This window comes from Spea bombifrons, chromosome 4 (genome assembly GCF_027358695.1).
Source record: "Spea bombifrons isolate aSpeBom1 chromosome 4, aSpeBom1.2.pri, whole genome shotgun sequence".
NCBI classification, from domain to species: Eukaryota; Metazoa; Chordata; class Amphibia; order Anura; family Pelobatidae; genus Spea; species Spea bombifrons.
Window position 1 is genome coordinate 106,551,610 of NC_071090.1, and position 115,858 is coordinate 106,667,467.

The window sequence follows — 115,858 nt, forward strand, 5'->3', positions numbered from 1 at the left end:
GGGAAGGATACTTGGATAGAGTGATGGCCAAATAGCAGAGAATGTCAGAACCCAGACAACAACGAGATACGTGAGGATCTCCCTCGTCTGGAGTGTGCTGGCTGTCCCGTATAACTTCTTCTCCCCAATGATAAGAACAAAAACCAGCTCTATCAAAAGGTCCTTTAACCCTTAACGAGGGCTTTTTGGAGATATGGCGAGACTTACCGCAAAACTTAATAGAATTGTTACACTTATATCACCGTGCGAGAGCGTTCTTATTCACAGAAGGGATAGGAGATACCTGGAACAGACCTCCAGGCCAACATAGTAAATATCATTAAAGAAGTTGTGCTAAAAGTTATTCAAAAAAGGACATAGTATACTATAATATAATTATATGATATAATTATATTATTATATGGGACCACTAGTTTTTTTTCTGCTTTCACCAGTAAACCTTAAGTATAATTTTTACTTTTTTTGTGCAACTCATATGTACTATTGATAGATTTCACATATGGGATTTTTATTGTGACGCAAAGCATTTCAGCAAACAATGAGACAAAAAAAGGAACCTGAAACATTATACTATGTACTTATTGGAACGGTTAGAATTATACACGAAACAAACATGTCGCGTCTGCCCACACCAGAGGCACTTACTGCGGACATTCTTCTGCCCAGAATATGACCACCTGCGGAGAAGCCCTCGGTAGGAGGACAGAGGATCCCAACAGCAAGTACCGTATTTATCGGCGTATAACACGCACTTTTTTAACTAAAATATGAAGCTGAAACCCTACCTGCGTGTTATACGCCGATAAATCCTAGAGCCAGTGGCGGAACTACCGGGGTCGCAACTGCAACCGGGCCCTGGAGTTCTGCCAGTCAGGGGGGGCCCAAGGGGTGCCGAGCGGTTGCTGAAGACGACCGCTCGGCAACTCTCGGGCCCCCCTGACTGACAGAAATCCAGGACTCCTCTGCTGGCGGCCGCCGCCTGCCTCAGCCGCCTGCCTCAGCCTCAGCCGCCTCAGCCACCCGCCGCCTGCCTCAGCCTCCGCCGCAGCCTCCGCCGCCTGCCGCAGCCTCCGCCGCCGCCGCCTGCCTCAGCCTCCGCCGCCGCCTGCCTCCGCCGCCGCCGCCTGCCTCAGCGCTTCAACTCTTGTGTTGGAAGCGTGAGGCGTTTGTCTCGGGTGCCGGCGCTCAGCAGTGAAGCGCCGGCACCCGAGACAAACGCCTCACGCTTCCAACACAGGAGTTGAAAGGAAGTGACCGGGGTGGGGTTAGGGAGAGAGAGGGGAGATCCTGAGAAGGGGGGTTAGGGTGTGTGTGTCTGAGTGTGTGTGTGTCTTACTCTGTGTGTGTCTTACTGTGTGGTGTCTTACTGTGTGTGTGTCTTACTGTGTGTGTGTGGTTTCCCAGATAGCAGTGATTCTGATGAAGTTTTTTTTGTTCAGTTTTTTTGTTCAAAAATGGGGGTGCGTGTTATACACCAGTGCGTGTTATACGCCGATAAATACGGTAAGTATTGGTACTGAGCAGATACAGCAAGAATTGGGTGCCAGCTTAGGGTAGGATTCACAACTGTTAACTTAACAAGCCTTGAGCTCTTCCCTCTTTCTACTGCTAATACCTCTCCCTATACAACCAAGCATTCTGCTCGCATTTCTTGCTGCCCTACTGCATTGTCTACCTACCTTAAAATCCTCAGAAATAATTGCCCCTAAATCCCTTTCCCTTTATTCTATACTCTGTCCTTGGGTTTTTATGCCCCAGATGCATTACTTTGCATTTATCTACGTTAAGCGTTAGTTGCCACAGCTCTGACCATTTTTCCAGTTTACCTAAATCATTTGCCATTTGGCTTCTTCCTCCAGGAACATCAACCCTGCTGCAAATCCTTGTGTCATCAGCAAAAAAGAAGCACCTTCCCATCAAGACCTTCTGCAATATCACTAATAAAGATATTAATGAGAAGGAGCCCAAGTCTGAGTTACAGCAGTAAAGATGGGAGATGATGAATGAATAAGTGAATGAATGAATGAACAAGAGCTTTATTGGCATCTTTGAAATTTAGGAAAGAGCAAACATTTTACATATTAGCTAAACTATGACATTTATTATTAATAAAAAACACATAATGGTTCTCAGTGACCACATGAAAAATATATATTTTTATTAAATTGATAAAACCATCACTTATTGATGATTGCTCTGTTACAGGTTAAACGTCACTCGATCTGTTCATTCATTTGCAGGTAAAAGGATAATATAAAAATGTTTAAAAAAGGTTGTTTTCATGTTTTTTTTTGTTTCTGTATCATTTTTTTTTACACTATGTACAAAATGTTTCCGTTAATTATCTCATTGCTGAATTGCCACTTAATAAAAAGATAATAGAAAAAGAAAAATGCACTGCAGAAAAATGTCCATGGAAACAATCACATCAGAAAGTGCTTTTTTACACCAAATTGGATAAAAACCATTCTTGCTCAATTAAATTAACTCTTTATTATCATTCTATCCCATTACGCCAATCAGAGGGTAATAACTAGACATGAATGATTGAATTATTCGATTAGATGTCGGGGGGGGGGAGTTTCAGATCCTGAAAGATGTATACAGGCTTGGCTTATAAAAACATCCCCCCAGTGCGCCTCGTGTTGTAAAGAGTAGGAGTGTTACAGAGGTCACTTTGAGACCCTGGAGAGGGGGGAAGCCAGGGCTGGGCTCCCTTCCTCCTATTATACCAAAGAGGAACCATTAGAGCTCTTGACGTGGACAGGACATAGGAAGCTACAGTATGGACCCTGACCTTGCAGCACTTCATCAGGATGTCTCCACCACTCCTGTTTTCACATGTCATATACATTTTGTATTGATGCATGTGCTTAATATCTACAGTATCTCCTTATTTTATTATATATCAATTATTTTTATTATAAATTATTCAAATAATTATATTATTATATTTAAATTTTATTATATTATTATTTGTTTATTTTATTTTTTTGTCTTTATACATTAATTAACATTTTTTTTATTTTTTTAATATTTTATTTTAAATTTTCAATTATATTTATTTATCACAGGTTAAATGGCTTAACTGGAACAAAGATGATCATGCAAATGTTACTGATGATGTTACTGTGGGCCCAATCTAATGGACAGTTGCATTAGATTGGGCCCACTGTGACCTCCATTTTTGCCCAATAGTGTGGTATTCTTTACCCTCTTGACAAATATATGATATCCGGTTCATGTTATGGAATCAGTCTTCATGTATATGCTTAAGTACCAGTTTTAAAGGACCTACTTAAGCGCTGGTACTTTCTGCTCCACAGAATCTATAGGTCCAAAAATGATCTTCCTGACTTTCTTTCTCCATTTGTTTAATGTAGGTGTACCTTTTAACAAAATATTAAAGCCTGCATTGGGCGTTCCCTCACCCTGCTGGGTGTTTCCATGTGGCCCCCGCCATTTTTATGGCATTTTATCCTCTCTGGTAGGTTCACGTGCCTGCGGCACAGCTACAGAGCTGTGGGGTCCAATGGGAACCACATCTGCTATGGGTATGGCTGGGGTCGACCAGGCTGCCCTGGCACTTTAGGGCCAACGGCCGCCAAATGATGTAAGTACAGCCACTGGCTGCGTATGCGCAGCCGCACCTTGCGATTTTTTACTGAGCCGGCGGCCGCTATACCTGATCTGGCAATAGAACCGCAGATCTGTGGGTATGGAGGTGGCCAGCGGCCCACTTGGCATTTGCCCGATGTGCTAGATGACCAGTGTGGACCTGGTTATGGGTAAATGAGAGACCTTTTTGATTTGCTAGATACTAAAACGGGGCTTTATAAAAAATTTTATTCAGAAATTTTTTTAATTTTTAAGGAAACTCCCTCAAACCTATGTTGTTGGAATCATAAGATTTTAAAATGTTACCATGGTAATATGAAAAACAATGTATTCCTGAAAAGAAGCACCTCGGAGGCCAGTTATTTCCACCTCCACAATTTGAATAATTGAATACATTAAATATATAATATAAATATAATATATATGATTTACAATTGCTTTAACATGGGGCAACAAGGCATTTCGGTACCTTTCACACTTCATTTATTTCCTTTATCTAACTGATTTGCCAGATCACACAAGCTCATTATCCCCGTATGTATACTATATTTACATGCTATAATTCTACGCATACACAGATAACAAAGTATCCTGTGCATTCAGTTTCCTTTTGGCTTCTACTCAAAATGAAGTGCGAGAGCCAGAAATAAGTATAAACAAGGAAACCGTTAATCACGCCCCCCCTTTAAATGGGACAGAAGAGAATATAAACGGGTATATGTGTGCCAAGTGGCCCGAAGATTCCAAGTGGAAGGCACAATCTCGCTCTTGACATTAGATGAGGGAGAGCTGGTGTTACCAGTTTCAAAGATGGCGGAATGAGAGGCAGCAACGCTTTCATGCTAACCGCCATTTTACATACCAGCGCACCACACGGCAAATACATTCATCACTATAACTCAAGATGAGGCTTAACATATTAATCCAGCAAGGATACACTTGAAATATATCATATTTGTGCATATGTTAGTTTGAGCCTCTATTTTAAATGATATAACAACTTTTGAAATGATTTTGAAGCTTTGAGAACTTGTACACCTTGCTTTGCTCAGTACTTGCTTTTAACTGAACATACGCCATCGATGAGCCATTATGAATCTCTTACGTATCAGTTTTAGTTAAAATGCTATTATTTAAACAGTTTTGCATATCTGTATAATAGTGAGAAGCAGGGACAGTTTGCAGTCGGTGTCATTCCAGCTCTTTGGCTTTTTTTATTGCCACTTTTGGCCAGAATGTCACTTACCCCCTCATTACAGCATTCAGCGCCCCCTACAGGCTGCTTTATCAATACCTCACATAGTACTCCAAGAACTGTACTAATAAAACAAAAAAAATGTGAGCGGTATATGTTTTTTTAACAGTTTTCCCAGTCCATTTTCCAGTCCATCACACCGCCACATTGTGGATTAGACTGGCCTCCTCGATGCAGGAATGTGTTTCTACAGACGAGCAAGAGGACAAAAATACAGAGGAGGAGGATATTTTTATTCTAGAACCCTGCGATACCCTCATACCCAGCAAACATTCCGAGCTCCTAAAAAATAGGGGCATCAGGGGAGGAAAGGGGGCCTGAGGGGTTTCCTCCAAAAGATAGAATGTCGCTCCTAGCTCGCTGCCTCCCATTTTTACTCTAGTATATGCAAGTAGAGACCTGTTCCCTTGCAAGGACAACTTGGCCCAGAGAGGGAGTGCTTTCATTTTATGCCCTATCCTATTCTGGACTAGGCTGACTAGGCCTTGGGTGGCAGGTCCAGAGGGGCAGCAGACCGTCTGCTACATAACAAGGAGCCACTGCTCAATGGGCCAGTTAGTATGGAGATCACTGATAGAATAGACAATAGAATACTTGTATTTTCATGTTTTGGTGGCTTTTTATACTAATGAAGAGCTAAAAGGGCAGTCGCCAGGAGTTCTAGTACCTTTGGTGAGCAACGTATACAGTGCCCTTCTAGCAAGCGCTAGTTTGCTAAGAGCCACTAGATGGTGCTATTTAGCTACCCAGTGCACTAGGCAGCTGCCTAGTTCACGTCTATGGAAGGGCTGACCCTGAAACGGAAAAAACATTAAAGGAATAGCCATATAGACAGTACATCTCTTTTGAATGACTGTTCCCCAGCCTTGCAGAGCGTTACCATCCTTCCATGATCCGATAAATTATTCAGCCGCTAGGCGAAAAAGAACTAGCAGAGTACCCGTGTACACTCGGCGAGCGGCTTGCGCATGCTCAGAAGACCCAGTAGCGTTGTTTAAATACGTTACATTTTTTCTTAGAACCTAACCTTAATTCACTAACCCCCCCAACCACCATTATGACCTTAGGATGCATTATTTTATTATTATTTATTGTTTTATATAGTGCCATCATATTCTGTAGCGCTGTACCATGGGTAGACAGGATATAACAATTAGAATATAACATAACAATTTGACTTACAGAAAAAAAAACAGGTGAGGAGGTCCCTGCTCCAAGAAGCTTACAATCTAGAGGACCTATAGAACATAGTCTAGAAGACCCAATGGTCTGTTGCGGGCACGTCTAAAATAAAGTACACTTCTCTCTGTGCTCTATACAACTTTTTACAAGGGGGCTTTCTCTTTAAGACCCGAGAGACATTCACTGTCTTGTATAAAGGCAGAAAATAAAAATCTGGTGGATTTTTTAATATAGAGGCACCGAGAGTCAGGAAATGACTTTGCATGTAAAGCAACCCACGTGCTGCCAGATTTACCACTTTACCGAGACTATCTGCACCTGCATGACTCTCGGATGTGTTCACCCACCCGAAAATAAAGACACGAAGCGTGGCATTCCTTCCGCTGAACCGGCCACAACGTTTATTGACGTAGAACAATCCGGTTAAACATTCTCTTACCCAATAAACACTCAACTAAACACGCTTAGCTCTGTCATTAAATACTGGGCTCTAATACAACGCCTTACTGACACCGAAGTTCAAATTCAAGATGAGACCTCTATGTACCACCACACCAGCTCAATGGTGTTCCTCAATCCCACTGCCCCGGGAGACCCCAAGCCTGGCTCCCCCTATATACCGTTACCAAAATCTTGTTTGCTCCTACCATTAAACCTCTTCCTCCATATCCTTCTAACCACATCTAGCCCCAAACCTTTTCCCGCCAAATCTCCTCCATGGCGTAGCCATTACTCAACCCCTGGTGCTGCATCTCAGGGGCCTCCTAATCTTATAAAGCAGCAATTAAACTACTGAGAATGAAACACGGGGCCCGCAGTGTTCTCGATTCCTCTCATGTTCTGAAAGACTAGAGGAAAAGAGGAAGATGGTGATGAGAGAGAGAAGGGGTGTAAAGAGAAAAGAGAGCAGGAGAAAGTAAAGGGCGAGAGAGAATGGAGAAAGAATGGAAAAGTGGAAGAAAGAAGGTGGAGAGAGAAAGCAGAGAGATGGGAAGGGAGAGAGAAGGCGGAAAGGAAAAGAGAGAGAGAAAGGGAGGATAGAGAAGGGAGGGAGAAGAGGGAGAAAGAGTGTGAGTCAGCTGCTAGATTAACTAAGGGGGTAATAATGTGATGGATCCTTTGGATTCCATTGGTTACTATGGTGATAGAACATTTTTTAAACTTTGCATCATATATATATATATATATATATATATATTATCGATGATCCCTTTTGGAGAATTTGGGAAATGTAAGAAATAAGAATTGGGAAAAGAGAGTTTTGACTTTTAAAATGCCTCAATGGGAAAATTCTTCTTCAAATTGAGTTGTGCGGCCTGCTGCACACGCTTACAGCTTAAACTTCATTAAAACTGTAAAGTAATAAACTATTCTTATTTGACCAAACTGTAAAGTTTACCTTTGAGAAGCGTCTCCCCTTTAAGAAAGGCTTTTTGCGGCTGATGACGTCAACCTGTTTTATGTATGTGTTAAAATAAATATATATGTATATATATACCCTCAGGCGAACACGGCTGCACCTGTCGTGTTACAGGCAGCTGGGAGATTTCGGGCATTCCAAGCTGTGGAAACATGTCTAAACGCTGCAGGGGGGAAAAGGCAGGCATGTGGACCCTTAGACGTTATCCATGTCAATAACTGGGCAGCTTTTTAAATAGGTCCATATATATACGGTATATATATGTATAGAGAGAGAGAGAGAGAGAGAGAGAGAGAGAAAGAGAGAAGAAATAACCAGTTCTTCAATGACATTGTGTCTGTGATACAAGTAGAAAGGGCCACAGCGGGAACCGGATCTCCAATCTTCTTCTTCTGCCATGGAGGGAAGGAAGGGGCTGCATGTCCTCATGTATGGAGCGCAGCCCTTCCTTCCCTTCAAGACTGAGGTCTTCAAAGTGCTTGAAGCTTTCTAAAGTGATACTTGGTGGGCTCCAAGCAGACCTTGGGCTTCACAGCCTTCCCGACCTCAAGGCCGGAAGACCGAGTGTTTCCCTCTCTCGGTGGCACTACGCCTGATCCTGGCCAAAGACAACCGTTTGTGTAACTGAGTAAGGGAATTTGGAAGAAGTGGAATGTATTTTATTTGCGCCGTTTAATTTATAAACCCATTTTCTGCCGTTTCTATACACATTATTGGGGCTTTTAGGGCTGTAGAACCCTGTGATACCCTCATACCCAGCAAACATTCCGAGCTCCTAGAAAAGAGAGGGCATCAGGTTGACGAAAGAGAGGGCAGGGGAGTTTGGGCCTAAATGAGAGATGGATCCACATCAGTAACACTCAGACTCAATAAAGCCTCACTCCCAGCCTAGACTCTTACGATACCACCTTAAGCAAAAGGGTCCCTCAATGGCCATATGAGATGTTGGGCGGTAGGGTACATGTGTAATGTCAGAAGAAGAACTATGTCAGGAATGAAGGCCGACACCTAAAACAGATGGACGATTGGGATTCCGAGTGCTAATAAACACGTGTTGAGTGGTCAGGGAGACAATTATAGAAACGTATAAATAGAAGACAAGCCATGGTCGGTTTGGAACAGGTGTAGTTAGAACCATCCCGTGCTTTACTGCAAAACAAAATACAAACTTCTTTGACTCGTTGCTGTTTTTCCATGCTGAGAGCCTGGTAGATAACAGAAGCAGCCTCCCAGCAGAAGTGGTAGATGGTAATACCGTGAGGGAATTAAGGCCCAGACCTGATGGGGCAAATGGTTGTTATCTGCCATCAGATTTTATGTTTCTATGTTACATGCAAACTTCCAGGAGGCTCCTCAATGCTACGTTCCTACTTGTTGGAACTTGTATCGCTGGCAGGGAGAGACACGCTTCCCCGAGGTGAGGTGAAGGATAAGGTCTACCCTTAAAAAAAAAAAAAAACCCCGTCTGCTACCGATAACGAGCACACACGCAGAACAAGTCCAAAGCAGAGAAAGGAGTCATGACTCACGGAGTTATATAGAATATTATTGACGGAACATTTGTACAAATACATCGAAAACACATATTAAGTATATAAACAAATAATAATTAAAAAAAAAAAAAATCTCACTGAACCGGCCTGCAGTTTCACAATTTCACATAAGCGTCCGTACAAGTTTGAATATGCACATTTCTCAGGACTTAGTACAGGCACGTGCGGATCAAACGGCTTTAAAAAAAAACAAAAAAACACAGAAATGGTAACATTCCGAAAAAAACAAAAAACAAACATGGCACGAGGAAATGATTCGGACGATAACACAGTTTTTGAAATTATTGGAGGAGAAGTTCTTCTGATATCCAGTAGAGGGTGCTGGTTTGTTACCCCTAAAAAGGGATTTTTTATGGATTTAGCATATTTAAAGGTGCTGTTCCACTGCTGAAACCCTCATTCCCAGTTGAATGCTAAATTTTTTTTCCTGAGAATAATTCTTTAATAATAATGTAAAATTCTGTCTTGCCGGGAATGATCTGCCCACAATCCCGTAGGGACCTTTCTGATCCAAGTCAAGATTAAGTTGCACTCGATGACGAGAATGTCGAGTATGACAATAAACCATTATCCTATACATAAAGTAGTACTAGGGTTTGTTCTTAGTATTCTAAGTGGAATGCGATTGCACCAAATTTAATTTTGTTTGAGTTAAATATCCCTATAGTCATTTTAGTTTAGAGAACGACGGCAAACAGGAACCGATTTACGGGCCCTATAGTTTACTTTACTAAAGAAAAAAAATCACGCTCTCTTGATCTATACATTTGTTAGCAGGCCTGCTTGCACAACGTATGGATCAAATATTTAAGTTACACGGCAGATTAAATTTAAATTATTTAACGTAAATAAAATACAAATTAGAATCATTTTAAATCTTTTTATAGTGATTTTTATCAGGGAAAAACGTCTGAGGATGATTTCGGGAGGTTGGGGTCATTTCTTTAGAGTGACTTGTCATCATTTGGTTAGTAAATGAAGTGCAAGTAAAATATATGGCTTTTGCTCCAAGATAACCCTTTTTATATCCCAGGGAGTAATATACACTTATGAGCTGTCCACAAGGAGAGGGCCACGGCTCAAAGTAATTAGTCCTTCATAAAGTTTCACGGTTAGAACGGGAGGCAAAGTCTAAGTTGTCCACCGGTGGCCAGCATTTGTCCTTCTGTCCAGCTCTTGATGGCCCGTCGGACTTTTCACGCGTCTCGGCGAGTCTTCCACCTCCTCTGTCTCTCTACAGACCTCTCGCTAAACCACAGGTAAGCTGCCTTCTCCTCTTTCCCCTTCTTCTCAGCTGTCTCTAACAGTTTGTAAAGGTTTCAGGACTGTCGGTCCTCGGAGGAACTGAGACGGATTGTGAGCTCTTCTGCTTAAACAAATCAGAAATGTGGAATGCCTAAAAAAAAAAAAAAGAAAAAAAAAAAGCCATTCGTTTTAATTACAGAAATTCATTGAAAAAAGAAGACACGGGTCGATCATTTACAAAAAAATAAGAATAATTAAAGCTGTAATATTTAATAATTTAAGAAAATTTGCTAAAAAAAAAAGCTGGAAATTTGGGGTGATTTTTTTTTTTTGTAAAAAAAATTCTGGGGTTAAGCTTATCCTCAATCACAGATATTTCTATCTATATTATTGTCACCTACACCTAACTTGAATGTTGATTTCCATTAAATCAACCATGGTTAACCATTTGATTGCCAATGGGATTCAACTACCCACCTTCAAGCATGATTATGATCGCTATAATCTATTTCGGGTTGTTGCATTGCGTATTATGTATTTTTTTTAAAATCCAGCCCTAATCATAGACAGAAACCATAAATATTTTCACTTTAAGACGCAAAAGAGCTTTATGTCCCCAGTGGCTCGTTTTTTTTTCTTGCTCTATCTGCCAGATTCTAAAGCACTTTACAAAGTTCTTAGAAAAGTTTCGTCTTGCGGTCTTGGTTGGGTACGAGCGTCTGTGAGTTGGCTGACACTGCTTGTGTATAACAGCACACATCCGCTGTGCAAATAAAAGGATACACGGCCTCTTCCTGTAGATATGTCTACCGCCTTCCCCTGACAATCACGGTGGGTCTCTAGGGCCGCGTGAGAGGGGTGGATGTTAATTATTCCATTCTTCCTTTCTAGAACGTTTCCTTTTTCCCACGAAAGGATAATTTCACAGAGGAGGGCGGTGTGGGAAGTCCAGTAACAATGTCTATGTTTAGGCTGAGGTATAGCTATATTTACCTCCCCGACTGTAAAATATCATTAAACTCTAATATTAAATGTCTCTGTCTGTCTGTTTCGGGGAAGTGTTATAGTGTGTGTGTGACTGACGCGTATCTGTTGTGTTTCGTAAACTCTTAAAGCTCTCTGGACCTTCTTTCTAAGATAAAAGCTCAGCAACACCCAACCCTACTGGCTGGATACAAAGTGGGGTCATGAGCTTTCGAGATTGACCCCAGAAACTTTAGCAATGGCCTGTAACGAAGAACTACAGCTGACTTCTAATCTACAGGTTTCTTGAGATGGGATCTTGATAGTTGAAGGTGGACCACTGTGGTGCTACCTTAGAGATACCAAGACTTCAATAAGTTCTACTGAGGTGGACCTTAAGAGTAATAACCTTGGAGACCCAAGTATGGTAATCTAGTAATTTGTTGATGGTCCCAGACGTTGGCCCACATTAGATGACCCCTGAGGTTTAGACTCTATTAGTTTCATGTTGTTCATTAGTTTAATTATAACCTCTTGGGTTGTCCCTTTTCAATTCAGTTAAAGCTTTTGAGTTTGGAACCCATTGTGGTAACACAAAAATTCTAAGGTGGAACCTGGATAGTTTAGTGAGCTCTGAAGCTTTCACCCCATTGGTTTAGTGATCGCCTCTGAGGATGGACATGATGGTTCAGTAATGATATACAAAACTTACCACCCAGTATGCGACCAGCGCACCCTGCATGAAACCCACAGCCACGTCCGACGGGTGGTGCCTGTGATCTGAGATTCGACTGAACCCTGTGTATAGGGCTAGAAGGACTAGAACAAACTGAAGGAGGGGACGCAGAAGACGAGCCCCACGCCATTTCATCCGCACCTGCAGGTAAAACTGTAATAGAGAAAACACACGTCAGAGTGTTACACGTGCACAGTCACGAGGAAACACACATACATGTAGGGGGACAGGAAAATTTCGTATTCAATTTCTGAATTCTACCATGCTTAGCGATTAATCATTTGCATGGAGAAGATCTGAGATTCCACAACGTTCTTTTTGGGGGTTTTATTTTTAATAACATTCTAAAGGACTATCCTTTATTCCATGGAAGATCTCAGTCACTTTTCTCCTAGGTCATTTAATAAAAACACAAAGCAACGTGTTATGGGGAAAGAGAAAGGCACTCATCACATGTAGCCTACTTGAAGCTCAGCCAAAACGGTTTTGTAGATAGGGCTTCAGGTTATGGCCTGAGCTTTGACCATCTGTCCGTAGAATTTATTAGGAGTGTCATCAGAAAGCAATGTCTCGGAATAAAGCACCGGCTTAGTATGTGGGACACGTTCCTAATAACTAGCCAGTGATTTGGTGGTCAAAAGTTGAGATGTAGAACTTAATCTTAAAAGGAATTCCATTTCAAAGGCTGTTCCTTCTTGGCCATGAAGAAGGTGGAATGCTTTGGGCCTTAATGGCCATATTTAGTATCTGTACTCCATATTATTTCTCTATTAATAATAAAATAACCAATTTGTTGGATTCGTCTGAAACCAAGCAATAGGCAAAGTTAATACTTTAGTGGTTTGCAACGATTTTTGTGGCATGTGGTATAATTATGACCACTACGTGACCTCAAAAGGTAAGATAAACCCAATTACCGAGCAAGTCTTACTGGTAATGAGAAAAGTCCTTCCTCTTTCCGCAAACCACCACATGACACGATTGTTGACTAAGCAACAAAAATATCTGACTCATTGGGACCTTGCAATAAACAATACTCACCGAGAGATACAGCATGGAATACAAGGAGAACGAGGCATGACCAGAGTAGAATGATTTCCTAAAACAAAACAAAAAAACGTGACATTCTAAATGTGCGTTCAGGTTTCTCAATTCACCAAGTTTCGCCGAGCCACAAGATCACATGATAATCTTCAAGTCTGGTGATGATTAAACATCGTGGGGGGTGGGGGGCATGTGGTCTTTAAATTAGCAGATTAGGCAGATGTGAAATATTTTGTTTAGCCAGCAATGGTCATGAAACACTAAAATATTGTAAAGGTAAAATAAATCGATTAGGGTTTGACCAAAAAAGAAACTTTTTGCCAATTCTTGTACAAATCCAGTTGTAGGAACCATGAATTTTTTATCACACTCTGGTACGAAGACTAAAATGAACATTAGATCCCGCATGTATCTACAACTTAACCTGTTTGGGCAAAGATGTTTGTAGTTACGTTATTTGCATTTATTTTGAGAACCTCCCCTGTTTGTGCGTTTGTGACTATTATGTAACTCCATGGAGTGTTGTGTTTTGTCATTGCGCTCTAACAAAGGTGGCAGCGTGAAAATATAAGTAGCAAAGTACGTTTTTTTAGGTTCTCCAAGTAAGACTCCGGAACACCCTAATCTAGCAGGAGAAGATGTCAGGTGGCATCTCAATAGGCTTTCGGCCATTCTGGACCGACATAAAGGCAGGAGGTCTCAGAAAAGAAAAGGCTTAATACATTTTCAACAATTAAGTGAGACTGATCTTGAAATAATATCCCATTCATCAACACGGGAACACGGGAATCACTAGCTTTTATGGTTGGACAAAAAGACTCAGATGTCCTTCACCTGCAACCCTTGCCAGGCTGAGCCTTAATGGAACCAGCCTGTCAAATCAGCCTTACAAATATGCCCGTGTTAGGGTAATATAAATAAATGTTTGGGCTAAACTGTTCATATTTGGGTAATTTAACTGGAAAAGGCTGATTTGTTTGGAAATACTAAGGCACCGAACGCTTCCTTTCCTTCCTGTCTTGTTAATTAACTCTAACCCACCCAAATCCTGCCCTGCGCCGTTAATGATGCCTTACATCGGGGGAGATGAATACATCATTTTATAGAAAAAGGTAGTTCAAACAGTGATCAACCAGAATATTAAATTAAAGCCTGGTTCTTGGGAGTTTCCTGGCAAATTTGGGACAGTTGGCAACTATGGTTCTTGAAAGTTTCCTGGCAAATTTGGGACTGTTGGTAACTATGCCAACCTTTTAATTCTTCGCACTTCACCAACCACTCAATGTTCAGTGAATGAACCTCTTAGGTTCCACTCTTCTCTGTGGCTGTGTCAGCGCACTCTAGAGCTCTCTGTCTCTCCACGCTCTCCCCACTCTCTTATTTTGTCTGCATTTCGCTCTGTTTATGCTTCCAGCTTCCTGCTCAATACACTTTTTTTGTCCCTCTTCCTTTTAAAACATTGTTACTAGAGTGACACGAAGCAATCGGGGCTGCCAAACGGCTTCGAAAAAGGAAAAGGGGTCATGATTCAGGTTTTTACAGGAAGACAGCGGAGTAACGCAGTATAACCGGCAATGTCCGTCTCCAGGGGGGGGGGTTGTGATGTCGCTATCAGTCTGTGGTATATATATATATATATATATATATATAGCCGACTCAGCAGGTCATTGTCATTGCTGTTTACTTCTATGACAATTGACTCATAAATATTAAGACATGAGTCTTACCACTGAATAATATTTAACAATGGTATTTTTTTCTTTTTTAAAGTAAAGTGTCACAAGGATTAGCGCTATGTGACATCACACTGCCAATGCATGATGTCGTCGCAATAAACCAAGACGGAATGCTGCCAACTATCCTGATGCACACATCTGCATTAAGAATATTCTATTTAAAAATCCGATCATCTTACTATTCATGCCGGAATGAAATACCGTTAGTTAAGACAGATAGGAAGCAGAAAGGGGGTGTGGCTTCATGTTGGCCCCACCCATTCTTAGCCCCCAATTTCATTCTTCTCCTCGGTTTTTGTGCGGGTTTCTGGGACCCAAGAAAAAGGCTGGTTAAGGAGGGCAGGGAGCCTATTTCCTCATATTGGTGTCTATAGTAACAAGGTAGCACTTACGCACTGACTGGATCCTTTCTTTGCTCCTTTTAGGATTTTTCTGTGTCATAAATATGTGCTTGTCAGGGCTGCACACAGATTATGTATTCTGGACGACACACACTTTACACCCTGGACAGCCAATGATGATCAATACTCTGTGTGAGACCCTCATGTATGCGCAAACAGATCATGGGGGGGGCAAGAGAAAGGGAACATTGAGAATTATCCAAGATGGCAGGACATGGGTCAGAAATCAAGACTGTGCTTCCTAATCCAGGACAGTTGCTAGTTAGGAACACGCGGCCACATTGTGTACTTCATTCATAGATAACTCAGATAGTGTGAATGAATGAATTTTAGCGTGGGCTCACCTGGCCTCGGTCACCGCTCCCGGGTCCCCCGTGCACCTGTACGTCTCAATGAACCCCGTTGTGCAGTTTAAGGCCTCCGGCTGGCATATGCACAGGAAGTTCGGCCTCAGACGACCTGCGCTCAGCTTGGCCGCGTTCGTTAGAGACTGTCCGAGGGCCGAGCCAAACAGGAAGGGGAGGATCTGGCGGTACACGGCTGAGAAATACCCCTCCCTCGGGCAGGTGTTAGAACCGCGCTGTCTGCTGACGCGGTGACATTCGCCAAAAACAATCTGTCGAGGCCAATAAAAAATTCATTTGTTTTCCTTTATAAACATTTTTTTTTACGATCACAGCTGCAAAGCGCTACATAAACAAAGGCTGTTATTGTTACAAATGCTGCAGGCGGCCAATTTTTTTTCTTTTGTTAAGTATTTAAAGAGGCACTTCAGCCATCATATGCACTTTAATAAATAAAATTAGCTCCTGGCGCGTGATAGCCTTCCCGCCAGCCAGCGCTCAGTCAGCCAATCAGTGGCGAGGATTTCCAGACCATTGATTTTTTTTATATACATATAAATATCAGTATAAATCTAAAATAAATACATATAATATTTATATGATTTATGGTGAATTTTATTATTTTTATTATTATTATTAATTAATATTAATAATAATAGTAATAAAATTAATAATAATAATAATAATTTATTGCATATTAATTCAAAGGACACACAACATTGTCTGTAATTACCCCAGAATACAGAAAGTTCAGAATTTAACAAAAAAAAATCCCTATTTTTATTAAAAATTTTCAAATACACAACTACGGTTAATTGTTAAATTAGCAATATTTTACAAAAGTAACAAAGATCAACATAAATTGTTAACTTTATTAGCATTTTTATTTCTCATTCAGCTGTCACGTACGGCGCAATGTGGAAACAAGTAGCGCAATTACCCCTCGTTTCCCATTTTGCACCAAATAACCTTTTTTCCCCCCAATATATAAACTGTATTCCAAAAATCCTCCATAATTTGTTTCTGCCCCGGGGTGGGGGGTACTTACAGCAAGCCCTGTGATGAGAATCCCCACGCTGATCAATACGGTGTCACTCACGGTCTCTTCGCGCGTCTCCGGGAATTGGATGGACATATCATCGCAGAAAAACCCGCGGTGAACCGGCGCAACCAATCCCAGCTCACAGATTAAGAACGGGATGGAAACTGTACAAAACGGGGACATGAAGATATTAAAAATGTATATATTTACGTTGATTTTTTTTTAGATACATATAAATATCAGTATAAATATAAAAAAGACATATAGTATTTATGTATATATTTATTATTTGTAAAATAAACATAATAACATTTATTTTTAGATTAATTATATGTAAAATAAATAAATATAATTAAATATTTATTATATATAACTATAATAACATTTATTTTTTGAAATATATCTATTATGGTCTAACACTTCTCCATGGCTCCATCATACCACAAAATGTATTTATAACACTAGAACAATAGACCTTTTTTATTATTTTTAGCAATTTTTAAGGGAATTTTTGTAATTTTTTTTTTTACGATAAAGAATTCTAACCCATAATCCCTGGCTGCCGTATTCTTATATACCGCGGCCGTGTAATGTGGTTACCCAGAATCCTTTGCAGCCGTGGTATTATATTCTGTGAATTTCTAGGTACAGTACACGCACGCTCTGATTGCGTGATATAGAATGCCTGCCGCGGTATATCGTATGATGTACTGTGGTTATACGATGGGAAGGTTGGTTACTGAAATATCACGCTAAATGCACTTATTACACAACATAGAATTTTTAGAACCCAAAGTAAATAGCTTTAGCGGCATTCTATTACATTTTGTGGTTATGTGATACAGAACAAACAGGACACACGATTGTTAGCAGCTCTGAAGGCAGGCAGGCAAGCAACGTATAAAAAGAGGGGGCAATTCTGCAATGATACCCCCAACAGCACACCAACACCTCCAAAACTGATGGTCCCCGTGAGCAGTCACCTATTTACCACCCACCCCATCCATACCACTGACGAGCGCCGGCATATGGCATCACGCAGGGCGGAAATTAACTATATTATGGGACTTTCATACATTCCTGGGCTCTTGAGGGCCCCCCTGGCTCGTGAGCTTACAATCTAAAAATAAGTTTCCATAAGGCTTTGTATTTGGTGGAATTAAAAAAGTTTTTTTAAAAAATTGTCTATAAGAAAGGAAGCGCCATGCGAAATAAAAATGTATTTTACGAGACGGAAAGTCAACTTAAACAAATAATTTTTAACACTAAAATGAATAACTAAATTAATAATAATTAATAAATGAATTCATTGTTTTTCCTGGTGTCATTTTTTAAGGAGATTTTTTAAATAAAATAAATCGATGAAGACTTTAATGATTAATGTACATTTTGACTGAAGTTAAGAAAAACTCCACTTGCGATATATATATATATATATATATATATATATATATATATATATATATATATATATATATATATATATATATATATATATATATATATATATATATATATATATATATATATAATGTACCTTTAGACTTAAGGGTACTTCAGGGGGCAGTTACCGGGGGAAAACAGAGACCAGGGGGCAGAAGTCAATGAGGGGACTGCACCCTAAAAAAAAGGAGTTATCTGGTAACCTTAGCCTCTGAATGAATACCCAGAATGTCTGATAGCATAAATCAGATACCCAGAATCCTTTGCTGCAGATGAATATTATCAGACATTAACATTATATGTTAAACAATCCCGTTACCCAGAATCCTTAGAGGATTCTACGCTACATTAAATAGCTTTAATAAATGTTTCAAAGTAACCATATTTTGAAAGGCACTTGTAGTTACAATTTGTGAATAGGCTTAAAATAATTTTTATATCCCATGTTTAATTGATAAAATTATTAACCATTAGTTTACTGAGATAATTCATAACATTAATTAACATAATTAACAATTACTGGAGTGATAGATGTAGCCATATTTAAGACGGGGTCTTGAGTTGAAGTTGATACCTTTTACTTGGGCAACGTAGATAAAATGTAAAGTTGCATTGGCTTTCGGGACCTCGGAGGTCTCTTTTTCACAGTTTGCATTGGCCAAATAAAAAGGGATCGGCTTAAACTAAAGGCTTTGCCCGGGGATATGTCCAATATCCTAAAATCCACAAAGCGTACGTGTTACGCCCTAGTGCTAGCCGGAGAATAGCCCCATACTTTTTAATATTTTTATTACAGAAGGTCTTAATGGTTTGGTTTTTTGCAGAAGCAGGGTAGACGTTCTGGGTGAAACAAGTCAAATGTCAAATTAGGAGAATGGTGGAGAGCGCGGTATCTGCAGTTTAATGCTGATAAATGTAAGATAACGCACTTGGGACATAAAACCCAGAGGGTGGTAGATAAGTGGAACATACTTCCAGCAGAGGTGGCAGAGGCTAATACAGCGAGGGGATGTAAAGGCATTGGGCTCCCGAAGAAGAGACCGACGACTGATTAAGATTTGAATCTTTACAGCAGGAAAAACGGACAGACTAGACGGACCGAAGGGTTAAATATATTCACAAGGAGGAATAATATCGGCAATCGCTGGGTGAATCATTCAGCCGCGGAAATATTTATTGCCACCGGCACTGAGTGGCTAAGAAGGTGGCTTTTTGGCACCGGGTAATTAGCACGATGATAGCGGTCACATACTCACCCACACAGAGACACAGCACGTCCAGCAAAAGCAGGGATTTTCGGGACTCGCGGGTCACCTGGGACTTGGACTCCCTCCGCACGCAGTGCCCACCGACGGTCACTTTCAATACCCGGGGGTCCGGGCACCAATCCGGTGCGCCACCAGGTGTGAGGTGCATGTCACCGGCCGGGGAATCAAAGCGTGTCACCTCGTCTGTCACCTCGTCTGTCACCCGCTGACGCGCTTGCTGTCACTTTGTCGAGCTGAGAGTCTCGTGTCTCTCGTCAAACAGTCTCCTTCTGTCTGCCCGACGGTCACCGTGCCCTCGTTCCACCTTTCCCCGTGTGATCTGTCTGCGGTCTCTAACCCAACTGTCTCTTCAGCAGCTAAAGTTTCTCTACAAGTAGAGAGGGAGGAAAAAGAGAGGGCAAGAGCGAGAGGGGGGAGAGGGGGGGGAGGAAGAGAGGAGGGGGAAAGGCCGGGAGGGGCGGGGAGGGCGTTAGACAGGGAAGGAAGGAGAGGAAAAGAGATAAACTAAGAAAAGGAGGAAAGAATAATACTGCTGCTGCGGACTCGGGGTCCCCACCCTGCGATTGTTCGGTCCGGGACCCCCCAGCCACGTTAGAGAATAACGTAGAACTCGCGCTGGGATCTCGCCGCTCGAGACATGATCACTGTGCGAGATCGCCTGCTTCTTCTCACGTTATAAAGAGTGCATGGGCCATTGTATGCAGAAGACAGAGGCCGATCTGTCTCTCTTCCTAAAATCCCTCAGGAAAGGCTGAGAGATCTCAACATGTCCGGCTTGGGGGGAGAGAAGAGAGAGAGGGGACGGGAGAGAGACATTTAAAAACAGAGAGTGCACGAGGGACGTTTATTGCGAATGAGGAGAAACTTTAGAACAAGAGGCCGTCATCTAAAAGTAGAAAGTCAGAGGCATAGATGGAATGGAAGGAAGTTTTACTTTACTGAGAGGGTGGTGGATAAGTGGAACAGCCTCCCAGCAGAAGTGGTAGAGGGTAATACAGTGAGGAATGTAAACATGCGTGGGATAGACATACGGCTCCTGAATCTAAGACGTATTTACAGTAAAGTAAACTTTCCTTACAAGATATTAACTTTATTCTATATAGAAGAAAAGATACGATCTGCAGAATTCTAAATCTTCCTGACTGGATTTTTTATCCAAATTCTGTTCCTTTTTTCTCTCCTGCAGAATTCTGTAAATTGAAATAAAATGTATTATTCTTTTTTTTTTTTTTTTTTTTTTTTTCTCAGAAATGGCCAATTCTCAATCAAGAATAGAAAAAACTGACATATATTTCCAATATTTCTTTTTATTTCACGTGATACAATCCGGCACCTGAATTCAGAACAAAGAACTACTTTTTCGTTCAGTTAATGCTATTATCGCATTTTCGACGCTCAGCTTTAATAGAACTATTGGATTATTAAGATTATTTATTAAGGAGAAATAAGTCAATCTGAACCCCAAAGACATATACTTCTTGTTAGGTTCAGCAAAAAAGTTGCGTTTATAGGGAATTTGTCGTTTTACGTAAATTGATATTTTTATCTATTCTAATAAAAGGCGTTTTATTACTAAATGCAGCATTAGGAACATCGTTTCTAGTACTGCTGAACACTTAATTGTCACGTGACGCTCAAGCAGGCCCTGATAGGTGGTTGCCACGGGAACTAAAGAAATCTTGTTGAAAGTTTCTTGTGTTGTTGATAATGTTGTGTTGCGATAATGAGGATACCTGGTAATGCTCTGAGTTTGGGAATCGCAACAGGAACCATTAATCTCCGGAGGGTAGGAATGTTGCCCGTTACGCGCCCAATTTCCTGTCATAAGGGTTAATGAAGCTAAAAATCGCCTGTTCTCTGCAGCATAGTTCTCAACTGCCTCTGGAAGCAACATCGGCGCAAACGCTGTGTGTCGGGAGCTCCGTTAAATGGGTTTCCATGGCCGAGTGTCGGCAGGAGTAGTGTAAAGCCACCTCCACTGGGCTCTGGAGCAGCGGAAACGTGCCCTCTATCTGGAGTCTGATAGACAGATTTGGCTTTGGCGGCTGCGAGGAGAACGTTACCTGCCGGAATACATGGTGCCTGCTGTGAAGTTTGGTGGAGGAGGGAGAACGCCTGGGGCTGTTCCTCAGGGTTTGGGCCCCTTGGTTCCAGTGAAGAGAAATCTTAATGCTTCAGCACCGAGACATTTTAGACAACAGTTTGGGGAAGAACCTTTTCTATTCCAGCGTGACTGCGCCCGGCGCACAAAGCAAGCTCCATCAAGACACGGCTGGATGAGTTTGGGGAGGAAGAACTTGACCGGCCGCACAGAGTCCTGACCTCAACCCCATCCAACACGTTTGGGATGAACTGGAATGGAGATTGAGAGCCTGGCGAGACGCCCAATATCAGTGTCTGACCTCACAGACGCTCTACTGGATGAACGGACAAAAATCCCACAGAAACCCCCAAAATCCTGAGGAAATCCTTCCCAGAAGAGCGGAAGCCGTTATACCTGCGAGGGGGGCCGACTTCATATTAATGTCTATGTATTTAGAATATGATGTCATCAAAGTCCCTGTTGGTGTAATGGGCAGGTGTCCCAATACTTTTGTCCATATAATGTCCTTTGTACCCTACTGTGGTCTGCTTGTGGACACCATGTCTACGAGATGGAATTTTAGTTCTTTCCTTAAATTAAATGATGAAATCATTTCTTATTGTTATTTATACATCGTCCTGAGTGATGGGGCATAGCGTACCGTGGATCTGCGTTCTTGGGCGCGGTGGAAACTCATGGTCGGCTGAACTCCATCGTTTCTTGGACCATTGATGGCTTCATCTAATTCCCTGACATTAGATATTTATTATTATTACTATTTATATTTATCGGCTTATGGACTCTGTCAGGCTGTGAGTTTTAGAAACGCGTTTGTTTTGGTTAAACTCCCCGAAAATCCTCCGGAACTCGGCCCGTTTTATGGAGAACTCGGGAAACTCTTAGTGGTCGAGTTACTTGACTTCACGTGGGGAGAAAAACGGAGAATTAATTTTGGATTCAAGTACGACTAAATAAGTATATTCCCCCGGTTCAAAATAGTGCTTCTTTATATTTTATTTATATAAAATTTTTATCTTGGGCAGAAAAAAATAACTCTTTGGTTGCTCAGGAGGCAGATCAACCAACTTGGACCTTGGCTTGCGCATTGGTCTAACGAGGCAAGGGTTAACCACCAAGGGGTTGCTTTGGAGTTTTCCGGAAGGTGGGTTACTGTCAGCGAAGACGTTCCGACCCTTCCACTTCTTCAAACAAGTGCGTCACTTCCATGGAAGGTTCCCCCCCCTCCGTGACACCTCGTTTCCTCTTCTCACACCGTACCTCCGGCCGGCCTCTGCTACAGGGGTCTTCACGCTGTCTGTGACCGGGGGGCTCGGAAGGTGAAAGCATTTTTTTTTTGCTTACCCTTCCTGTGGCCCCCCCCCCCGCCTTCTCTACGATAAAATGTCATACAACGTGTCTCCTTTTTCCTTTTGCAATTTCCTCTTACCTCCTGGCCCTTAGAACTCTCTCCCCCCAACCAAACTCATGGCCACCTCGGCGTTTGGCTTCTTACGTCAGAAATTTCTCTCTATGATATTCCAAATCCGAAATGTTTTTCCCCAAAAAAATTCAGTATATCCAATATACTAAACAGTCTTAACTTCCTGTTCTCGGGATCTCCATGATTATTCCTCCCCATGGCGTTATTGTCTAACTGTTCTCTCCCCCTGTTGTTATGTTGCTGATTGCTGTTGACTGGTCCAAAGCAACCTTTGCAACAGTGACTTCAATCACTTCAATAAAATAGCTTTTATTGTAAATATCTCTTAAAAAGTTGTTTGTAAATTAAAAACGCAGAAACTGTAAGGAATTTTAATAGACAAATAAAGGCTGCATGAACCAAGAGAGGAGGGATAACTTAATGGGGAGGAATAATCATTCAGCTTCTGAGAACAGGGAGTTCAGATGACTGCCCCTATGATATATGCATAAAGTGGGTTATTAACATGAATATATTGGGTTTTTTTTATATAATCTGTAAAAATAACGACCTAAAATTTATTTTTAATTCATAGATCTGTTTTCCTTTTTAACCCCTTAAGGGCCATGGCTATTTTTCCACTACAGGACCAGAGCATTCTTGGTGTTTTTCTTCATCTCACTTAGTGAACTCACGCAAAAGACATTAGGGCTTTTTATTCATATTTATATATGTAAGACATTATTTTCTATAAATTAAATTAAAAAGTGGGATTTGTAAAAAAAAATATAGATTATATATAGATTATACACCGCTAGACCAAATGGGAACAGATACCAAATATATTTGTTAACCTGCCGTAATTTCGAAACCACCCTATATTCCTATATCATTTTAATTTAATTTCTGTTTCCTAATTTATTTAGTTTTTTTTTTCTTTCTTTATTTCTTTATTTATTTAACCCTACCTAACCCTGATCTTATGGGGTTCATTTTTAATATATAATTTTAAGGTTATATCGTGTGGTTAGTGTGGAAGAGGGTTAGTTGGTGGGGAATTGGCCAGGCTTTACCTGGAATTATAGAAATTAACCCCTTAGGGTAAAAAGGTTTTAGGTAAAAGCATCTGTTCATGTGATTGGATATAGAAGTGATCACATGCGCAGAGGTGCAGAGAAACTACTATAGACCGACATCTCCGGTGACCCCATGATTGGTGACGTTGGTCTATTTTTAACTCATGATGTACCAGGTAAACCACTGGTCCAGTAGGGACATCTTTTCATGACGTACCTGGTACGTCACCGGTCACAAAGGGGTTAAACATGGAAACCGCACTCATTGGTCTTGCGGGAAAAAAATATGATAAGTCAAGAATGGCCCGTGTCATAAGAATGGCCTGTGTTATAATAAGACCTTCCTCTACTTTGTATCAAATACAGTTTGACAGGGGCTTCTTCAAGGTCATTTCCTTTCCGCCAAGTGGGACTCGTCTTGCTTCCTGTCCCTTTACGGAAACGTAAAGTTCAATGACCTCGAACTTCTGTGTGATACGACCTACGGTGGGAACTGCTGATTGGAGTCTTTTTTTACTTATTATTTTTGCCATTGCCCACGTCATGGAGGGTCTTAACCTTTGCTTCATCGTTCAAAACTTCTCCCATGCTCCTGTCCTGCCACCTTTTGAAAATAGGTTCCCAGTTTATTAAGAATAAATAGTATTAAATTGACCAGTGTAAGCCTGAACAATTTTAATTCACTTTCACCCATTTGGCCCACCTCATCTTCCATTATTTTCTTTCTGCGAGATGGTACATGGTCCCTGGCCTTGGCTTATGTCCAGGATAGTCTTATGCCTGTCCCAAGTAGAATTAAATGTGCTGTTCCACTTATCAGAATCATTTTATTCTTTCCCCTGAAGGTTTAATTATATGAAACTTTTAAATAAATGTATTTTTCAATTTCTATGGCAAAACCAATCAGCACCTGCTTTTGTCTCGTGAGACAAGTGTTTTTGACAAAACTGATGTATGATTAAGAATAATTCCGGGAAATGCCACCCTACCTGAGACACCCCATCAACAGAAGATGTCTGCATAGAAAACCAATAAAATGAGCACAAAAATGAACCAAATATTGTGTAAATGCTCCCAAAAGGTCTGTTTATTCCCCCAGTGGCCAAATGTGGAATTGCAAGTATTGCCATTTTTTTTTTAAATCAGAGTATCTCTAAAGGACATAAGCCCTTCCCCATACCATTCCTCCTGTTACCTTTGAGAAGTATTGATTTAATGGAAACCCACCCAATGCATTTTTCAAAATACAAATATATTTATTTTAAAAGTTTTTTAATGCCTTTTCATATACAGATGGCGATATTAAAAGTATTAAAACAGTTCTTTAAATATAACCCAAAATAACCACGGGGTCTTTTTTTAGATATATCTGAAAGATAAAAAAAATTAAAATCTGCAGTTTTCTGGTTGTCTCTGTACATTCTGCTTATTCTCATGTGTTACATAAAATAAAAGATAATGATAATGTATTACCAGCAGGTGGAGCTATTTTATTATAAAGGCGTATTAGATGACAATCATGCTGCATGTTATACAATTCACCTTTAGAGGGCGCTGGTGTATAACAAAACCCTTGTAGTTTCTGTTACTACCAACAGAGGGAGCTATTTCATTAGAAAAGCGTATTGTAAATCAAGCACCTTGCAACATCCACAATACACCTTTAGTCCAAAGAATAATGCTGCAGTTTCTTAAATCACCATTAGGGGGAGCAATTTATTTTCAGAAATTTTTACAGCAAACATTTGAAATTTCAGGCAAATCCAAGCCATTTCTTCCCAAAATGTTGTCTAGTAAAGGTCAAATAGCTACAGACATGGGAAGCTCAGGCTCGGAATAATTATATTGTAAAATAATATAAATAATAAAAATTAATAATAATAATAATAATTTTAATAAATAAAAGTAATACAAAATAAATAATTATAATATAAAATGAATAAAACATATATTAATGTTATGTTTTGCTTATTGACACAAAAACTCAATATTTCAGAAACTTTTCAAAAATATATATTTGTGATTTAAAAAAACAATAAGATAGGACTGTAGACGTTGGCCTCTGGCCTTAAAGTGCCAGGGCCGCCTCATTATCTCTAGTCCGCTCCTGAAGTTGGTGAATAGCAGCTGAAATGGCCAATAAAGGTTGGTTAAGGGTGTGGTTAAAGGCGTGGCTAGGGGTGTGGCTTCATGAAGACCAATTTTAAAATTATGTAAGATTATTCGCCTCTTGTCCCAGCATACACCAGACCTTTTCCACCAGCTAAAGTTAACTTGGAAAGTCAGAAAGTATGTTTGAAATTAAAATGTTTATGGAAAATAAGTAATTCTTAATCCAAAGCCTCGCTTTTACTTTACTTTACTGAGAGGGTGGTAGATAAGCGGAACCGGCCTCCCGGCAGAAGCGGGGGAACTTCAACATGCATGAGATAGACATACGGCTCCTAAGTCGAGACCAACGACTGGTTAAGGTTAAGGTTTAAGTCTTTACAGCAGGAAACGGGCAACTATATGGGGACAAATAGCTCCTAAAAAGCAGGGCAACGGGATAGAGTGGCTTTACAGCAGGGAAAACGGGCGACTAGACAGGGCCGAATGGTTCGGAAAAAAAGGTCTCGACATATATATTTTCTTGATGTAAATATGTGGGTCAACATTTTGGTCCTCGCTGGCATCCGTACAGACGTTCAAACCACGTCATTTCTCAAAACTCTGTTTGCGGCTGAACTTTCCAGTATCGTTTACAAAAGATTGTGCCTTTTTTTTGTTTACATGCATAAAACCCACTATTTTTTTTTCCTTTATGCTAGCAACCAAAAACGATATTTTTTTCTTACATAGTTAATACATTTCAGCTATTTATTACGGCTTAAGCATAAGCATTAAAAAAATCCGTCACGTGAAATAATATTGATTAAATTAACATGGGCTCCAAAAAAATCTATATATATTTTTTTTTATTTTTTAATAATTTAATTTTAATAAATAATTTTATTAGTAATTTTAATTCTGATGCGCGTCAAATAAAACAACCCGTATTGATTAACTTTATATTTTTTTTTTTAGTTCGGTTTTATTTTTTTTTCCCGTTTAGGATAGAGCTTTGTGGACGTATCTGTCAGTGTGGTCCCTCTCTGGTGGTCATCAACGTTGAGCCGTTAAACTCTTTGTCAATTGAGCAATGAATTAATGCCGATAATTTGTCAGTGACCCCTCTCTTGGGTGAAAAGCTTCACTGGGGCAGGAAGCAGGTGCCATAGAAATGCTAATTTCAAGAGAAAAGGCTGAGGAGGGACAGGGAGGGTATTACTGATGGGATCTTAATGTCCTGGGAACAGAAGGGTGGACACAGAGTCAAGAGAGGAACGTAGAACAAGAGAGAGAGAGAGAGAAGAACGTCGATTGGAGAGGACAAGACGAAGCAGCAAAGTGAGCAGATAGAGGGCTAATATATATATTTAGGGAGAGCGGGAGGGTGGGACGAAATAAGGGCATTAAGTGGGAGATATTGGGAATTGAAATCCATTGGTGGACTCTGAAGAGCAGAGACCACCAACGGAGCGGGAAAAAAACCCTGAAAGGAGAGAAAGTAAGAGAGAACGAGTTGGAAAAGAAGAAGTGAAGAAGAAGGACGTGATCTGATCTCTGATTGTGAGTAATTATCCTACAGACCATCCAAGGGTGAAGGCAACCACTAGAACCTCAGGTGCTCTGGAACCCAATGTCCACCATGTTCCAAATGGTTAAACCTAAATGGGAGATGTATATCTGTTATGAAGTCCTTGATTGTCTATACACAAGGGGGGTGGAATCCATATGCTATGTATTTAAGAATCGCTTCTTATGGGGGAAGAAATAGACATGATCACCCTATGGTTGGGGGGTCGAATAACCCACATTCTTCTATGTGGGGCACCTGCAGTGGGAAGGGATATATTATAGAATCCTTTTGTGACCTGTGTATTAAAAATACGTCTTCTGGTCCCCAAAGCTTAGTACAAAGTCATTTTGGGAACACCACTGATGGGAGAGACTTCTGAGGGAGATATATCTAAAAAGTGTCTTTAGAAAGTGTGAATAATGCCATCACGGCTGCATTTGGTTGGCCCCAAATTTTGGAGGTAGGTAGATAATTTACAGAAACACAATAAATTCTTTATTCGTTGGTTTGCGTTCTGTCAGTAAGAACCCCATGCTGAGTTTACTGCTAGAGTAGGATTCCATATGAACTTGGTAAGAAGAACCCAGCCAAACTTAGCCGTCCATGGACACCAAATACTCCATTGTCTGAAGGACTCTTCAAATAGGATGTCCCACTTTAGCAGTATGGCTTCCCCAGATAATATTACCATTCGTGGAAATTAATAAAAATTACCGGTAATTTGGATTTTTTATTTCCTTTCCATTTCTTTTTTTTTTAGAAAAGGTCAGCCTTCAAGAGATGGACAACAACCCTGGTCTGATCAATGGTCTGGCATCTCCAGCCTTGCTGGTTATGGTGACTTCTTCTGAAGGTCCCCTTGGGGGTACGCAACAGCCACCTCATTATACAGTCCCAATGTCCATGGAGAAACCCCCTCAAATCACCTACCTAAGCCCAGCTTACCCTCTCCTGTACCCACCTCAGGAGCACATGAACTCTACCTGCCCCCCTCAACTTCTTCCGCTTCCCCCACAATATGGACATCATCGTCTGGACCGGGCAGGAGTGGGGGTTTTGGGGTACGGAGCACTTCACCCCTTTGGTGCTTTCCGTCTATCAGAGGGAGTGGAGAGACTCCAGCCTGGATTTTTGAACCCTAAAAGGATGAAGGGCGATGCAGAGACCCTCCAGATCCGATATCTTCCCATGGAAACAGGGATGGAGGTTCCTCGTGTTCAAGGAGGTTCTGGGATCCCCCAAATATCTCACAGAAGTTCTCCCAAAGCAAGGTCAAGTGCGCACAAAAAAGGTAAGAACTGGGAGTCGAGTCAAGGATATATATTATACTTTCGGGTTGGGTAGAAGACTTCATAGATCCTTCATGTGGATCCATCAGAACCCAGAAGGGCTGGAGTGATGAGAGTGATCCGCCAGGCATCATGACGGAACTGGTTTCAAGAATTCAAAGAATCGTATTCAAATTAGACCGTTTTAGCAGACAGGATGTTATAGTCGGGGGTTAAGTTTACCGCAAACACGATTGCTTGCATTCTTCACGATTGTCTCTTCTTAAAGGGCCGGTAGTGCCCCCCCCCCAAACTAAGTTTGTTTCGCTTTTCTCCTCTCCTCGATATCTCAGATTGCCGTCACTTCATTAAATGTAAGCGTTTGAGAAGGTAATGCCGCGCGGTAGGATGGGGATGATGGGAGCAGGCGTTTTGAGTTTGCGTTCCGCCATTGTTGCTGCCGGTTACAAATTAACCGGTTTATTTATTTTGGGGTAATTTGTTAACATTTGCATAAAAATGGATCTTCCTGCATTCCAACTGCGGAGGCTTCGGCGCTTCCCCCATAAGCCTTCAAAAGACCCTCTTTTCTAGAAGACTAGATACAATGTCTTTGTAGCATTTCTATCGCCAGGCTAAGCGTGATGGGATTTGTAGTATGGAGTGCTGTATTTTCTCATGGCCTATCATGGTTTGACCCAGAGTTGATTTTATTTTTTTACACCACGTTTAAGGGCCACGGCCACTTCCCAGTTGGAGGTCTTTGATGAAGAAATGGTAAAACCCCTGCTTGAACACAGGTGTTCTAATGTCTTTCAAGTACCCCCATTGGACAGGGTAAAGTGTAAAATTCCTACTATGGCGACGCTAACTGAACAGGTTTGGCTATACCTGCTTGAACACAGGTGGTTCCAACAAAATAAGTCAAACTGATTTGTTGTCCTGGAGGAAAATGCCAGAGCAGGCTGAGCATGATGGGAGTTGCTGAGCACATGAGCCAAATATGCCGTCCCAATGGCTTCGACGGCCGACTTGTTTAATGTATTCGGGTCCACGTGCCAAGCGGGGATGGCGGAGGGTCGATACTACGCTAAATTGAGGGCACTGACTCGGATTTGAGCAGATGCTCCTCTGGAGATCCCAGGAGAGAGAGCGAGAGAGAGAGGGAGAGAGGGAGAGAGAGAGGGAGAGACAAAGGACGAGAGATTAGCAGGACGTATGAATAAGAGAGAGAGTCAGGAAGCACAGGCGAGAAGGAGGGAGTGCAGCAGAATAAAAGGGGACAAATAAATGGAGGGTGGGGAGGGGCAGCATGAACCATCCCATTAGCAATTTCCCACTTCTCCCCCCAACCTCGGCGTTCAGAAGACCTCTCCTCATTCTCATGGAGATTGTATGGAATGGGTAGGAGGGGCCGGTCTCACCCCCCGCAGAAAGCATTGTTAGGAGGTGGCATGGGGGGGTAATAGCTAAACACACCTGTAGCTCCGAAGGGTACCCCCATCGTGCCCCACCTTTAAATTCAGCCCGCGGCTTAATGCCCAGGACGTGCCTACTAGGCAATGTGGCTTTGGAATCACGACTGTCCCTACTAATTCAGGACTGTTGGCAGGTATGATTCCATACACCACGTCATATACTCTCCGGCCCCTATAGGGCTCTGGTAGGCAGATGGGCTTCAGGTAAAGCTCCGTAAACCTGAAACAGGAAGCCGGCCGACGCGCACAATTTCACTTTCCTTTCAATAACCAATGTGTAGTGGATACAGGCGCTCGTTATACCACTTCTGTACATTCAGATAACTTCCCTGTGCAAACGTCGATACCACCTACACCTACTAGTAAATTCCCACCTCCAAATATCCCCAATGAACGTCAGACTGTCTCATGTCCAACAGTCCTGAATTTCTCAGGACTGTCCCAAAAAACCCATTCTTAGAAAAATAAATAGACCCAATTCGGCCCATCTAGTCTGTAAAGACTCAGCCATATTCCTATCGCATGCATGTTTACATTCCCTCACTGTATTAACCTCTACCACTTCTGCTGGGAGGCTGTTCCAATTGTATGACTCTTTACAATTTACTATCTGGCATATCTAATACCAGATAAAAAACATGGTCTACGGCAAGCTTTATCACCTAGGCAGACAGATATAGACCACGGAAAGCCGACAGGTGGTAGATATCGAACTGCAACTCTCAGGATCCTCAGCCTGCCTATGGCAGGGGTTGATTTCTCTGGTGGTGTTAATGCGTCGCCCCGATTACCCCACGAAGCATGTGTTTGGGTATCTGTAACATGGCAGGTCACCTATTGATTCGATGTCAGCGGACCGGCGGGTGCAAATCTATAGGAGGTTATCTGGCGCCCAGGCGGCCCCCCATCGCTCTTTGTCGCTGTATAATGGGGGGGTGTTATTCGGGGTCATGGAGCACGGCTGAAAGGTCACAGCCTCCCCACGGAGCGCTAATTGCTCCTGCCACTGAAAGCTGATGGGAGGATGCGTCAAAGAATGGAGCCTCCAGCTAGGCAGAAAATTAGCAATTCTGGATAAAACGACTGTTAACAGATACCGCGGACACAAAGAACGCTCCGTGCAAACGGCCCACCTCGGCCGTGCGGCCAGTGCTAGCCTCATGCACATGATAAGAGCCTCCGTCCCCTGCACATAGTAATAGCCCCCATCCCCTGCACATAGTAATAGCCTCCGTCCCCTACATATAGTAGTAGCCTCTAACCCCTGCACATAGTAATAGCCTCTATCCCCTACATATAGTAATAGCCCCTATCCCCTACATATAGTAATAGCCTCCGTCCCCTACATATAGTAATAGCCTCTGTCCCCTACATATAGTAATAGCCTCTATCCCCTGCACATAGTAATAGCCTCTATCCCCTGCACATAGTAATAGCCTCTATCCCCTGCACATAGTAATAGCCTCTATCCCCTGCACATAGTAATAGCCTCTATCCCCTGCACATAGTAATAGCCCCTATCCCTGCACATAGTAATAGCCTCTATCCCCTGCACATAGTAATAGCCTCTATCCCCCCCCTGCACATAGTAATAGCCTCTATCCCCTGCACATAGTAATAGCCTCTATCCCCTACATATAGTAATAGCCTCTATCCCCTGCACATAGTAATAGCCTCTATCCCCTGCACATAGTAATAGCCTCTATCCCCTACATATAGTAATAGCCTCTATCCCCTGCACATAGTAATAGCCTCTATCCCCTGCACATAGTAGTAGCCTCTATCCCCTACATATAGTAATAGCCTCTGTCCCCTGCACATAGTAATAGCCTCTATCCCCTACATATAGTAATAGCCTCTATGCCCTGCACATAGTAATAGCCTCTATCCCCTACATATAGTAATAGCCTCTATCCCCTGCACATAGTAATAGCCTCTATCCCCTACATATAGTAATAGCCTCTGTCCCCTGCACATAGTAATAGCCTCTATCCCCTACATATAGTAATAGCCTCTATCCCCTGCACATAGTAATAGCCTCTATCCCCTGCACATAGTAATAGCCTCTATCCCCCGCACATAGTAATAGCCTCTATCCCCCGCACATAGTAATAGCCTCTAGTGCCTTCTAGTTCTGAAAGACTTAATCCGTTTCAACGCTCTTACCAAATGACCGTCCATGTTTGTTCTGTTCCAGATAAGAAGTCCTCGGTCCCATTGTCCCTACTGTGTCCTCTGTGCCACAGACACCTTCAGAAAGATGAGCTGTCGCTGCACTTGCAAGAAGAGTTGGAACATCTGGAGCAGCTCTCTGACAGGTAACAGACCCCAGCATGGCCCATGTGCCTCAAACATACATCAAGTAACACACTGGGGATTTATTCACTAAAGTGGGAGTTGGCCGGAGAGTTGACGTCTCACCTCCCTGACTTAAGCAGTATGAGGGGTCAATTCTGACAAGTGTCTCCTGGACGATGAGGTCCTTCATAAAGCATAGTCCATATGAAGTGAGGTTCCATAAATCTCCCCACGTTAAGATGCCCATGGAGCTGAGTCCTTCTCTCAGAAGCTCATTCAGGTTAGCCCTTCTTAATACATAAGGAGAGGACATCACGCAATGTTCTTCTACGCAAGGAAACATGGAACATTCTGTCTCAACAGTAAGAAGAGTAAATTATGGAGTTTAATGACTAAACAATGAGACATTCCAATTTACCAACCATGGATTATGAAGGACCAACTGTGACCCAGCATAATGCTTGGTCAACTCGATGATTATTACTATACATTCTAAAGAGGCCAACCTGGACCTTTTCGTGGGAAAGGTCCTGCCAATGTTGTATCTTCAGAATGCATAGGCTATCATATGTGTTTATGGTATGAAAGAATTCACAATGGAAGTCTAATTCTACTATATTTCCTCTCTTGAAGTGAGACGGATGCACAGTTGGAAGCCACACAACGTATCATCTCGCAGGTAAATACCAAATAATACATATATTTGCATGATGGTACGTCGACGACATTACTTATTATATCTCTTTTACCTCTTCCTTCCTCTTCTTTTTTTTGTCTAGTCCCCAGTGCTAGGGAGGACTTCTCCCAGTGACTCACCATTAATGACCTCAGAAGATGGGCAGAAACTTGACAGGCAACAAGTGAGTTATTGTGGTTTCGTCGGCATTAATTGTGATGGAAAATGGAATGGAACGGTCGGTCGTTATGACGCAACGTTTGTGTTATCCTGATGGGATGATAATGTTATCTTTTTTTCTTCGTTAAGGTTTATCAACAAGTTAAAATCAACCGAGAGGAACGTCTTGGAGGTGAGGCCCCCCTCAGTTACGGACTGTAAGACTAGTACTTTACCGAGATAGTGGTAGATAAGTGGAAAAGCTTACCAGAAATGGAAGCTAAGACGAGACCAAGGACTAGGAGAAGACTAGATGGACCGAATGGATCTGATTTGCTGCCAGATTCTGTTTCTAGCCTTATCTTTGTATTGGACTCACTTTGTCTCTCTGTCTGCCAAACAGCCCGAGCAGGAAGGTGTAAAAGAGGCCGAGTGCATACAGAGGAGACTCACAGTGATCTCACGCAGGGGATTACGGTGAGAATAATGGATTCTTTGGTCCAAGTTGATAACTTTTTATCAGGCCAACATAGAAAAAGATGTAAGGTTACCTTTTAGAACCTCAGAGGCCTCTTCATGATTCCATCGGAATGATTCCATTTGAAGAAGAGAGGCCTCTGACATTCCGAATAACTCTACGCCATTTTCTGTGTTGGCCCAGTTGAGGGTAATAAGGGATTGTGTTGGGTGTTAACCAAAGCTGGCCAGAGAAATATCATTCCTGGGCAAAGAATGGTCATGTTTGGTTGGGTTTTACACCGTTTACTCGAGCCCAACACAGCCAATTGACCTTGTCGTTCTTCAGCAACTTGCCCAAAACGAGAGCTGTGATTTGGTGAACCTACAGCGTTCCTTTTTTTTTTTGGTAGAGCGACGTTCTCAGAGCAACGGAGGTTCCTTTGGGAATTTTGGAGACCTCTTCTCCAGAAGGTTATTGACATTCTGGAGAGAATTCAAAGGAGGGCGAATAATCAGGGATGATTAAGGGATCTCAATATGTCCGGCTTGGAGGAGAGAAGAGAGAGAGGGGGATGGGAGAGAGACATTTAACAAAGAACAGGAGGGGAGTTTAGAATTATTGGAATAATATTTAGCACCGGAGGGTCAAAGGCTAAGGTGTAATTCTAGATTTATATATCTACTTGGGAACACGGAACTTACACGTTCTCTCTCTTTTAACATGGTCTGTGTCTGGTTTTTACGGGGGGATCGCAGCCTATTAAGATGGTCTCAGAGGAAAGCCAATGGGAGGACGAGGCCAGGACTCCCGAGAAACCATTGTCCCATGAAGCAGGTAAGAAGCGGAAAAAGACTGGAAAAAGTAAAAAGTCATGCATGCTCAAACCCTTCCCAAAAATAATTCTTAAAAAATAGTTTTTTGGTGGGGACGTTTAATTGTCATGTGATTCAAAAGAAGTCACTGATGGGTTGTTTCCATATAAATGGGGGGTGGGGCATTGAAACGTTTCTATATTGTTTTGATGCGATAATCCAGATCTACTATATCTCTGCTAGAGAGCGCAATCAAAGTTTTGTCCAAGTGGAACCGCAGCTTTAAATGGTGGCGCTCTAATTGTTTCTTCCACGGCCTCTCTCTTCAGACTGTCAGGCGTCTCCCGGCAGCGGCTTGTCCAGCCCCAGCGAGGAATCTGATAACGAGAACATTTCTGCCACCCACCCATCAAGGTAACCTACACCAAACACACAAAGCTGCTCGTAGTGTGCATGTGTGTGCATGCGCGAGGCTGTAGTGTGGATCTTGTCTTCCATCACAGCCTTCGTTGACTAATCACATCTCTAATTGATGCCATTTATCGGGGCCAATCTAGGGAAATATGTATTGTTGCGTAAGGTTGGGACCTCGGAGGTCTCTTCTTCAGATGAAATCATAGCATCTGCAGGAGAGACCTCTGAGGTTCCAAAAGTCTCTGCGACTTAACTTCAGAGGATGATATCCGTTATAATCATTTTCCCCATTGTTAGCTGGCAAAAGCTTTTTTAACTTGGTGCCCAAGGTGGCTGATACTTATGACTTTGGGTAGCATGAATGGTAGCTGGGTGTAAGCGTGTGAGTGTGTGTGTGTATGTGTGTGCATGTATGTGTGTGTGTATGCGTGTATGCATGTGTGCGCGTATGTGTGTGCGTGTATGCGTGTATGTGTGTGCGTGTATGTGTGTGCGTGCAAGCGTGTGCATGTATGTGTGTGTATGTATGTGTGTGCGTGTATGCATGTATGTGTGTGCGTGTATGTATGTGCGTGTATGTGTGTGTGTAAGCATGTGCATGTAAGCATGTGCGTGTATGTGTGTGCGTGTAAGCGTGTGCGTGTATGCATGTGCGTCTGTCCTGGTGTTCAGGCTCTTAGTTCTTCCACTTGCGTTGCTTTCAGGGACCTGAGTTTAGAGACGCTGAGACTCAAAATACAGGAACTGACAGAAAAATTACGAAATGCAAATACCTGCCACATCTGCCTGGTGAGTCCTCGCGCCTTCCCCGTGTCACTGGTGACCGCACGCCTGCCACCTCCACGGCTCCCACATGGCAGTTACACGTGCAGTTAGCATGTCCTGGGGCTGATCCGGGTTGCGTTATGTTTTGCAGGATTCATACAGTGTCCCCGTCACCTCCATCCAGTGCTGGCACATTCACTGCGAGGGATGCTGGCTGCGATCGCTGGTAACTGTAACTCCTCTTTATATATCTATATGTATATGTACACTAATACGCACACATACTAACACGCACACACTCTAACACACACTAACACGCACACATACTAACACCCACACACACACATACTAACACCCACACACAATAACACCCACACATACTAACACGCACACATACTAACACACACACTAACACACCCACATACTAACACGCACACATTCTAACACACACTAACACGCACACATACTAACACCCACACACACTAACACACACACATACCAGCACACATACTAACACCCACGCACAATAACACCCACACATACTAACACACACACTAACACACACTAACACACCCACATACTAACACACACACATACTAACACACACTAACACGCACACATACTAACACCCACACACACTAACACACACACACACTAACCCCTACGCAAACCCACGCACACACCCCCACACTCCACACACTAACACCCACACACACTAACACTCACACACACTAACACACACATACCAACACGCACACATACTAACACCCACACACACTAACACACACATACCAACACGCACACATACTAAAACGCACACACACTAACACCCACACACAATAACCCCCACACATACTAACACAATTGAAAAGGCGAATTGATGGTTAGAAAACCCCTTTGCAGTTATGTTATAGCCAGAAATGGCTTTGTTCCTGGCCCAAAATGGGCGACTAGACGGGCCGGGCGGGTCTGATCTGCCGCAGATTCTACGCTTCAGTTCCTCACAACCCAAACACTATTTATCTCAGATCGGCCCATGAAAATTGCCATGTAGGTTCCAGTGGTCACCAGATTAGGATACTTTGAAAAAGGGACTTCCGAGGGTTTGACAGCTTATATGAAAAGAACCGCTGAATCAGACAGGATGGGATGGGTTACGATGATGTAAGAAAAGAAACCCTTTTTCCTCTTTTTCTTCTAATATCTCATGGAAACAGGATTTTTGACGACACATAAGAATTATTCACTGAATATCTTGAAACTTTTCATTTTTGTTTAAAGTCCAGCGGGGGGGGGTAATTAATTTAAAGATAATTTTAAAAAATCACATTTTTTTCATTTTTTTTAAAGGCGCTGTTACTTTTAGAAAAAAAAAGCATTTATTTATTTGTATTCTAGTAGCATCATTTTAATCTTTCCTCCTATGGTTTAATCGCATGAAAACAACACAAACATTTTTAAGAGGCTCTTTCACTTTCTATGGCAACAGCCTATCGGTGCCTGCATTTGGGTCACATGATCATTAAGCATTCCCAGCACAATGTCAAAGGTTTGAAGGGTTTAGGCGATCACCTGTACTAAGAATGCTGTTTCTAAACCCAGCAGTATCGATGGGACAGCACCTTTAAAAAGTGTATGTTGTATTTCTGAGAGCGCTGGCTGCTAGTGATGAGATTAGCAATGCCATAAACTTTCACTAATGCCCAACCCATCTTTATTTCTCATCCCCAGGGCGCGAAAAAGCTATGTCCCCAGTGCAACACCATCACATCCCCCAGCGACCTGCGCAGGGTGTACTTATGACCTGCAGAGCATTGCACCATTGATGTCACATCCTACAGACCGATCCACAGACGCCCGTCACAACAATCAGAGCATTTTAAACCAGGATGTCTCATCTGATTTTGCATACCAGGGAACTCTCTAGGGGTTGACCCGGAGTCTCTAGGCGACGCTCTGCTTCCCTGGCGTCTTCAGGTCACCCTTTTCGATCTCCAGGGCGGGGATACCGTTTTAAGCCACCCCCCCTTTTCCATTTAATGTTATCTGAAGCTAGCCCTGCCCCTCACAGGGCTAACCACGCCCTTCAACTGGCTCACTCCGCCCTTGTGTATATCTAGCCCCGCCCCCTTCACAAAGCCACTCCCCCCCAAAGAGAAGTCCCCTAGGTTTGTTGTTGTTATTTACCAGGCTGGCATTTTTATTGTAAAATGCGGTATATACGGACTATATGGGAACCGTCGTACTGATTGGACGAAGGCGGGATTAACCCTTTATTATTAGCGTATGCAAATTCAAGAATGATAATAAAGCGTGTCTTTGAAAAATAAAATGGTTCAAACAGATCTTTTGGGTCATTTTTTGTTGCAGTGGTAGAGGTCGGATGTACTAAAATGTTTAGATATAAAATACATAGAGGGTGGTAGATAAATGGAACTGCCTCCCAGCAGAAGTTAATACAGTCACGGAATTTAGACCAAGGACTGGTTAGGGTCAGAGTCTTTAAATGGGCAGACTAGATGGGGCCGAATGGGCCTGATCTGTCAAATTCTATGTCTCCATGTCCTGTCCAGTAGGGACCCTCGAGCCGCTCAGCACCCTGTTATCTGGGACTGGGGGGACCTTTCTAAATGAGCTGCCCCTGAGACTCCTGAAATATTAACCCCTTAATATTAAGATTCTACGTAGTGACTCGCTAAATGTGTTGCCCAAATGGGTCTAATACTGATGCTCAAGGAAACCCTGACTTGTTCTTCTTTAAAGATACATTTAGTAGAGTCACCTGCATTCAAGCAGGGATATCAACCATAACATACTGATAGCAAAAGCACTAATTAATTAGGAGCCTTAGATATCATCAGATCAATGGAGAGTATGAATGAGTTAACTGATGACTGTGTGACCCAAAGACTTGCCCCTCCACCCTGAGATTGGGGCAAAAACCACTGAGACCGAGCGGGATCCCAGGTACACCAATAACCTTGTGATTTAATTGCCACTGGGGTGTGGTGTAAATCAGTGGTGGCTAATTCCTGGGTTCAGGGCTTGCCCTGAGTCTTTTACCCCTATCTCGGGGCGAACGGGCAGATTCTCCAGGTCACGCAGTCTGGAGATAGATGACTCCTTAGTATTCTATTTAAAGATGACTTGGTGTTTTTTTTTTTAATCACAGCCGAAGTCCCTGCTTGAGCACAGGTGACTTAATGATAAGAATATCATCTCCTTACAGGTCACAGTTATCATATCTTTAACCATTTGTAGTCAGAACTGACTACAGATGAAGACAGAATCAGATGCACAAAGCATGCGCAGTTCTACACTAAAGCTCTGTAGAATGACACCGCATTCGGTCATCGTCCTCTTCCCCTTTTCCATGCTATACTCAAGCTTGCTCCAGGTGAATCATGTTTCTTTCACGGCTGTGGTTGCCTCATGTTCTCCGTTGTAGCCCTGGTTAGAATTTCCAAGGGCATCGGCTCTGGTTTGGGGTTGGAGGTGGGTGAAGAAGATGACTTCTAAAACCAATACCTGTGGGTTTAAGGAAGAAAGTCTCGTGGAGACCTGTATTACCCAGGCGGGGGCAATTAAACCCATTCCAGATGATCCACTATCCTGCAGGGATCCTGATCTGGTATGGACAATATAGAGGAGGCCACCCATTTCTATCCAACGAACAGCATCTCCACCCTAAACAAGGAGGGCAGTAAAGCTCTGGAATCCGCGGCCTGTGGAGGTGATGGGTCGGACTAGGTTTACGCCCCGCCGAGGAACCGGTCGACGCTTCTCTTGAAATATCGGTCGATCCGGTGCTACGTTCGGCGGAGTCACCCCTGATGCGCGACCTTCAAAGAGTTTTTGACGGCCTCCATCTGGATCAAGGCGATGAGGAGAAATCTTGGACTTGATGCAATTAGTTTTCTGTTCGGATTTTCCTCGTATTATTGTATTTTTTGTTCCCTTAGGAAATAAATACCACCACGCACTGCTGTATCCAAGGAAACCCCATATTTTTGTTGTAGACTCAATATAACATCATAACGTGTATTCTAGGGTGCAAACGTGAGCAAAGCCTTGGATTTCCATGTTTTCATCTTACCAAGAATCCATGTTTGGGCGCAGATCTGCTAAGTGCAGGTTTGACCTGGCGTCTCCGGGTGAAGCGATGCGTGGCCCACGTCTCCGGGTCACTGTCCTGTTTCTCCAGGGCAGGGGAGTGGTGTTTGTTTAGCCACGCCCACTGCCTGCTCAATTCTCCTCCCACTCCAAACCAATTTAATGGGGCTGGTCCCATCCGACAAAAACACAAGCATAGGCCACGGGGGGGGGGGAGTCCAAAGGGCCAGGGTCTTCTGGCCTGAAATTTATTACACCCCTGAAATTGGCTGAACGCGAGGACCCCCACGGCGACAGTGAAACGGGAGCTCGCATTCTGTAATAAATAAATAGTCTCTGATCAGCAGTTTCACAGTAGGGGAGATATCATCAAATCATCAAAAAATTAGTTTAGCGTATAGAAAATGTACACAAACTTTCACAAAACGGCTAAATCTCTTGGAAACATTCTGGAAAGTTTATGCTAATTCTTCCGGCTATAATCTTGAGTTCTACCTTAACACAGGCCGTGCGACTTGGTCTCGCTCACAGTATACTGTATTTTATAAGAACCTTTCCCCCACTCAGTTTATTAATGGCCTCGTCTCCAATATTTGGGGTATTTACAGCCTCGTCTCCAATATTTGGGGGTATTTACAGCCTCGTCTCCAATATTTGGGGGTATTTACAGCCTCGTCTCCAATATTTGGGGTTATGTACAGCCTCGTCTCCAATATTTGGGGGTATTTACAGCCTCGTCTCCCATATTCGGGGGTATTTACAGCCTCGTCTCCAATATTTGGGGTTATGTACAGCCTCGTCTCCAATATTTGGGGGTATTTACAGCCTCGTCTCCAATATTCGGGGGTATTTACAGCCTCGTCTCCAATATTTGGGGTTATGTACAGCCTCGTCTCCAATATTTGGGGGTATTTACAGCCTCGTCTCCAATATTTGGGGGTATTTACAGCCCCGTCTCCACTATTTGGGGTAAATATTTACTATATTTAACTTCTATCCAGACCCATTATCTCTACGGTTTCAACCTAGCACGCGCATGTTCACACAAACACCTTAAAATTACCCTTAAATCCTAGTTTCACTGTGCCCACATAATCCCCCCTCCTCGTCACTCTCTCTCTCCGTCACTCTCTCTCTGTCTCTCTGCCGCTCTCTTTCACTCCCTCACTTTCAGTCACACAGTGGAAATCTCCGCTATGTTCAGATGTGCTTTTTTTTCTCTCTCTGTCTTGGAAACCCCATTCTGAACTTCCTCTCTGCGTTTGTATATAACGGAGAATCGGCAGTGACACACACACACTTAAAACTCGAGTTGCAAGCGGAGAGAACTCTGTGCTCCTCTTCCACCCCCCCAGAAGACAACCATGACCACCTCGGTGGACCCAGAATGCCCAGGAGACTCACGGAGAAGACATCGCTGTCTGGATTACTGCTTGGTCGTTTCATTGGTGCTGCTGACCTTAGCCGTGGGGCTGATGTGTGCCTTTTATTTTGCCTGGGAGAAACCCCGTCTGGGTCACCAGTGGAAGGAACTCACGGACCACCAAGTAAGTACCATATTCGGAGAATATCAAATTCTGATTTAAAAAAAATCAAAAAAAAATCTTCCTATGCTTGTATTTTACAAAAGTTCGGTATAAAAAAAAAAAGTAAAATAAATAAATAAATAAATAAATAAAAGTTTAAAAAAAAAGTTTAAAAAGGTAAAAAAAACCAAAAACTAGCATAATAATATTAAAAATTAAGAAAGATAATTCTATTTTTTTTTATGGTGTAGGGTTGCGGAGGAAATAATTTAAATTATTCCCTTCTATGGAAAAAAATATTTTTAAATAATTTAATAACCATTTTTTTTATTATACATATTACACATCTTCAGATATACATTCAATGTTTTGGTGCTAACCTACTTCTCTTCTTGTTTTATTTTTCTTATGTTGTAATTTCGATTTTTCTCTCTTTCTTTACAGAGAAACAATGCGCACCTTGTGACAGAAAAAAGTAAGAGTCCTTTTTTTTAATTATTTATTATTTCTACTTGAACGATAAAGAATATGGGTTCTTCTAAGCACATTCAGAGAGCTACATTCCATTACAATATGTTACGTTGATGGAGCCTCAGCAGATTAAAGTTGACAATATTCTACAGAATTAAATGACATCCATTGTGGATCTAGTAGAAAAATTCCACCGAGGAACCGACTATCTTAAGCTAAAAGCTTAGTATGTCTCTCTAATTCTTAGTATGTCTCTCTAATTCTATCTTTCCACCAGCTCTTGGCATGACAATATATAATATCAACCTTTTTCCCCCCCATATAGCATTGCTAGGTAACACCACCTTGGAGTGTGACCTTGACGGCGTTGGCAACGTGTTCGTAGGATCGAATTTCAAGTGTATCTCTAAGAAACTTCAGGTAGGCCAAAGCGGCCTCTATTACGTCTACTCCCAGATGGTCTTGAAATGCGTCGACAGATCTGCCTGCAAGCAGAATGGCTCGGCGTCCATCACCGTCCTGAGAAATGGAGACAAGGGGAGCCCACTCCTGACACTCAGCGTCCAGATCTCCGAGTCGGCGAAGACTATCTTCCCCTCGTCATTCTCGGGGAGTCTCAAGCACCTTTCCAAAGGAGATCGGTTGAGCACCCATCTCTGGACTGACCGGCCGCACGACGACTGGCAGCTGGACCAGAAGGACAACAACTTCTTCGGGCTCTTCTGGGTCAGTGATTTTAACAGCGTGCAAATTCACGAATGATCATACAACAACAACAAAAAGGACAAAGACAATAATACCTCCATGAACTCTGCACTACTCGATCTTATTTATATATATCCTATGAGGTCAACAGGAAGTTGGAGACCACCATGTAATTCCAAAAAAATGGTGGCGCTCTCTGAGCTTCTGCATCGTGCTGGAAACACGGCACAGGGCGTCCTTACAATCACAGTGTGATAATTGCCACAGATTTTGTTTTTTCACTAGTATCTAGTGAGATCGTTTTACGCAGCGTCTGCCTCATGGGTGGCCACCCAGGAGAGAAGGTTTTGGATAAGGAGAATGTGCTGCTTTTATGTAGCGTGTAAATCTCTGCACTAGGGAGTAACTCACATAGTGAGATCACCGCTGTCTCGGAAATTAGAGCCCTTCTTAGCTGTCTCTCCACTTCCTCCAGTCTGTTTCTCCTTTTTTTCTTTATTTTCTCTCTTTATCTCTTTGATCTCTCACCCGTCTCTTTCACCATCCTCGCCCTCCAATCATCACTTTACATTTTCACAGAAAAAGAGTCTTTTGATAGACTTCCTCATCTCTCCACTTTGAGATCTTGAACCCCATTTTTATGAACTTGTCCCTATATGATGTTTTTAGGGATGCCATTCAAGTATCATATAATACCCTATAGGCACCTCGATAAAATTCCCTGTATGCGCTAAATTATTGAAGAACTGCCCATAATTCACCATTTCTGGGTAGTTTTTTTTGTGTGTCATGAGTCACAGCAGTTTTTTTGGCATGGTTGCTTACAGGGTATTTTAAGAGATGTCTTTATAACGGCTTTTAAATATAAACAAAAAATCCGTTCTATAGGCACCTCGATTAAATCCCCTGTATGCATTTAATAATTGAAAAAAAAACAAAAAAACATAAATAGAATATTATTTTATCACGTCACTTAGTTTTGTCGGCATGGATGCTTACAGGGTATTTTAAGAGATGTCCTTATAACACATTTTAAATATAATTTTGAAATCAGTTCTATAGGCACCTCGATAAAATTCCCTGTATGCATTTAAAAAATTATTATTATTATTTTAAAAAAAGGCTTTTAATGTGTTTCAATAGTTTTTTTTGCCACAAGGCTTACAGGGTATTTTAGGAGTTGTCCTTATAATGTGTTTTAAAAATAACTTAAAAATGTGTTCTATAGGCACCTCGATAAAATTCCCTGTAGGCATACAATAATAGAAAAAATATATATTTTAGGGTGAATTTTTTTAATGTCAGTTTTTTTTTGTATCTGCCTACAGAGAATTTTAAGAGATGTCTTTATAATATTTTGTGTTTCATATACATAAATAGAAATGTAAAAATCAAATCTTTCAAATCTTTTTGATTAAATGCATTATAAGATCATAATAATTAAAAAGTTAACCTATTTTTTTAAAATTAAACTACAATTTAAGGCGTCGGGAGCAGCTGATACTAGAATAACAATGAATTCAATAAGAAACAATGAATTTGTGACAAAATGCCCTCAAAAAAAGTACTCCGTAATTGAAACTAACATAAAATGTGTTTTTTTTAAATTTAAAAAAGGACATTTATGCTTAAAAGGGAAGTTCCAGTATCACAGCAGCTATAACACAAATATATTACTTTTCCCCAATCTAAACTAAGTTGCTTTTCTTTGCCAAAAAAACCACACAAATGACATATTTTAAAATGATCTACAATATATATTAGAATATAAATAGATATTTTTCTGTTGAAAAGCCCCAAAAAAATGATATGGTAGCATGAAAAATATTTTAGAACATTTTCATATACCTTTACTGGCCATTTTATCTCTATAAATTACTACATCTTCTGTATTTTCCCCACTACACCCCAAAACCTCGTTAAAAGTGGATTTAAGTCATTTTATGTAATTTTATGTAATTTTTTTTTTATACTTGTCTTGTACCTATTTATTTTATTTCTATTTATTTATGTATTTATATATTTAATTTAAGATCATTCCAATGTATTTATACTTGTAAATTAAGTTGTAAATTTACTCATTAAATATTTATTGATTAATATTTTTATTTCATGTTTTCTTCCGGTGGAAATGGGTTTATGACAAATTAAGTAGAAAAAAGTTTTTTTAATTCCACATACATCCCTAAACCTGCGCATATTTCGGAGGTGTGCTTACCTCGGGAGCCCTTGGTCTGACCCAGGGCAGCATCCCTCACTGTGGAGTGCAAGGATATGACATCATATCCCATGTTCTGTGTCATAAAATCCTACATCAGAGATCTCCTAAGCCTAGGCCATGATATATAAATGTAGCAACGTTGTCCAATGTTTTAGTAAAAAAGTACTGTATGTAATATAGAATAGAATATAGAATTCTAGATTGAGTGGCCTGGCCAATTAGATCTGTGATGTCATAGAACCTATGTCAGAGTATTACAGAGAGAATGTTCAAATTTCCTCTTCTTTTTTTACACTTTTTTTAGCATATCAAACATCTAATAATTGTTCCTTTATGTAAAATTCTTTAATCTTTGGTTCTTTCATCTTTAACTGTATAAAACTCACTAATTCAGACATAGGGAACCCCTTTGTGACCTAAGGACATATTATTACGTAGTAGTATAATATAATAGTATATTATAGTATATCATAGTTCACAACTGTGACATTCATTGGGAACCAGCCCTATTCATGCGATCATCACATATTGATCAGAATGCACTGGCCACTTTATTAGGCACACCTGTTCAATTGCTTGTTAACACAAATAGCTGATGAGCCAATCACACGGCAGCAACTCACCCGAGCATCAGAATGGGGAAGAAAGGAGATTTTAGTGACTTTGAACATGGCCTGGTCTGGTAATTTCACAAACTACTGATCTACTACCGATCGTGGATGTGCGGCCGACAAATCTGTAGCGCCCTTGTGATGCCATCAGGTCCATATGGACCAAAATCTCACGAAGAATGAAGGCAGTTCTGAAGGCAAAAGCAGGCCCAACCCGGTACTAGCAAGGTGTACCTAATAAAGTGGCCTGACTATGGTGAGGATAGCCGTTAATTATTAGTATATTATTATTATTATTTATATTAGTATTATCCATTATTAAGTGTTCAAGCATTATAAGATTTTGCTCGTCAATTAAGCATGTAATAATAAGTGCATTCATTAAAGTATACTAGTTTGAAGTATTTGGCCGGTGTGTTATTTTCCCCCCGCTACGCGGTGGTAATGGAAACTTTCTTCCAAGGTGGAAAGGAAACAGTAGTTATTATGAGACAGCAGAAAGTGCTGAACTTCCTCCCCATCTGAGGGAGGCAGACGGGTCTGCGCTGCGTGTCTTTGATGCATATCTCAAGTCCCGTCTTCGGCGTTAAACCAAAACCATGTTTCCGCATGGAAAGAGTCTAGATCCCACCAGCCGTATGGGTTCGGTCTACAGGAAGGATTCCAGACTGGTAGAGGAACTTGAGTTGTTTTGTCATGACTTAGCTCCCTCATGGTGTCTTATGTGACATAGAATCATAGAAGGTCCCATGTTTGGAAAATGGGCCTTTGGTTGGGGGGCTGGAAACGGGCCCCCCCCCCCCGGAGCTGGAAAGACCCCATACGTTTAATGCTGTCCAAGATCGCTGAGGACACTACATATGTGTAGTGGTTATAACACGAACACGAAGTCTGTATGTTACATTGGGGTTACGTGTGTGTTTTGGTTTGCCTGATTAAGTGTAGTTTTTAACCCCTTAGTGACAAAGCCCGTACATGTACGGGCTCAAAATGCATTGTTTTCAATGGGTTTTGGGACTGCCCGTTGTCCTTAAGGGGTTAAAATTTGTCGGTTTATTCCCAGAAGAATATTCCCTTCGTTTCAAATTGTTAGAAACGCGTGTGGTATTTTTTTTTAGTCCAAATTAGACTTGTGAGGGCAGCGAGGTGGCTGGCTGGACGGGTATGTTAAGCGGGTGGTCGCACTCCTCCTTAAACCCCAGTCCTGCCTCTATCGTACCCCAAAACAAAGGTGTCCAGAGTTTGAGGAGTGCAAATACCAATTGTCCATCTTGTATCTTACTGATAAATACTGATAGCCTCTGGAATATTAAATATATCACTCTTTTTGGTAGGAGAGAAAATGAATTTAGGCACTTTTTCTTCTGAATGTTAATTAGTTCCATCGCTCAGGGGTGGATTTACGTTCCATTTCCCATTAGGTGCGAAACAGTCCAACAGCATCCGTGGTCTTGAAAGGAAAGACTTCGAAGACAGGAAAATGGTGAAAAATGGCCAAAGCATGAGCCAAAAGTGGGTCAGACGGAAAAATGGGTGGTGTGATAAAAATGGACAGGGATTAGGTAAGAAAGAATAGGTAAGAGCGCTAGGAGCTACTATCGAGGGGCCCTCAATAAATAGTTGGCCCTAAGCATGGGCCAAATCGGCTACACCCACGAGGAACCTCCCCCTTTTTTGGCATATAGAATATTCTATAGACACAGTGACACATATAGTCGTCCTTTGTGCCATATGTTTCTATGTACGTGATGTAGGTGGACCCTCAGCCTCCAAATCCTCACTTCCTTGATTCTATCACCTTCTTGGAACATCCCAATCTTGCGTGTTTTTAAAAACGTTTTACAAAACCGACCCGTGGACTCCCGCGATGACGAAGAAAAACGAAACCGCGGCTTTAACCGTGTTAAAAAGCACAGGCAGTAAATCAGTTGACAAGATGATTTCTGTGTAGGTTGAAAGCGATTTTTGTGACGAGTACAAAGGGATTTTTTTTTCTTATGTATATCAACAACTTTAGTTAGTTCCTGTCAGGCTGAACATAACTCCAACAACTTCTCCTTTTGTGTTTGAAAAGGGAAATCCTTAGATTTCTGTCCATATATATATAATGTACCATATACTAGCTTCTCATATAGCTGCCAACAGTCCTTGCTGTAAGGTGTCCACTCCTGACCTATATGTGCAGTGGTTCCAGGGTGTTCTGTAGGAAGAACATTCCATGACGTCACAGCATGATGTCACAACATGAGATACCTGGTTGCTGGACTAAGTGGGCCAACCATATATCTCACACATGGTGGCGCTTTTCCCCAAAAAGACATAATGGGGGAAAAAATAAATTTAAGGACAAGTACAATTTTTTTAAAAAAACATTTTGATATACGGAAGATATTATTTTTATAAATAAAATGTAATTTATTTTTTTACAGGTGTGTAAACTGTCCACGGCTAGGATCAATTGGAAAAAAAATACTGAAAAGATATTAGCTCATTTGGAAACCGCCCTACATTAATTTTAATTTATTTAATTTTTAAAGTTTTTTTAGGTTTTAATTTTTTTATATATTGTTTTTTTAACCCCTAACCGTAAACCTTAATAAATCTAATCCCCCAGGCCTATGACGGAGCTCCATATGAGTTCTACACTGGCGAGAGACAAACACATGCCGGTCATTTTTACCACTTCCTTTTTTCCATAATAATAATAATAATAATAATAATAATGATATAATAATAATAATAATAATAATAATAATAATAATGATATAATATAATAATAATAATAATAATAATAATGATATAATAATATAATAATAATAATAATGATATAAGAATATAATAATAATAATGATATAATAATATAATATAATAATAATAATAATTTTAATAGAGGTTTAATAATTATTCTCCTGCCTGTTCACTTTTCCTCTTCTTCTCGGTATCTCACATTAACTTCCCCTCTCTGACTTCCACCCACACGCCAGCTCTGACATACATGTTCAACCCTGTGCTGGCTTTCTTTAGGTATCCAAAAAAACATTCTCTCTTTCGTTATTACTTCTCTGTGACTTTCCGTTGGCTAACTTTGTTCAGCTTGGGTGGAAAATTTGGAGGAAATAAATGCTGGTAAAACCGATTTTCTGTTATTGCTTGGAATGCATCCAATTTCTGTTTCTGGTGAGGAATCCCCTGGTCTTGTGGACTTCTGTAGAGGATTTTAGTGGTCTTCTCACTGGTGTGATATTTTGAGTTAAGCTTCTTGGGGAGTCTGCTGTCTTGTGGGGAGAGTTATTTATTACAAGTGATCTACAAATGGGGAGAGCCATTGTTACAAGTTGTCCAAAAATGGGGAGAGCCATTTTACAAGTGGTCTACAAATGGGGAGAGCTATTATTACAAGTGGTCTACAAATGAGGAGAGCCATTATTACAAGTGGTCTACAAATAGAAAGAGCCATTATTACAAGTGGTCTACAAATGGGGAGAGCCATTATTACAAGTGGTCTTCAACTGTGGAGAGCCATTGTTACAAGTGGTCTACAAATAGAAAGAGCCGTTTTTACAAGTGGTCTACAAATGGGAATAACCATTATTACACGTGGTCTACATGCAGTAGAGTATTTATTCATTGGCGCTCTCTGGAACACAGGGGGTGGCTTTATACATCACTGTCTACAAGTGAGGAAAGTAATGTCTTACAAGTCGAGGAAAGAGAACAATAGGCCATAACAGTCAAGCTATTTAATGATTAAGATTGTTTTTAAAAAAGAGAATTCCAGAGAATAGTTACATCGCGGGTAAAGTCATGGAGAGACAAAAGCAAATAAGTGGTATCGGTTGAGGAGAGAAGCAGGTCATTGGCCGAGAGAAGACTTTGGTTAGGGGACTATTTGGAGATATGAGCAGAGATATAGGGGCTGTCGTGTTGTTAGAAGTTTGGTATTAAAGGGTGGGGTGTTTAAATGAATTCTGGGGGTATGGGAGCCAGTGGACTGGCACAGTATGGCAATGGATAAAGAGCTATGGAATAAGAAGATTAGTCTGGCAGAGGTATTCGGAATGGATTGAAGTGATGAAAGACACAATAATCTAGTTATGTCTTGCCTGAGGAACTGCTGAGTGATGGAGAAGGGTGTTAAAAGCAGAAAACAGACATTTAGAGTTCCAAGATGGGGAGGAATTATTTATATATATATATAATTGTTGCAGATTGTAAACTTTTGCAGATTGGAAGCTCACGAGCGGGGCCCTCAAATTCATCATCTACATCATTTCGCTCATCTATGGGCTTCTTGGACGCCGACCTGGCTTGGCATGTTTTTACTTCTTCACGATGACACCTAGAAGGTCTTGTAACCCCCACAACTCTTTAACTAAGTGAAATGTTTGGAGGTACAAGCATGTTCTGCTCAGTTTTTTGGGTTTCCCAGTACCTTTTGGGCTTTTCCCTTTTTATTTAATGATAATATACTTCTGTTTTTTACACATCACCACGAGGGCATGTGACAAGCCAAAAATACGCGTCCCTTTCTGATCATCCCTACACGTGACACGTGGGGTTCTACAAGAAAATATCATTCTAGGGGGAACCTCTGCGCTGTAGCAATTCTGATTAATGAATTTGAGGAAGGAATGTTACTCAGAATTTCTGGATAGATTGGTGCCAAAAAAAAAAAAAGAGAGAACGCCAAGAGAGCGGTTCATGGTTCTACTGCAAATGAGCAAGTTATGTGCACTCTCTATCCAATCACATGGCAGCAACTCAATGCGTTTAGGCATGTAGACGTGGTCAAGACAACTTGCTGAAGTTCAAACCGAGCACCAGAATGGGGAAGAACAGGGATTTAAGTGACTTTATTGTGGCATGGTGGTTGTTGGTGCCAGATGGGCTGGTCTGAGTATTTCAGAAACTGCTGATCTGCTGGGAATTTTACGGACGACTCAAGGGTTTACAGAGAATGGTCCGAATAAGAGAATATATCCAGTGAGCGGCAGTTGTGTGGACGAATATGCCTTGTTGATGTCAGAGGTCAGAGGACCTTGGGTCCCTTAGTACCAACTGAGCATCGTTTAAATGTGACAGCCTACCTGAGTATTTTTGCTGACCATGTCCATCCCTTGGGTCCATGAGATCTACAGATATATCCTTGTAAAGAATGCCATAGAGGGTAATCACTTTAACTGAAAAGAGTATCAAGGCTCATGGTTAGGATGACACTCCATCGTTTCTTACTCAGCACGCAAATTCTATTGTCCTATTACTATAATGATTTTGTATGTATTTATTTTAAGAAGTCATAGAAGCTGTCATTTCATCTGATCTTTGGTCATTTTGATATTTAGTAAAAACAAATATCTAACACAGTCCTTAGTATGCTGAGTGCCGAAGTATGATGCCAAATGTCTCTTCCTCTCTTAAGGATGCACGACACCGGTATAGCATGGAAAATCCACCATAGTGTAAAAGAACCGAGGCATTGAGAAGTTTGATTGCCCAATAGGGCGATCATCTCCCAGTTTTCTGCCAAAGGGGTTACCATGGCTTAGAACCTACTGCCCCCAGTGGCTAAATGTGGTATTGCATGTAAAGCACACCAAAAAAAGTTCCCTTTGCAAGTTTTTACCCTGTATGGAAATAAAATCTGACCTAACTGATCTGATAAATCCACGATTAATCATCACCCCTTATTTTTATGATCAATAAATCTGCTGGAAAGAAAAGGTTTATAAAAAGGTAAAATAAACTTAATAAAACACACAATCAAACACTGGAAGAAGATGGAATAGCAGTCCGGAGCCCGTTAATACCCCTCTCCATGCCGACAGCTAAATATGGGGTGAACTAACATATACACACATAGCATAATTGCAGTATACATATTTTTATGCATTTTTTTTAGGATATAACCCATTTTTTTAGATAAAGCGTGTATATTCTGCTAACCGCATTGCCAGCTACTGCAGGAGGAAGTCCGCATGATGCATCGATAGGCTCTTTGCAAAGTCAGAGGTGTCTTTAGCCTTCTGTGGTTTCCTTATTTCTATACATAACTTTTACTTTGCTTTGTGGCGTGCTATAGATGACTGGGCACCACCGACGCGGAGAAGAATATGGGGGTTGCAGAAGAGAAGGGTGGATATGACTCAGTCATTAAGCAGTTAAACACGGGGGGGAAGAAATCCGTCCTGCTACTGTTGGATCATTATTCTCTTAGTATTAGTCACATCAGGAGTATTACGTTTGTCATGTCAGAAAATCGCATAATAAACACATCAACTTTTAAGACGCTTCCTGGGGCAACAACATCTTAAATGATGATTAAATGCTACGGGCCAAAAAATTGGATGACGCGACCTTTTACATTATTACAGAATTATCCCTGCGAAAGAGTCCGACAGTACTAGGAATTGCGTGTCGAATCCAGCGAAGTAGGTAGAACAAGAGGTATAGGTGAAGCCACGTTTAGGGTGTGAAAAGGAATGGGCAAGAGAAACAGGTAAAGGTATGGAACTGGCTCAGCTCAAGGGGCATTTTCTTCTCGCCTTCCAGAGAACATAAACCTCAACATAACAAAGAAATGGGACATTGGAGATTCTAAGTATGGATTGTTGGTGTAGGCACCAAAGGTGACACAGTGGTGGCATCTCAAGCTGTAAAATGGAATACAAATGCGTAGCCTTACATTTATGTTTACAAAACACAAAATAACCTAATATTGTCTTAATACAACATCTGGTTGGGACCCTGAGGACCACGAGGTACATTAAGCAGCTGCCTAACGTTCTTCTTCTGAAGCACTGACTATGATCCTGCTCCTCTTTTGCAGAAGTAAACAGCTGGAAGTATGACGGGACCCTATTGCAAGGCAGAGGCAGCTGATACGGGTCACGGAAGAGTCGCCAAAACCGGAACTGTGGAACAATGACTTCACATGAAGTTGACTCATCCATTGATGAAATTATACCATTTGGATGATGGCTTTTTTTTTAACAAAGTTTGTGTCGTATTGCTTTGAAGACAACTTTAGACATTCGGTAGTACCATCGGAATGAGTGGCATCCCGATACACCATAGATTCCAAAGCAGCCAAGACATTTTAGTATGACATTTTTATTCTTATAAAGAACGATGCTCGGTGTTGGGTTAAATAAATATCACCTATTACAGTATAGTATATTCCTATAACATAAAAAGTCCAAAGAATGTGATGGTTCCATCCTTCACTCTTACAAGCTGTCTGTGGGTCATTTTGACATATACAGTTTCCCCTTGTTCAATCCAGAAAATGCCCCCCAGAAAACTACTTCCAGACCATAAGCCACTGCCTTGGCCACCACAGAACCTCCTCTTGTTCTTCATGAGCTCTGTTTCAAATTCTGAGCTTGGGCTTTTTTTATACACCCCGTGTGTATAGAAGGAGAAAGGGTCATTGTTTTTGGGGCAGTCCCGCGACCCCAGTTGGAGTTTGGAGTATACAAAGTACATCCCGGGGTTGGTGCACACAAGCGACCTGTTGCGATACTCCACCTCGTGCAGAAAAGCCAAGCCGCCACTCGACTCCCACTCAAGAATGCCCCTCGGGTGTGAAGCCGTATCATCAATACCTAATCCAAAGGGGGAAACAATAACAGAGGTTTATTATATATAATAATATACTATCTATCTATCTATCTATCTATCTATTTATCTATCTATCTATCTATCTATCTATCTATCTATCTATCTATCATCTATCTATCTATCTATCAATCTATCTATCTATCTATCTATCCATCTATCTATCTATCATCTATCTATCTATCTATCTATCTATTTATGTTCTGTGGCCACAGACACGCTCTGGTGGCCCTCGCCCACTTCTGAAGGCTGCATATCCATATACTCAGTCACATATGAATAACCTCTCTTGTATAACCCCCAAGTGTCCCTGTTTGGGAGGGACTTATGTCTCATACTTGCTATGCCTGTATAGTGAGTTCTGTGGTCCTAAACCCTCACCGTCAAAGACTCAAAGTAAAACTAGGTCACAGACTCTGGTGATGGATGTCACGCATTGCACTTCCCAAGCATCCCTGTTCATCTTGACCAGTCCCTCTTTGTAACCCTAATCCCACTGTCCCCTCTTTCCTCCCCTGATATCCCTCTTTACTCAGAATGCTCGCTGGGTATCCCAGCGTTCTTTAGATACCAATTGTATCAGTTAATTAAATAAATATCTAATATCTACAAAACCTTCTTTGGCTGTTCAAAATGTTGGTAGGATTATAATTCTATATTATTTCTAACCATATTTCTGTATCTTTCTAAAGACACCCGTCTTCCCCTATACGTACCAGTCACATGTGCTGATGGTACAGATTTCTTTAGATGGTTACCTGAAAGTATAAAAGACGACGTAACATTAATATAAAATATATTGGAAACGATATAGAGCCTAATGGTATATGAATTTATGGATTAGCTAGGACATGAACTAAGGCAATGATGGAGAGTAGTACTTTGCCCCGCCTACTCTTCATCATAGCTCCGCCTATTCCCTGCTCCCTTTCCCACCCACTAGGAGCTAGCCCCTCTGTGTACAGATTATCTCTCCTCTCTGATGAACAGATGCTCCCATCTGCGACAAAATGCAGCTTCTCATCTTATTTCGTATATCATAGGAGCCGTCATCTTCATTTCCTGTTCTGATGATTATTCTTCTCCATTAAGTTACCGTTTCTTTTTTTTGAGATAGTTTTGCTGCAGGTCTCATCGTCCCTTAGACCAAGTATCTCCAAAATAACTACACTTATTTATAAAATATAAAATAATAGAAAAACAGTTAACTCATTTTAATTAATGTATTTTTTTTATTTTTTTTTGTAAAATAGTTTTTAAAGTCAACTAACAGACTCGGCAATGAAGTATAGTTTAAAAGAAAATCTGAAGATGCTAAAAGGAAGTAGAAATAGGTCATTGACTAAACAGGAAATGTGACTGGGGTGATGAGGCCATGCTGATTGCATGTCCCTGATTTGTTCGGCCAGTCCCTCTTTGTAACTTAAGACCCCTCTGACCTTCTTTTCTAGGAGCCCAGAATTTTTGCGGGGCATGAGGGTATCACAGGGTTCTTCTGCCCTAAAAGCCCCAATAATGTATGAGGGAACAATAATGAAAGGGTTCATAAATAAAATTCAATAAATATAATAAATAATAATCAAGTCTAGCTCCACCCCCTATTATAGCCACACCCACAAGAAAGGGGAAAGCCAACCCGTGAAAGTTGCATCAATAGACCACAAAATCCCATAAAAAGTCTTGATAAAGCCCCACCCCCAGCCACGCCTCTAACTCCACCCCTAAACAAAAATGCTAAAATAATAACAGTCATACTATTCATTTCTATAAGTTCGAAATATTTATACTGGATTTACCTAATTCGGCTATTATTTTCTCTGCCTCAAAACGCACATTAACCTGTTGGGGTAAAAACAAACACGGAAAGTGAGAAAAGACTCCATTTCGCAAATAATTCCCCATTCCTATTGATCATACCGCACTACGCATATAAAGTGAGTCTGGTGCAAAGTCTGAAGATTGGTTCTATCACCGTGGCAACCAACAGAATGGTCCAATCACTTGGAATATTCCTGTTATTGCTGTGGTTTCAAGAAAAGCTGTGATCCCCTGGAGCCCTTACTCATCTGCTCCTCAGGGGAGGTGACAGTGGGTGGAGCTACTTTAGAAAGGCAGGACTAGTCGCCTATGTGGGCTGGCCTAGATGTGTATGTCGCTAGAACTAGACTAAATGTTTTAAGAGTGAGTACAATCTGGGAGATTCAACACTACCAAGGAGGCCGCATAATGAGCTCTGATACCTCGAGCCAGAATGGCTCTTATAGAGCTTCTTCCTCTCACAAAAGGGTGACATAAGACAGAGGGCGCTATGGGACGGATGAGTCAGTGTGGCAAGTCTCTCAACTGTCTCATTTTTCACACAACTGCCTCAATGTTCGGGCACTGTCCTGTGGAGTCGCCACACTCTTGTGGACAGTGGTGATCATGGGCCAGTTGGAGAGGCCGGTAGTAACGATTCAGATCTGTGCTTATTCCATAAAGCCTACAATTACAACTTCCACGTGGCTGCCTCACAATCTGTTGAAGTGGAAGGCCAGGATATGATGTCATAGCGGATGTTCTACTTCATCAGGTCGCTGGATGGCAACGCATTTCTCCGCCCCCAGGCCCACCGATAAGCCATGGCCCTGCACGCTGGTTTGGCTGCCAAATGTATATAAAGCAAATCCGGGACAACCTACAGAATTTGGTGCTGTAACCATGGAAACCTAAGGGATCTGCTCCTCATATAGAGCTTTGTACCGGATTTAGCCTTTATATATATATATGGCCCAATGTTGTCTTAGTGAGCGGTGGAGCCAATAAGGCCTGAATAGATTATCAAAAGTACTTTTTATGTACTCCAATATGCATTATTCAACCTAACGCAGCCAATCAGTGGCAGGGACGGGCTCCCAATTAAATGAATGGAAGCGCATGCACATTGTTAGACCCCCCACGGGAACTCTCGTGGGATCCATCACTGGAGGTAACTGGGGGTTAAGTAGACAACCCCAAAACAGATCTCTGTCACACCTTGTAATATATATTATTTTAACCCTTTGCGTATTATTAAATTACCCCCATAGTAATATTACCCCATTTTTTTCTGCAGAGTATCAATCTCTCTGGACCCATGCAGAGCATCGTCCTGCACCCCACTTCTTACGCTACTCTACATTATTTCACCCCTTACGAGTTCTGCATTACAGAGTTAACTCTTGTTCTGCCCCGTCTCTTTTAATCCACTGGGTGATTTTTTTTTTTTCCCCCAAGGTTTGTTATGTCCTCTTGTTACCCCGCCGAATACCTATCCGCGTCTTTATATCCCAAGCTGGAGGGGAAGGTCCTACCATTTCCTTGGTGGTCTCCAATCTGCTCTCCAGAGTCTGCAGGATGTAGATTTCTGAGGCTGCTCCACATAACGCCAGCAGCGCCAGCGCTGACAATAAAAGTTTAACCACATTCCCACCACAGACACTCCACCTCTTCCTTAATCGCAAAGGGAGTGCGGCAGCAGGACGAACGGGTCCCTCCACGGTGAACACGGAGGGAGGGGACGACACGCATGTGTCCATTGCGTGTGCACCAGGGGCTTGTGTGACAGGGGTCGGTGAGACCTACGATTGTGACACTGGGAGGAGGGCGCACAGAAAGCCGGAGGAGGGCCATACGCACCGCAGGTGGGGAAAGTACACACACATCGCAGGTGCACACACTCATGCACACACAACACACTCAGCCACATCCACGCACAAATCAAACACAATCACTCGCGGGTCTCAGAGGCACGAATAATACGAGCCCACAGTGACGTACACGGAGAAAAAACACAAATCCGTCAGTTATTCCATCTCAGAATGTAAACAATTTCATTATATTTCCTCTTTCATTAATTCATTCTACTTTCTTTTTCAATCGTATTTATATCTCGCTGCAGTGTGATACAGACAATAATAAAGTCCAGACACTCACACTAACACACATCCAAACACACACCTCCAGACACTCGCACTAACACACATCCAAACACACACCTCCAGACACTCGCACTAACACACATCCAAACACACACCTCCAGACACTCACACTAACACACATCCAAACACACACCTCCAGACACTCGCACTAACACACATCCAAACACACACCTCCAGACACTCGCACTAACACACATCCAAACACAGACCTCCAGACACTCGCACTAACACACATCTAAACACACACCTCCAGACACTAACACACATCCAAACACACACCTCCAGACACTCGCACTAACACACATCCAAACACACACCTCCAGACACTCGCACTAACACACATCCAAACACACACCTCCAGACACTCGCACTAACACACATCCAAACACACACCTCCAGACACTCGCACTAACACACATCCAAACACACACCTCCAGACACTCACACTAACACACATCCAAACACACACCTCCAGACACTCGCACTAACACACATCCAAACACACACCTCCAGACACTCGCACTAACACACATCCAAACACACACCTCCAGACACTCGCACTAACACACATCCAAACACACACCTCCAGACACTCGCACTAACACACATCCAAACACAGACCTCCAGACACTCGCACTAACACACATCCAAACACACACCTCCAGACACTCACACACATCCAAACACACACCTCCAGACACTCACACACATCCAAACACACACCTCCAGACACTCGCACTAACACACATCCAAACACACACCTCCAGACACTCGCACTAACACACATCCAAACACACACCTCCAGACACTCGCACTAACACACATCCAAACACACACCTCCAGACACTCGCACTAACACACATCCAAACACACACCTCCAGACACTCACACTAACACACATCCAAACACACACCTCCAGACACTCGCACTAACACACATCCAAACACACACCTCCAGACACTCGCACTAACACACATCCAAACACACACCTCCAGACACTCACACTAACACACATCCAAACACACACCTCCAGACACTCGCACTAACACACATCCAAACACACACCTCCAGACACTCGCACTAACACACATCCAAACACAGACCTCCAGACACTCGCACTAACACACATCCAAACACACACCTCCAGACACTCACACACATCCAAACACACACCTCCAGACACTCACACACATCCAAACACACACCTCCAGACACTCGCACTAACACACATCCAAACACACACCTCCAGACACTCGCACTAACACACATCCAAACACACACCTCCAGACACTCGCACTAACACACATCCAAACACACACCTCCAGACACTCGCACTAACACACATCCAAACACACACCTCCAGACACTCGCACTAACACACATCCAAACACACACCTCCAGACACTCGCACTAACACACATCCAAACACACCTCCAGACACTCGCACTAACACACATCCAAACACACACCTCCAGACACTCACACTAACACACATCCAAACACACACCTCCAGACACTCACACTAACACACATCCAAACACACACCTCCAGACACTCGCACTAACACACATCCAAACACACACCTCCAGACACTCGCACTAACACACATCCAAACACACACCTCCAGACACTCACACTAACACACATCCAAACACACACCTCCAGACACTCGCACTAACACACATCCAAACACATATCTCCAGACACTCACACTAACACACATCCAAACACACACCTCCAGACACTCGCACTAACACACATCCAAACACACACCTCCAGACACTCGCACTAACACGCATCCAAACACACACCTCCAGACACTCACACTAACACACATCCAAACACATACCTCCAGACACTCGCACTAACACACATCCAAACACACACCTCCAGACACTCGCACTAACACACATCCAAACACACACCTCCAGACACTCGCACTAACACACATCCAAACACACACCTCCAGACACTCGCACTAACACACATCCAAACACACACCTCCAGACACTCGCACTAACACACATCCAAACACACACCTCCAGACACTAACACACATCCAAACACACACCTCCAGACACTCGCACTAACACACATCCAAACACACACCTCCAGACACTCGCACTAACACACATCCAAACACACACCTCCAGACACTCGCACTAACACACATCCAAACACACACCTCCAGACACTCGCACTAACACACATCCAAACACACACCTCCAGACACTCGCACTAACACACACCTCCAGACACTCGCACTAACACACATCCAAACACACACCTCCAGACACTCGCACTAACACACATCCAAACACACACCTCCAGACACTAACACACATCCAAACACACACCTCCAGACACTCGCACTAACACACATCCAAACACACACCTCCAGACACTCACACTAACACACATCCAAACACATACCTCCAGACGCTCGCACTAACACACATCCAAACACACACCTCCAGACACTCACACTAACACACATCCAAACACACACCTCCAGACACTCACACTAACACACATCGAAACACACACCTCCAGACACTCGCACTAACACACATCCAGACACACACCTCCAGACACTAAAACTAAGACACATCCAAACAGACACCTCCAGACACTAACACACATCCAAACACACACCTCCAGACACTAACACACATCCAAACACACACCTCCAGACACTCGCACTAACACACATCCAAACACACACCTCCAGACACTCGCACTAACACACATCCAAACACACACCTCCAGACACTCGCACTAACACACATCCAAACACATACCTCCAGACACTCGCACTAACACACATCCAAACACATACCTCCAGACGCTCGCACTAACACACATCCAAACACACACCTCCAGACACTCACACTAACACACATCCAAACACACACCTCCAGACACTCACACTAACACACATCGAAACACACACCTCCAGACACTCGCACTAACACACATCCAGACACACACCTCCAGACACTCGCACTAACACACATCCAAACACATATCTCCAGACACTCACACTAACACACATCCAAACACACACCTCCAGACACTCGCACTAACACACATCCAAACACACACCTCCAGACACTCGCACTAACACGCATCCAAACACACACCTCCAGACACTCACACTAACACACATCCAAACACATACCTCCAGACACTCGCACTAACACACATCCAAACACACACCTCCAGACACTCGCACTAACACACACCTCCAGACACACACCTCCAGACACTCGCACTAACACACATCCAAACACACACCTCCAGACACTCGCACTAACACACATCCAAACACACACCTCCAGACACTCGCACTAACACACATCCAAACACACACCTCCAGACACTTGCACTAACACACATCCAAACACACACCTCCAGACACTCGCACTAACACACATCCAAACACACACCTCCAGACACTTGCACTAACACATGCATCCAGACATTCAAACCAACACAACTAGACACTCAGCACTAACAAACACAGACACTCAACATTAACACACATGCACACACACTTCCATACACATAGAGACACACAACATACCCAGATTCTCAAACTAACACAACCAGACACACACATACTAACAAACCCAAACAAATACACATGCTCACACACACACATAGCCAAACACACACATAGTAACATAACCAAAGACACATGTTTACCCATTAACATACCTAAACACACACACTTTGACTAACATACCAGGAGACACATGATAACGTACCCAAAGTCACATGTTCACACACTAAAATACCCTCACACACACTAACATACCCAGAAACACTTTCACTAATATACCCAAAGTCTCATGTGTACACACTAACATACACACACTTTCACTTACATACCCAGATCTGCATGCTAACGTACAAGGACACATGTTCACATACTAACGTACGCAGACACACACACTAACATACTCAGACAGACACACATGCATACCCAGGCATACACTAACATACATACCCAGACACACACAGTAACATACAGACACACACACTAACATACTCAGACAGACACACATGCATACCCAGGCATACACTAACATACATACCCAGAAACACACAGTAACATACACACACACACTAACAAAGCCAGGCCCCCTGGGCCCACCAATGCTCTGTAACACGCATACTATGCCTCATAATCAAAAAAATATTCAATTCCTGTTTCCTGAATAGGCTTTTTTTAAATCTGTACTTCTTCCTGTTTTAACCCCTTCAGGCCCGGGAGTTTTCATAATCTAAGGACAAGAGGTTTTCTGTCTTTTTTTATTGTGGCCCGCACACCGTAGGAGTTCTTTCCCTGATACATCTAGCAAGAGGTTGAGCCTCAAGGGGCTTTGATGATTCTAACAGTGCGGATATTTTTCAGGTTATTCACTATAATTTCAAGCCTTGTTATTTTCTAAGCTGGCTGTAAAAAAAAAAAAAACAACTAAGAAACCCATCATTTAATTGTTAAAACTCATTTCATTCAGCCACAAAACTCACAAGATGGTGACAATGAAGACCACGGGATTTGATGATGATCCATAAAATAAGAGGACCTTCTTTATTTTAAAAATAATTCTATGAGAGAAACACCACTACGCACTGACGTCCTCCATTGAATGTTTTTGCCCTCGTACCACCATTTGGGGGCAGCACCGACCCCCCCCCCACATCCACCAGTAAGTATCAGAACTGCTTCTACCCATGATATGACACAGCCAGGCCCTCAAACTCCAAACCATCAGGCTGGGCTGCCACCATCTCTACAAGCCCAGCATTCCATCCTCGCTCTGTTGCGTCACAATGAGAAGGCAATATATGCCGTGATCTAGCATTGGGCTGTAGTAGAATTTCTCTCAGTCACTCCACCATGTAGAAATAGTGGAGAGTTTCCTTTCTCTAACTGATAAACGGATCTTCCCATTTTCTGGCAAGGTCCTACTGCCACAAGGAGGCCATCGAGAAACATTGAGAAGCTACCACCATAGTTAAAAAAAAAAAAATATATATATATAGAAATTACCAAATACCTCTGGACGAAAATAACCCCCAACAATATACATAGATATAAAAGTCTTTGGAAATCATTCTTTCCTTTAAAAAAAAAAAAAATATTTTAAAAAATCTAAATTTCTCCACTCGTAATTAATCCAAGTCATTGCTGTAAAAAAACAATTCTTTCCTACTCTTAAAAATAACTAATATGAAGTTTTGTTGCAATGCCTCGCAAGATAGGGCTTCCTGTTCCCACAGATTTCTAAATAAATTCTGACCACTATTTTACATGTTTGGGGTTTAACGTGTAGTAAGGAGCTTCCGGCATCAGAAACCACAGACACGTGTTGAGAGTTGGAGGTGTATCCTATCTGACCAGGGAGCAGAGATCTGTACCCAGGGCCAGACTGAGGATGGAGAGGTGGCACTTTAAGGCCAAAGGCCACCAAATGACATGAGTGCCATCAATGGCTGGGCATGAGAGGCGGCAATACCTGATCTGCCACTGGAGCTGCTGATAAGGGTGTATATGGAGCGATGTCGGTCATCAGCCCACCAGTCCACCAGCCCATGGTAGGGTGACCGCATCGGCCATATTGCCCAGGGCACATATACGCTATATCACAAAAAGTATGAGAACAACTGACCATCACATCTGTATGAGCCTAGGACATTCCATCCCAAAACAAGAGGTATTAATATGTAGTTGCCCACCCACCTTGTGGCTATAACGGCTTCCACTCTTCTGGGAAGGATTTCCACAAGATTTTGGAGAGTTTCTGAGATAATTTTTGCCCGTTCATCCAGTAGAGCGTCTGTGAGGTCAGGCACTGATGTTGGATGAAAAGGTCCGGCTCGTAATCTCCGTTCAGGTTCATTCCAAAGTTGTTCGACGAGGTTGAGGTCAGGGCTCTGTGCGACCGGTCAAGTTCTTCCACCCTAAAATCCAACCATGTCTTTATGGAGCTTGCTTTGTATGCCGGGCACAGTCATGCTGGAACAGAAAAGGGTCTTCCCCAAACTGTTCCCACAAAGCCGGAAGCAGAGCATTGTCCAAAATGTCTTGGTATGCTGTAGCATTAATATTACCCTTCACGGGAAGTAAGGGGCCTGAAAAACAACCCCAGACCATAACTGAAGAATCGTCGATTTTGCCCTTGTACCACCTGGATTTCCAATACCATGACCCCCAACCAAATAAACTCACAGTGTGGATAAAAATTGTCCCATCTAGTCTCCGTATTAATTCCTGCTGTAAAAAAAAACAGAAGCCCTGTCCCATGCATGTTTCAATTAACTTCTCTACCACTGTCTCAGGAAAGCAAAACTTCTTTACGTTACATCTAAGCCTCTGACCCCCTAGCTTTAGATCATGGCCTCAGGTTCTAACATTTCTCCTCCTTTGAAATAAACTCCCCTCCTGTTCTTTGTTAAAGTCCCTTTAATTGTTTCTGGCGCATCTCCCCATCTCTCTTCTTTCCTCCAATCTTCACTTACTGGAAACGTTCGTTTCTCTAGCTGTGGTTGGACGTGCACGCTTTCCCCACACATAACGAAATTCTGCTAATTTAATGGAACAAAACGCTGATCCAAGGTTATGGCTTCTTCGGTTAAAAGCACCTTCTCTCTCTCTCCGTTCTCGCTAACCTCACCGGTCACCGGGTAAGGGCTTGGCTGCCTAAGTCATGCTACAGCAGAGGAAATACTCTCCTGAAACGTACAGTATGGTTTAACACCCCCTCATTTTCCAAACACAACAATCAAAATGAAGAAGCGATGGCTAATGGACCCGTAGAGCGGCATGCTTCCTTTCCTTCACACCTTGGGTTTTAATTTACCATCTCTTGGTTTCCTCTTGCCCTCCTACACCTTGCTCACTTATACAAGTTGTGACACTTGACTCTTCTGCCCTCGGTACACGTTCCATTCTAAGAAATGTTTGCGTGGAAACAATAAACAATTCTTACTCAAGCAGTTCTGCTAACCGCACAACCTCAATCAAACAAATGCTCCGGGGCGCATGTAAAAAGTCAACATTAATGCAAGTGTAGCCTTCCTCTAGAATGTTCCATCTGGACAGCGTCAAGGACCTTACTTGTCCAGGAATTCTTAGGTCGGTGAGGTCACCTCGTGGTTTCTTCCTGTGCATGATCCCATTGAGGATCATTTCATCCCCAAATGTCTTTGGGCTTTAACGTATGTTCTTTTTAAGATGTGCAAAATGTCACACGAAGCATGAAGAAATCTAGAACAAGATCTAGAACATCATGAGAGATGTCCATCGTTGGTTTAGGTTGATTATTGGCACAAGCGAAATCGGCAAACAGAATTCTTGTCCTTCAACTAAGCCAAGGCTCAAGACAAACGAAACAAAACAATCCATTATGTTTGTTAGCTCTTTAGTGGAGTGCAGAGTTTCCTGAAATGGGCTTTCTTTTTTGGGGGAAGGTCCATCTTCTGGATCATAATGGAGCTGTGTGCCATCAAACTCCCTTTAAAATAATGTCCATGGAAATCACAAAATTCATAGTTGAGCGAGATAACCATGGTTATTTTTCTGTGCCGAGGAAGCGCCACTAAAATGTTGGCGAGTAACAGAAGCCCACCACTTAAACCATGATCAAGTAGGTGGGCCACCATAAGCTTCAAATATGAGGTCCTTCAAGTTTTGTCAAGTAATGGTGCACCTGATGAATATTGGTCCTACTGGTTGGTATTGTCCATGGAATGATTTGGGTTGGCACCATAGGGAATAAGGAAGACCTCTTTGGATGCCATGACATCCACTCTTGTAGCTCAAGGGAATATATAGTCCAATACCCCAAAAAGTACCAAATCTCCAGAGGCAGGGTAATAGTCATATGTAAGAATGGCAGAGTCATGGGAGTGACTCTAAGATGGGGCATTGTTTAAATTAATAGTGAATGCCGAGCAGATGCCACAATGACAAAACCCATGACCTAAGATCATGGAGCTGGATGCCAACACCTTAAACACCAGCAACCTTCCACATAGGAGTATGTCACATCACAGACATCCAAATGCTCACATTTAAACTAATATATATATTTTTTTAATACAGAAGTTTCTAATCATTACGAAGCAATAAAGTAACAACAAAGATAGTTATTAGTGGTATCAGCGGCATATCTAACAGGGTTATCATAAATCTAATAGAATTCCAGAATATGGTACTGTATGTATAAATATCTGCATAGCATTTATATTTAATAACACTTTACGACGAAGTACGAGAATTCTGCGCACCTAAAGGAATGGATCGCCCCCTTGTGGCCACATGGAAAAACTACATGATTAAGAATGTTTAGAACATTTTAGTCAGATTTTTTGCCCAATTATTTTATTTTTTTTAGAAATGCTTTTTAAAAAATATATAATGTAACGTACATCTTTTCTTTTACTTTTTACAGTAATGGGGGTTATTACTGTATAAAGTACTGGGGGTTATATTACTGTATACAGCGCTGGGGGGGTTATTACTGTATACAGCACTGGGGGTTTATTATTGTATACATCACTGGCGGTTATATTACTGTATACAGTGCTGGGGGGTTATATTACTGTATACAGCGCTGGGGGGTATATTACTGTATACAGCGCTGGTGGTTATTACTATATACAGCGCTGGGGGTTATATAACTGTATACAGTGCTGGGGGGGTTATATTACTGTATACAGCGCGGGGGGTTATATTACTGTATACAGCGCTGGGGGTTATATTACTGTATACAGCGCTGGGGGGTTATATTACTGTATACAGCGCTGGTGGTTATTACTATATACAGCGCTGGGGGTTATATTACTGTATACAGCACTGGGGGTTATATTACTGTATACAGCGCTGGGGGTTATATTTCTGAATACAGCACTGGGGGGTTATTACTGTATACAGCGCTGGGGGGTTATTACTGTATACAGCGCTGGGGGGTTATTACTGTATACAGCGCTGGGGGTTATTACTGTATACAGTGCTGGGGGTTATTAATGTATGCAGCACTGGGGGTTATATCACTGTATATAGAGCTGGGGGTTATATTACTGTATACAGCGCTGGGGCTTATATTACTGTATATAGAGCTGGGGGTATATTACTATATACAGCGCTGGGGGGGTTATTACTGTATACAGCACTGGGGGTTATATTACTGTACACAGTGCTGGGGTATATTACCGTATACAGTGCAGGGGGTTATATTACTGTATACAGTACTGGGGGCTATTACTGTATACAGCGCTGGGGAGGTTATTACTGTATACTGCACTGGGGGGTTACTACTGTGTACAGGACTGGGGGTTATATTACTGTATACAGCACTGGGGTTATATTACTGTATACAGTGCTGGGGGTTATATTACTGTATACAGCGCTGGGGAGTTGTTACTGTATACAGCGCTGGGGGTTATATTACTGTATACAGCACTGGGGGCTATTACTCTATACAGCGCTGGGGGTTATATTACTGTATACAGCACTGGGGGTTATTACTATATACCGCACTGGGGGCTATTACTCTATACAGCGCTGGGGTTTATATTACTGTATACAGCACTGGGGGTTATTACTATATACAGCACTGGGGGCTATTACTGTATACAGCACTGGGGGTTATTACTATATACAGCACTGGGGGCTATTACTGTATACAGCACTGGGGGTTATTACTATATACAGCGCTGGGGGTTATATGACTGTATACAGCGCTGGGGGCTATTACTGTATACAGCACTGGGGGTTATTACTATATACAGCACTGGGGCTATTACTGTATACAGCACTGGGGGTTATTACTATATACAGCACTGGGGGCTATTACTGTATACAGCACTGGGGGTTATTACTATATACAGCACTGGGGGCTATTACTGTATACAGCACTGGGGGTTATTACTATATACAGCACTGGGGGCTATTACTGTATACAGCACTGGGGGTTATTACTATATACAGCGCTGGGGGTTATATGACTGTATACAGCGCTGGGGGTTATGCTCAGGGACAAAAAATTAGATTTTCCATAGAATTTCTTCTTTATCTAAAATCAAAATACCAAAAGAAAATACCACTCAGCCAGTCACTACAGGCCCTCTTTAGCTCTGTTGTGATTGTACGTTTGGACCAAGCTGTGTGTTTTTGTCTCTGCCCTACACAAGGAATTTCCTAACCGTCCAGTTAATGGTTCATAGGATTGCCGGGAAGCCCTGCTCTCTGTTTGTATAAGTCCGTTATTTTTGTTTAGAGGGAGCTTGGCCGTACCTCGGAACTTTTAAAGGAAAACTAACATCTAATTATTCCGTAAGAAAAACCTTAAAAGCCTCAATAGAAACATTAGAGTTCCTTCGATGATGTGGTTTGTAGGGTTTTATGAGTTTTAATATAAAAAAAAAAATATATATATATATATAGAAAGGCTTTTGGTCTTCTTAAGTCTGACAGCTATGAGATGACAATCCATACTGCCCAAGTGTCATGTTTTTTGCAGGACAGTTGGAGATCATGGGCCAGTTGGAGAGATCCTCTGATCCCCCGAAGGGGGCCGTAAAATCAATGAAGGTCTGTGCTGGCCTGTCATTTCCAGCCAGCAGCCACTACCTCATAGAGAATAACTGGAGGAGAAGTTTGTGGGTAAACCAAAAGCCTGTTTGGGGCAACTCAGGAGAACTATAATCACTAATGAAGACATGTCATATATACATATAAATACAGAGAGGGAGAGAGATAGAAAGAGAGAGAGAGAGAGATTTAGCAGCCGCAGGCCTTAAAGTGCCAGTCCAGCCCTGATGGCAGCCATCATACCCTATGTCTATAACAAACGGGGCAACAAAGCTTCAAATTCCGGGCATGTAAAGAAAGGTGTGAGGCACACATTTGGTTTTGTTTGAGCTCGTTGAGCGCTCCAGTCTCCATATTAAGCCGTGAGTCTGCCCTTACCCCATCGTCAGGGTGGGCTTTACACTCTCGTGCCCTAAGTATAAAGTGGGCCCCCCCCTACACTGTACAGAAACAATGGCGGAAAGACATGGCTGGGCCTGGAACTGTCTTAGGTCTTACCAATGGGGAGAGCCGTGCGCCAAATGGGTGGCACGTGCTTAGGAATAGGAACAATCCATTTGAGAGTAGACAAGGCCTTATTGTTGACATCCATGAAAGAGTGGCTTTATGGTACATTTTAGGTCTTCCTTATAACAAAATATTCCCCGATCCTTAATGCTGACAATATTAAGAGCCACAAACCATTAGGGAGGAGAGATCTGGTTGAGAAACATTGTTACCAAGTTTCTTTTTCTCTTCTGCTGACTTTGCTCTTCTAGCTGGGTTTAAAAGTAAATCCCAGGTCACTGCGTTGAGTAACCGACTTACAATGCTGCTACTGTGCTAATACCTATTTGACAAACCTGGGACAATCAATCCGTTTCAATTTTTTAATCTGTATGGACGGCAGTCTCAATAATTTATAATGTCTACATAGACCGTGGCTCAGTCCCTCAAGAGAAGACACTAAGCTTTAAAGGGCTCGAACCTTCTCAGCCTTGTCTCAGATCATTAACAGAAACTCATGACCCTGTTCCAACAGGCGGTTATTCCACTGATATCTACACAAGAAATATATAGTTACCAAAAAAACTAATGTAAATAAGCAATTACATATATATATTATAGCATATCGTCATGGTGGTTCTCTATGGATCCCAAATCCATCCGTCTCTCTTGTCTCCCCTGATGCCTTTCTTTTCTAGGAACTCAAAATGTTTGCTGGGTATGAGGGTCTCACCTGGGAATTCTCTGGGTTTGACCAGGAGTCTCCGGGTGAAGCGCTCCTTCCCTGAGTCTCGTGGTCATTTTCCAACTCTGTCCATCAGACGTCTAGATAGTGAAGTGTGATTCATCTCTCCAGAGAACACGAGTGAGTGAGAGAGTGTGACATAGTGAGTGAAAGAGTGTGAGTAAGAGTGAGAAAGCAACAAAGTGCCAATGAAAATGATGACGATGACAGATGGGAGTTATGCTGTACCACATCAATGTCTTACTCAATATATAGTGATAGGAGTTATGCTGTACCTCATCAATGTCTGGATCAATATATTGTGATGGGAGTTATGCTGTACATTGTCAAATGTATGGCTCAGTATATAATGATAAGAGTTGAACCACTGTCTGTGTCTTTGGGCACAAAGATGGCACCGGTAAGTTGTTTGAGGGACAAATATGGCACTGGTAAGTTTGGGGGCAAAGATGATACTGTGGGAAGTGGGTGACATGTTACTTTTGGTTATATAGTGTTTATTATATATTTACTATTTTTGCCCAGGCAAATACATAAATATACTATTAATACAACTAAAAAAATCAATATAGGTGTATTATTTGTTAAAAAAAAATAAGGTGTACAAATGTTTAGTAATAAGTTACATTTATATAAATACTCAAAGTTTTTTAACCAAAATTGAATGATTTTATATCTTATAAGTTCATAACTAAACTTAGCCTAATGTCATCTAAGTGACACCCAGCTAGAATCTGTATTTGTTTTGAGACGGTTCCAGGGAACGGCCCCGTTACATCCAAGTACGCACAACCCCACTCATTTCCAGTAACGTCCTGCACGAGCTGCCCCCGTTGGTTTAAGAGGTTTTTTTGTGCTGTGGTGTTTTTATTTCTATTAAAAAATAAAACTATCATTTTACTCTATATTCGGCCCCATCGCGTTTGCCTGTTTTAACTGCTGTAAACACCGACATGTCTCCGTGGCCTTGTCTTAAATCCCCTCACTGTCTTAAGCCTCTACCACTTCTGCAGGGAGGCTGTTCCGCTTATCTACCCCCCCAGAGTAAAACTTCCTTGAATTATACTATTGAAGTGACCCGTCACTATAACTCCTCCCGTCCCCCCTCCTGTCTGTATCTGGGGGTATGGAGTACCTGTTAGGGAATATGTCGATGTGATGTGTTGCACAAGCCTGGACTTCCCCCGCCGGCTGATTTTGGCCACTTTCCCAGTAACTGATTAACGGGATTGTTTGCCAAACGTCTTAATCCCATATAAAACATCCCTCCGACGGGGCACGGCGTCCTTACTGCATCATGGGGTGCAGAGCGCTGTGTGTGACTCTGCTCGCCCTCCTCGCAGGATCCTACGCCCAGCCGCCGTGAGTAATACAATTTACCTTATTATGGGGTAATTTATACCTTAATTCAGCCTTGGTTACTGGAACAAAGGCTTGTTATGTTGACACTCAAACTCGTCTCAAAGTTTATTTCAGCTGTGAGAACAGTCGCAAAATTTAGGCAAAATTCATGAATTTTAATTAACTAGAACTTTTTTGTTTTTCAATCCAATTTTTTTTTTCTGTGAAATTTAGGTAAAAAATAAAATAGTATTTTACCTGCTGAAATTCATGGTGAAACTTGTTAGATTTCTTCTGTAAGGACTACTTCGGCGAAGATAGAATCTCTCCGTTCCTTCTATTATTTTTATTTCTATTCTTCTATTATTTATTTATTATTTTATTATTCTTCTATATTCTATATTTTTTCTCTATTATACTTATTTTAAGCCCCCGGCCCCCTGCCAAACTCTAAGCCAATTATGCTGATCCAAGGGTGAATGGGCTGATTCTCGGGGGTTTTACCCCAATCCAAGGGTCTTTGGCTGAATGACAGATTCTCGGGGGTTTTACCCCAGTCTCAGTATGTCAGGGTTAGTGGGCAGACTCTCAGGGTCACACAGTCTAGAACGGACTTCTTCATATTCTGTTACGATTTAATGGTACCTGAGTATTCCGACTGGTGCGTTTCTTACTGCTTTATCACAGCTGAAATCCCTGCTTGAACACAGGGAACCTGACTCAGAATGTTTACCTTCTGAAAGTCACAGTTTCCAAAGGAATCATTTGGTTGCCACCATTAACAACTCCGTACAATAGAAGCTTTGTGGGGGGGGGCTATAACAGGCTATAAATTTAAAAGGTCTCTGGGGCGACCATATGAACTTAAACCCCCTACTCCTTCACTTGTCTAGTGGTGGATCCTTGAAATCTGATATCTTAATACCCAAGGTGTTAGTTCATTCATAAGTACGTAATCAGAACTCTGATGACCTCAGGAACATCAGTAGAATCAGAAGAACCATCTGCTGTCTCTCCCAAGTGGCTGACATTCCAAACCAAGCAGACCCAGCACTACCTGAGAAGAATCTTTACTGCCATCCCCCCCCCCCCGGCCCCCGGGGTCTCCTGCCCTCCCACACGCATACCTCGCCAGCATACCAAACATCCCAGAAGGAGAATGTCTGGCTGGGTTTACTCATAGTCCACCTGCCAGCAGCCGTGAATGTTGTGTTGACCTCTCAATTTTGCTAACTCCTACATTTTTTAGCTCTTCACCAGAAATATAACAGAATTAAGATAAACTTCATCCAACTTGCGTGTATACCACGGCATGAGCCACCTTAACGTCTTGTTCCCAAGACCTGCCTGGATATTCCTCCCCATTAAAGTTGTTGGTTGTTGTTTCAAGTGGTCTTTCCAAAGGTTGGGGGAAGAGAAGTGAAAATGGTTACAATGAAATGGTGAAATGGAGGACAAGTCATTGAAAAATGACCGGGGGTCACATACCTAGAGTCTGACACGTGTGACGTAAGAGGTTTCTTTATGATCGCCTTTGTCCGACAGATGCACCTTGATCACTCCCAGCGTCCTGCGCATCGAGAGCCAGGAGACCATCGTGATTGACGCTCAGCTGCAGAGCGCCGCGTTTGACGCGGAAATCTTAATTCAAGACTTTCCTCAGAAGAAAACCATTTACAGCCAGACCAAGGTGTCGTTGAACAGCGCCAACGGGTTCCTGGGGAAGGCCAGCCTAACGGTAAGAGACAGCAGGGTGCCGGGTCAGTGTGGAAGATGGTGTCTTCAGACTGTGTCTACATATTTAGAGAACGGGGTCATCTTTAAAGGTCCTTTTGGCCAACAACTGGCCACCAAGTGATGTTATGGTGGGTTCTACTTCTGGAAAAGCCTTACAGTTGCCCATCAAAACACATCAATAAGTCAAAAACGGTAGAGGCAAAGTCAAATATTTGTTAATTGTTTTTGTGCCGAAACTTTGAATTCTTGTTGGGTTCATTTTTTTTTCTATGAAAGTTCAATTTTCCAAAATTTTTATGATATGAGCACCTCTATCGCCAGGTAATAAATTGAGGTTCCTGACCCAAAGCCCCATCCCGCTCTTCAGCCAGTAATGGACCTCATCTCCCATAACGTTTGGAGGTTGTGGCCCCAACCACAGCTGGAAAGTGTTACAGTGAGCTTGGATTTTTTTTTTGCTTAGTCTTATTTTATTGACTCCTTTTTTTTGTTAATTCCATCCCTTTTTAAGATTCCCGCTAAAGATTTTGAGAAAGACCCAGAGAAGAAGCAGTTTGTCTACGTCATTGTGAAGTCTCCATCTTGTCCTCTGGAGAGAGCTGTGCTGGTGTCATTTCACAGCGGATACATCTTCATACAGACGGACAAGCCGCTCTATACCCCCGGATCTTCTGGTAATGCCAAGGCTGCCATTTTTGGTCTATTCTAAAAATGTATCATGGCAGCCATGTTTCCAGAGCACATTGTCCAGTTCTATCGGTCTTTATCCAACCCGTTCCTCCTCTATTGAGTAGCACATTCTAGCTTTCCCATAAGCAGATGGCCGTCTGTATACAGCACACACCGTTCATTTGACTTCGCTCTTTTTTAATGTTGATATGTCACTTAGTATTAAACCATCGAGGCTGATCCTTCTTCATTCCTTCACATCTCTCATAGTTCTCTATCGGATTTTCACCACGGGACACTCCATGCTTCCTGATTCACGCACAGTTGATGTGGAGATTCATGTGAGTTCTACTTTTCGTACTCTCTGTGCTGTACATTCTCTGTGTACTCTGTGCTGTATACTTTCTAAATCCACAGTATACACTAAGCTGTATATCCTCAGTATCTTCAGTACACCGTATATGGATAAACCAATAGCCCCCGCCCAGGAAAGTCTATAGCCTCTCCATATATACGGCTTGGAGCAGAGGAAGAAGAGATAGGACATGATCGAAACATTTACATTCTTAAAGGGATTTAACAAAATACAGGAGGGGAGTTTATTTTCAAAGGCGAGGAAAAGGGTGGTAGATGTGTGGAACAGTCTCCCAGCAGAGGTGGTAGAGAGTTATACAGCGAGAGAATTTAAACATGCACAGGATAGGCATATGGCTCCTGAATCTTAGAAGAGCCCTAAGGTTTGAGTCTTTACATCGGGGAAAAATGGCAAATTCTATGTAAAAGCACCTGGTCAGCGAATTCTTATCTGAAGAGAAAAGTCTCTGCGGCCGTGAAGTTCCAGCCATCTGTATTTCTCAACATAAATCAAATAGTGGGTCTTATTGACTAAGTGCTATAAACCCTCTTGTGTGCTTGAAACAAACAATTACCCAGGTAGGGGCAAAAGTCAAAACGCTCCTCTTTCATCGTCATATGTTTAACATAGTCTTCAAGATGAAGGTGGAGAGGGGACTGATGGAGGTGGTGTCGATAGGGTGATGAAAAGGGAAAAAAGTAAATAAAAGAGATAAGTAAGACAAGGATCTGTGAGGCTTACCGGAGCTATTGATAATAAGTACTGCACACTGGACTGTTTCTTGGTGGCATATTCACAAACAGGGGGAAACAGCGTCGTATACATTAATGTCAGGCAGTATTTATAGAAACCTGGTTTTATCTCCTTTATCTGCAGTCGTGGAGGCGGCCATTGCTGTCAGTCATGTGATATTTTGGGTGACTTTCCCGGCTCAAATACCACACTTAGCTGATGCTTTATGGCGATGCTAATGAAGTCCCTTCCTCCATAGACTTTCATTAGTGATAAAGTCCAACTGGGTTACTAAGACTGAGTCACTCCAATGTTTACAAAGACAGTATGATAAGGAGTCAGGCTGTTTGTCTAGTAGACTCTGGCTGTGACTCTGGTCGCTATCACAGCTTGTTAGCATAAAACTAGCACGTCTAAGCCGGTCCCTGCCCTGTCCTCTTACCCCTTCTTGTCTCCCTAACGGTACTTATCTTATAGACTGTTTTTTCCCCCTTCTTGCAGAATCCAGATGGTATTGTGGTTCATAAAATCCAGTTCTCATCCACAGACAAAAGCGGGATTGTGTCGAGGAGTTTCCCCCTTCCTGAGATTGCTAAGTATGCATCTGTTTGTATACACTTACCGTATATATATTGTGAGGTAGGTCTGGGATCTCCCCTCGCTGAGGTCAAGGGACAAGCGCTGTCTTCATTTAATCCAGGCACACAGCAGTAAATTCGTGCAATCTGACACAGGGTCAGGTTTATTAGAAAGGTTGCAGGGACAAAATAAATATAACAGTAACAAAAGAAACACCTTGCCTGTCCGGCACTTACTATACATAGGCTGTCCCTCACTACCAGCTGGAGAGCTTCTCTCTGCCAACATATATATTATATTATAATATAATATAATATAATATAATATAATATGTCCAGCAACCTTTACTCACAGGTCTCTTCCACAGACAGGCTTTCTGTGTCCTCAGTCAGAGAGCTACCTGCCCTCCTGGCTTCCCTTTTATATCCACCCTCTAATTCACTTAATTAATCACCTAGCAGGTGGAAGTCTCAGGTGTTACTCCACATAGGAAAGGAATCTAGGAGAAACATACCTCCCTTCCACCACCAATCCTACATGACTGTCACAATATAGATAGATAGATAGATAGATAGATAGATAGATAGATAGATAGATAGATGATAGATAGATAGATAGATAGATAGATAGATAGATAGATAGATAGATAGATAGATAGATATTATACAGATTGGGTGTAAAGCTCTCTCTGTTCTCTGTTTGCCCTGCTGTCTGATTGCTCATTACGTATCCCACCATGTCTTTATGGCGCTTGCTTTGTGCGCCGGGCGCAGTCTCACTGGAATAGAAAAGTTTCTTCCCCAATCTGTCCCCACAAAGCTGGAAGAGGAGCGTTGCCCAAAATGTCTTGATATGCGGTAACATTAACTTTGGCCCAAACCCTGATTTCAATAAATATGAGGTGTGTCCCAATACTTTTGTCCATATAGAGGCGCACAAAGCAAGCTCCATAGAGACACGGTTGGATGAGTTTGGGGTGGAAGAACCTGACCTCAACCCCATCCAACACCTTTGGGATGAACTGTAATGGAGATTGAGAGCCGGGCGTCTCGCCCAACATCAGTGCTGACCTCACAGACGCTCTACTGGATGAACGGACAAAAATGGCACAGAAACCTCCAAAATCCTGTGGAAATCCTTCCCAGAAGAGCGGAAGCCGTTATATCTGCAAAGGGGGGGCCAACTTCATATTAATGTCTATGTGTTTAGAATGTGATGCCAGTCCCTGTTGGTGTAATGGGCAGGTGTCCCAATACTTTAGTCCATATGGTGTCTTTACAATCAGGCTTCTGCCCAAAAGCGCCCCATACGTACCCTTATTGCCACCCCCAGCGGCAGGTCGAGTCTCGCCGTGTGGGTCCGCCAGCAGTATACGCGTGGCCCCCCATCTAGTTGCTGATCGCACATAAGTTTGGAGTGGTTTAATATTTTTCCTCTTGCAGCGTGGGAACATGGCGGATCATTTCTAGATTCCTAGTGGCGCCTCAGAAAATCTTCCGGACGGAATTTGAAGTCAAAGAATACGGTGAGTTATAGTAATTACAATCATATAGGGAACGGTCCGCTAGGTCTAGTCAGTCGGCTACTTTGAAGTGAAATTAGTGGTGGTGGGGTTTTTCATCATTTTATACGATTGAACGGGGAGGAATAATGCGGTATAGGATTTTAACGCGTATAAACTCTTTTTATGTCTGATTAAGTGACAACGCTCTTCTTTGCACAGTGTTACCAAGCTTTGAAGTCTCGCTGCATGCCGATCAGAACTTTTTCTATGTGAATGACAATGAATTTTCTGTGGAGATTACTGCCAGGTAAGACACTGCAGTCCTGTTTTTATTATTCGGTATTCAAAGGACCGGTATATATATATATAGCAGCCTGATATATAACTGGCAGACAACACACTTTCACCAAAAAATATATAAATCACCAAAAAATATATAATAATATATAATAATAGAGAGTGAGAGAAAATCAATTTGAGGAGCACAAAAGGGATCCAGCCAGGGGATTAAATATTACGTTTAGTAATTTAGGTAGTTTGGACACCCCCAGTGGCTAAACGCAGAACTGCAAGTCAGTGCAGAAAATTTGAGTGAATTATATCCCATTATACCAGACTTCTATGAGGTTCCTGCTATGTGTCTCCCAAGGTTCTTGCATGGAAATCCGGTGGAAGGTTCTGCGTATGCGATATTCGGAGCGCTGATTGGCAACGAGAAGAAGAGCATTCCAGACAGTTTGACAAGATTAACAGTAAGAGGTTTTGAGAAATATATATATATATATATATGATGCCTTTGTTTCCGTTGACGCCGAGATGCATCTTCTCCGGCGTTTCTTGGATTCCAGCCTCTCTCTCTCTCTCCCTCTTTTACATAATGTAAGTACGACTTACTTTAATGAGAGGGGGGTGGATACCAGGAACAGCCTCTCAGCAGTCCACAGACCCCTGAGATTTGTACTTTTATTATTATGTAATAAAGTCTGTAATGTATGGAAGATTTACTTTACTGTGCGATGGTGGATATGCACCTTTGTGATCTGAGATAGGATTTTTTAAATATATATATATATATATATATATATATATCTTTGGCACTGCAATGGTTAACCATAGGCTTTTTATTTCTTTTTCCTGTAGGTAACCTCTTGCACCCTGCCCTTGATTGTTTATGTAACCCTTTTTTTACCTTGCTCCGCTGTCAGGCTGGTAGTTACAAATTTCAGTGACGCTGGTGACAGGAAACCTGAGCCTCCGCAATTGCTGGGAGATCGGGACATCTTCTTTCTTTATGCAGTGCCTCCACTCAGTGATTTATACTATGTTGAGTAGGGGAACCCACCCACTGAGAAATGGCCCCTTTCACACAAGAAAATAACACACACAACTAAAATGCAAATTATTTATAGACTATATTGAAATAAACAGGTATTATAATATAAAGACCCAGCTGCTGTGCCTATGCAGTTCAGTTCTAGCAGTGGGTGAACAGTCCTGAGAATATATATATATATTTTACACAGATAACTGCCAACACCCGCTCCCCCACCCCAAATGTAGGTGTTCTTCCCACCCAGATGTCCCAGTGTTGGTGCACTGTTGGGGCCCTTGATGCAGGTAGCGCTACCCGGGGAGAAAAGTATATATATATGTTGAAATATATTAGTTAAGTACCTCTCCTTAGTGTCTTCAGGCAGCTCTGGGATGCTGTCCCTTTAACCTCCTGGCTGAGAGTATAACTGTCTTCCCACACAGATGTCTGTCTGCAGCTCTGCTTTCACCTCACTGGTACAGGATGCAGGACTTGGATGCTCTGGGTACTTGCAGTCTCTCACTCTCACTCAGGAAGCATACAGCACCATGCTGTATTCTCTGCACACTTCTACTTCAATGTACTGCTTGGATGTCAGCAGTACACACACTAAAGGCAGCAGGCTTATTTCAGGCCTACTTACAGGGAGGACAGTCTGTCTCTCTTCCTCCTTCACTCCCCTGCTTAGCTCTGCTCTTCCAGAAGTTTCTTCCTAGACCCTCTCCTCTGATAGGCTGAGAAACATTCCCTAGCTTAGGCAAACTGACATATGTCCCATTGAGATACTGATTGGCTCAGAGGAGACAAGTAACCTGGTGCTGGAAGGAAAGGTCAGTATCCATGACAACCCAGCTGTAATGTTATTAGACAAAATAACTGCACTGGGTTACATTTACATTTGCTAATACTTAATAAGCAGCACCTGTTAGATTTATTAGACTCTGCATGCTTAACACATGTACCCACTTTGAACCTTAACCACATTTTCTGGGAATCCCGCCAAAAATGCTAGTCGTGGCTTCTTTAAGCCCAGATAAAGCAAAATATTTCATTAGTTATGTCAGGGATCACCCTCGTTTTCAGAGATTCACCCGAACGCACAAGTCTACCTGTTACCGATACCCTTTCCTACCTTCATTTGAACGTTACTTAAAAAAGTTGTGTTAATTTGTTAGCTTTTATGATTTCTCAATAAAATGTACCGGTACTGCAAGACTTTATGCCTTTATAGGTTACAAACGGGAAAGCAACGGCCACGCTGAAGCGTACCGACATCGTCAGACGGTTCCATGACATGAACACGCTCTTGGGGAACTACCTGTACGTTACTGTCACAGTCACAACTAATGCAGGTACGACGTCTTTAGGTCACCTGAAAGAATCATGAGGACCTTCTGTGACCTTAAAGCCCATCACTTTTTTTGTTTTGCAGACACAGACAAGGTGGAAGCTGAAATGTCCGGGATCCCCGTGGTGAAGACACGGTTCAAGTTAGATTTTTCCAAGACCTCAAAGTATTTCAAGCCTGGTTTGTCCTATAGACTAATAGTAAGGAGTAAAAACATTTTATATATATATATATATTAGGATAAGTCGCTACACAAAGGACATGATGTAGATTGCAACCGCACAAGAGCAGGGCCATCTTATATGTCTTAACGTGTTATTATTTTTATTATTATTATTATTATTATTATTATCTTTTATTTATATAGCGCCAACAATTCACGCAGAGCTTAATTTTATTTTATTGTAATTTTTTTTATTAGCATTTCATTTTTATTTTTACTTTTTATATTGTAACACCGCTACGGAATCTGCTCGGGCTCTAGAATTAAATCGATTGTCCAAGCCGTTAGGACTTCAGATGCCCAAATCTTAATGGAGTCAGGATCCACATTTCCTATCTGTCAATATATGCCAATATCTGCCACCAAACTTAGATTTGGGGTCAAAGACCGTGTGTGTGCATAGAATGAAGATCACGCACACGGTACATTGGTATGGGAAATATCAGAGAACTCTTCACATCGTACCAAGAACTTCTTGTGTTAGACCCATGTTATGATTGAAAGTGATGGTCTTTCTCTGACTACCTTCTTCAGGCATCTTTGCTGAACCCTGATGGTTCTCCTGCACCAGGAGTTAAGGTCTGTCTAAGCGATGGAAGCTGTTCAAATACTTTGAAGGATGGGACGGCTCCATTTAATATCAACAATGTTGAGGACAAGCCAGATATGAGATTTGAGGTGAGTGGTGGGCTTTTTGGGTTTTTTTTACTAAATATCTGCTCACAAAGAATTTTGGTGCCAGTCAAAAAAAAAAAATGAGACCACAAACTCATTGACATTGAAGAAACCAAATATTTGTTTTCACAACTAGGGGACATCTCTAGGCTCCAGCGCTTTATACAGAATGTAGGTCAGCATCGTCAAAAATCTGGTTTTATCTCATTTTATTCGAATAATTTATAAATAAGGGGCTTGAATATACAGGCTGTGGATCATTGATATGTATTTGAAAATAAAAGAACATATATATCGCAGTGGCCCCCATTAATACGATGTATATCATTTTAGGTCCAGACTAAGGCGGACAACGTTCCCGAACACCGCCAAGCAACGGGCTCGCTCACGGTGCAGGCGTACAAACCGCAAAGCGCGTCAGGGAATTATCTTCACATTGCTGCGCAGGGATCTCAGGTCGAGCTAGGGAGTACCCTAACCGTTCATTTCTATTTCAAGAACGCGAATATGGACGTTCAGGAACAAATCAAACACGTCACCTATCTGGTAAGCACGACTTGCCCCAGGACAAAAAGGTCTCCAGGACCTCATGTCCATGAGCCTGAGCCAGTCATAGGTCATAGATCATTTTGGAGCCTTTGTCTCCTCGCCGTTGTCTCCTCGCCGTTGTCTCCTCGCCGTTGTCTCCTCACCGGTGTCTCCTTGCCGTTGTCTCCTCCCCGGTGTCTCCTTGCCGTTGTCTCCTCATCGTTGTCTCCTCACTTTCAGATCTTGAGCCGAGGAAAGATCGTGGACGTGGGAAGAGAGGCTCGGCTAGCAGGCCAAGTTGTTGTTGCAAAGACATTGACTATCAAGGAGGACTTCGTCCCTTCCTTCCGTATTGTGGCTTATTACGTGGCCACCCAGTCCGGCAATGAGATTGTATCTGACTCTGCCTGGGTGGATGTAACAGATTCTTGCATACGAAAGGTGAGATGGATCACTGAGGATATTTGGAGCGAAAAAAAAGTGTTGGAACGGCCTTTCTGATAGACGTGTGCAACTGGCCAAAAACGAGTTCAAGTTAGGGCAAATTGACGGCAGTGATGTCCTTTCCCCCGATTGGAGGATAAGGGAGAGGACGCCATCGCAAGTGCCACCATTTCGGTCGAAGTTCCCACCGGGTTATGTCCGCAAAGATGCAGCCAAAGATAGAAGATTGAACATAGATTGAAGATAGAAGAGAAGGGAGAAGATGAAGAAGATGCAAAAGTGAAGTGGTCGGCAGAGAAGTTAGGGAAATATTTAGAGAGAGTGAGTGAACAAGAATGAGAGTTTGAGAACGTGCGTGAGTAAGAGTGTGAGTGAATGTGGACTCATTGCTTCATTTTCGTTTGCTTCATTTTCGTCCGATTCGTGGGGGTCTTGCCTCGTTTTCGTGGCTTTGTATGAATTGCCAAGTTCACCAAACTTTGGTAAATACAAATATGCAAATACAAATGCACAAGTCTACCTTCTGATATTATATTATCACCCGACAATGGAAATCACAAACACCAGGATGACCCCAGGTCCAAGCAGATAACCTAGTTGCACAGGGGCAAAGGGTACCAAGCTGAAGATAATATAAGATGGATCTTATTATTTAACATTTTTATTCTTATTCAACGATAATTCAACCAGAGCCGGCCTTAGGCGTTGTAGCGCGCTGTGCGGACTACTCCTCTGGCGCCACCCCCCTCACTACCCCCCCTCTGCCCCTTCAAACTACCCCCCCTCAAACTACCCCTCCCCTCTGCCCCTTCAAACTACCCCCCTTCTGCCCCTTCAAACTACCCCCCTCTGCCCCTTAAAACTACCCCCCCTCTGCCCCTTCAAACTACCCCCCTCTGCCCCTTCAAACTACACCCCCCCTCTGCCCCTTCAAACTACACCCCACCCCCCACTTACCTTGTTGCCGGAGTCCTGCGGTGAGAGCGGGAGGCGCTCAACATGAGATGCCGGCACCGCGACGGAGTCACGGAGAGTAAGGGGCGCCGAGCGGTTGCTGAGAACTTCACGAGCAACCGCTCGGCGCCCCTGCCCGGGACCTAGATTAAAGCATCGTTTTTTTATTGTTTTTTTTAAAAAACTTTATTTAACATGAATGATGTTAAATAAAGTTTTTAAAAAAAACCCCGATGTTTTAAGTTAAGTCCCGGGCCCCTGCTACCATGGCGCCCTGTGCGGTCGCACAGGTCGCACACCCCTAAGGCCGGCCCTGAATTCAACCAATAGAATCACAAAAATCCCTATTAATTGTGGACTTCATATTTTCTCTCTAAACAGGTTGAAATTTCCCAGGACAAGAGTAAAATACAGGAGCCAGGGACCATTCTTAATCTCAGGATCACAGGAGACCCCGGAGCTAACGTTGGACTGGTGGCGGTGGACAGGGCCGTTTATGTCCTCAGCAGAAAAAACAGGTTGTCACAATCCAAGGTGAGGATGCAGGACAAGCAGAAACCGCCTCACCGTCTCATACATTAGCTATAAATTAATCCTGACGCCATCATGGATAATAATTTGGTTGAATGACTGATTGTTGGCGAAACGTTGCCCGTAGGTTTGGAAAGAGGTGGAGCAGAGTGACCTTGGTTGTTCTCCAGGAGGAGGCAGGAATAATGAGGGAGTCTTTACAGATGCTGGGCTTTCTATAGATACCACCACAGGTCTTAAAAACCCAACAAGAACGGGTAAGATGAGTTTTAGTAACGTGCCGAATAATATGCGTCGGAGCCTGAAAAATCTGGCTTAAAAATGAAACTTTTAGGGCTGAAGAACCCCATGATACCCTCACACCCTGCAAACACTCTAAGATCCTAGAAAAAAAGGGGCATCGGGGGGAGGAAAGATGGGCACAGGGGTTTGGGTTCGGCCAATGGAAAACAGGGTATGTTATTGCCAGACCATAATACACAGCCAACACCAAAGACCTTCGTTTTTAGGGAGTCCAAGTGGGATCCAAAGGGGGGCCTTCGGCAAAAGGGCCTCTTATTGAGTCTCTTCTAATTCCTCCCAGAGAGCACTCTAGAAAGTAGAATGTTGGCACCTACCATTTCCTGGGGACATTCTAGGCTGTAGATAAATGATATATTGCAACATTTGAGGGAGGAAGACCCTGCTACGCAGGTCATTGCAATATATCTGGATTTCAGTTCTAACTAAAACGACAAAGATCGGGAGCCACATCACAGTAACCGAACGATGGGTGAAGGAGCCGGCTGATAGCAGGAAGGTGGGAACTCATCAAAAAAAATTATGAAATAAAGAAAAGTTCAAAAAACTTCTCTTTGCAGAGCTGCGATGTCCCGAAGCGCGGAGGAGGAGGAAACGTTCTGTTATCCTTACAGGAGCACAAGCTGAAAAAGGTCTCTACCACCTCTGCTGGGAGAAATGAATTATTCTCTACCACCTCTGCTGGGAGAAATGAATTATTGCTCGTATAAACGAGGGGGGGGGTCATTGGATTTTGAGTCCAACGCCCAATGCTTTTCGCAGATATACGTAAAATACTAGTTGAACGGCAGTGTGAAAAAATGCGTCAGGGAAATGACTTCTGGTGTTTTTGTTTCTTCCCCAGTGAAGCAATATCAAGATGGCCGTCTGCGTCAGTGCTGTGTGGACGGGATGCAGAAGAACCTCATGAAATACTCATGCGCGCGACGCGCTACGTACGTCATGGATGGTGGTGATTGCGTAGCGATCTTCCTGGAGTGCTGCAAATTCGTCTTCGAGCCAGTAGTGGTCAGAGGCCGAAAAAGACCACGCATCATATACAATAAATGTAAGAACCGGGATGCATCCCCACAAGGAAGCAACGAGAAACGCAATGACATACATGTGACTACTAACACACACGCTAACAGAAAATGGACGGGCTGGACCAGGGCCGGCCTAAAGGCAAAATAACGCCTGGGGCGAATTTTAAAATGCTGCCCCCCCCTTATCTACCCTTCCTCTCCCTCCGTCCCTGCCGCCTCCCCCCATTATTTACCTTTCAGCAGTCCTGCGGCGAGTCTCCCTGTTCGGTCTCGGTGCCGGCTTGTAATGCTGAGCGCCGGAAATGAGGTAATCTTCCGGCACTCAGCATTACAAGCCGGCACCGAGACCGAACAGGGAGACTCGCCGCAGAGGGGCCCACCAAAAGGCAAATTTAAGCTTATTTTTGCAGTATGGCCACTTTGCACTCCCAGTGGACATGGCGCCATTGAGTGAAGTGTGGCCCTAGATTTTGTGTTAAGATGCTGAAACATTCATTCATTCACATTTCCTGTTTTCACATGTCCCTCCCTACTCATATATATGTCCTCCATTCCTTGCTTTTTTCCTCCAATCTGCTAAGTCTTGTGCTTTTTCCCCACGCCAGACCACCATCGTTCATCGATTTTGCTCACCGGAGAAGCTGCAACCGAAGATGATGACGAGGAATACATCGAAATGAAGAACATTCTATCTCGAAGCATCTTCTCCGAGAGCTGGCTATGGAGGGTGGATACCCTGCCCATGAGCACAGATCGTGATGGGTAAACAACAGTCATACAACTAGTTATTTACTATCGCTCTGTAGGCTAGGGAGGTTATGGAGTTTCTGCTGCTGAGAACTACAACCTCCAGAAGGCACAGCCGACCAGCAGTGCTGGGACAAGAAGCTGGCTAAACATCTTTGGAGCTGTAGTTGAGTTCAGATGCAGTTGGTTGACCCTAAATGTCGCTGAAACAGTTCTTTTTTTTTAAATGGGCAGAATTGGCTTGAAAAATAGAGATGGGCATTGTCCTTATGGGCTATTGACTAAGAAGGTTGATATGGGACGACATGGACCTTTTCTGTCCAGGGTAACTCAAGATGGCTGCTACCTTGAACCCATCAATAGAAACTTACTGAGCTCTTCGATAAGCTGCTTGACTCTCTTGTGTGTAAGAATGTATTTCATTCACTTATGGGAAGGCTGGATTCTCATCTCAGAGATATCTAAGTATTATTCCTAACTAACCCCAAAATAATACATTTTATTATTAAAGACATTTTAGGTGGGACTTTGAAAGGATGAGGGTAAGTCAATAATAGCAGTAGATGGAACCATTTGTTGAGTATATCTTTTTGGTTTGCGTCTGGACCCCTAAAAGTATCTAGTACTGTCAGCTTTGTTTAAGAGGACCCCCCACCCCATCTTTGCTTCCTTCAATCACAGGTATTCATCCAAGTCCATCCCAGCGTCCCTCCCGGACTCCATTACCACCTGGGAGTTTTTGGCGATCAGCATGAGTCCTACTTCAGGTAACCAAATGGAATGCCAATTTTACATTTGTTTGTCCTAAATAGATCTTTATAGATGACCGATAGTTTTAAGTGGACGGTCGAGGGTACAGAAAGCCAATGTATGGGTTAATATTAGGTCAGAAGATATGTATAGATATAGACCCAAGGAAGGAATTATTAACAATGTTTAATACAGACATGCATTTGGGATTTACTGTAAAAAGTACCCCTATACGGTCCATGAACATGGCCAGCCTTGCTAATGGATACCAGTGTAAGCATGCGCGTATGCACCTCCCCGCAGGTATCTGCGTTGCTCAGTCGCTTAACGTCACGGTCCGGAAAGACTTCTTCATTGACCTGCGTCTTCCCTATTCCGTTGTGCGTAACGAGCAAGTGGAAATCAGGGTCGTCCTGTACAGCTACGTGAAGCAAGAGGTTGAGGTACGTGGTGGAATCTGGGGTGATGGTCTTCATCCTTGCTCAAGTTCTGTTGTCCATGCTGATCAAGTAGTCTTGATCCCTTACTGTATTAGCCTCTACCACGTCTGCTGGTAGGCTGTTCTACTTATCTACCACCCTCTCAGTAGAGTAAAACATCCCTTTTCAGCGGTATGATTCCTTTGACCGTCTTACAGGTGCTGGTGGATCTGATTTACAATAAGGACATGTGCAGCTCATCAACGCGGGAGAACAATTTCCGTCAGGTGGTGAAACTGGACGCTGAAGGTTCTATCGTTATCCCGTTCGTCATTGTGCCTCTTACGATCGGGGAGTTGCAGGTAGAAGTGAAGGCGTTGGTCAGAGACATCTTCTACTCAGATGGAGTGGTCAAAACATTGAAGGTCGTGGTAAGTAACTTAGGGTCACCGGGAGACATAAGTTGCTAGTATTCCGGACTCGTTGACTTTATATGTCCGGTTGTGGAATTGGAGGCTTTTTCGGGACCCTCTGTTGTTGATTATATTTTTGGCCATAAACATAAAGTGGAAGTCCACTAACCAACCCAATTTCATTCTGCCACAGCCTGAGGGGATGAGGATCGTCAAAACCATCCAGAGCATCGTCTTGGACCCACTACGTTCCGAGAACGGTAAATCTTGACACTTTATTCCGGTTCTTCCAGTGGTTGACGTGGTTAGGTTTATTGAGAAGTGGCATGTTTGGGCAGAGGCCATTCTACTCATATCTCCTAAATGACTCTATGGGGTCTACTCATGACCTTGGGAAGATTTCAATGGAATTTTCCCCTCTCCACATGCATATGTCCCCTTAATGCTCTCTCTCCTTTTTACTTTGCAGCTGAAGGAGTCCAGAGAGTGATTATTGATGCCGTCCCACTGAATGACATTGTCCCCAACACTGAGCCAGAGACCTATGTCAGCGTGAAAGGTCAGAAATGGACATATAGACTTCATCTCAGATACAATCTCTGCTAGCTAGGTAACAGCAATAACCCCCTCAGCCCTGTATACAGCAATAACCCCCGCAGTGCGCTATACAGTAATAACTCCCAGCGCTGTATACAGTAATATAACCCCGCAGTGCTGTATACAGTAATAATTCCCAGCGCTGTATACAGTAATAACCGGCATAGGTCGGCATTGACCTATAACTCATTTTGCTCCGATAAACTCCCTTTATCTGCAGACAGGGAAGCCGCCATTGTTGTCAGTCATGTGATATTTATGGGGACTTTTCCTGCTCAAACACCACACTGAGCTGATGCTTTATGGCGATGCTAATGAAGTCCCTTCCTCCATAGACTTTCATTAGTCAGAGGGTCTGGTTGGATGAGTAAGGCAGAGCAATTCTACGCACAGGCAGTATGATAAGAAGTCAAGGTGTTTGTCTAGTAGGAAAAACGGGCAGAATAGATGGGCCATAGGCCTTTAAGTATTATAAGGCAATTTATGTGAGTTGGACAGACACAGATTATGCAGAATTTGACCAAAATGTGTCCCAACAACTTTCATCACTTTCCCCAAACATTATATTTTCAGGAGACCTTCTGGGGGAGACCCTGGAGAATTCAATTGACGGCTCAAACTTGAACCATCTGATCATGGTGCCTTCAGGTTGTGGAGAGCAGAATATGATGTCAATGACTCCAAGTGTGATAGCCACACATTATCTGGATGCCACTGGCCAGTGGGATAAAATCGGGATCAACCGGAGAGAGGAGGCCATCAAAACCATTCAACAGGGTAAGGGACGCAGCAATGGGCAGAGAGTTCTATCGGGAGAACCTTCTTGATATCAGTGGAACTCGGTGGCAGAGGAAGTGGGTAGCAACAAAAATAATGATCGACTCTCGAGTGGGCTTCAGCCACTGGGCTAAGGATTAGGTCATTGAAGGGCACGTTTCATACACTGGGATAACGACTGATTGTGTTTGTTTTTTTACAGGATATGGTCAGCAGCTGGTGTACCGGAAATCTGACAACTCATACTCAGCCTTTACCAACAGACCTTCCAGCACTTGGTGAGAAAAATCTGACATCAGACCCATTCGGACCATCTAGTCTAGTCAACCATCTAGTTGTTCATCTCGTCTTAGATTCAGGGTCCATGTGTCTATCCCATGCATGTTTAAATCCCCTTACTGTATAAGCCTCTACCACCTCTGCTGGGAAGCTGCTACACTCATCTACTACCCTCTCAGTAAAGTAAAACTTCCTCACATTACATTTGAGCCTCTACTCTATCCAGCTAGGCGTTTAATAAAAATGCCCACGCTGCTTGGTTCTTCCCAGGATGTGGCTGTTTCTGGGGTATAGATCCGGGCCCGGGGGTCTCATGCCTCGATCGGTCTTCAGTCTCGATCTTTGTCGTTTATCTCCTCTCCAGGCTCACTGCCTACGTTGTGAAGGTTTTTTCCATGGCATTTAAGTTAATTTACATTGAAAGAGATGTCCTGTGTGGGGCTGTGAAGTGGTTGATCCTTAACAAACAATTACCCAATGGGGCATTTCAAGAGGATGCCCCTGTCATCCATGGTGAGATGGTGGTAAGTTGGAATTTGGTGAATGGAATGGAAGGGATCTACCATCCTCTCAGTAAAGTAAAACTTCCCTACATTCCATCTAAACCTCCGAACCTTCAGAAGAACATGCTTTTGAAGGCTGTCAGGTTGAAAGGTCCTCCTTTCTTTCTAGGGAGGTTCTGGTAGAACCGAACCAGACGCTTCTCTGACCGCGTTTGTCCTGATTGCTCTAGCAGAGTCGGAAGAACATTGTAAAGCAGAGGTGCCGGTAGGTTGTAAGATGACTTTGTACGCCGTTATGTATGTATACCCACCCATAAGTGTGTAATATTCCCAGTCCACGCAAAGTGAAGGTCCTGCAACCAACTTCTTCGAGAAATCCGATTTCTCCATCTCTTATCCCTCAGAATCTGACGGGCAGCATCGCCAAAAGTGCCGATTATTTGGAGGGCCGACTTAAAAACCTGAAAAAGCCGTACACTGTTTGTATCGTGTCCTATGCGCTCGTCCTGGTGGGAAAGCTACAAGATCACAGTCAGCTGATGAAGTCTTCGTACGGTACGTGCAGGACCCCGATGTTGACATATCTGTTTTAATGAGCTGGTCCTCACTTGCAGGTTGTGAATAGGTTATCAGATATAAATTATCGCTGCAATAAGATCAGACTAAACATCACGTATACGTATGCGCTGTTAAGTAGGGCTCCGAACAGGGTCAGGCACTCGTACTCGTCTTCATGGCTCTCATTCCATGTGGTCTCAAGCATGTATACCGTATGCAATGCAGCATCTTGGAAACCATCTTGGAAAGACCCACCCGTGTGACGTACTGACGTCTGATGTACTGCTTCTAGGTTCCACTCATTGGGCAGATGCCTCCTCTGACCTGTATGTAATAGAAGCTACTTCATATGCCCTGCTTGCCCTCCTCAAACTCGGCCGGTACCACCTGGCTGCGCCAGTCGTGCGTTGGCTGACCGAGCAGAGGTTTTATGGAGGAGGATACGGTTCCACACAGGTAGGATCAAAATCTTTTGGTGCGCTACCTTGGATAGGAACTTGGGAGTGGGTCAACACCTGGTGAATCTCAAACTGAGACTTTCTCATCTCTTTAGGCCACCATAATGGTGTTTCAAGCGCTCTCCGCGTACCAGATGGAAGTCCCGCTTATGAATGACATTAAGATGGATGTGTCCCTCAGTCTGCCGGGGAGAAGGGAAACATTAACTTGGAGGATTAATCAAGACAATTACATGCTCCGTCACAGCGAGAAGGTGAGTTGTTTATCTCAACCTACTTGTCAACGTGATCAAGCTGCCAGCTAGTCATTATAAAGAAGGGTTTCTGGTCATTCAGATGGGGTTGAACTGTTGAGCTACAAATATTCAGTTTATGTTATCGTTCCTGGAGTGCACCGGTGACAAGAGCTATAGAATTTTTTTTTATTTTTTTCCACCAGACCTCGATTACCGGCAAGATTTCGGTGTCCGCATTGGGGAAAGGACAAGGCACGCTGACGGTGAGTAATGTCTGGGGTTACACTAATCGGCGATGCCTTGTATCATTCTGGGAGCTGGAGAACATTCCATAACCACGCTGCGTATCGTTCAAGCATTCCATAGACATATCACAAACCTGCACTGCACCTCACGTTCCATTATTAAACACAAAGAACCTCACATCTACCTGCATTTCTAACTCACCTCCTATGGTCCTGCAAAATTGCATGTAAATTATAGAATGTGCATCTCCGTAAAACCCGTAGAACCTTAAACCATCCTCGTTTAAAGCCTAATTCCCAACCTAGGGAATCCTAATCCTGTAGGGATGCCCTACTCAGCAACTACAATCTCAGAGGCTTCATATCAGGTCTGTAACCTTTTCCTAGGTCATGTCCGTGTACTACGCACCCATGGCTGAAGGAGCTGTCTCGTGCAAGAATTTCGATTTCTCGGTCACCCTCGAGGATGCGCCAAACGGTAAGGTGGCCAGGACTCAAGATGGATTGCGATACGCAAAATGAGAGAAGCCAGCCTAAGTGCTTGCTAAGAAGCCATCTGACTCCAGCTGAGGGTACTCCAACTCCCATCATGAAAACTAAAGGGAAAGGGCTACCGGTCTTATTTGCTGTTTTGTTAAATTTCAGAAAAGAAGCCTGATGGTGTCTTGAAATCCATGTACCTTAACATCTGTATGAGGTAAGGCACGCATTTACGTGAAGATATGTCATTGACCTGCCACATTTGTTTAGAATTTACACTTTCTAAAGTTCCTGATCACAGATGACCCATGTGTGTTCAAAACCAGCATTGCCACTGTCTACGTGTGTGATCCGAAGTGCCTGTCCCACCGCTCCGCTGTTTCCTTTCTTCAGGTTCCAAGGAATCACAGATTCTACGATGACCATTGTGGATGTGTCTTTTCTCACTGGGTTTAAACCAGACATGGAGGATCTCAATACGGTTCGTTGTCCGTCAGTGTGGCTAGGGAAATATTTGGGGTTCTGTTCACTAAGGTTCAAGTTGCCATTTTACAAAGGGAACTTTAAAACCACTGAGCAACGCCCAAACAAAGCCAAGTCAAGCGGTGTTGAATATGACATTGTGACGCTCCTCTCAAGATTTCTTTAGTTCAACAATGAAGTTGGTTGTGAAGTCCTAGAGACTAGTTCTGGGACCTCTTACTCCCCGATGGTCCTAAAGAAGACACATAAAGAAGTGTGGAGATTCCACTGATGATAAGCCTAGACCTATCAACTATCTAAAGTCACAATTCTCTGCAATCAACAATTACCCCAGAGGTTTGAGCCCCAGGGAATACCATCAGAGGCAGTTTTGCTAAGGGTAACTATATTGATTTTGTCTTGGTTTTTCTCTCTAGCTGACAAACAGAGTGGAAAGATACATATCAAAGTTTGAGATGGATACAGAACTTTCAGACCGCGGTTCCCTCATTATCTACCTGGACAAGGTGGGTATCCATCTTCCTGAAGGTGGTCAACAGGCTCGAGTTTTGTGTTCGTTGTATAGTGCGGCACTATAGTCTTCCACAAGTGTGGAAAAATGTGTAATTTAAAAGAATAAATAAGAATGGGTGATATCTACTGAAAATGATCGTTAGCTGATTCAGATGAGGTTTTTAGTTGAGCTATTCGGAATGCCCACAGTGCACTGTATCAACTGTGATACAGAACGCTATCTACTGTCAGAGTGTACCATCACCTGTGGGAGGGTGTGTTATCCACTGTCAGAGTGTACCATCTATTGTGAGAGGGTGTGTTATGCACTGTCAGAGTGTACCATCACCTGTGGGAGGGTGTGTTATCCACTGTCAGAGTGTACCATCTATTGTGAGAGGGTGTGTTATCCACTGTCAGAGTGTACCATCTATTGTGAGAGGATGTGTTATGCACTGTCAGAGTGTACCATCTATTGTGAGAGGGTGTGTTATCCACTGTCAGAGTGCACCATCTATTCTGAGAGGGTCTGTTATCCACTGTCAGAGTGTACCATCTATTGTGAGAGGGTGTGTTATCCACTGTCAGAGTGTACCATCTATTATGAGAGGGTGTGTTATCCACTGTCAGAGTGTACCATCACCTGTGGGAGGGTGTGTTATCCACTGTCAGAGTGTACCATCACCTGCGGGAGGGTCTGTTATCCACTGTCAGAGTGTACCATCTATTGTGAGATGGTGTGTTATCCACTGTCAGAGTGTACCATCTATTGTGAGAGGGTGTGTTATCCACTATCAGAGTGTACCATCTACTGTGAGAGGGTGTGTTATCCACTGTCAGAGTGTCTCATCACCTACGGGAGGGTCTGTTATCCACTGTCAGAGTGTACCATCTATTGTGAGAGGGTGTGTTATCCACTATCAGAGTGTACCATCTACTGTGAGAGGGTGTGTTATCCACTGTCAGAGTGTCCCATCACCTGTGGGAGGATGTGTTATCCACTGTCAGAGTGTACCATCTATTGTGAGAGGGTGTGTTATCCACTGTCAGAGTGTCCCATCACCTGTGAGAGGGTGTGTTATCCACTGTCAGAGTGTACCATCACCTGTGGGAGGGTGTGTTATTCTCAGGGGTGCCTCTATATATAACTTGTTTGCTCTTTCTGACTCGCAGGTGTCCAGATCAGAGGATGAATGCCTGAAATTCAAGATCCACCAGCATTTCGAGGTTGGAATTCTGCAGCCGGCGGCGGTCACCATATATGAATACTATTCCCTGGGTAACATGCGATTAGAACACTGATTACAAGTTCATACATGCAGAAGAGGTCCCCCGTGGCATAGAAACTTCTCAGTAACATGAAGGGTTACCCTAGGGGGTGTTTACTGTTAACCCTGTGCAGAGCTAAAAAATAGGAACGCATTCACCGCAGAAACACAGGACAGAATTCTGAGACGGTATAATGTATCAGAAGGAAAAATTCATGGCTGTATTTCTTATACTGGCGCAACGACCACCTAGCATGCATTTTATTTTCTATATTATATATATATTTTATTTACTTTTTATTTTTTTGGACCACCTAATAAATTTTTACAAAAATGTATCGGAAAATGTAACTCCTAATGTGCAAATGATCCCAGATTTTTTTATTTTTTTTTGTAAATCAATTTTATTGAGAAATTTTCCAATTTCAAAAAAAATACAAAAAAAAAAATAGAGAATGAAAATAAGAAAAAAAAAACCCCAAGGTGTGAGAGAGGAATGGGAAAAATTATCCTAAATTCCATCTTTTGTGGAATAAAATAGGCTGAAAATATTTTTCATTAAAATGTAAACCCACTTTTATAGACCAGTCTTTGGAGAATAGGGATCCCAGAGTATCATTAGGGTTCCTCTCCATGCGCGGTCACACTCTTTCTCTCATTTTCTCTTATCCCGTCTATAGAAAACCGCTGTACCAAGTTTTACCACCCGACCAAGGAACAGGGGGAGTTGAAAAAAATTTGCAGAGGTGCCGAGTGTCACTGCGTGGCAGGTACTGTGTGCGACGTGGGCGATACGACACAGGGCTGTATTAGCTAAACGGTGAGGCTGTTGTGTCGTGAATACGAAAGGTAACACCGGCTTGCATTTTGTTTGCAGAAAGATGTAATTTAAAGAACAGCCACAAGGGGAAACTGGATTATAAATCACGCGTGGATGCGGCATGTGAGGCTGGAGTAGATTTTGGTGAGTAAAGTAGACTTATTTGATTCTCCAGAAGTACCCAGAGTCTCCAGAAGCATATTAAAGAACGTCTGCAGAACCCTTCCCCTTTAACTTTGCAAGAGGGGAATATGGGGAATATGGCTGACGTGTCTCCTAAATTCTCTTCCATGTATTGGGATCTAGAGTTAAGGATAAATAGTGATCAAACATCTATGATAGAAGACAACAATATTCATCATTTGCGTAGTGCAGATGTGTGCTTATGATGTCATCAGCTGACACCAGAAACCAACCAACCAACCAAGCGATGTTCTGTCACGGATTCTGTGCACGTGATTGTCACTTTAGTCTGAATATTTTCTTTCTTGCAGTTTATGAATGCAGGCTGGAAGAAATAGACAAAAGTGGAGCATATGACGTCTACACCATGACGGTCACCAAAGTCATTAAGCTGGGTAAATATACATCTTGGCTATTTATCACCGGTGGGATAATGCAGCCCCATCTGGGAACTGGACACAATGGCCATGGCTTACGCCACATACCATTTTACCCCTCCGCAGGAGCACTTTATGTCTGTGTCCCTCGGTGACATGCTCTCCCTACCCCATCTAATCCCATACCCGATATATACCACCATAAGCCACCTTGTGCCTCTGTCCACCCATGCATCACTAGCCCTTATACCTGGGAACTCTACGGATTTGCCCTGGAAATATTCCACAGCTGAAAACGGACAATCCACGGGCTCTCCACCCAGTTCCATGCACTCCTTGTCCACTTTGAACGTTATGGCCTAGCCACATTCCAGCATTCAGCTTGCCTATACAACCCTGCTCCACCATCTCCCGGCTCCCTAATGGACCAGGACAGGAATGACTCTAAGTGAGCAAGCCTAGGCTACTGGCAAGCCTCCCAATGTGTTGGGGGGTGCATAAGGCATGGCTGGCCATTTGAGGGGCATTGTCAGGGCAGGGCAACCCACCCACTATACCTAAAGAGCCACCTCTCTGGCTTAGCTGCAGAGCATCACGAGGTGGCCACATGGACCTCCATTGATTTTATAGCTCCCTGGGCCGGTCCAGAGGATCCTCAACTGGCCCATGATCCCCACTATCTGCTCTTATCCGATGATATATTTTTTGGGAAGCGCTCATTTGGCGTGTTAATTAAATGTCACTCACATCGAGACATTTTCTCTCACCCACTTTATCTTGGGTGACACACTTTCACCCTCGGAAATCCCTTTCGTCTCTCCAAGGTTCCGACGAGATAAAAGAGGCGAGCAAACGCAACTTCTTCAGCCACCGGAGCTGCAGAGACACCCTAAAACTGGCCAAGGGCCGCTCGTACATCATATGGGGGCGTAGCGAGGACATTTGGGAAACGAAAAAAGAGTGAGTATCAGCAGCAGGATATTCTATTTACAACCCCTAAAAAAACAGACGCAGACATCGGGACCTTAAAGGCCAACTTCCTCGTTATACGCAGACACGAGAAGATCTTTATGAACACATTTCTTTACCTAGTTCTGCTTTTTATGTCTTTTGTTTTGGTTTATTAAAGCCCGTAGTATGTGTATACCATGGGAGCAGCCATCTTAACTTCCTTATCTTCTTTGTAATTACGCAGGAAATCTTATGTGATCAACGGTGGGTCCTGGATAGAGGAGATACCCACAAACGAAGATTGCGCCAAGACGATGTCCGCCCTCTGCGAGGAAATCTTCAAGTTTAGCGACGATTTGGTGCTAATCGGCTGCCCTCACTAAACCCAGACTAGTTCTAGAAAAACATAGCTTCAGAAAACATGTAAATATTCACAATAAGGAACAAAATATTCTAAACCTTTTTTAATAGCATTAATAAATGAACGTATACCTCCAAGTATTGCATATTTCAAGGGACATCTAATAGGTTGGATGGTATAGGCCTGAAACACATATACATCGTGTATACTCACAGATGCAAATATAACATGTTCATGTTGTTTATATGAAGGTAATCTAGTACACGCCTATAAAGAATACACCTTGACATGCTACATTCCTTTAACATGCCTTGTGACACACACACATACTAACACTGCGGCGAGGAACTGTGTAAATTGTATATTTTCTGTTGTGCAGTTTCTGTAAAATGTATTTGTTCTACATTTTTAATAAACGCTCGTTTTCAATAGTTATTTGTAGTTTATTATTTATTGTGTTATATAGCACCGTCATATTCAGCAGTGCCACACAACGGGTGAGCTGGACATTAAAATGTGAAACAAAAAAGATAAGGAGGAACCCTTCCCAAACAAGCGAAACAAGTCATTTTACTTATCGCTAAAACAAAGTCAAGGGGAAGAGATTCAGGAAAAACATGGGTGTAAGTAGCCTAAAGACCATTGGGTTTTTTAAAAAAAACTATGGGTTAAAAATGGGTAGGACAAAAAAAGAGGAGACCAGGCAGCTGAAGCCTGGACTACCATTAATCCCTGTCTGTTTGAGAATGCCTAAAAATATACAGAAGGAAACTTAGAATTTGGTGGATAAGACCCATTCGGCCATCTCATCTGCCTGTTTCTCCCGCTGTAAAGACCTAGACCTTAATCAGCCGTCGGTCTCGTCGTAGATTCAGGAGCCATATGTCTATCCCATGCATGTTTAATACCCTCACTGTATTACCCTCTACCGCTTCTGCTGTTCCACTTACTTACTGTGTGATATCGATCCATATCCAATCGATATCCAAGCTGTTATGCGCTCGTTGGCATAGGACCAGTGTGTATGTGTATATGTGTATGTGTTTTCTCATAAACATTTGATAGCCCAGTTGGTAGCTTACCAGGCATCTACGGGGTGTGAATGCTCTGGGGGAGAGAATTTGGTGAGAGGTTCCCGGTAGGTGGTGCTGGAAGCCTCAGGTTTGGGTTTGGGCATCTTGTCCTTCCCTTTGTGGTGGTTCCTAGTTTTGGGTTTTGTTAATTATTTATGTTTATGGATGTTGGGCCTAAGGTTGCGTGGCATTGACTTGGTTAATAAATAAAATTCTCTGTGGCCTTTTCAAGCCAAGCTTCTGGTGTCTGTCGTTATTGGGTGAAGGGAAATTGGGTGGGGGGCCTGGCCCGGACATCGAGGGTACTTCAATCAATAATGAATACCTCTTTGAGCAACCAGAGATAGTGTTTTATCCGCCTGTAATACAGGCTGCTTTGTGAACGAGCACACATGGTGCCAAAACGCATGGACTTGTTGGCGTCCAAGGATGCCAATAAAGCTTGATTGGTTTTGTTCTACCTTGCCCGGTCATTTCCGGAGCCGGCATCTACCTTTTGATCTTTTATTCGTTTCCCTTAAAATGTGCTAAGTCACCGGCAGAATTATTGTTTGGCAGACAGCCGGTTACTGGTTTTGAAACCTTGGAAAAGGTTCCCACAAAAAGCATGTAATAAAAACCAATTTGGAACGGAATACTAGAACCCAGCTGCCAGGCCTTTGGAGAACCTCCCGGTACAAATTCCTGTATGAGGTTCAAACAACTAAAATTCTGTAATTAAAGAAAGGGACTGAAGTTATTTCACATAATACAGACTTAAAAATATGCTTTTAGTTTTCTGTTGTTTACAAAGAGAAAGAGAAACGTGTGATATTGAGATTATTAGTTGGTATGATCCATATCCAGCCTGTTGTTCTAATGTGCACAATGGTATTGGACAGAAACAGGAAGTGATCCCTTCCACTTCCTTTTACATAGAATAAAGTTTATACTTATGATGACATGTGCCTGATCTCCTGACACAATACAATACAATGGCTGATCGGCCCCAGATCGGCCCCTTCTAGTCTGCCCGTTTCCTGCTGTAAAGACTTAAACCTTAATCAGTCGTTGGTCTCGTCTTAGATCCAGGAGCCATATGCCTATCCCATGTTTAAATTCCCTCACTGTATTACCCTCTACTTCTTCTGCTGGAAGGCTGTTCCACTTATCTATAACCTCTCAGTAAAGTAATTCCATCTGACCCTCTGACCCTCCAGTTTTAGATGATGGCCTCTTTTAGCACACGTCATGCAGCGAGGGCAGGGATCAAAAGGCTGAGGCAAGAGCATAAGCAAATTATAAAGAAGAAGAAGTAGCACAGAGCTCTCCGCTTCACACAAGGCAGGAAGAGGCCGTTGTGGCCACAACCTAGCAAATCATTTGGCTAAAACCAAAGCCGAGAAGAAAAGTTTGATTTTCTCCTGAGAAACGCCTCCCTCAAACGCCGATGCCTACAGAAGAAGTTTGAAGTCAAATATCCGCTCGTTGACATCACAAGTCCGTTTACGTTGTTGTTTCTGATGTAACCTTCATGATACATAAATAAAGTGGCTTCAGAAACTTCAGAAACTGTTTTACCCATCATACTCAACAAAAGGCCATGTCACGCACCCTTTGTGACCGGTCATATCTTTTTTCGTCGATCATCATGGTGTTACATTGGCCGTGGATGGCACCCCGATGCTACTACTACTCGCCAAACCGGACACACACACCTACCCCTATAAAAACATATACACCAGTCATACATTCCCCCTCCTTTGAGACGTCTCCTAAATGCTTGGGTTGCGAATCCTTCTGTTGTTTATCCAGATTCCTGACTAGGCTTGTCTGGCTATGCCTGCCATCTACCTGCCTTGACATTGGCCTCCTATTGTTTATGCTCTTGTAGTTCCAAAATTGGTGTTATTATTACCAATGGAGACTTCTCAGCCAGACCCCAGCCTCTTGCCACCCTGTCTCCATGACGTTTCTGGCATTTCTGGAAGATGTGGGCATGGTTCTGACCCCAGTGCTAGAAGCTTCATGGACCTTCCCTAGCACCACCTCGGTGGGCTCTTCTTTGGATATCTAAATATTAGAAAACAAATGAGCGTTGTCTCGGGTGATTATTCCTGTGTGGGTTGTAGAAGCCACAAACAACTCGCCTCCGCAAGACACACGGTACACCCAGCCAAATCTGGATATTCCCCAATGAGCTAAAGACGCAGATGTCTGGGATACTGTCCAGCACAGCCTGTCTGGAAGAGACGCTCAAAAAAAACATTTAAATAACCAAATTATTAAAGTCACAGAATATATGAATATTGAGCTCTAGCTTTAACTCTTCCTAGATTTTATCAAGAATTCCAAGTAGTTAAAATGTGTCTTTGGAATACATCGGGTACATTCATCTTAACGAGCATTCGCATTTTACTGCCAATTTCCGTCCTCTCACGAAATAAATGAATGTCCCAAATTTCGCCCCGTGACGATTCTCCAGCAGAAAACAAACAATCCATTATGGTCTTCAGAATCTTGTTTTCATTCTTCTCGAGCAGCAGACGGCATAGCAAGGGACGAGGAGCTTCACAAATGGATAAGAACATCTCCATAGATGGTGACGTTCCTTACTTCTACCCAACATACCTAAAATAAAAACTCTCTGGTCTTGAAATGGAGTCTCCATCCGAAGTCCTACTTACCTGGGTCTTGGGATCAGCTTCTTCCTTTTCTGGGTTGGCGAGAGGCACATGTCCATGCCCAACCCCTACCTACTTTCCCCCCTACTCCCTGCCCACTTAAGACCATCTGGGGCTACCCAGAGCAATCTGTACAATGGATCCTTCTGTTGAGACCTTTCCCACCTTCACGCAACCTCTGAAGGACATCGCTTCACCTATTGTTTCCACTTATCGATTGCCCTGTTACCAGGGGTACTTCATGACCATTCCTGAATTTCTTTAAATCTACCCTAAGGTTACCTCTGCACCAATCATCCGCTATGCGGAGTGCTGAGATATGACATCATAACCTAGGACATGTAGCACTTTGTAAGTTTACAAAGGAGTAGCTATTTACTATGGAAATTTCTTCTTATGGAAAATGATGACCTGTCCCAGGTTATGGCCCTGTCACCCGCATGGAACTGCCTCTCTGGGCCTAGGCCAAATTGTGGCACTAAATAGTGGGTGAAAAGACACATTTTCGTGGGGTATTTATAGATCCGTTAACTTTTCTCCTTTTCGCACCTAAAGTAGCACGGAAACATTGAATATCTTCTCAGTGTTGAGTCTACTTCCTGAAACATCAGCTGCGTGGGGGGACATCATCGGACACTTTTACACTATTTTTACAAAATGAAAAAGATCTTTGTGCACCTCTGTAGTCGGCACAGAAATTCCATTGGTTTCCATAGCGATTGCTTCAAATTAAGCACTTTGTATAAAAGTCATATTTGAAAAATAAAATCCTGCATTACTTGATGGTGACCTGATGGCCTTTGAACTACACACCTAAATTATGATGCTGCTCTGCATGACCAAAAGTATGTGGACACCTAACTATCACATTCCAAAACCAGGGGTATTAATATGAAGTTGCCCCCCCTTGCAGCTATAGCAGTTTCCACTCTTCTGGGAAGGCTTTCCACAAGATTTTGGGGATTTTCTGTGGGGATTTTTGTCCGATCATCCAGTAGAGCGTCTGTGAGGTCAGCACTGATGTCGGACGAGACGTCCGGCTCGCAATCTCCGTTCCAGTTCATCCCAAAGGTGTTGGATGGGGTTGTGGTCAGGACTCTGTATGGCCGTCAAGTTCTTCCAGCCCAACCTCATCCTACCGTGTCTTTATGGAGCTTGCTGTGTTCTACTTTTAGGATGGGAAACTGGACTTTTTTAAGGATATTTGGGAGCAAAATAACAAATATTCTTATCTAGCCTCAAGGTAAGGAACCAAGATTTAAGACCAATATGGGAGACAAAGGGATCCAATGAGACAATGAATCAATTAGACATGTGAACGATCGACACCTCTTCAAATATGCCCCCCCCAGCATGATTCCCTAGGTTATGATCGATCTTTCAAGACTAGAACTACCCCACTCCCAGTGTGAATGGGGTGAATGTTAGAATGGATTTATTTTTGAATTTTATTGATACTGGAACTGTCTTTTTGCAGATCTAGGAAATAGTGAAGCCATAAATAGGACATGTCTGCTCAAACATGCCATACATGCCCGACTTTGATCTGTAAAATTTCTGTTAATTATGTTCAGACTATATACTTTAATATGAAAATAAAATAAATATTAAAAGAGGAAAAAAACATTACCCTTCACTGAAACTAAGTGAAGCCACAGCTCATTATCCCTCCCCACCAAACTTTATAGTAGGCACTATGTATTGTGGTAGGTAACATTCTCCTGGCATTGGGCACACAGAGATTCATCCATCATCACTCCAGAGAACACGTTTCCGCTGCTCCAGAGTCCAGTGGAGGTGGCTTTACACCACTCCAGCGACCCTTGGCATTGGGTATGGTGATCTTCCGCCATTGTTATTACTCCTAGACGTTTTCACTGCAGGTGAGATCTAGCAGGGCAGAACTGACTTGTGGCCTACGACAGCGCCGTGTTTAAAGTCACCGAGGATTTCCAACAGCGAATCAAAAAGAAAGCCCTGGATAAGACAGGATAAGAAGAAGGGCGCCATGATCAGGCCTGAGTTTTGGTATTGGACGCAGGCTGCCCTTTTGGTGACCCCAGATGGGAGGGGGCGTTATTTTGTCCTTTGCTTGACCCTAGGAGGACAGTGTGAGTGACAGCAAGGGCGGGGTCAGACACTTGATAGGTGAGCTTACGGTAGCAACAGAGGTAAAATAAAACAAATAGGGCCATATACACAAGTGTTGCCTGAGGGTGTGGTGCAGTTTTTAACAAACTTATAGGAAGTAGAGAAGACCTGTTTGGGGAGAAATTCCCGCCCTCCCTCCCCAATTAATTTGTTTAAACAAAAAAAAAATTTTTTTTGCAATATAGTCGATGTTTTAGTATGTTGGCATGCTTATTGGGAATTATTGGCTCCTGCGGGCAGGGTCCTAAGGGGAAGCTGGTTGGTAGTACTGACAAAGCCCACCTGCCGGTGCAGTTTACGGCGGGTGGGAAGAGCGCGGTACATGGTAACAAAGTGAATGGTGTTCCTCAGGTGGGACTGTTTATTGTCGATTAAGCAAATGCGGGGCTCAGTGATATTTGGAAGAAATAGCCCCCTGGTGTACTTGTTGTGAACATGTTAATGTATTTATATAATTGTTACATTGTTTGATATCAATAAAGCTGTGTCACAGTCAGAGGCGTATATAGGGTATGGCAGCCATGGCACGTTTTTTGTTTTTTTTTGATGCGGAGGAGAGAGAGGGGCACCTAGCAACCACTCGGCGCCCCTCATTCTCCTCCACGAGCCCTCTACCCCCGTCCCGGTGCCGGCATTTCATGCAGAGCGCCGCAATATGCCGGCATATTGCGGCGCTCTGCATGAAATGCCGGCACCAGCGAGCGGCTTTTAAACACTGATGCGGAGGAGAGAGAGGGGCGCCTAGCAACCGTTCGGCGCCCCTCGTTCTCCCCTGCATCAAAAAAAAGAAGAGAGCGTTTAAAAGCCGCTCGCTGGTGCCCGCTGCTTCACTGCTGGGCGCTGAAATATGACGTCATATTACGGCGCTCAGCAGTGAAGCAGCGGGCACCAGCGAGCGGTGCAGGAAGACAGAAGTCCCTGGACTTCAAGGTGACAGGGGAGGGGGGGTTAAAAAGTGATGAGGGAGGGGGATTAAAAAGTGGGGAGGGAGGAAGGGAGGGGGTTAAAAAGTGGGGAGGGAGGAAGGGAGGGGGTTAAAAAGTGGGGAGGGAGGAAGGGGGTAGATATAAGTAAAGAGTGTGCATTAATGTGTGGATGCATTGAGTGAATGAGAGAGAGCATGAGTTAATATGTGAATGTATTGTCTGAATGAGGGAGAGCATGAGTTAATGTGTTGATGCATTGAGTGAATGAGGGAGAGCATGAGTTAATGTGTGGATGAATTGTCTGAATGAGGGAGAGCATGAGTTAATGTGTGGATGCATTGAGTGAATGAGGGAGAGCATGAGTTAATGTGTGGATGCATTGAGTGAATGAGGGAGTGCATGAGTTAATGTGTGGATGAGTTGTCTGAATTAAAGTGTGAATTAGTGAGTGACTGTAAAAGTGTTTGTGTATCATAGATGTATAATTGTGGAAGGGCAAAGATGGCACTAGCAGGAGGTTTGAGCCTTGGGGACCAAGATGGCACAGGCAGGGTGTATATGGGACAAAGATGGCACTGGCCAGACTGTTTGGGGACAAAGTTGACTTGTGCTGGGCTATTTGGGGACAAAGATTGCAAATCTTATGTGTGTTATATGGGTGCTGGTCTGGTTCTATGTGTGCAGTGTGAACGCCAGGGCTGACTTTGGGGTGTGCAACCTGTGATCTATGCCTGTAATTTAGGGGGTTTATCTATACCTTTAATGCCGTGTTTTTATGTGAATTCCAATTGATCAATACCTGCAAAGCTGGGTTTGTGTTATTCTGTAGATCCATATCTGCTATGCTATGTTTCCATAAATTATTTATGTGTACCTGCAAATACAGGGTTAATATGTCTTATTCAGTTGATCTATACCTGCGATGCTACGTTTCATATATTATTATTGTATACCTGCAAATACAGGACTTGTATGTCTGATTCTGTTTATTTGATATATACCTTCAGTGCTGAGATCACAAGTGAATTTCAATTGATCTGGGTTTGTGTGTTGATCTATACCCGCTATCGGCAGCAGGGACTAATATTTATATATATATAATTTATATATATATATATATATATATATATATATATATATATATATATCCTGATGAATGTCTGTAATAAACAAGACTGAAACTTTGACTTGAAAACCGAAGTTGTTTGTGTGGTTATTTGGGAAGTCCCTGGAGTGCCGGTAACTATTTTTGGACTTTATATTATTTACTGCTACAGCTATTTGGCACCGGGCATAAACTTGGCATTTGGAGTGCAATTGTTAATTTTGGACTATATATTTATATATATATATATATATATATATATATATATATATATATATATATATATATATGGGCAGCAGGGGCTAGTAAATGGTTTTAGATATTTGGACAGGGGCGCAATTTCAGTGCTTGCCATAGGCGCTATTTTCAGTAGATACGCCTCTGAATGTTTCTCTCTCATCTGCTCTCTCTCTCTCTCTGCTCATGTCTGGTAATGGAGGGGTTAATTGTCTGACACTGGTAATGGAGAGGTTAATTGTCTAAGACTGCTCATGACTGGTAATGGAGGGGTTAATTGTCTAAGACTGCTCATGCCTGGTAATGGAGGGGTTAATTGTCTGACACTGCTCATGTCTGGTAATGGAGGGGTTAATTGTCTGAGACTGCTTGTGTCTACTAATGGAGGGGCTAATTGTCTAAGACTGCTCATGACTGGTAATGGAGGGGTTAATTGTCTGAGACGGCTCATGTTTGGTATTGGAGGGGTTAATTGTCTAAGACTGCTCAAGCTTGGTAATGGAGGGGTTAATTGTCTGAGACTACTCATGCCTGGTAATGGAAGGGTTAATTGTCTGAGACGGCTCATGCCTGGTAATGACTGTATGTGTTTTATCATATAAATATATTATTAAATGTGAAATCGGCTTCCTAATAATGTATTTAATATATACTGTATTGTATATGTATGTGATGGTGTGTATGTTACATAGTCACATAGTTACATAGGCTGAAAAAAGACATGCGTCCATCAAGTTCAGCCTTTCCTATATCTGTTCATTTGTTGCTGTTGATCCAAAAGAAGGCAAAAAAAAACCCCGGTTTCGCTCCTTCCAATTTTTGCACTAACCAGGGAAAAAAATTCCTTCTTGACTCCAAAATGTCAGATTTCTCCTTGGATCAATAAGCTGTTTCCCCATAATTAAAGATTATATCCCCGAATATTATGTTTTTCCAGGTATCCATCCAGTTGCTGTTTAAACGTCTGGACAAACTCCGATAAAACTACCTCTGCAAGCAGAGAATTCCACATCCTTATTGTCCTTACTGTAAAAAACCCTTTCCTCTGCTTTAGTCCAAATCTCCTTTCTTCCAGTCTAAACGCGTGACCACGTGTCCTATGCATAGTCCTGTTTATGAACAGATTTCCACACAATGGTTTGTATTGGCCCTGAATACATTTATATAATGTTATCATAACACACACATCATCATGTGACTGTGTGTGTGTATGTGACAGTGTGTATATGACAAAGTGTATGTCATGGTGTGTGTATGTGACGGTGTGTATGTGGCGGTATGTATGTGACGGTGTGTATGTGATGCTGTGTATGTGGCGGTGTGTATGTGACGGTGTGTATGTGACGCTGTGTATGTGGCGGTGTGTATGTGACGGCAGTGTGTATATGTGACGGTGTGTATGTGACGGTGTATATGTGTCGGTGTGTATGTGACGGTGTGTATGTGGCAGTGTGTATGTGGCGGTGTGTATGTGGCTGTGTGTATGTGTTGGTGTGTATCTGATGGTGTGTATGTGACGGTGTGTATGTGACGGCAGTGTGTATATGTGACGGTGTGTATGTGACGGTGTATATGTGTCGGTGTGTATGTGACGGTGTGTATGTGGCAGTGTGTATGTGGCGGTGTGTATGTGGCTGTGTGTATGTGTTGGTGTGTATCTGATGGTGTGTATGTGACGCTGTGTATGTGACGCTGTGTATGTGGTGGTGTGTATGTGACGCTGTGTATGTGGCGGTGTGTATGTGGCGGTGTGTATGTGACGGTGTGTATGTGGCGGTGTGTATGTGACGGTGTGTATGTGGCGGTGTGTATGTGGCGGTGTGTATGTGACGGTGTGTATGTGGCGGTGTGTATGTGACGGTGTGTATGTGGTGGTGTGTATGTGACGCTGTGTGTATGTGACGCTGTGACGCTGTGTGTATGTGGCGGTGTGTATGTGACGGAGTGTAAGTGTCGGTGTGTAAGTGTCGGTGTGTATGTGGTGGTGTGTATATGACGGTGTGTATGTGGCGGTGTGTATGTGACGTTGTGTATGTGGCTGTGTGTATGTGTTGGTGTGTATCTGATGGTGTGTATGTGGTGGTGTGTGTATGTGACGGTGTGTATGTGGCGGTGTGTATGTGGCGGTGTGTATGTGACGGTGTGTATGTGATGCTGTGTATGTGACGGAGTGTAAGTGTGGGTGTGTATGTGACGGTGTGTATGTGGCGGTGTGTATGTGGTGGTGTGTATGTGGCGGTGTGTATGTGATGGTGTGTATGTGGCGGTGTGTATGTGGCGGTGTGTATGTGATGCTGTGTATGTGGCGGTGTGTATGTGATGCTGTGTATGTGGCGGTGTGTATGTGACGTTGTGTATGTGGCGGCGTGTATGTGACGGTGTGTATGTGCCGCTGTGTGTATGTGTCGGTGTGTATGTTTCAGTGTGTATGTGACGCTGTATATGTGGCGGTGTGTATGTGACGGTGTGTATGTGGCGGTGTGTATGTGATGCTGTGTATGTGGCGGTGTGTATGTGACGGTGTGTATGTGGTGGTGTGTATATGACGGTGTGTATGTGGCGGTGTGTATGTGACGTTGTGTATGTGGCTGTGTGTATGTGTTGGTGTGTATCTGATGGTGTGTATGTGGTGGTGTGTGTATGTGACGGTGTGTATGTGGCGGTGTGTATGTGACGGTGTGTATGTGATGCTGTGTATGTGACGGAGTGTAAGTGTGGGTGTGTATGTGACGGTGTGTATGTGGCGGTGTGTATGTGGTGGTGTGTATGTGGCGGTGTGTATGTGATGGTGTGTATGTGGCGGTGTGTATGTGATGCTGTGTATATGACGGTGTGTATGTGGCGGTGTGTATGTGATGCTGTGTATGTGGCGGTGTGTATGTGATGCTGTGTATGTGGCGGTGTGTATGTGACGTTGTGTATGTGGCGGTATGTGACGGTGTGTATGTGTCGGCGTGTATGTGACGGTGTGTATGTGCCGCTGTGTGTATGTGTCGGTGTGTATGTTTCGGTGTGTATGTGACGCTGTATATGTGGCGGTGTGTATGTGACGGTGTGTATGTGGCGGTGTGTATGTGATGCTGTGTATGTGGCGGTGTGTATGTGGCGGTGTGTATGTGACGGTGTGTATGTGGTGGTGTGTATGTGATGCTGTGTATGTGACGGTGTGTATGTGATGCTGTGTATGTGGCGGTGTATGTGACGGTGTGTATGTGATGGTGTATGTGACGGTGTGTATGTGATGCTGTGTATGTGGCGGTGTATGTGACGGTGTGTATGTGGCGGTGTGTATGTGGTGGTGTGTATGTGACGGTGTGTATGTGGCGGTGTGTATGTGGTGGTGTGTATATGGCGGTGTGTATGTGACGCTGTGTATGTGACGCTGTGTATGTGGCGGTGTGTATGTGACGGTGTGTATGTGGCGGTGTGTATTTGATGCTGTGTATGTGGCGGTGTGTATGTGATGCTGTGTATGTGACGGTGTGTATGTGGACGTGTGTATGTGGCGGTGTGTATGCGATGCTGTGTATGTGACGGTGTGTATGTGACGGTGTGTATGTGGCGGTGTGTATGTGATGCTGTGTATGTGGCGGTGTGTATGTGATGCTGTGTATGTGACGGTGTGTATGTGGACGTGTGTATGTGGCGGTGTGTATGCGATGCTGTGTATGTGACGGTGTGTATGTGACGGTGTGTATGTGGCGGTGTGTATGTATCAGCGTGCCATCAGTTGCCATTTTTGCCATTAATGTTTGAATGCCTGAAATGTCCCCCTCTCTCCCTCCTCGCCCATCCCCCTCTATCCCCTCTCTCTCCTATCCCCCCTCTTTCCCCTCTCTCCCATTCCCCTCTCTCCCCTCTCTCCCCCATGCCGGGTATGTAGAGATTCCTCTCTCTTTCCTGATCATTTTTTTTCCTGCAAATCCTTCAGCATTTTAGTCGCCCAAGAAGTGAATGACCCTCCAGAGACGGGGTGTAGAGATGAGTATCGAGTCCTCTTCTCCTTCTGTCCCAGCACGTCTCCACGCCGGTGTTAATTATTCCCACTGCCACCCATTGTACAGCGCCACGGAATCTGCTGGCGCTATAATAATAAATTTAGCCTCCCGTCCCCTTTAAGGGGGAATTTTATTTCTGCTCGGTCCGCAGCGTGTGTCAGACGTCTGGAATTCCCGGAGCGAAAGCGAAAGCAACAAATCAGGAAGTCCTTTAACAAAAAGACACGCAGACCCCAGGGGCAGACGCACAGGCAGCGGGGGTCTAACTAACACCCTCCGAGGGGACAACCGGGACCCTACCGCGCGCACAGGGAACGCGTGCCAACCTATCGCCCCAGGCGAGGAAAGGGTTAAACACCGACAAGGAAATAGAAGGAAGAAAAAAAAAGAAAGGGAGAGACAGAGTTTGTATGAACAGCGGGAGCCCCGGCCGCGCAGCATGCAGGTACTCCGTACATCCCGGGGGCCACGAGACCCCGGGGCCACGATGTTCTTACACCGGTGTCTCCAGGTTATTCTGCTGACCCTTCTGTGGCCAAAGTCAGGTACGTTTCTGGCTGTTACTCTCGTTTATTACGCTCGCGCAAAAAGGCTTAACTCAACGAAGGCAGGGACAACCTCCGAGTCCGGCTGAAAGGCTTTATCCAGCTGAGGAGGAGACCTCTGAGGTCCCAAAAAGCTTATAAAGCTTACATGTTTTCCTCTAAGATACAAAGTATCACCTTCGATGAAAGGCTCCTGGAGTCATATGAATAATAAGCAGAGGTCGTAATCTAAGACTAGAGGGTCAGAGGCTGAGATGGAATGGAAGGAAGTTTAACTTTACGGAGAGGGTGGTAGATGAGTGGAACAGCCTCCCAGCAGATGTGGTAGAGCTTAATACATTAAGGGGAGTTAAACATGCATGGGACAGACATACGGCTCTTGAATCTAAGACGAGACCAACCACTGATTAGTCTTTACAGCAGGAGAAACGGGCGACTAAACGGTGGGGGGGGGAGTATAAAAATAAATGGCATGGGAAAAGTTACTTATTTATTTATTTCAAATTCCATTAGAAACAGCTCCTGTTATTCATAAAGATGTAATCAGTGATATGGAATGTGATAAAAATATCCGAATTCTGGCATTTCCTTTTTTGGATTCATTTCTTCTTAATTTACAGAAATATATATATATATATATATATATATATATATATATATATATATATATATAGGGGGTTTCTATAATTTTATTGACACATATACAGAACGGTCCACATATCCTATAATAAATAATAATAAATTATTCCTCCCCATTGGATCGATAATGCCTATGCCGTTCTTTCATTCGCGTGAATTCAACCTATGGTATTTACCATGAACGTTGCCCTATGCCTGACCCAGGGCCCCAGCTGCCCCCACCATGGCGGCCATCCTGCTTATAACACAAACAAGATTTCTTATGTTTCTAGAATCCAGATGTTGTCTTTAACTCTTTTTTTTAACGTAGCGTGATGCTCCTCCTCGCGGGTGATTAAAGGGTTAAGCACATCGAGAATAACCCCCGGGGGTTCCCACGTCAAAGATTAAATTACTTCAGCCTTAAAAATGTCTTGTTTTGCTTCATTCATATTTTTGATGGGAACAGGTTAATTGTCATGTTACCCCCAAAGCAGGCACTGATTGGCTGTTGCCATAGACACAAAAAAAAGTGAATTTGCTGAATTCATTCGGATTACACCCCCCCAGCCAATTTATTATATGGAATATTCCTGGGTGATACAGAACATGTTACATATTATACCATCATCTAAAACTAGAGAGTTTTACTTTACTGAGAGGGTGGTGGATACGTGGAACGGCCTCCTAGCAGAAGTGGTAGAGGGTAATACAGTGAGGGGGTTTAAACACGCATGGGACAGGCATATGGCTCCTGGAGACGAGACCGACGACTGATTAAGGAGAAACGGGTCGAGTAGACGGGGGCCGAATGACCAAAGTAACCCCCCTATCAGTAACCTCTACGCCTCTTGTCCTGGCGGCCCCCCCGGCTACCTCCGTGTTTATAGGCATGGCTGTCCCTATAGACCCGCCTCGCTCTCTCTCTCTGTTTTGGAACTACAATTCCCACAATCCCCAGCCAGCTTTTGCCTGGTTAGCGACAGGCTGGGAACGTAGCGACGTTAACCCTTTACATTCAGAGGGGCTGCCGTAGACTGTTGGCAAAAGGGATTGCTTATGGTTGGGGTTTCCAGGCCAGATGTAAGGTGGGTCTATAGCTTCATGCTGCGGCATGAAAGCAATTCCGTGAAGGAACGCACGGACAGGTAACAGGGCGTGTGCCGTGGCTACACGGCTCTATCACAGAGTAAATAAAACCCTGCCGGGTAATCAGCCGATCCCGTAATAAAACCACCTACATTCCAGAAACCTTTACATAATGTTATTTATTGTTTTTATAGCGCCATCAAATTCCATAGCGCTGTACAGACAATGGTGAAAAACTCCATTTCCTACAACTTTGTTTCTAAGTAGATAAATGGAACAGCCTCCCAGCAGAAATGGTAGAGGGTAGAAACAGAAGTGTAGAAATATGGTAATAGAACGGCGAGATGTGCCTGTCTGTCGTATGGCGTCCGTTCCGCGCAGGACCGTATCCATGACTCTTGGCGGGCTCCTGACCGTGGATCTTGTTACCTCTTTCAGGTTTTTCGCAGATTGGTGTGAACATCGGGAAGCGGTGCACCTACAACAAGCTGAAGACCTGCCCCAGCGCCTTAGAGTTTAATACATACCTGAGGAGAGTGAAGTCCTACGAAGTTTGCCCGGATAACCATTTTATCAAGTAGGGTTCTGTATTCATTCTGGAATCTTACCTCCTCGTTCCACAATTCTATCCTCATGATGATGATGCCCCGTATCCTGAATTCCACAAACTAACCCCAAACCTGGTTTATCAATAAACATAACTATAAAGTTCCCTTTTTTTTGGTAGGCACTCATCTGCTTTACCTACCATTCCCCTTATGGTCTGTTGTAGAGAGCTAGAGGTCTCCAAACTGGAGATTGTTGACCTACCTGGTGGGACGTAGCATGATACGTCATACCATGGCTCTACAAGTCATCTCTTCCAGCACAAGCTAGAGAGAGATGTTTGGACCAGAGTCACCCCCCACTTAGTCTGGACCCCCAAAAGTTGTGGGCCCTATACAATTGTCCATGACCTACTCCACTCCATGCCATAGCCAAATGGAGAATTGTCAACCCAACAAAACTTTCCACACGTGTTGACTGTTGATGTTGACTGGGCTCTTCTCCCCTCCAGTGCCAATCTCTTGCCCCCCACTCTTGAATATGAATGTCTTTACCGCCAATGTGCCGACGTTCTCATTTCTTTCCCATCAGATTCGTCTTCCCCAATGGAAATATTTATGGCCAGAAAACAGATGGCTGGGCGCGGGACATCATGCGCTGCATTGATATAGGTAAGGTGATGGTGATGATGTACCCCGTTCTGAGATGTCGGAAGTAGAGCTCCGTGGAAAAAAATAATATCCGGGTACATTTAATACTTGGCCAAGCTCTAGTTGAAAGGACGGCCAACTAGGATGGACTCATTGAAACACCGATGAGATGTGGCTTCAGGAGAGTTCTAGATTGAGCTTTGTGAATCCAGGGACTAGAATGTTGTGTTTTGTGGCCAAAAGTGACCTACAAAGACAATGATAAAACTGGATAGCGGAATTGCGGAATTTCTCGCTGATAGGGCATCTCTGTGGACTCTCTTTGGTGGCCACCAGTTCTCCATGAACGTTATTAGGTTTCGTCTGCTGAAATAATGCCGCGAATGCAATATGAACGAATGAACCGTTGTTTATGCCAGGAGAGGAAGGGGTGGACATATCAAGGGGTTGTGTCTTGAGTTGAATTTGCGTAAATTTATAGAATGAGGACTGGAGCAGAGAGGAACGTAGACTAATCTGGACTAATATTATGTCTCTTTGGCTCAGGGACAGGCAACTGTCTCAATTCTGCGGATTTTGGATTTAAAAGCGGCTGTTCCAACGAAGCAAAGGGCAAACCGGTTCCCTCCTCATTACCCAGAACCAGCACAACACCTCAGACAACTACCTACGAACAACCACCACTGGAGACCACCCCTTCACAACCTGGGCTACCTGTGATCCCAGAGGACCACAGTGTCACGCCAGGAGGCCATGTTCTCCTGCCAACAGGCCCTGCGGACACATCACCGGAGGCTAAAGACAGAGACAATGGTATGTATCGAATTATACGAGTCTTTGTCCTTCTGTACCAATGTCTGGGTTACTGGTGTCTTCAACCCATCTGGTTATTCCATTATGGAACCCAACAGGCATCTTAAAATTCTAACGTCCAGGAGAATGGAGAAAAAAAATCTGGAAGGAAACTAAGGGTGGGGATTAAGGGATTAAAGATGAGGAAGGGAAATCTTTTTGTGAGTTAGGCATATAAAGTATAAAGAAGGGGAGAATGAAATTGGTGAGGGTCACTTGGAGGGGCTCAGTCCTCCCCTCATTTTTTGTCCCACTGACTACTCTTTTTGTTAATTAAATTTGTTTCCTCAACCCAGGCTCTGAAAAACAGCAGAACCCAAACCTTCCACCTCCGGATCCCAAAGTCGTTGAAAAAATGAAGAGCATGACCATAGCCGTGGTCAGCTTAATTCTGTTTAGCCTGGTGCTGGTGGCCACCATTACCGGCATCTACTGCCGAAAGAGAAAAAAGGAATATACAAGAGCGCCAGAGAATGAACCGGAACAATCCGAAGACGGGTCTAACCTGTAGAGGAGCGAAAACCTTCATAGTATTCGGTAGGAAGGTGTTTAGGACTCCATCACGTCCCACCATCGTGGACATTTGCCTTGCGCACAAAGCCTGTAAATTCTGAAGATTGTGGACCAATTCTTTGGAGTCATCAGATCTAAACTGGGAACGGAATGGCCAGGGTGACGTATATACCCTATATAAAATCATCCCATTGGCTTACCTGATTTTAAAGTTTGGGGGGGGGGCATTTATATACCGTATTGGCTCGAATATAGGCCGCACTTTTTTCCCCCACTTTAAGACTTTAAAGTGGGGGTGCGGCCTATATTCGGGGTCTAGTGCCCGACGCCCGGGACATGCAGTCCCGTGCGCCGGGCAGGCAGCGGGGTTAGGATACAGATCCCCCGCAACGGTGCAGGGGACCTGTATCCTACTCTCTGATACGCTCAGCCTCCCCTGCCAGCACTTCCCACGGGGGGGGGGGGGGTGCCGGCACGGGAGGTTGTCTAAGCGCATCGTCTGGACGGTCACCGGCTGCAGCGATGCGGGTAAACAGCCTCCGGGTTGTTTACCCGCATCGCCGCAGCCGGTGACCGTCCACACGATGCGTTTTACCTCTGCCCCCAAGACTTACCGGAGCAGACTCCCGGGTGTCTTGCGGGGCGCCGGCGGGGGACATCTACGCAATACGCGTATACAACTTCCGGTTGTATACGCGTATTGCGTAGATGCCCCCCACCGGCCCCGCAAGACACCCGGGAGTCTGCTCCGGTAAGTCGGGGGGGGAGGAGGAGGAGGACAGTGGCAGCATATCTCGGGGGGGGGGGTACAGTGGCAGTATATCTCGGGGAGGGAGGACAGTGGCAGTATATCTCGGGGAGGGAGGACAGTGGCAGTATATCTCGGGGAGGGAGGACAGTGGCAGCATATCTCGGGGGGGGGGCAGTGGCAGCATATCTCGGGGGGGGAGGACTGTGGTAGCATATCTCGGGGGGGGAGACAGGGTGGCAGAATGTTTTTTTTTTTTTTTTGGTGCTTTTTAAAGAAAAAAACTTTTTCTTTAAAAAAGCACCAAACTTTTAGGGCGTGGCCTATATACGGGGGCGGCCTATATACGAGCCAATACGGTATATCTGACAATACTTCATTTGGCATCTAATAGGGCTGGATCCTTTCTGGGATTCACTGCGTGATTTCCAGGGTCGGGAGAAGAAATTATTTTATTTTATTTTTGGCATGGAAATGCCGCCATAGGAGAGGTCAATGAAACCCACACTGCAAAAATTTAAAAAATATATATTTTTAATACTTTCTTCTCCATCTGTTTTTGCTGCTTAAAAATTGTTTGTTTTTTTTATATATTTTTTTTTTATATATAAATATATTAATATAGATAATTGTATTTTTTTTTAATTCAATTTGTCAGCGCCGCTCCCGTAATCTTTATCCTAAAATCCTCCCAATAGAGGGAGGAAAGTATTATTTATTGATTCATATTCCTCATATAGCTGAGCTTGTTCCATTCCAAGCTCGGCCACCATTGGGCTGGCCGCCATTATTACGGGCCCAGTTATACCGCTGCCTGATAAGGTGGGGGCATTGGATGAGTTAGAAAGCATGGGGGAGGGGATAGGGGGTCTCCAAGACAGGTCGAGACTCTACAGGTCCTCTGCTGGGTAGCCTGCCTACGCGGATACCTCATGCTTTTGTGTGCCTTCCTATGACATCATTATCCACATCTCGGACTGCCAAGGAGGAGATAAAGAAGGCCTCTAGCGAAAGGAGCCCAGATTGGGTTTTGCATTTTTTGTCACAATAAATTCTATTTTTTATGTAATAAAATTAATTTCTAACTTCAAGATCAAGAGGTACGTTTTTATTTTTTTTGTTAATGTTTTTTTTCTTCTTTGAAAAATGTGGAAAAATAAATTGGCATCAAGATTGTTTTTTCATAGATAAATCTGCGCTCTCCCCCTTGTTTCAAAACAAGTAAAAAAAATAATTTCCGTTCCTCTCTAATAGCGTTATGTCAACAGAACAAGTCAGCGAAAAGAATGTAGAGACACAAAGACCGAGGAAGGAAACGGTGAAGGAGCTTCCATACTCATGGTTGGGTTTGAGGGTGATGGGAGTGATGGGTGAAGGTCTCTGAGATAGACTATTTTATTTCCTGGGCCAAAACCCTGGTTCCACCATCAGAGGAGGCCCCAGATCGAGGTGGGCCCTTGGTCAAACCTGTTCCCAAGGGGCCCCTACAGTTACGTATATATGGAGAGTCATGGAGTAGGCCGTGAAGATATCAAAAAGCACAGAGACCCAGTGGAGCTACATCGAGTGCTACGTTCTCTGGGGGCCAAAAATAAAAAAAAAAATAGAATTAAGACAACAGAAATAATTTGAAGAAGTGCTGCCAAAAAAAAATACATAAGAACCGCGTGATGTCTACACAATCCAAAAATGGGAGGAGAAGGGGGAAGTGCGATATTTTCGATGCTTTTTATAATTTAATGCGGAAAAAGGGACCTTTTCATGTTTTGTAATCCAGGGTTAGACCAAAATGTTCTGTTTCCCTTTTTTTGATTAAAAAGACATTGATTTAATCAGTTTTTATGTCATCATTTTAATGCTGTAGTTGTTTGTTTAGGTATTCCGATGGTGTTTGGGGGCTGCGCATCCATGAGGGGGCAGGTAAATCTCCCTTACCTTGTGCACCTACACAATATGGACAAAAGTATTGGGACGCCTGCCTATTACACCAACATGCGCTTTGATGACATCACATTCTAAACACAGACATTCATATGAAGTTGGCCCCCTTCGCTGATATAACTGCTTCGGCTCTTCTGGGAAGGATTTCCACAGGATTTTGGAGGGAATTTTTGTCCATTCGTCCAGTAGAGCGTCTGTGAGGTGAGGCTCTGAGGTTGGACGAGGTTGGGGTGGAAAAACTTGACCGGCTGCTGACAGCCCCGACCTCAACCCCATCCGACACCTTTGGGATGAACTGTAATGGAGACTGAGAGCCGGGCGTATCGCCCAACATCAGTGATGACCTCACAGACGCTCTACTGGATGAACGGACAAAAATCCCACAGAGACCTCCAAAATCCTGTGGAAATCCTTCCCAGAAGAGCGGAAGCCGTTATATCTGCAAAGGGGGGGAGGGGCAACTTCATATTAATGTCTATGGTGTTTAGAATGTGATGTCAAAGTCCCTGTTGATGTAATGGGCAGGCGTCCCAATACTTTTGTCAATATTTGCAATTTTGTTACAGCCAGAAATGTTCTAGTTTTTAACGAAAACAGGAAAGTGACCCAAAACCTCTGAAATCCCCCCCCCGGTACCGCATCTTCTTGTACCAAACGGTTAAATAGTTTGATAAGAAGCGGTAAGATTGACATGTTTGCGCTCGGAAAGCCGTCGTGTTATTTTGGTTAAAAAACAGACTTATTTCATGATTTTATTTAGTTTTTTTTTTTTATTCCTCACGTTCTAATATTTGTAGCAAAAAACAAACAAAATAAAGATAAAAAATAAAGCGTATTTACCTGTGAAGCTTTTTTTTTTTTTTTTCAAAACACAGAAAGATCATTTTACATCCAGACAAAATATATTACGAATCGAGGCAAAAAAAAAAATAAAATATAACATTTATATAAAAAGGGGACGTCTCGTCACCCGCAGCTTGTGCGAAGGAAGGAGTTAAAGGAACTCCTTTTGTTTTTTTTTCACATATCAGAGTAAAATCGTCCCCCCGAGGGAAGCCGGCGGGGCGGCGGATCCAGGCCCGTCGCCGCTGTCTGGGGACTTTGGCCAGAATGAGAGATCATTGAAGCTCTGGGGACTCTCGGCGCACCAACCCCCCCCCCACTGTGGCCCTCAGATTTAATTTTTTTCAGCAGGACGGAGAGTCACATCGCACCCCGTTAAAAAAAAAAAAAAAAAAAAATTAAAAAATACAACAAACCTCCAGTCACTTGCTTGAATGTATAAGGGTTCTTCCTAACTGGCCCGTGGCATTGTACGCAGTCCCTCTCGCCGACGGTCTGGCTCGGAACGGGGATGGGGGAGGCGATTCTGTCTATTTCACAGCTGTGGCTCGACGCGTTGGGATGGGGGGGGCAGTGCAAATATACAGTGTATTTTGTGTACCAGACCGCGGAGAGGATACAGAATTAAAAACAAAAAAACAACGCGCGAACGGCCATCGCAGACGGGGCAACCTCCGCCCCGAACCTGTGTATATTAAACACATCCTACACATGCATGTTCAACATACACAGGGTAATGTTACGCACTTGAGCGCTGTGGTTTGTTCGCAAGTATGCCTAACGCGATACATACTTCCCTGTGTATACATCCAGGGACCATGTATAT

The 115,858-nt window shown here is 43.1% G+C and overlaps 6 protein-coding genes across 6 annotated transcripts; 4 read left to right on the plus strand and 2 right to left on the minus strand.

The window, feature by feature from the left end:
- Positions 1 to 9,987: 9,987 nt before the first annotated feature.
- Positions 9,988 to 19,447, minus strand: LOC128492139 (phospholipid phosphatase 3-like). The gene is made up of 6 exons (XM_053464596.1): positions 19,239 to 19,447; positions 16,546 to 16,703; positions 15,498 to 15,769; positions 13,014 to 13,071; positions 11,949 to 12,125; positions 9,988 to 10,424 (listed from the first exon to the last, which is right to left on the minus strand). The coding sequence occupies exons 1-6, from the start codon at positions 19,396 to 19,398 to the stop codon at positions 10,329 to 10,331; spliced, it is 921 nt and encodes a 306-aa protein (XP_053320571.1). The 5' UTR covers positions 19,399 to 19,447; the 3' UTR covers positions 9,988 to 10,328.
- An 8,823-nt stretch (positions 19,448 to 28,270) lies between these two features.
- LOC128492464 (E3 ubiquitin-protein ligase Rnf220-like) lies at positions 28,271 to 37,785 on the plus strand. The gene is made up of 11 exons (XM_053465033.1): positions 28,271 to 28,781; positions 32,434 to 32,554; positions 33,168 to 33,213; positions 33,314 to 33,394; positions 33,520 to 33,562; positions 33,773 to 33,846; positions 34,585 to 34,663; positions 34,971 to 35,055; positions 35,760 to 35,844; positions 35,972 to 36,046; positions 37,552 to 37,785. The coding sequence occupies exons 1-11, from the start codon at positions 28,271 to 28,273 to the stop codon at positions 37,621 to 37,623; spliced, it is 1,272 nt and encodes a 423-aa protein (XP_053321008.1). The 3' UTR covers positions 37,624 to 37,785.
- A 3,512-nt stretch (positions 37,786 to 41,297) lies between these two features.
- LOC128491556 (uncharacterized) lies at positions 41,298 to 42,941 on the plus strand. Its single transcript, XM_053463875.1, has 3 exons — positions 41,298 to 41,480; positions 41,904 to 41,934; positions 42,256 to 42,941. Exons 1-3 carry the CDS (start codon positions 41,298 to 41,300, stop codon positions 42,690 to 42,692), a joined length of 651 nt encoding a protein of 216 aa, XP_053319850.1. The 3' UTR covers positions 42,693 to 42,941.
- A 9,644-nt stretch (positions 42,942 to 52,585) lies between these two features.
- TNFSF14 (TNF superfamily member 14) lies at positions 52,586 to 56,641 on the minus strand. Its single transcript, XM_053463876.1, has 4 exons — positions 56,417 to 56,641; positions 54,881 to 54,923; positions 53,801 to 53,842; positions 52,586 to 53,071 (listed from the first exon to the last, which is right to left on the minus strand). Exons 1-4 carry the CDS (start codon positions 56,639 to 56,641, stop codon positions 52,647 to 52,649), a joined length of 735 nt encoding a protein of 244 aa, XP_053319851.1. The 3' UTR covers positions 52,586 to 52,646.
- A 13,496-nt stretch (positions 56,642 to 70,137) lies between these two features.
- LOC128490643 (venom factor-like) lies at positions 70,138 to 94,965 on the plus strand. Its single transcript, XM_053462622.1, has 41 exons — positions 70,138 to 70,242; positions 71,767 to 71,959; positions 72,470 to 72,632; positions 72,898 to 72,968; positions 74,216 to 74,310; positions 75,736 to 75,818; positions 76,017 to 76,104; positions 76,447 to 76,549; positions 78,341 to 78,461; positions 78,542 to 78,657; positions 79,215 to 79,358; positions 79,689 to 79,901; positions 80,124 to 80,324; positions 81,663 to 81,815; positions 81,940 to 82,069; positions 82,673 to 82,744; positions 82,957 to 83,142; positions 83,743 to 83,899; positions 84,566 to 84,651; positions 84,938 to 85,077; positions 85,272 to 85,484; positions 85,660 to 85,726; positions 85,936 to 86,025; positions 86,637 to 86,840; positions 87,043 to 87,118; positions 87,484 to 87,643; positions 87,792 to 87,887; positions 88,027 to 88,177; positions 88,473 to 88,636; positions 88,734 to 88,892; positions 89,078 to 89,137; positions 89,507 to 89,597; positions 89,765 to 89,816; positions 89,993 to 90,080; positions 90,499 to 90,588; positions 91,748 to 91,853; positions 92,523 to 92,612; positions 92,720 to 92,806; positions 93,157 to 93,240; positions 94,047 to 94,182; positions 94,418 to 94,965. Exons 1-41 carry the CDS (start codon positions 70,178 to 70,180, stop codon positions 94,554 to 94,556), a joined length of 4,983 nt encoding a protein of 1,660 aa, XP_053318597.1. The 5' UTR covers positions 70,138 to 70,177; the 3' UTR covers positions 94,557 to 94,965.
- An 11,839-nt stretch (positions 94,966 to 106,804) lies between these two features.
- Positions 106,805 to 111,729, plus strand: LOC128490674 (uncharacterized). The gene is made up of 5 exons (XM_053462678.1): positions 106,805 to 107,232; positions 109,378 to 109,516; positions 110,077 to 110,156; positions 110,682 to 110,948; positions 111,284 to 111,729. Exons 1-5 carry the CDS (start codon positions 107,127 to 107,129, stop codon positions 111,496 to 111,498), a joined length of 807 nt encoding a protein of 268 aa, XP_053318653.1. The 5' UTR covers positions 106,805 to 107,126; the 3' UTR covers positions 111,499 to 111,729.
- Positions 111,730 to 115,858: the final 4,129 nt, after the last annotated feature.

Coding starts and splice junctions, on each gene's coding strand:
- LOC128492139 (XM_053464596.1), bottom strand. CDS start 19,398: ATGCACCTCACACCTGGTGGCGCACCGGATTGGTGCCCGGACCCCCGG. Junction 15,770..16,545: donor TTCTCATCACAGGGCTTGCT/GTAAGTACCCCC, acceptor TGGCCTCGACAG/ATTGTTTTTGGCGAATGTCA. Junction 13,072..15,497: donor GGAGCGGTGACCGAGGCCAG/GTGAGCCCACGC, acceptor GTTTTGTTTTAG/GAAATCATTCTACTCTGGTC.
- LOC128492464 (XM_053465033.1), top strand. CDS start 28,271: ATGGACAACAACCCTGGTCTGATCAATGGTCTGGCATCTCCAGCCTTG. Junction 32,555..33,167: donor CTGGAGCAGCTCTCTGACAG/GTAACAGACCCC, acceptor CCTCTCTTGAAG/TGAGACGGATGCACAGTTGG. Junction 33,847..34,584: donor ATCTCACGCAGGGGATTACG/GTGAGAATAATG, acceptor GGGGGATCGCAG/CCTATTAAGATGGTCTCAGA.
- LOC128491556 (XM_053463875.1), top strand. CDS start 41,298: ATGACCACCTCGGTGGACCCAGAATGCCCAGGAGACTCACGGAGAAGA. Junction 41,481..41,903: donor AGGAACTCACGGACCACCAA/GTAAGTACCATA, acceptor CTTTCTTTACAG/AGAAACAATGCGCACCTTGT. Junction 41,935..42,255: donor GCACCTTGTGACAGAAAAAA/GTAAGAGTCCTT, acceptor CCCCCCATATAG/CATTGCTAGGTAACACCACC.
- TNFSF14 (XM_053463876.1), bottom strand. CDS start 56,641: ATGGACACATGCGTGTCGTCCCCTCCCTCCGTGTTCACCGTGGAGGGA. Junction 54,924..56,416: donor TGGAGACCACCAAGGAAATG/GTAGGACCTTCC, acceptor TTACCCCAACAG/GTTAATGTGCGTTTTGAGGC. Junction 53,072..53,800: donor ACCATCAGCACATGTGACTG/GTACGTATAGGG, acceptor CCTTTGGATTAG/GTATTGATGATACGGCTTCA.
- LOC128490643 (XM_053462622.1), top strand. CDS start 70,178: ATGGGGTGCAGAGCGCTGTGTGTGACTCTGCTCGCCCTCCTCGCAGGA. Junction 85,727..85,935: donor CCCACTACGTTCCGAGAACG/GTAAATCTTGAC, acceptor TTTACTTTGCAG/CTGAAGGAGTCCAGAGAGTG. Junction 89,598..89,764: donor CCTCGAGGATGCGCCAAACG/GTAAGGTGGCCA, acceptor GTTAAATTTCAG/AAAAGAAGCCTGATGGTGTC.
- LOC128490674 (XM_053462678.1), top strand. CDS start 107,127: ATGCAGGTACTCCGTACATCCCGGGGGCCACGAGACCCCGGGGCCACG. Junction 110,157..110,681: donor CATGCGCTGCATTGATATAG/GTAAGGTGATGG, acceptor TCTTTGGCTCAG/GGACAGGCAACTGTCTCAAT. Junction 110,949..111,283: donor GGCTAAAGACAGAGACAATG/GTATGTATCGAA, acceptor TCCTCAACCCAG/GCTCTGAAAAACAGCAGAAC.